Source organism: Vanacampus margaritifer, chromosome 9, assembly GCF_051991255.1.
Source record: "Vanacampus margaritifer isolate UIUO_Vmar chromosome 9, RoL_Vmar_1.0, whole genome shotgun sequence".
Lineage (NCBI taxonomy): Eukaryota > Metazoa > Chordata > Actinopteri > Syngnathiformes > Syngnathidae > Vanacampus > Vanacampus margaritifer.
This window is the reverse complement of record NC_135440.1, coordinates 20,181,099-20,291,180: the sequence shown is the minus strand read 5'-3', so window position 1 is coordinate 20,291,180 and position 110,082 is coordinate 20,181,099. Positions and strand designations below refer to the sequence as shown.

The following is a 110,082-nucleotide window of genomic DNA, read 5'->3' as shown; positions in this document are numbered from 1 at the left end:
ATTTGCCACTTTGCAACTTTTTAAAGTGGCAAATTTGCAAGAAAAAAACGTGCAAATTTGCCACTTTATGAAGTAGCAAATATGCGCAAATTTTTCTTTTTTTTTCAGAAATTTACGACAAATATGCCTAGCTATAGTCTAATGTGAGGATTCGTTGGTGGTTAATGGGACACTGTTCATAAAATGAAAAGGCAGGATGGAGATGCATTTATTCTTAATTTAAACTATACTTGTCATACACGGCAGCTAGAGCGACAACACTTCCTGATCCCCTATCAGCTGACTAACACTAACCAATCAGAAGCTAGCATACTTTAGGTAAATGCAAGTGAATGACGGACAGCAGCAGATTCGACACATCAACTTTGCTACTTATACAAAAAAATACCAAAATGTATGAATGTGTAAATAATAATTCTGGAAACATAAATGTTTGAGTAAATATTTATTTTAACAAATTAACTCAAATGCGGACAAGGTGTTCTTTAATACAAAATTAGGAGCATTGTTGTGTTGATTTTTGTTTGATTGTAAATTGTACTATTCACACTCTATTACAAGACATGCTACTATCTATCATAGTGGCGATATGGCTAGCTAACGTTGGCTTGTTTCCAGTGGTAATGCTAGCTTAGAGTTGCTAGCACTGCTCTCCTCTTGAGGATGGATACGTATTCTCTGTGCTACTACAACTTAACGCTTTTATTTGAAAATCACTCACAGCTTTCGTCACACTTAATAGGGTGGGGGGGGGGGGGGGACTTAATGAAGTCAGGCTAAAACCGACAAGCTTCCACTTTAACCGGTGCACAGAACCCACTTGTTTGACAAACAAAAATCTCATGTATTGTCTCAGTTTTAGTCTGGTGTCACCTGTGTTGAGCAACTTGTGCTCATCTCCATAAAAGGGAGTCAGCCGTCTGGCTCCCATCATGCTTTGCTAATGTTGAGTGTCTACCCTCCTCTTCCTCCTCCTCCTCCTCCAGCATACCTTTTTGATCTTTCGCTGTAGTGAAAGGTCATAGCGCTTAATGGCGGCTCCACAATCAAGTGTGCCGCTTGTTGATTAAGACTGACGAAAACTTTTTGGAATGTCAACTTATTTATTCTTTGTGAGTGGGCTACTTTGTGCTGCTAGCTAGCTTTTAGCGCACTGGTGGAAGGAAATTGAACAAAGCGGCGCATTGAAACGTGAGCGCCGAGGTGCGCAGGTGTCTCTTAATCGTATTCATGTCCCGCTGCGTGGGCGCACCGCCGCACAATTAAACGATTGTGAAGACAATTTCAGCGCCCGTAAAAAGTTTACTCGTCATGCCGCCGCGTTGCTCGACCATAATTACTATTAAACTGTTTAACCCCCCCAAAAGCGATCGCCAGCTGCTGCCATTGACGACCACTTTGACAAAATGGCCGCCAATTGTTGGGGGTTGATTTGCTTTTATTCCCTTTTGTATAAAGATGCTTAAATGTTGCAATCAGAATCCTGTTTCGCTGAGGAAAAAGATGCCACAAAACGTAATGACCCTGTTGATATTGTAATTCAGTTGGTATCATGATACTGTTGGTATCGTGATACACTTGGTGTGGTTGGCGCTGATATGCTACGATGATTTGTGTAATCTAACAAGTGTCAGCTCGTTGCAAAGCAAGGAGCTGCCTCTCAGTCTGAAGATGCCCCAAAGCCATGGGGCTGTCCCTAAAAGTGGAGTAGGCGTGATGAGTGGGGGGGGGTGGAATCAACACACACACACACACACAGTTGCCCCCCTTGTGCTCATGCTTGTGCGCTTTGCCGGGAATCGAAAGAAGGCGGCGCTCTGGTGCGCTATAATGACTTTCCAGAGAAACAATAAGAAATAAATACCTCGGAGCGCCTCTATTAGTCAACACTTAAGCCCCCCTTCACTACCCCTTCTACACTCCCCCTCGGTACCTCCTTCTCCTTCTCCGCCTTCCTTCTTCTCAACTCTCCTTCCTGACTCTCTTAATGAGCCTCTCATCGGCGGATCATCTTCGTGATGGAGTTTGGAGCTAGAGGCCCCCCTCCACACGGATTCGCATAAGTCATTTTTTCAGATTCTTCAGAAAACACCCAAAAACAATCATTTGCATCATGATGAGATGATTTAGGATACCCCCCCCCCCAAAAAAAAAGACTTGGGCAATTATTTTAACTCATTCACTCCCAGCCATTTTCACTGAAGCAACCCCCTTCGCTCCCGGCTGTTTTACTAGATGTTGACTGATTTTGCAAGGCCCACAGAATATTCCGTTCTATTGCTATAAAACATGGAACCTACCAAAAGAAAGATTACAGTCTCTTCTTTCATCAGGAAAAAAAGTACATTTGTATCTGTTTCTGTTTTGCAGCAGTTAGCATTAGAATATAGCTACGTTTCATCATTATTCACACATTGTTGAAAAGAGCTTGTTGCAACATGGCCCTGGTTGGTCTCTCATACTCTGCTGCCACCTGCTGGCCGTTTTTTGTAATAACTACCATTGCTTTAAGCGACCTCTTCAGGTCAGAGGCTGAATCAAAGCCTTCTAGCATAAAACAACAACAACCCATAAACGTATAAATACGTTTTTGGGACTATGACAATATAAAACAAGATTTTTTTTTATACATTTTGGGAGCAAATAAATTAAGAGGGTGACAATATGAAAAACAAAAAATAAATTTAATTAAAAAGACTAAAATAATTGTCAAAATTCACGTTGTTACCATATTAGTTGATACTATTACTAATACTTTTGACAGGCTCATATTAAAGTTGGCATCGATATCATACTATTGATATTAGGATCTTGTTATAGTGCACTGTTGGTGATGCTATCACATTTGTGATACTATTGGAATGAGTCAGCCATGAGCTAAATGAAGATGAAAAAAATGAATGAAATGTTACCAGGTTGAAGGCCTGTCCTGGTTTGTTTGTTGGTGGGGTTTGTTAGTTAGAGGTCGGATGAATTGTTTGAAGTGTGCGTTATAATTTATTTATTTAATTGGCCGGTTTGTTAGTGTGTTGTTTTTTCTATATGTGTAGTCCACAAGCTCTAAATGATAATAAAGAATTGTAAAATGTTTCCATTTGGAAGAATGTTGACGAGGAGGCTGAGGGTCCGGGTGGATCCCCCACCGAACGCCACACACCCCTCCTTACCCATCCACTATTTATCCTCATATTCCAGTGCCGCACCCCCACCCCACCCCAACCACCCCCCCCCCCCCCCCCCCGTCCTGCGGGGCTTCTCGCGGGGCTCTCGCAGAAGCAGCTTGCACACCGTGCTGCCAAAAGAATTTATTAGAGCAAATGGTGCCGTAAGCCCCGTGGAAGGCGCACCTTATGTGGAGATTTAGAAGATATTAGCAGCGCGGCGCAGGCGGGAGCACAGGTGCGCACGCTAATAGCCATTGTCTTTATTGTGTGTGTGTGTGTGTTTACATGCGGACTCAGTCTGTGAGCAAATACGTGGATCCTCACGGGCCCGCAGAGAAAGTTGGGTCTTGTGCATGTCAGAAAAAGAAAAATGAAGCAACACTGATTAACTGCTGTTTTAAAAGTGGGCGGAGGAAAACAATGGCAGCCAATTACAGAGCGCCACAATCTGGGAAGTAAAATGTTCTGAATAAAATGAGTCCAAATGAATAATATCTTGTAATAACTCACCACACAAGGAAGTTTGAGGTATTGCTTTGATTTGCATTAGTTAGTGTTAGATGATTAGTTAGTAGTTAGTTGGTTAATGTGCTAGTTGGTTAGTTGTTACTAGTTATTTTGTTGGGTGATTGGTTGGATGTTTAGTTGGGTTGCTGGCTAGCGGTTAGGTGGTTGGTTGTTATATCCTTTGTCAGTTGTTTAGTTAGTACTTAGCTTTTTGATTGGATGGTTAGTTGTTGGATGCTGGTTGGCTCTTCGGTTGGATAGTTAACTACTAGTTGTGGAAGTTGTTTGGTTAGTCGGCCTGTGCATCAAACCGTCCCCTGGTTGGTTGGTTGAATGATGTAGTGTTGATATGGTTAGTTTCTCGGCTGGTTGGTTAGTTGTTGTTTTTTTGTTGGGTGATTGGTTGGATGTTTAGTTGAGTTGCTGGCTGGTGGTTGGTTGTTAGATCCTTTGCTAGTTGTTTAGTTAGTACTTAGCTTTTTGATCGGATGGTTAGTTGTTGGATGGCTGGTTAACTGCTAGTTGTGGAAGTTGGTTGGTTAGTCAGCTGTTGGTTGGATGATGGATTGTTGATATTAGTTTCTTGGCTGGGTGGTTGGTTAGTGTGTTAGTTGCTTCGTTGACAGAATTGTCCCATCAGGTGGAAAATTTTACCACTAGACCAACTAGAAGATAATGATGATTTATTAGTTGTTTGGTGGCTGTTATTTATTTATTTATTTATTTATTAGATTGAAATGTTTTGATGTGATGGTTAGATGATGATGACAGTTAGTTAGTCAGCTATATATTTTTTTCTTATATTTTTTCATGTGGTAACACTGAATAATTGACACTTTGCTACAATGAAAACTAATCAATGTATGTCTTGCATAACTATTTAAGCCTCTACTAACAAAATAAGTGAAAATGTCCAAATTGGACCCAAAGTGTCAATATTTTATGTAGCCACCATTAATTTGTGCAATGTTTAATCCATATCACTTGACATAAATGAACTCTGTAAGTGGTAATGGTTTCACCCAAATGTGTTTTACCTGGTGTCATCTAGCCGGCCGACTAAACTTAACTAAACTCAACTGAAGCGGCTGGAGCTGCTCCGGTGCTTAAAAAGCGCATTAAGCAGCGAGCACCTTCCCCACATTATGCGCTGCAATTATTCCATGAGTAACACCTGCACAACAAATTTGCCATTCAAATTTGCAAAGGCTGATCAAACAACGACGAAACACTGTCATTATTGGGAGGGGGAGAAAGGGGGAGGAAGGCTTTTTTTTTTTTTTTTGGTTGGGGTGCAGCGAATTAACGATTCAGCTGGAAGCAAACTTCATTTTATAGGTTTCATTCACCTCATTTCCCAAAGTGTATTTAACAAAAACAACAGCACAAATTGCTTTGGATCCACAAAACCTCACCTGCCTGGGGAAAAAAACAAAAACAACAATCAGAGCTTTGCTTTACTTTGCTTTGCTGATCAAACTTTCAATTTCTCAGCAAAGCAAGAAAGAAAGAAATAGAGGAAGAGGAGCACATCTGGCTCGGACGATGACAAATTGGGGCTAACGAATGAGGCCTTGTTGGATGTAATCCAGTAATAGCTATAATCCCGACGCATGAATAAAGATGGCCGCTGTCACCTGCAATCTCCCTCGTGGTCAATTGTTTATTGGAGGAGAGGGCTTTCATTTAAAATTTTTAACTCTTAAATGGGAATTTACACAATTAAAGCCTTAAAAATCCTTAACATAATGCATTTAATAGAGGCAGTGCGTCATATGTTATTAGGTTATTAAATGTTTTTTAATATCAGGTTTTGTTTTACACATTGACCCTCCTCCAATAATGACACATTTATTGAAGCAGGATTCTTACATGTTAGTGTCTTTAATATGATTTACCAATATTAAGACCTTACATATCTTTAAAAACGACACATTTAATTTGAAGAGGGGTATTTCATGTGACCATTTGGCTTAAAAAAAAGTCTTAGTCCTAAATTATATTTCCAAAATGAAGGCCTTTAAATGGTGTTGGAATGATAAATGATCATCACTAGTTTTTCAATTCCACCAAATGGCCTTTAACCCTTAAGTCTCAAAATGTCACTTGCGAATAAAGTCCCTAATTATACTAAAAATAAATAAATAGCAAACTCACGTTTAATGCAGCAGGGTCTCTTGCCCTTAAAAAGTTCTTAAGTTAAAAAGAAAAAGTGACTTAAGTCATACATATGATTTTCCAAAATGTAAGCCTATATCTTTAAAAAAAAATGCATTTAATGGATATGAAATTTTACATTTTATCTAGTGACCTTCAAGAAAGTGTTAAATGATGAAATGCTTCAAAAATGAAATACTGAATACATATCTTTAAAAATGCCGTAATCAATTGACATGAAGGCCTTTATTGTCCTTAAAAAAAAAAAAAACTGCAAATGGAGGAAAGCTAAAAGTCCTTTAAGTGGCCTGAAAACTTGATTCCACGCCCCCCTCAAAAAAATTACAGCATTAATGGCGCATTTAATGGGGGAAAGCTCTTAAATTAGTAAATCGCCTTAAAAAATGTATATTAAATTATATTGTAGTTTCATTTCCTTATATATCCTTAAGAATTACTCATTTAATGAAAGTGAGGTATTGAATTTTACAAAGTGGCCTTTAAAAAAATCTTAAATGTAAAAATTATGCATGTAATGGAAGTGAAGGCCTACTGTATATTATCCTTAAAAAATGACATTTATTTCCCCAAATAAAGGCCCAAACTACCCTATATTTATAAATGTAAATGGAGGCGAGGTCTTCAATTTGACCAAACAGCCTTATAAAAAATAAATAAAATCCATTTTACAAGTGATATTCCCCTGCCATCTTGCTGGTGGTCAACATTTCAGAAGCTTCACCTTATCATCCAGCTCAAGCCGCCCTTAAATCCCAATGTGCTCCTCTCTTAATGCCATTACGGCAAGGCGGGATCACGGGATGGCGACCCGGAGGTGCGTTTGAGCGCAATCGTGCTTTGCGGCGTTGCTCCCAAAGCCGCAGCTTTGTGTCCATTAGTCACACATTTTAGCGAGAAGGTGGCGACAAAGTGCGCCGATGGGGGATTACGCTCCTATCCGCCATTCCCGACATGGTTCCCGCTCAAAGAAAGGGCGCCGAGGAACTATTGTGTTTGACGACATTAAGGCGCTTAATCTTCCATTAATATTTTAATGATAGGAAATAGGCTGCGAAGTTTTACGGCATTTCCCACCACTCCGGGTTTGTTTACACACTGGCGGATGAATGGCGAACGTGGCGGGTCCAGATTACTCTTGACTGCGATTACACCAGCGGGGATTTGAATAATCTCAGTTGAGCGAGGAGAAAGATATTTTATTTTGTAATCGTAGATTAGGTTTAATTGGGACACTGGTAATCGTGGATTAAAGCAGAGTTCAGGCTCGATGTTTCACATTGAAGGAGGCCCGAACGCCTTATTAAAAGGGGACATTAACATCATAACAGCAAGACTACATTTTGAATAATGCCACTTAATGCTAATAAATATTTCAATAATAACAGTCACATATTGAAATAAAAAGGTTTTATTTCTGAACAGAACGTAGTCGTGATGAATGGGTCTATTTATGACTTTTTTTAAATGCAACATTAATAAGGATAATGCTAATAAAAAATACATCATGATATTCATATATTTGCATACTAACTTCAGAAATTAATATATATCAAAAGTTAAAATGGCCTCTCATTAAGTATCGCTAAATTTCACCTGGGTCTGGAACGTGTCCTCCAAGGGTTCAATGTATATCATTTCTTAGTTGTCTTGTGATGAAGATCCAAGCGCATGCAACAATAGCAAACTTGTGTAGGAAGTTGCGTTAACACGGGCGCGTGCCAACAGGAGCGACTTAAGTTCTCCTTCCTTCTCCTTCTTACCTCCTCCTCCTCATTGCCGTGGGGAGAGGGGAGGTTCTGCCGTGGCCCGATAAGTCATCTACATGAATGCCTGCCGCTTCTCACAGGTATGTAAATAAAACAACAAGCCTCACCACCCCCCCCCCCCCCCCACCCCTCCCTCCTTTTATCCCGCCGCCACAAAAGAGCGCAGCTAGATTAAACGGCGGCATCAATAGCCGCCTCCCTCCCTACCGCCATGCGGTGCCAAAAGACTAATATTAGTATCTCCGGGAAATAATCTCTCTTTTTATTCGGCAAGTTTCCCCGCAGAACGCCATTCACGTTTTATCAGAGGATTTAAGAAATGCGGATGAAATGCTATATAAGCTGGATCCCCTCGGGAGAGGTTCTCATTCGCCTCCTTTCCAGAGGCGAGCGAACGAGCGGCACCTTGGCGTCGAGCAAAGAGAGGAGGAGGAGGAAGAAAAAGAAGAAGAAGAGGAGGAGGAATTAATTTTTACCCTCTGGGGGGGGGGAAAAACAAGAAGATGCGAAGAGTCGGGCGTTTAGGCGAGGAGCGAGCAGCAAGAGAAACCAGGCTTGTTACTAATGATTTTTTGGGGCCTAAGAGAAATTTAGCAGCGCTCCACTGAAAGAGGAGGAAGCCACAAAAAGCAGGAAGTAAACAGGAAGTGGAAGTTGAAAAGGAAGCTCGGAGGAAGAGAATCTTCAATTCATTTGCATGGTGCTGTGTATTGAGCAGTACGACCAATGCGTTCCAATCGGGGTACCCTGGAGAAAACTTCACAGTCCACTTAAGGGGACTCAAGCCAGATTTGAACCTGCAACCTCAGAATTGCCAGCATCCTGTACTCAAAGTTGAAAAAGTTACGAAATGTGCCGATATTCGAACCCTGATGCTCAGAACTGTGCCACAGACCGCAGCTAGTTCACTGTGCCCCCGTTCTTCAATGTTCTGTCCAAAAATTCTGTTGTCACTTGAATGCCTCAGTCCTAATCTTCTCCTGACCTTTACCGACCTTGACGTTAATTCCTAAACTGCGACCCATGCAGAGCTTGCGAGCTTCTTCCCAACTTTGTGCCGACTGCGAAGTTCTCCCTCTGAGCTCCTTTAGCTCCGAGAGCCTTCCGGTCATGGATCTGCTCCCGCGATTCATCTCAAAACCTCATCGCTACTTGGACTGCAAATCTGCGTCCTCAATTCTCGCAGCTTAGTTCCGACGGCTACACTTGGCCACTCGGATGTTTTTATTTTCGCAGATACTTTCTCCCGCCTTTACGTTGACCTCCGCCACTCGCCACTTTGCGTTACGGAGATTACGACAGCAGGCCGCGGTGTCGGGAGCCAAGTGGCTGAGCGTCGTCGTCGCCTTTTCCCGGGCCACTCGAGCCTGAAAGCCTCATCGCGGCACCGTCGTCGTGGCTCCGGCCCCGCATCCGCCGTTTGACGTCCTCGTGACTTACGGAGTTCGGGAAGGGGTTCCGCCGCTGCCAAGCTTGACTTGGAGTGCACTTTCCCGATAAACAAAAGCACATCCCAGCTTGAGCTTTTCATTTCACACTATGTGCTTTGGCTGCAGGCGACGCTTTGCCGGAGCCTCTGGCCCCGAGTCCAAAAGACGGCTCCAGTTGGCTTTCTTTAAACAAAAAAAAAATGGAGAAGGAGAAGATGCCACATGTGGAGGATTAGTCACTATCCTTCATCCTCTAAGCTCTCTGCTCGCCCTACGCCTACCTCAACCTTCACTTTTTCCCCAGGAAAACCTGCAACGTGGTCACCTGACTCCCATCCTCCACCTGCACGACGCTCACTCAATTGGATTTCCGTATCAAGACTGACTTAACTCACTCAAACCACACGTGTGGATGCCTAAAAACACTACAAAACTCTGACATTCAACACAAAAATCTGTTCCGGGAACACTAGTGGTAGTGGACACTTGCAGACTCCTTTGATATTTGCTGAATTGAGTTATGATGGAGTCTCGCAAGTCTTGCCAAGTTCGAGGCTTCCAAATCGCTAAAAACGAAGCCCCTGTCTCTGCTCTCAAATGCCGTGGGCGTGGCCGCTGAATGTGTGAAACCACACCCTTGTAAAAAAAAACAACAACAGATGTTGCTGTCTCTAGCATCTTTTTTTATATGCCTTCACGGCCCTACATGTTTGAGCCACTAACAGCTAGCTTACGAGCTAACAAGCTAGGGCTTAGTAATTAACTAGCCCATGTCTCGGCTCTCAAATGCCGTGGGCGTGGCCGCTGAATGTGTGAAAGCACACCGTTATAAAAAAAACTGATGTTGCTATCTCTAGCATCTTTTTTTTTATGCCTTCACACCCAAATGTTTGAGCCACTAGCAGCTAGCTTACGAGCTAACAAGCTAGGGCTTAGTAATCAACTAGCCCATGTCTCTGCTCTCAAATGCCGTGGGCGTGGCCGCTGAATGTGTGAAACCACACCCGTCAAAAAACACAGATGTTGCTATCTCTAGCATCTTTTTTTTTTATGCCTTCACACCCCTAGACGTTTGAGCCACTAGCAGCTAGCTTACGAGCTAACAAGCTAGGGCTTAGTAATCAACTAGCCCATGTCTCTGCTCTCAAATGCCGTGGGCGTGGCCGCTGAATGTGTGAAAACACACCCGTCAAAAAAAAACAGATGTTGCTATGTCTAGCATCTTTGTTTATGCCTTCACGTTCTTTCATGTTTGAGCCACTAGCAGCTAGCTTACAAGCTAAAAGGCTAGGACTTAGTCATTAACTAGCAACTGCAAAAATTAGCGCAAAGGAGGGTGACTCATGCACAATGCTGAAGTGCGTCACTGATTTAGCTACATCCCCCAAAAATCTGAAGAACTGAAATGCTAAAAGTTTAACGCTACAACTGAGTCCTTTACATAGTTCTCAGAAGTTGCACATTTTCAGCAACTGAAACATGTATCATGTATTTCGAAACAAATCCTGAATTCGCTTTACGGGGTCTTTAAGTACAGCAACAAACTATTAATACATGTGCTTAGCGATGACAACACTCCACTCTTGAGTCCATAAATTATCCTCTTGTTAGCAAACGCCCGTGCCTATGCGAGCTCTTGGTGTACATATGGCGCTTCAATGGCGAAGTGCGATACGGGGTAAGGCGTCGCATCACCAGATGGACGGAAAGCAGGAGAGGACGACATACATGCGCCTTAATGCGCCCTCTATTAGAAAAGTGGCGGCGGGGATCTGACGGCGAGTGGCACCCGTCAAGGGCCGAGCGCCCGCACCAGAGCAGCTATTAGCATGCGCTGGATAGCCAAGGCGCGCGCCCACCAGTCTCGAACGCCCACCCGTGCCGGCACCCGCGGAGCCTTCGCCTGTCTCGGCGAACAGATGTGCCGCCCACTCGCAACAGTTGTACGCTCCCCGCGGTGGCCTTGTGGGAGACGGCGGCCCTGAAGACGGCGGCTCGCCATGTTGTTGGCGGCGCCGGTGCACGTTCACGGGATCAATATTTACCCAAAATGCTGCACCTGCTGCGTGTTTGCAGGAAGTTGGCAAAAGGGAATCTGCTGGAGTTTTCATTAACAAACAACTTTTTCTGCTTCTCGTAATCGGTTGACATTGAGCCCCGTGTCTATCGTGGGGCGTACGTTCCAGAACCACCAGTGGTATGTTTAACTATATCATTTTTTTACCAAACCAACTTATAATATTATTAAATAGACTTTTTTGTAGTATTTCTTAGCACATATTCCCGCTCTCTATCACGTAATGGGAGACTGTCATATGACATCACCTTAAGGAAGAAAAAAAAAACTTGTGCTTGTTAGCTGTTTATTTATAACCCCAGTAAAACAAAAGTGACTCATAAAACAAAAATGAATTCAACGTTAAACCATTAAAATGTTCACCCAACCACATAATTTCATCTAACCAAAGTCTGCTAGCTTAATGCTAACATAAGCAAAAGGCTATATAGACACGCTGATGGAAATTAGCATAGATGCTACCGCAATTCATTCAAGCAGCTTCTATTTTAATGTATACAGAGCAGTGAATACAACGATAAAGTCTCTGGAATCGCTTCTCTCTGTTCTGTGGGATCATTGCCAATTACTGTGTTTTTGTTGGGAACCTTCTCTGCCTCTCCCTCTTGCTATTAATTATGTTTCAGCTTTTCCAGTCGACTTCAGTGTGGTGCCTGGCATTTTGAGCTGCAATGCCGTAACTCAAAATTTGGGCTTGTTGAACACAAAACACACACACACACACACACAAAGTGAACTTAATTTGACCTTTTGTAAACTTTTGAATCTCTTAACGGTTCAACTGCTCGCTAACAAAGCTAAACAGAAAAATTCACAGCAGGTATTTTTTTTAATTATTATTTGTCTTTTAGCCATTATTTAATGATTATGCAAGGAACGGTGTATAACATCTCAGTCTTGATTTTTGATTGCCAATTGAAAATAAAACGAACGATACACGGATTCTCCTTGTGTTAATTTAAGCAACTGCTAATAAACACGTTAACGCGCACGCACTAATAACGCTTAATGAAGAACTCCAAGCGCTTACAGAACAAAAACACAGCCCCCTTGGTTTATTCTCAGCTAATGCAATAGTTCATTTTAATTGCTTTTTAATGCATCGCCTCGACTTTAATGTCGCACAACTTTCATTTATTTGTTTTAATCCACAATATTGTCTTGATAAAATAAAATCTAACTTTATTCATCTCACATGGGGGGGCTAATGCACTTTTTGAAGCAGGCAGAAGCTTAAAATATTTTGGGTAAATGAATATACTATTTAAATTATAGTAGTAGTAGTAGTAATAATAATAATAATAATTAGATTACATGGGCAGCAGGCTATATATAATCTAATAAAAATGACTGAAAAATATTAAGATTGCGCAATAATATAGATTACATAGTATTGTATCACGCTTATTAGCTGTTGCTAATGTACATCAGTTGATTGTCACATGAAGTAAAGCCACAACAAACACCACAGTGAGTGACATCTCATAAAAGTATTGCTGGACGTGTTCAAAGGGCTCCATCGGAAGCCACAGCTTGCCTCCAGCTCAAAAATCAACATTTCACAGAAGGACTTTGCCCCAAAATTCACATGTCAACACGCTGAGTCAACAGCAGCTGATCTGGGAGCAGCTCGGCTGCCGTCTGGACCCAAAAAAAAAAAAAGGACCAAAAAGGCATCACCGCTTTGCCGTCACCGTGAGGGAGTAGAGATGTTTTTGGTCTCCTCTCACAAAAGCGCTTTTGTCAGACAATCAGGAGCCAAGATGGCCGCTTGATCCACAGACATTACATAGTGGATGTTTGTTTATGTGTATGACTTAACATCTAATGTATAGACATGTGATTCTTAAAGTGTGCTAGTGTGGGTTCCCTCTAGTGCTCAGTCAAAGAATCACTGAATTAAATGTTCAAAAGTGTACATAATGTTAAAAAATAAAAATTTTAAATCTAATTTAATACAGCTGAATGTCAAGGTGAATTGGTTTATAAAGAAAAATAATGAAATATGATGTGCACTAATTTGCAGGTTTGAATGACTAAAATATAATTATATAATTACTCATCTGTTTAAAGTAAAAATGTTTTCATGGCTGATATTTTCTCAAAGCCAATTCGGCTAATCATGTTCAAATTAGGTGATCATATAATCTAAGAAGCCAGGACATACTCTCTAAATTTCAAGTTCATCGAGCCGCGTCAATCGCGTCAACTGATTCCAGCAGGCTTTCAATTTTTTGTGTACTTTTTCTAGTTCCTCAAAGTTTTTGATTTGGTGCAGCCTTTTTCCCCTTTTAACCAGCCCCAAAGAAAAAAGTCACATGGTGTCAAGTCGGGGGCACCTGGTCGGCCACTCGCACGACCCGCAACATCTCTCGCCGTTCAGACATTTACAAAAGCAACGCTGTCAAAATGTGAAAGGGCCCCATCTTGCATGAAAATCAAATCTTCAACATTCTCCCAAGCAAGAAGGTGCGGGCCCCAGGGCGCGCTGTGTCAGCTGATAGTGCGGCGGGTGGGCCGGGGTGAGCCCTGGGGTGGCGGGGTTGGCTGGTCGGGGGCCGGCCAACGCCGCCGCTCTCCTGGCATTTTGGCAGCGTCAGGCGGGCGAAAGCGCGCCTAAGCTGGTTTAGGATATTCAAATATGGCCATGCTTGGCGCCATCTTGATCGCCAGTTGGCCCCCAGAGGTGGAAAAGGGATCTGACGGAGGAGTGCGGCGTCTTTCCCGAGTGCGGTCCCAAATCGCGTTTGCAGCTCGCTTACCTACACCACCTCAAGCTTTTCACATATTTGCCACACGATATTATAGTGGTGCCGTGAGATCAGGATGAGAATAGTTGTGCATTTTTCATCATAGATAGTTTTAATTTCACTAATTTGACTTTTTCTTAATTCAATTCATTGTCATTAATTTTTAGAATGTGTGTGTTAGTTTTAAATTTTTCCAAAATGTTTAGTTTTAGTTTGGTTTGTATTAGTTTCAGTATTAGTTTTAGTTTTTTATATATGGAGTATTTGTCGAGTGCAAGATATAAAAAAAAGAAAGAAAGAAAGAAAAAAGGTCACTAAGTATTGTGTAGCAAAGTAAATAAACTACAATTCCCAATCGACTTTTAAACCTTCCTTCTTCAGTACGGCTCTACAGTTATATCAAAATAAATACATTTTAAAATGAACCTGAAACCTCAGGTATGATATTAATTGAAAAAGACGAAAACAAAGGACATTTTCAATATAATTATAGTTACTTTTATGAAGTCAAAATGTAGTTAATCTAAGTTAACTATATTTAAAATTCTGATTTTATTCTTTCTAAAAATAAATGACTTCACTTTTGTTAACAAGAGTTTGAAAACCTAGAATTTTTTAATGTACATTTAGAACAGATATAAAATTTGTGATTAAACGTGAGTTAACTAGTGAAGTCATGCGATTAATTACGATTAAAAAAAAATTTGCGCCTGTCACCCCTAATTTTTTATCTTTTTTTTAAATGAATTGATAGCAGTGAATGAGTTGAATGAAACAATTATTTAATGAGAAATACATTTTAAAAATGAATACTTTTTTAAAAATCAATTTAAGGAAAGAGGCTTAATTAATGAGGATGCCTAAAAATTATTTCAGTATGATGTTGAATCTTAATAAAAGTTTTTTTTTAATTGTTATTCACTGTTATGTTATGTATGTAGTGTAAAATGACTTTTTATGTGTGTATGTGGGTGTTTTATTGTAGCTTGTTTTTGGTTTTGTTCTATTTATCTTTGTATAAAGTGACTTTGAAGGCCTGGAAAGGAGCATAATATTTTCATTATTATTTGTAATACTGTAGTAGTCGTCATAATGTTGTCATAATACTAGTAGTAGTGCCACTGTGGCAAGTAGGATGTAATCTTATTCCCAAGGTTTTTATTTTGGAGGTGCATTGAATGAACTCACTCCTAAAACAACATGTTGATTATCGGGGGCGATAAGTTGGATGGCGGGACCTGATCTTGTCCCAAACGCACAATACGAACATTATGTGAGGCTCAACAAAGTCTATTGACATCGTCACAATAAAAGTCCCTGTGGGCCGCTGATGGAATTTGATGATAATGATAAAAAAAAAATCCCCCTTTTTTCCCCCCCTCCAAAATGCTTTTAAAAAGCATCCAAATTCATGAGGTCAAGACGCTGTGACAGCAAAAGGGCAACAGATGGCGCTGTGATTATGACAGCGTCTTTCAGTATGCAGAGTTTGTAGTAGTGATTAAATTGAGACATTAAAATTTTCCGACAAATGAAAACCTTTCCCTTCCCCTTTTTGTGCTCTTTATGAACAGCATAAGACTCACAATATGCCATCTTTTCTACATATGACGGGTACAGAAATATGCTCAAGTTACACACTTCCACTATGAGACAAGTTTTCTATGTTGAGGAGGGGCTACATTTAGCTTTGGTTGTTAGTGGAAGTGTCTCCTTTAAGCAGTAGTGCACAGTGCATTTGGTACCAGGACCCTCACTGTGGACTGAACTAGGGCCCGAATGATTAATCAGCTGCCGATTATTGCCCTTCAAATATCTGCCAAAACAATTGGCCAGTTGGGCCAAATGGCCAATTATTTTCCCCTTAAAACATTAGAAACGTTATCGAAGTAAGTTTCCGACGCTGTGAAAGTACCATTTTGCTCGCGTAGCATTAGCAACTAGCAAGTGTGTAGCGTATGTTATTTTGGTTATTCTGTTTGAAAAGGAATGGGGATATATATATATATATATATATATATATATATATATATATATATATATATATATATATGTATATATATATATATTTATTTTATTTTTTTTAATAATTGGCCGATTAATCGTTAACTGATATCAGTCGGGCCCTAGACTTAACCTGACTTAATCCACTATCCCGTGACGTTGCAATTGTACATTAAAATAAACCATCAATGGTATGTAATTTAAAAAAAAAATTGATATAATAAAGTTAAAGTACCACTGATTGTCACACCGCATATGCAGCTGTGCAACGTCATCTGGAGCAGTTCACAATCAATATTTTAGCTAAAAAAAAATATAAATGTTTTTTCATTATTCCAGGTTAAAGCTACTCATTTATATTCAGTGCATTCCAAATTCATCTATATTAATCTATTTAGTTATTAAGAGGCTAATTTGGAAAACATTTATTGAAAAGGTCTTTCAAACCAGACAAATCCAAGAAAATGAATTCAAATACCCATCAAAGAAGCATAATAATATGTACCCACCACTACAGACATGCTTTGCTAGCAAAACAATTTTGCTCTGAGCAGCCAATCAGAGGACAAAAAGTTGCTGATGTCATCGAGGGCGCTGGCCTAGCATCGTGAGGACCATTTGAAATCTGATTGGTTAAAAACAAAACCAAGTCCCATCACTGATATAATTGTTCCATAGGCCACATTTTGAAAACGCTGGGCAGATTGGATTGACATGGCAACACAACGTGGCTGAAATCTGATTGGACAAAAACATTGAACCATGCTCATACACGAGAAACGTATAGATTTGTTTATTCCCCCCGTTTCACATCCAAGCGTTACAACAACCTGTTGAACGCTTACGTTTGCTCTCCTCCCGAACATGCGAGAGCGTTCCCAAGGCGATGCCAAGCCCTGGCATCAGCTCACCCTAATTTCATTGCGGCGAGCGCGGTCTCATGGAGGAGGCCCATTTATTAGAGATTGCTTTTAGTCTAATTCAATCAAGGCCTTTTTTTTTACTCGTTTATTTCCGTGCTGAAAGTCCGGCTGAGGAAAAGCAGGGCTGTATTTCCCTCATTAGCCGTAATAATGGGCGTAATAGCAATAATGGCATTTAATGCAATCAAAGGCAGAGACGCGGCCCATCAGTGTCGAAGGCAAAATATACAAGCGAGTCCGCACATTATTTTGGACCACTTAAAGTGAGACGTGGTGGGGTGGGTTGAGTAGATTGGCATCACTCGCACCGTAAAAAACTGATTTGATTAGACACATTCGAAGTTATCAGCCATTTGTAAACATCGTAAAAAATGAAAACAAAAAAAATGACTTCCTGCCGCTCCATCTTCGTCTCGATTAAGCGTCGTCTTAAATCACGCTGCCGTCTAATAATATTCACAATATTCCCCTGTTGGTTTTGGCTTGCAACGTCATATTTTATTTACATAGCGGTTATCAAGGAACGTGTTATTGATCAAATAAAGTAAAAATAAAACGTCAACGTTTGTTTACATCGAAATGTACAGCCAGTCACTAGTCATTTTGTCTTACAAAGAAAGGTCTGCTAGCTTAATGCTATCATAAACTGTAATGCGAAATGCTATAATTTAGTGTCACAGGCAAATTGGAGTTTATCCCAGTTTACTTTTATTGAGCAGTGATAAAGTAGTAACTGTTTGAAGGTTTATAATTACGGTAACATCTATGCTAATTTCCGTTAGCTCGTTTGAGGCGTTTCGCATTATATATTAGCCTTAGCTAGCAAACTTTCGGTTTGGTTGCGCATTTGGCTGTTTAAATACTGTATACGATACCTAATTCTCAAACGGGGGTTCATTGTAATTAGCATTAAAAGCAGATCGACTGTATTTTTTCATCGTTTTTCTTTGTAAAAGCATCTCTGTTAGGGAAGCAATTAGCATCCATTTGCTAGCCACCAAGCTCCCGCCTCCCGTCTTGGCGTAGCTGAACTGTCTAACGATGAAGGATGATATCGATCCATCACGACATTAGCGAGCTTGACAAGCAAACACACCTGTACTCTTGTTTTCTTTTCGATCTTTTTTTTTTTTTTGGGGTGCAATTTGTGGACAGCGAGCAAGAGAAGAGCGAGTGCTGCTTTAATTACTGCTGCTGCTGCTTCTGCTGGTTAAAATATTAATGGGGCACAGAGTGTTGCATGCTCATTTCTGTTGATTTTTAATTAGCGGTAATTCATTTCGCACAAAGCATGTTGATGCCTGCGCCACAGACATTAGCGGAGAGGCTGCAGAAACATGTTTTGCAGCAGGGGGTGCGGGGTTAGTACGACGGGCAGCATCCCCACTCTTATTTCCCGGGGCCAGATGACCAAAACCTCCAAAAAGGGACGAAAAGTCAAGAACAATCAGGTGTGACAGACGCCGGGCCTATTAGCGCACTAGCGATTAGCACCCTGGCAATTAGCTCACTGGCCATTAGCGCATGCTCGGCGATTAGCGGCCGAGGGACAAAGGCGGTATCATCAGGTAGATTTCGCCGGAATGGCACGCCACCAAACATCTCCATTAGCCCGCTTTGTTACCCAGAATGCCTTGCTGTGCCCACCGCCGTTCCCAGTGTTGCGTGCTACGCCAGAGTCGTCGCTGGCATCTGGGCGGCTCCTGATTGAGGAGCGTAAATAAATAATAATCCCTGGAAAGGCGAGCAGCACGTCAGCATCTGTCGGCCTCGCTTGCTAATAGTTTTTAGCGCCGCTTGAGGCCGGATGACGTGTGTTTGTCGGGTCAAGAGAGGACGGCTCCGGGGAAAAAAAAAAAAAAAAAGCCACCTAAAAACTGTGACCAAAAAATTTCTAGAATCAAAAACTTTACAGATCGTATATGTGACAGAAAACCTGGCAAGCAAGAATTACAGCACACAACACCACATTATTTGTGTCTTGCTAAAATTAGCCTGTTTTAAGGGGGCGGTCCTATTTCTCTTTTTGTGCAGGGTCAACAACATGCGGTTCATATTTTCTGGAAATAAGTTCCAAAAATGTGTGTATATATATGTATATATATATATATATACAGTATATATATATATATATATATATATATATATATATATATATATATATATAAATATATATATATATATTTATAATACTTTTCCCTTCACTCCCAAAAATGTGTTTATAGTTTTATATATATATATATATATATATATATATATAGAACATTTTTTTATGCTAGAGCATACAGAAAGCTTTGATTAGAGTATAAGAGATCAGCCAGGACCATGTTGCAACAAGCTCTTTTGCCCAGTGTTTTCAACAGGAATGTGAATAACTATTAAACTTAGCTATATTCTAATGCTAATTGCTAAAAATATATTTAAAAAAAAAAAACGTTAACAGATAAAAAAAAAAATCCTGATGAAATTAGAGAATCTAATCTTTCTTTTGGTAGGTTGCATGTTTTTATAGCAATAGAGCACAATATGCTTTGCAAAATCCGTCAAAATCCATTTAAACAGCCAGGAGCGAAGGGGGTTGCTTCAGTGAAAATGGCTGGGAGTGGATGAGTTAATGGCATTTCAATTTCACATACGGCAAAGTCGTTTGTTGTATCCTGCTTTTATGTTGGGATTTTTATATTGATTAGCATCTTTCCATTTATGATGACTTATTTGTAATCATTATTACTTTGCCTCCACACTATGGATTTGACTTGTTTCAAATTGGTACGCTCCAACTAAACGTGCCTTTCGTAGCCTAGCAAGGCACTGCCTGTTTTTTTTGTCCAGGCGCAAAAAAAGGTTGGAAGATGGCGACTGTTTTGCGGACGCGACGGCGGCGAGCTGACGGCCGCATAAATAAAGCATGTGGCAACATCTGGTCTTTGTAACTCGCCGAGCATTTTAATGCGACGCATCGGCGACGAGCACTCCCGCTCCCGCTTCCTTTTAGCGCGGAATAATCAACCATCTTTGGGGAATTGAAAAGCCTCGCGTCCCCTCTGTCTAGCTCTTCCTTTGGCGTCATCCCCGTGCGTTGTCACCCCATTTAAAGAGACTTTCTTTCTTACTTAGTTGATTTTAAATTTTTATGCCTTTGGGAACACCGCCGTGTATGTGTGTGTGTGTGTGTCTACATCCAGCACAATTAAAATTCACGCAGACTATTTTCCTGGCTCGTCACCATTTCCCTGCCACCCGGACGACACCCGAAATGGAAAAGTTGTACATTTGTTATATATTATATGAAGAGCAGCATAATTAACTCGTTCACTGCCATTGACAGCTATAGACTTTTAAAAAAAAAATTTTTTTTTAACTATTTCTATTAGTTTAACTTTTTTTTTTCATTTTTGTTAACAAGAGTATGAAAACCTAGATTTTTTTGTTGTACATTTAGAGACAGATACAGATAGAAAATGTGTGATTAATCGTGAGTTAACTAGTGAAGTCATGCGATTAATTACGATTAAAAGAAATTATCACCTGACACTCCTTTTTAATATTTTCTTTAAAAAAAATGTTTTTTTAAATTATTGTAATTATTTTTTTCAAATGTTTTATCTTTGTTAAAAGAAAAAAAGATTATTAAAAATTAGGGGCGTTAATTACACATTTTAATCGTCTGATGCCCCTAATTTTTAATCTTTTCTTTTAAAAAAATGATTTTTTAAAATTTTTACTTTTTTTTTTTTTAAAGACAAGATTATTGAAAATTAGGGGCGCCAGGCGATTACAATTTTTAATCGTAATTAATCGCATGACTTCACTAGATAACTCACAATTAATCACAAATTTTATATATGTTCTAATACAATAAAGAAAATCTATGTTTTCATACTCTTGTTAACAAAAGTGGGAAAAAATGTTAAACTAATAGAAATTGTTCAAATGAATTTTTGACGTCTATAGCCGTCAATGGCAGTGAATGAGTTAAGCTAAGCTCACCGGAAGCGCATCAATTAAACACTGATTGAGCGAGCGGTCCAGGGTCTGACAACAAAGTGTTGAAAAGGCCCCTTGGAAATTGTAGGGGTCGCCAAAAGTCAGTAGACCTGGAAAAAAAAATAATTGCCGCAGACACCAGTGTCACTGATGGACATGAAACGGGGTGGGCGCTCTCTGTCATAACACCATCCAATGTGGGTGAAGCACGGTGTCAAAGTTTGAGGAAAAGTGTGGTGCTGGGGTGAACATTTTTTGTTTTTACGATATCAAGATTCCGTTCCAATTTTTGTATTGGGATAAAATGGGGGATCTATTTTGGGGATAAAAGATGACGTCAGGCCAGTCTCTGCCATGGTGGAGAAAATGATCAGTATGCCCAGCTTTCAATAGCAGGAAGTGGCCAAGAACAAAAGACATTCTAAGGACATGGTGGGATCTGAAAGCTCGCGTCGGGTCACAGCTGCATCTTAGATGGCGTCGGGAAAATCCGTTTGACAGCTTTTATTTGCTCAAATGCAACTCTCAGGGCCATTTGTCTGATGCTATGTCAAGATTTCAGCGGTCAAAGGGCAGCATACGCATAATGTTAGCATCTTAACTGCCTTTTTTTTTTCTTTTTTTTTCTTTCTTTTTTTTTCGGGGAGCATCTTAACTGCCATTGACGGCTGTAGACGTCAAAAATTTATTTGAACTATTTCTATTAGTTTCACATTTTTTTGAGTGTGACAACCTAGATTTTTTTATTGTACGTTTAGAACGGATATAAAATTGTGATTAATCGTGAGTTAACTATTGAAGTCATGCGATTAATTACAATTAAAAAAAAAATTCATCTGACTCCCCTAATTTTTAATAATCGTTCCTTTTCTTTTTTTTAATTAGGGGCATCAGGCGATAAAAAAATTTAAAATTGTAATTAATCACGACTTCACTAGTTAACTCAAGATGAATCATGAATTTTATATCGGTTGTAAATGTACAATAAGTTTTTTCTAGATTTTTATCCTCTTAACAAAAGTGGAAAAAAATGTGAAACTAATAGAAATAGTTCAAATGAATTTTTGACGTCTATAGCCGTCAATGGCAGTGAATGAGTTAAGCTAGCCTGCTGTTAGCTTATAGCATTATTTTACACATGTGCCCCTAGCACGTCATTTAACTATAATTAATTTTTAAAACAAACGATATTAAAATGACGTGATCCGAGTATTCTGGCAAGCAAAATATTTTCCCACCCTTGCTCATTAATTTTGGAATCATTGCAGATTTATTTAATGTGGTTTGAAAACATGCATTCTTTTTCCCGGTCGGAGGAAATGCATTCTCTGCTATAAGCCATCTGTCACTGCATTGTCGTGATCCCGGGATCCGACCGCCACGCCGCAACTTCCCCCGGATGAGCTTCCCGCCAACTCCCAGGTGCGAGCGCGCTTTCGCTAAATCCTGCAGACTTTCGTTCAATAAGGTTCAAATATTGCCGAGGTTCAGCGCGGTTTAACGACATTTAGGAAAATCAAAGATGGAGGCTGAAGGGATTTCTGACGTTTATGGGAAGAAAAAAAAAAGATATTCAATTGTTGAGGACACCATGGTTGCCTTTCCAATACGTATTTGATATTGACTCTGTCCCATGAAAACCTTTTTGTAAAAATGTCTCTGTTTACCTGATGTGGTTTTTGGGGCAAAATATACCATGCCCCTATGAATTCTGCCTAGCAACAAGTGAACCGTAAAAAGAATCAACGTGACTGGAGTTGATGCACCTGGCAGTGAATTGGTGTTCTTAAATCAATATTTGTAATAAAGTAAGAGAATTTTTATTAATCTTTTTTTTTTTTTTTACTTTGGGGACATTTTTAACAAATTAGTTTTTAAATGATAATTAAATATTTTTGGAAGGATGTTCTGGTTTCATAAATAAGAATAGTTTGAATTTCTGAATTAATTTTAATTTTTTTAAATATTTTTTTTGTTTCGCTTGGAGAGTCGGTGGGGCGAAAATATTTTTTTTTGTTGGTGTTTTTTAAGAAAAAAGTCACTTTTTTTCAAGATGTTATTCTTTGAGATGAGTCATTTTTTAAGAAAAGTGATATTTTTGGGGGAATAAATATCAATCACATGTACTGTAAATAGTTGTATTTTTCATGTCGTAAGAGTTTGTAAAACTGTAACGAGCGGATAGAAGGAAATAAAGGAAAGAATAGAATCCTTTGTTTTTTCTTTTTTAAGACAAAAAAAAGTTTTTTCGTTTTATGGTAAATCAAAAAACCTTTTTGTGTCTTAAAAAAAGAAAAAACAAAGGACTATATAGATTGGAAGACAAGATGAACTTTTTTAACCATAAGTATAGAATATATTTTAAAATAAAGAAAAGTTGGATTTCGTCCTAAAAATTCTTACATAAATAAAGTTTTTTTTTTCTATAAAATTCAAGGGTATTTAAGGACGCAATTTTTCTTTTCTTTTTTTTTTCTTCTTTTTTTTGTAATTATTAAAGAATTTAAAAAGTTATATTTTAGGAGAAGAAAAGGTTGTATTTTAAATAAAAAATTTATTGGAAATGCAGCAATTACAAGAATAAAGTAAAATTGTTTTAAGAAGTCTTAAGTCAAAATCACACAAGATGTCGTTTTAAAAACTCGAGAATCTTGTTTTCGAGTTATTTTTTATTTATTTTTTAATAAAAAGAAGTCCCATCATTTGATATGTCTTTTACGTTTTTATTTTTTTTTTAGTCTGGTGGTTATTTTGTTAGAAACATAATAATAGTCATAATTTTCATGGGGGAAAAAATACTATTTTCGAGAATTTCAAGTACGGTTTAGTAAGAATAAAAAATCAGAAAATGCTGTCAAACAATACATGTGAGTATAAAATAAAGAGCACAGCAGACAGTGAGTGGCAGTCGAGTAGTTTTCCTCGCCTGTAGCCTACCCAAGTACTTTTCTTTTTTCTTTTAAATATAAAAAAAAAACGTTATTGCGCGTACGAGTGGCACCGAGGCTCGTCGAGTCTGTTTTGGTCAATGCACGAGTGTCGGCGTGGCGACGAGTGGCGCCGGCGCGTTATTGCTCGGGAATGGACGAGCGTCGAGAGGAGCTCGGGGTTCAACGAGCGACGAGAGGACGCTCGAGAGGACAACAGCGCTGAGCTGTTAGTCGTGTGTCGCATGAGAGTTTTATTAATAGCTCGACTCCCGCCTGTTGGGTGACTTTATTAACTTGCTTTTAGCTCAATACTCAAATGGCGGACTGACGGGGACCAATCAGGACGGGACCATCGAAAGCGGGTTACAAAATGGATGCCAAATGCCGCACACACTGACATACATTTGAAATTGACTTTGTAATATTTGTTTCATCAGTTAGCATTCATTTATTCATTTTTTTTTCTGGAGAGCTCAGTATTGTTCATTCGATAATTTTACCGATTTGACATGTCATCATCGTTTGCTCTCTCTTTTTAAATTTTTATTTATTTTTTTAATTTTATATATATTTTTAATATATATATATATATTTTTTTTTAATTATTTTTTATTTTGTATGTGGGTAAGTATGTGCATGTCCATTTGTTGCCATTTTGTAGCGTTTCTCTCATTTTGTTCCTATCCAATCCGATTTTAGCCAATGTGTTGCCATGCCAACCTAATCTGCCCAGGGCATTGTCCATTTAATTAAAAATCATAACGCAAACAAATGTTCTTTATAATTCTTCATATTATATATCATCATATAATGAATATATGTTACATGCAGTACAATGCTATCGTATGCTTTGCTATGCTAAGAGAACATTTAAGATCAAATTAAAAACAACAGCAGCTGTTGACTGCAAAGCGGCGGCCATCTTGCTGGGCAAATCTAACGAGATAAGCAGATTAATGCAGAGAAGGCAAAGACATGTGCCGCTCTCTTCCAGAACTCGGCAAACATCTTCATGTGAGCACACATTAATATGATTTTGTCCCGAGTTTGCTTCATCTAGTTGCATTTAAAAAAGAAAGAAAAAAAAAAAAGAAAACCCAGAGAGCAGCTGTGTATAATGCGGTGGTTACCACTTGGTTTATTTCCATTTCCCGTTTCAGATTTTTGGAAGTCTTGTGTAACGGCACGTATGGTTCCAAAATGCTTGGCATTACAAAAAACAAAACAGAATTTAAGTTTTTTTACCATAAAAAAAAAAATCATAATTTTAGTAGAATTTTTTTTTTTTTCCAGAATATATTTAAAGAAAATTTATCTTGCGAGAATAATCTTATTTTGTGTACCTGTGAAGACAAAGATTTGTTTTCTTGTAAATAAAGGACAATATTTCAAAGTTGTATATTTTATGGATTTTTCGAGAAGATTCAACAAAAAAAAGAAAGAACTCTTAACCTTGGTAGAGGAAGCGGTGGTTTGTAGTATCATGACAACTTTTTTGGACCGAAACACCTTTCAATTTCTGAGCATTTGGCCTTGGCGGAGGTCGCCCCTGCAGAAATCACGTTGAGCCGTGATGGAGTGCAGACCCGCCAGAACGTGCAGCAGGCGTACTCGCTGATGCTTTATCTCCACACGAATGCAATCAAGTCCAATAATTTAATAAGCGCGAGCAGGTCAGCGCGACGTCTGCAGGTCCGCTCCTGGCCGCCGTCTACCCACAAGCCCTTGGGTGGGACGGCGCCGTAAATCCAACAGCAAGCGGGAAGGTCCATCATGTCGCGATAAGACATCTTCGTCCACAGAAACAAACCAAGCGGGGAAACTTCCAAATGTCAACAATACTGAACATATGGCAATACAGTGTTCGCTCGTTTTACGCTGGAGTTCGTTTAAAAAAAAATACCCGCAGTAAATAAAATCCGCAAAGTAGTTAGCTTAATGTTTTACTTTTTTTATATAAAGGTTTGAAGGCTCTAAAACCCCTCACCACAGTTTATACACTTTTCTCATCAAGGCATTTCCATTTTCTCACATTTCAACATTCTTAACTCATTCACTGCCATTGACGGCTATAGACGTCAAAAATTCCATTTGAACTATTTCTATTAGTTAGACTTTCCATAACAAAAAATAAAAAGAGCTGTGAGCATTTGGACTATTGCAGTATTCCCCCACTATATCACAGAATTTTAAACCATTTTTAAAAAAAAACTCATTCACTGCCATTGACGGCTATAGATGTCAAAAATTAATTTGAACTATTTCTATTAGTGTCACATTTTTTTCCACTTTTGTTAACAAGAGTATGAAAACCTACATTTAGAACAGATATAAAATGTATGATTAATCATGAGTTAACTACTGAAGTCATGCGATGAATTACGATTAAAAATTTTAATCGCCTGACGCCCCTAATTTTTAATAATCTTTTCTTTCCTTTTTTAAATCGCGTCAGGCGATTACATTTTTATATTGTAATTAATTGCATGACTTCAATAGTTAACTCACGATTAATCAAAAATTTTATATCTGTTCTAAATGTACAATTTTTCTTTTGTATGTTTTCATACTCTTGTTAACAAAAGTGGAAATTTTTTTTGAAACTAATAGAAATGGTTCAAATTAATTTTTGACGTCTTTAGCCGTCAATGGCAGTGAATGAGTTAATGTTCAAACCTTCATAAATTTGATAAAATAAGTACATTACTATAAAAGAAATGCGTGCAAAATTGCACACAAAAAATCCGAATCAGCGAGGCTGCAAAAAGTGAACCTCGTTTTAGCGAGGGAACACTACTTCAGTCGTTAGCTTTGACTTTACCAAAAAGTACATTTAAAAAAAATCCAACTTTATTCTCAAAAGTTAAAAAAACAACAACAAATGAATAAGATTTTATTCTCAAGGAATATTACTTAAAAAAACAAATGTGACCCAAATGTGAATATTTTCTATAAAAAAAATGTTTTGTAAAAAGTGTTTTGGAAGTCTCAAATTTTTCATCTCATAAGATTACAAAATTAAAATTTAGTTCTTGAGCGATTTAAACGTCTATTTCTTGAAAAATACAAGTATTTTTTCAAAATACTTTTTTCCCTAAAAAAATGCAATATTCTCAAAAATATACTTTGCTTACTTATGACTTTTTTTTAAATAAAATAGTTGCAATTCTTGTAAGATTATAACTAACTTGCTCATTTTTTTTACTTAAAAAAAAAGACTTCTCACATATTTGTTATCTTTGTTGAAAAAAGTCACAATAAAAACGTTTCTTTAAAATGTTTCCATGATAACTTCTTATAAAAAATTACGTTCTTTTTTAACTTTTCTAAAAAATAATGACAATCCAAACAGCATTACAACTTTTAAGATTTTTTTTTGTGAAAAATTACTATTCCTATTTTTATTTATTTGTTTATTTTTTGCTTCTTGAAAGATTGATACTTTTTCAACTTCTATTCTAAAAAAAAAGAACAATTATTTTGGAAAAAGACAACTATATTCTTAAACTTCGAAAACCACATACAAAACTTAATTCTCATAAAAATATGCGTTTTTCTAAAAGAAAAAAAATTGTGTGAGCAACTGAATGGTTAGCTAACTTTTGTTAGGCCATGAATTAAAAACCAGGTAAGTCTTATCTACAGGATTAGCTGTGTGCTAATGCTCTATTTAGCTTTTTGCCTTTTGGCTCCTCTTCGTGTCCTTTTGGAAAATGAAATGAGACTCATGATTCTGTCAAAAGTTACAATTTGCAGTTTCTCAATTTGAACAATGTTGCCGGCGTATGCGAACAAGCGTCACATGTTGCGGCAGTCGTGCGTTACGCCACGCTGTTAGCCCGAGTCAATAACATTTTATTGATTATCTTTTGTGTGTGCGTCTAAGTTAATCGGCCCTATTATGAAATGTTTCTCAATGTTGTTGGCACGGTTGATTGACGTGTCACTCCGGCAGTAAATCAACCTGGCGTACTCGGAGAACAAAAGTTGCTTGGAGGTGAAACCTGTTTCAGTTCGCTGTTATTATCATTGCGATAATTACTAATAGGTGCATTTACCTCATTATTACGTCAATTGAAGTGTTCAGTTGGGAAGAAGTAACAATGTGCGTCTGCCCAATTGACGCTCAATGGAAAAGTTTTGTTGTTTTTTCAAAACCCCAATCCACACAAACCAGTTGGGGGGGGGGGGGATTTTACAAGAATAAAGACTTTTTTTTTATTACTTATTTATAAAAAATAAAAAATAAGTAATAGTCTTACAAAAAAGTATTTCTTTTTATTTTATTATTTTTTGTTGTTGATTTTATTTATTTATTTTGTCTTATAAAAAATTCAATTTATTTTTTAAGTTGCATTAGTACAAGAATAGGTTTATTTTTTCCAAGACAAAAAGTAGCATTTTTTTCCTCCCTAAAAAACAAAACAGTTCAACCTTTAATAGAATGAAGTCACACTTTTTGAGAAATGTTTTTTTTCTTATTTTGGAGAAAATGTTATCATGTTATAAGAATAAAGACATTTTCTTTTAGTATTCTTTTTATTTTTGCAGAAAAAAGTCAAGACATTATATCTTAAGGGTTGTAATTGTAATCCAAAAGTTGTGATGTTTGAGACTAAAAGTTTAAGGAAGAAAAATTGAGCAAGAAAATCATAATATTTTTTTAAAGTTGCAATATCACAGAAATAGTCAATTTTGTCGAGGCAAAAACTGACAAAACGTAATTTTTTCATGTCTTTGCATTTTTTTTGATGACGATTTTCTCTTTAAAAATTTTTTTTTTATGTACAATTACTTTTTTTATTTTACCAAAAAAGAATTCACTAATAATAAAAATATTAAAATATTAAAATAATTAATTCGATTTACAGTCCATCTTGTTTTGTAAATTAAATCGTTTCTTTTGCACAGTATTTGAACAAACGAAGAACAGTGTTTCAACTGCTATTGTTTGATCAGGTGTTGTGTAATTAAAGTTGAGTGGCACAATAATTGTAAGCGGCAGCCAGATCGCAAGCTATTATTAAAAAGTCCGTCATGTGACTCAGAGCTGCGTCTAATGATTTTACACGCGGGCCTCGCCAAACACAGTGAGAAGGAACAACAACACGCCGGCCGTTTCCTTTTTGGACTTCCTGCGCTCTCCCATTTTCAATTAGCGAGCGACTCGCTCCCCATCCCGCCGCCAAACAAATACCAATAAATATCTGTCAATACAAATAAAGATAGGTGAAGACGCCGACAAACAAGGCGAGCGGCGCCGAGGTGCTCGTGCTCATTATGTCTGTTTTGCGAGGGATCAGACGTGTTTGCTCGGGCGTCGGGGAAGGTTTAAGACGCGCAGATGGCTCCCGAGCGCCGCCGCCGCGAAGGCAAGATCACCCAGGCCCGAAAAAAAAAAAAGTTCAGCTAAGGCTGCAATTCTCCCCAAATTATTTCAAAATAATAATCAACGTGTATATTACTTATCAGTTTATCTCGTTCTCTTTCGCTTATCCGGGGTCGGGTCGCCCAGACTTCCATCTCCCGAGCCACTTCGTGGGGGGGGATCCCAAGGCATTCCCAAGCCATCCTGTTTCCGGCGTGTCCTGGGTCTTCCCCGGGACCTCCTCCCAGAACACTTCACCAGGGAGGCGTCCAGGAGACATCTGAGCAAGATGCCCGAGCCACTTCATCTGGCTCCTCCTCCGCCAAACTCACAAAAGCTGCGTTCCACAAGTGTGCTTTTATGTTCCTTGATGGCAAAAAAAAAAGTGAGGGAGTTTGTGGGAAAGCGATGCAGGTGCACGTGTTTGGATTTTTGGGTCGCCGTCGTTTGGCTGTTAAATGTGAGAAATGTCGATGGATGCTTTGTGTGTGTGCGTGTAGTGAAGCAAGCAATTAGATGAGCTTAACAAGACGAAACAGGTGCAGCGGTGAACTCTTTTTGTCAACTTCTGCTCGTTCAACCTTCCTAACTGATGGAACAAAAATATGTGATTCATACATTTTCGCCGGCAGCGAAATGATTGAAATATCACATTTCTTAATTGTTTTCCTGACAATTTTTATATTCAATTTCACTTGTTTTGTTTCGGCGCATGTACATATTAGAGAGACAAAAAGTATTTCTTTTAGGGGATAAATTAGTATTTTTCTCACGATAAACAATCTTAGAAAAATAATGAATTTTGGAGAACAAGAAATATTTTTTTGCTAATGTTTATATATATATATATATATATATATATATATATATATATATACCGTATATATATATATATATATAGGATTGGTTTATCAACTGATCAATAAATATATTAGTTGCTAATTGTTTTTGATAATCCATTGTTTAGAGACCTCAAATTGTCCAATGCCTCTCGGCACAAAATATTTTCACATTTCCTTAGTCTTCTATGAAAGAAAAAAAGGAATTCTTCAAGAAATGTAAAAGCTAAAAATATTATTTTATAAACTGTTGCATTTTCTTTATCCAGAAAAAAAAACACACTTATTTTTTTCAACCAAAGGTATCATTTTTAAAAATATTTCCATGAGGAAAAAAAACATTTTCGAGAAAAAGGTTTAAAAAAATGGGCCGAAAAAGTGATATATCTTCAAGCAAATCACGACAAGCACAAAGCGTCAATCTTTCACTGTGGCATTTTGTTTATTCATGAAAAACAAAAATAAACAAAACAGCAGAACATCAATACAAGGCCGGCACAGACCAACCTGGCTGGTATGCACGGCGGCGGCGGCGGTGGCGGCTACTCAACATGTGAGGGGGGGCTTGGGCGCGCTCGTTAGCACGCTGCCCATCCAGCCGGCGCTTCCCACACTCAGCACGAGAAGATGCAGAAGAAGAAGCTGATTGAAAGAGAGGCACCACAGACTTTTCTCTGCTCAGCACATTTGCACTCTATTTACATCGATGTGTGTGTGCGCGCGTGTGTGTGTGTGTGTGTGTGTGCTATGTACACTTTTACAAACATCCAAAGTCCATCGGCCATCTTTTTAGCCGCGGTAAAAGAGAAGAGCAACAAGAAAGAAGTCAGTCGCAAATAAAAGAAAAAGAAAGGAAAATTCATTTGTTGTCCGCTAACCAAAAAGGAAGACACACATGATTTCCACACAGATTGCATAATTTTTTTTTTGTCTCTCTACACGCTTATTAAGCTTATTTGCATGATCATTGTAAAAATTGCATACAACATGAAATCAGTGCCACTCGCCCTTGCGCTTTTTCTTTTTTTTTTTTTCTTTCTGTGATTATAGGCCACCTTTAAAGCACATTTCTCCAATGGGAAAACGTTTAAGACACTTTTTGTTGCTGTCCGTCCGTTTGTGTATAAATACAAAAAAAGATGAGGGGGGGAAAAGAAATGTTAAGAAGAAAAGAAAAAAAAAACATCAATTACATCAACAACACTGCAAATAAATAAAAGATGGCGTCGTTCACATTTCTCATTGTGTGTTCCAGTGGCAAAAGGAACCGCGTGGTAACAAGGCATTGTTGGCATAGTTTGATCATATATCTCACATAGATTTCTTTATACACAAAACAGTAGAGAGAAACTTTTCCTTAGATTCTATTCCATCCTCAACAAAGCACGCCGGCCCGTTGATCGTCTTTATATTCATATTAATAACAACACGTGACACCTGGTGGTCTTTTAAGGCCTTGTCAAACAACTTGGTCCTTGATTTTTGTTAAAAAAAATAAAAATAAAAATAAAAACATCACACACGTAAAATCACAAAAGTCGTCCTTGGGAACAAAAAGTGGATCAAACCAGCGTCAAGTTTTTCTTTCCCAAACAAATTAGAAGGAAAGAAAAGTCAGTGCCAGGACGTGTCCACACGTACACGCTTACAAAATCAGAAGAGTTCATGCACACTTTGAAAAAATAATCATCTTTTTTGCTTTTAAAATTAGTTTTATAGCCAATTAAAAAAAAAAAAAGGACAAAAAATATATTTGAAAACTTTCCGAAAGTCTGCCTTCAGCTCTTCAACTTTCATCATATTTAAAAAAATATTTACTTTTAGAGAGAGAAAAAAAAAGGAAAAAGCAACTCATACAGGGCTAATAAGATTTTCAATTCAAAAACAATCCTCCGAAGATGAAAAATTGTGTTTTTGGGGGGAGCAAAAGTTACAATCTTACAAGAAAAGTATTTTTGGGGGGAGGGAATCGTAAGAATATGGGGAGATTTTTTTTGCCTATGGTTTAGAGAAAAAATATGTTTTTTAGTTTTTAGCCCCCCTGAATAGTCAATTTCTAGAATTCTACAAGAATCGAGACGGATCTTTAAAAAAAAAAAAAAGTCTATCTTGCAAGAAAATAAAAATAATCTCACAATTTGAATGTTTCCATTGACATTTTTTGGGAAGAAAGTCTTAAGAAAAGACTAAAGTATTTTTGGAGATAAAAAGCCATAATCTTAGAAGAAAAAAATACGTACATATTTATGTGGCAATAAATAGCGTGAAATAGTAAACGTTTTCAAAGTGTTAAAAGCGACTACGTGTGGACACGTCTGAAAAGGTTGAGTGCAGATAGCAAATCTTTCGCCTCATGCTGTAATTGCCCGAGTCGTTTTGAACTTGCTATCACCAAATGTATGAAAAATAGATTTTGTTGATATATTTTATGGCGATTCAACAAGAGTTGAATCAGAAAATCGAATTGGAAATCGGGAAAAGAAAGATCAGAAAATATTGAACTCTTCTTGTTTCTGAACAGGTTCAAAAACGACTCGGGCCATTATGCTAGTGGGCGAACAAGTGACTGCCGATTTCCACTTGTTTTGTTTGTTTGTGCAGGTTACGAAACGATGCCAGAAGAGTCTTTACAGTGAATCATACTCGTCATCATCATAATACAATACTTTTACAAAATGCAAAAATCGGGAGTCCGGGCCAGCCTTGAGGTCCTTCTAGTCATTGGCTTGCTCCATGACGGGGGCGGGGCCTCGCTCCTCCGTTTTGACCACAAAGGCGTTGCCGTTGGTCTGCGTGCTCTCGTCCATCTCCTTGAGGGCGTCGCCGCCCTCGCCGGGCTCCGAGGCCTCCTCGTCCAAGGCGGCGGGGCTACTGCCGCCGCCGCTGCTGCAGCTGCCGCTCCGGTTGTTGGCGGGGGGCGTGGTCTCCTTGGGCGCTTTGGCCGGCTGGCTGACGTAGAAGCGCTGGTTCTGGAAGAACTTGATGACGGTGAGTTTGGGGAGGTCCAGCTGGGCGGACAGCGTGTGGACGGCCTCCTCGTCCGGGTACGGGCCCACGTCCTGGATGAAGCTCTGCAGGATGCCCAGCGCCTCCAGGGAGATCTTGCCGCCGCCGCCCGCGCGCGACTTGACCAGGCTGCGCACCACGTCGTCCTCCATCTCGGCCGGGGAGGCGGTGGAGGGCTGGCGCGGCGGCAGGCGGGGGCCCGACAAGGGCTGCTGGGGTGGGAAGGGCTGGGACGGGTGCTGCAGGGACAGGGCCGGCTGGTGCTGGGGCTGCCAACGAGACGCAAGAGCGGGTGTGTTAAGTACAGGAACGTTGATTCAGACGGCGGCGGGTGTCTTACGAGGGGTTTGTTATTCTGGGCAAGCGCAGAAAGTACATTTTATTTTCAGCATTTTGCTGAGGAAATTATTTTTGTGTAAAGTATTTTCCATAATACTCATACATTTTAAAGAAAATACACGTTTTTTTTAATTAAAATTTTTTTAAAAAAAAAAACAGTTTTTGTTTTTTTTCCAGAATAAATCCACATTTTTCGAGGAGTAAAGTTTAAAAAAAAACACACTTTTAGAAAGTCAGATTTATTTTTTAAGACTTTTTTTTCAAGAAAAGTTATTTTGGGAGTAATTAAAATAAAAGTAAAGTAAAATGATTTTGATAAGAAAAATATTTTATATAAATATATTATAAAAGTATTTTCCAGAATAGACATTGTCAAGAAAATACATACAAATTATTTTTTGCAAGAAATAAAGAATAAATTAATATGTTTCAAGAAATAAAGTTGTTAAAAGAAAAGAAAAACACTTTTTTTTATTTTTTAAGACATTTTTTCCAAGATCTTTCAAGAAAAGTTATTTTGTGAGTATGAAGCAGCATTTACTCATTTATTTTTCAAGAAAAGCTTTTTCTTTCCTTTTTTTAAAATTTATTTCATTTTTAGCACTCTAGAGTATTATTTGAGAATTAAGTAATATTTTATCAATAAAAACATAATTTTTAGCGATTACATTTTCAAGAAATAAGTTATATTACTTTCAAGAATTTTTTTTTTTTATTATTTTTTAATTTATAATGTTTTTTGTGAAACTGTTCATTTATTAGCGTAAACAAACAACACGTTCTAATGTCCCATTGTGTGTGCGTGGGATCCGAGTGGGCAAACGGTGTTGCCTGTTGACCCGCCCAAATGCTCCCGCTTTGATTTGAATGAGTGAGCCACACGCTGTGCATGAGGAGATGTTCCACAACAGCGTGTTTGCACCACAACACTTGAACGAGGCACAGTACACACGTTTTGGAGAGAAAAGGGCATTTGCGTTTTCAAGGAAAATCTTTTTAGGGGTGAGAAAAAGTTGTATGTTTTCCGTAATAAAGTCATATTTTTCAAGATTTTTTTTTTCCACGAAAGACGAAAAGACAATTTTTTTCAAATCAAGCATTAAAAAAAAAAAAGGGGAAAAAGTATTTTTTGAGAATGTCGTTTTTTGTTGTTGTTTTTAGTTTTTTTTGTGTGTGTAAAAAAAAGATTAGTTAGGTTAGGGGAATTAAGTTGCATTAGTTTGAAATGAAGTTGCATTAAAAAGTCTTTAGATTTTTTTTTTTCAAAGAAAAGTCATTTTTGAAAGTCAAAAGTTCAATAATATTTTAAAAAAGTTTTTTTTGTGAAAAGTTTTTTTTCCCAGAATAAAATCCCACTCTTCCAAGAAATTATGTTTTTTTTTTAATACAATATTTTTGCAATAGAAAAATCCGATTTTTTTCCCCCAAATGAGATTTTTTTTCAATAAAATGTTTTTTTTTTTGTGTAGTTTTTCAAGGAAAATCTTCTTAGGGGTGAGAAAAAAAGTTGTATGTTATCGTAATGACATTATTCACTAATAATTTTTGGGGGGACGAAAGTGGTCTTTTTGTAAGACAAAATTTCTCTCTCTCTCTCTCTATATATATATACACTATTTTTTGAGAAAATTTAATTACATTAAGTCTTTAAAAACTGTAAAAAAATAATAAATAATAATAATATATAATAATAATAATAAATCAAAGAAAAGTTAAATAATTTTTTGAAAAACATTTTCAATAAGTTGTATTTTCTCAAAAATATTTTTTGTGAAAAGCAATATTTTTTCCCCAGAATAAAATCCTACTCATTCAAGAAATTATGTTATGCATTTTTTTAGAATACAATTTGTTGCAATAGAATTTTTTTTTTTTCAGAATAGGATAATAAAAATAAAAAAATGAAAATGTTTTTTTTTTTTTAACCCAATCCTTTAAAAAAAATACTATCATTTACTACTACTATTATAATTATTATGCACACTCAGCGAAATGAAACATTGTGTAAAACTGTTCGCAAACGGTTCCGTGCGACGTCGTTCACCTGCATCTGGTCTGCTGAAACGTGCGAGAAGTGCGGCGGCCTGTCGACGACGTTGTTGTGATGTTGCTGTCCGGCGCTGCTCTCCTGCTCGTAGATGGCGTCGCGCTCGACCTGCGACAGGCTGAGGAAGCGGCGGATCATGGATAAGTTCTCCCACAACGTCCGGTTCTCCGGAGACGGATCCTCCTTCCAGCGCAGAAGCTCGCACAGCCAACCCTGCAATCCCGAAGAAGAAAAAAAAAAAAGCACAAAAGTTGTCACACCTATTTGGAGAATCGTGTATGTGAGCGAGAGCTTCATTTCCATCTTAAGTTGCAGGAACTTTTTTTTTTTTTTTTTTTTACAAGCCCCCCCCCAATTGTATGTATTTTAAGAACATTAAGGACTGGTTTGGTGACCACTGTCGTAATCTGGCGTCCGGCGTTCGTCACCACCGGATTACACGGGCGGCGCTCACTGGCTGGCTCGCGCACGCTCTCACGTGCACGCCTTGCCGTGGCAGCCGAGCACACACGCTGCATGCGGGAGATAACTCAGCACTTTGCGCGTCCCATTCCAGATCCTCCCGTAAGCCTCATCAAACCGTAGAGGAAGGAGGAGGAGGAGGAGGCGGGAGGAAGAAAGAGAAAGAGAGAAAGAGGGGCCATAAAGCCTCCGTGCCCACCTTGTTCCTTTGCCACATTTATTGTTGCCTTTTTAATTTGCATGCAGAGGGATTTGGACCGTGCTCCAGTTGGGCCGTCTGTGCTTTCAGCTGATTCGGCAGTGAGGGAGGACACACACGCACGCACACACACACACACACACACACACACACACACACACACACACACACACACACACACACACACACACACACACACACACACACTTGTCTTGTCCAACGCGGGCCTGCGACGGCGTAATCCAACTCAAACACTCTGCAAAGCAGCAGGATTAAACCCAAAGTAGCAGAGCCAATCAAAGCCCACACGGCGGGAACTCCCCTCGCCTGCCAGGAAGTCCATTTCATTAAACACAAAGTATACGCTAACGTCTATTAGCCCGCCGCTAGTCATAGTTTCATGTTTTTTTGTTCTTGCTACTTTTTGATTGTATATTCCAAAAAAAAACAACAACTTCAAACTGATACATTTTGTGCTTTAATAACACTTTTCAATTACAAAGAAGTCATGCTACCAATGTAAGTAGCGCTAGCATTAGCTTGGTTATAATGCTAACGCTACCTTGTTTGAGAATTGCGCTCGTGCTACATCAGTGGAATTATTGTGAAGTGAAACTAAAAAAAAAAGAAAAGAAAACTTTTCCGTTGAATTACAGTAAATATGAACTCGGCTACTAGGATGAATCTGTTTAAGAAACAAAAACAGTCCACTGCACAAGTCATATCATGTGTGAGGGCCAATCGGCACGCATGGATCCCGGCAAGCATCGTTCGTGTCGGCGCGAAGACGACGCGTTTGCTTTCGTTTCGATCCGCCGCAATGCGACGGACGGATCGCGCTCGGATTTCCTAAAAATGAATTCTTGAAAAATGAAAGAGTGAATCCAAGTATGTTCTCACGGTCCGCAATCACTCGCAAAAGGTGTAACAGGAACCAGTTTAGGTCAGGACTTATGAGAATTATTTAAATTATTTACCAGCCGCAACGCCGAAGGCAATCCTCTTAAATATGAAGACACAAACTTTGGTTTGAAGAAGTTGAGAAGTTGTTTTTTTAGAGGTGAGTCAAAAAATATATATATACTGTATATATATATATAAAAAACATATTTACATCCATCCATTTTCAGAACCGCTTATCCTCATTTTTTACTTTGAGCCTACGTGACAATTTGTCTTAAAAAATGACCTTAACGACAGCAGATTCAATTTCTACACTTAAAAAAAAACTAATTTAATGTAAAATACTGAACATAGTTAGTTTTAATTTCAACGACAAGTCTTAATATCTCATTTTAAAAGGTTCGTATTGGCACGTGGGCGACATGGCTCGGTGGGAGAGCGTTTGTCTCCCAACCCTGAGGTTGTGGGTTTGATCCCCAGCCCATATAAGCTTAACCCTGGAGAACCCAAGAAGCCTTTTCTTCTTTGGAAAATTATGAATTATACATTAAATGACTGCTATAAGTTTACTGAACACCAAAATATATGTTTTTTCAATTTTAACCCTTGTTTTTTGAACTAGCTCAGAGTTGCTAATTTATCAAAATATATATATAAAACATACTCCTGGGCATTCTGCAACATGATATGAAATAGATTTTTTTTTAAAACCCACAATTTTATCATCTGATGGTTTGCTGAGAAGATGGTTTTGTTTGGATTGATTTCCAGCTCAACAAAACAGCCATCTTGCCACTACCACTCTGGCTCATGTAAGTGCAATATTCATCCACTAGATGGCCCCATGCAGGGGTCAGAAGTGGCACTCTGGACTTTTGAAGTTAAATTTGTAAAAAAAAAAAAAAAAAAAAGGTCTTTGTTATTTGAGTAGCAGAATTTATAGGGGCCAAATTTGACCCCGTGGGTTCTCCAGGGTTAATATGTGGACAATCGCCATACAAGTGAAAAACCGTTTCCGTGCGCACCACTTTCACTTGACATCAAGTCTTCCACATCAGTAATTGAGAAGATCAAATCCCACGCCCGCCGCTCGTGTAAACACCGCCTCGGCGACGCACTTGCAAGCATCCAGGTGACCTCCCCAGGTTCGAAATCCTCCTCTAGACGTCTGACGAGCTTCCCAGATGCTGTAAACAGGTTCATCCCAGCAATAAGCAGCGACAGCTCGGGATTACCGCGCGATGTTGGCACACACCTGCCACAATATTGCACCGTAATCCTCTGCCTCTGGGTCACCCTCACCTAATTAATAAACAGCAGAATCGGCTGGGGGGGGGGGGGCTGGGCGGTGATTTAGCGTCAAGAAAGCAGAATATAGACGCTTTTTCCTCCACGTATAAAAATAAGTTCACGCGGTTGTAAAGCCATCAGCGGTTCTTTTGTGGTTCGAATGGCACAATAGAGCAATTCATAGCGGTGATGTGGCGTGCGAGTGCAAGAGGTGAAGTCACAAGCTGACCAATGACACACACACACAAACACCTTCCCATCTAATCTCATTTGGTCGTTATCGGGCCCACCAGGCTGACCTCGGCCGCCCGCCGGATAAATGAAATAAGCCAACAGATGTCCATCAGTTCGCCTTTTTTTTTTTTTTTTTGCAGCTAAAGCGAGTCCCAAAAATAAAGACACAGTCCTCTGGTCATTCCGTTCACAGGTTCAACCAATGAAGTCACACGTAAAAAAACAAAACACAAAAAAATAAATAAAAGCTATAACAAGGCGTTCTTTAACCTCTGTTGCTAACCAAAATAGCAGCACCTAGCAAAACACCTCGACTCACAGACCTTCCCATCTAATCTCATTTGGTCGTTATCGGGCTCATCAGGCTGACCTCAGCCTGCGGATAAATGAAATAAAGCAACAGATAACCATCAGTTTGCTTTTTTTTTTTTTGCTGTTACGGTAAATCCTAGAACTAAAGATGTGTTTTTGTCTTTAGCTCCCAGGCTCGACAGATGATGAAACGGAAGGTTGGACAAGGATGTGGATGCTACAAACTGAAAAAAATATGTCCATCATTTTGCTTTTTTGTGTTGCTCAAGTGAATCCTAGAAATAAAGAGACAGTCTTTAAAGAGTTGTCTTTGGTTCCCAGGCTCAACGGATCACCAAACTGAAGCTTCTCAAAGCTAAAAAACTGAAACGAATCGAGCCAACAGATGCCCGTGGGTTTGCCTTCATGCCGCCAAAAGCGAGTCCGAGAACCGACGACACAATCGGCTGCTCTTCTTAAGAATGAGGAAACGGAAGGAAAGATGAGCAGGTTACACAAACAAAAACAAGACGAGGACAAAGACAACGCTCCATTGTCTCCTCGGACCTGGCCGGGCTCCAAGAGAAGCTCAGTCAGATAAAAAACGAGCAAACCGGTCGGTCCTGCTGCGGCGCGGGCTAACGTGCGCCGCCTTGGAAATAGATTCCGCCACAGTGGACGCCCATCTGCCGGGGACGGGCGCCATGTTCGCGGCGGCGCACCATATGCCGATCTCCCGCCACAATAAGCAATAATTGCGGAGGAAGTGGGGGGGGGGGGGCGTATTTTCGTCTTGCTATGTGAACGTAGCTTCGGCGGTGGAGTGAAAAATGGCCGCGGGAGGAGGAGGAGGAGGAGGAGCGCGTCATGGAAATAGGAAATAGAAATGGCCTTGAATGAACTGCAGAGGCAACAGGACAATTTATTTTTTATTTTATTTAAAAAAAATGATGATGACATGTCAAATCGGTAAAATTACCGAATGAACAATACTGAGCTCTCCAGAAAAAAAAAAGGGTACATTTTAGAGTAGACCCATCAACATTAGGGGAAAATCTTCAATGTAGGGAGATTATATGGAAAAAAAAAAAAATAATAATAATTTTACCTTGTCGCACATCGACTTGTATTTATAGTTTAGAAAAAAATTTTTATTCATACAAATATTTACAGTAATGATGACTTTAGTATTGCGCTAGCATAATGATGGACTTTAACATATTCCCACTTTGATATCAATTTGTGCTCCATTCACAATATAATTACTAGAATTCTGACTTCACGACTTACGTACAAATACGGGTTATGTTGTTGGCATAGGAAAAATAATAATTACGCCGTAAATAGAAGAAACTTATTATGGGGGGAGATGTAAAGAACTTTTTTTTTTTTTTAAATAAAAGTTGTAATATTAGGAGCAAAAATTAAAATGAATTTAAAAAAATCAATTAAAAAAATTGGGGGGAAAAGTCAAGAATAAAGTTGTAATTGATGTGAATGAAGAGTTAAATTGTATTAGGAACGAAAGTTAGAATTTCTGAGATTTAAATTGTAATAATTATAATTGACAAAGCCTCACAATTTTACGCGAATTTTCACGAAATATGCCGTAAAGTTGTTATTTTATGGGATCAAAAACATCTAAAGTCATATGATACGAGGTTTGCGCCAAGTTCTTCAAATGGTAGTAAATAAATTTATACAAAATGTTTTAAATCAGAGATGCTTTTCGAGCTGAATTCTTTTTGCACCGATTCCGAATCTGCCCTCGGTTTTAGCGCATTAGCATAAGTTAGCAATAGCCATTGGCACTTGGTCTACTGTATTGACAGGCGGCGAGCACGAGGACAGGGTGCGAATCAAAATGATGTGTAAACTTAACATTTTTGTTGTTTGTTTGCAAATGACAAACAAACCCCGGGGACGAACGGATGAGAAAATTGCGCGTTGGAATCCTGACTCATGAGATTAAAAAGTGAATCATCGCAATCAACATCATATATTTATTCCTTTCAAACTAATGATCTCATACCGTCGTCAGACTGTGTCAAGAGGCAGCCAGACTTGAGTCTCACCGCGCGTCGTGACAAAGCGTTCGCCGCCGCGAGCGGTCGCGACCTCTCTCGGGGAAAACAATGGGCTGACTTGACAACAATGACATGCCGCGGCGTGACTGCGCAGGAAAGGCGACCTCCGCGTGTCACCGCTTGCTCCCGGGAGAACAATGGCGCGGCGGTTTCAGCGGGGCGGGCTTGCGTCACCACCGTCCCGGCCAATGACGCGCGTGTGCGTGAATGTGTGTGTGTGTGTGTGTGCGCGGAAGGGGGTTCGGGCGGAGGCGGTGGAGGTTTAGGCAAGCAAACAGAGGCAGATGGAGCATAAAGAATAACCAAAGGCAAATGACCAGTTCATCTTAAATGGAGCACATTAAACATCTGCGTGGCTACACTTATTTTTAAGCACATCTTTTATTCCTGCGCAGCACACACACAAACGTTCGCAAGACAATCACCTTCAAACCATAAGACGAACAATGGAGATTGCATTCAAAGCAGGGTTTTGTCAAAGTAGAGAAATGATAATTGTTTGGCCAATTACAGATAGAAATTCTAGACAGTTTGCTGTCAAACATAACATGAAGAGACTTACAGGTTGTGCATGTTTAACTCATTCGCTCCCAAAAACGTATAAAAATGCTCTATTTTAAATATTGCCATGGTCCTAAAAATGTATCTATATGTTTTTTAATGTGTGTGTGTTTTTTTTAATTTATGCTAGAACATACAGAAAGCTTTGATGCAGCCTCTGACCTGAAAAGGTCGCTTAAAGCAATAGTAGCTATTACAAAAAAATGGCTAACAGGTGGCAGCAGATTATAAGAGATCAACCAGGGCCATGTTGCAACAATCTGATGTATGTTTTGAGCAGGTTGGTGAAAAATGATGAAACTTAGCTATATTCTAATGCTAATTGCTGCAAAATACTTTTTTTTTTTCCCCTGATGAAAGGGACTTTAATCTTTCTTTTGGTAGCTTCCATGGTTTTTATAGCAATAGAACACAATATTCTGTGGGCCTTGCAAAACCAGTTAAAGCAGTAAAACAGCTGGGAGCGAAGTAAGGTAAGGTAAGGGTAAATTCCATTGATTGTCACACCCAACTAAGTGGGGGGGAAATTCGTTCTCTGCATTTGACCCATCCCCCGAGTGAGCGGTGAGCAGCGATGATTGCGCTCGGGAATCACATGGTGATCTAACCCCCCAATTCCAACCCTTTATACTGAGTGTCAAGCAGGGAGGCAATGGGTCCCATTTTTATAGTCTTTGGTATGATGATAGATATTGTAACATTTTTAATACTTCATTTCATATATTAACCATTGTTACACATTATTAACATTTTAATTCTTCAGTATTAACCTTGTCGAAATGTTTTGTGTCCTGTGCAGCGCAGATGGTGTTGATTTCGGTATAATTTGACCTTAAGCTGGGACATACTATTTAGTCTAAAAAAGTTCCTTCTCAGCGTTTTGTGCGAAAACACATTTGGTCCTTGAGAACAGAATCTGTTTTGAACACCCACACCTGACTCTGTTTTCGCCATCGCTCATGGAAAATACCCAGAGAGTATGTTTTGTCTACAAATGAAAGAGAGGAGGTCTTTTTAACTATAAGAAACCGTTGTGCACGGGGAAGAGACACATTTGACGCTCTGAATCCCACCTGTTTAAGTGATGAATTAGAGGTTGTTATTTGTCCAGAGATTCTCTGATCTTTTTTTTTATTAAATCATCTTTGCAATGGTGTATTTTTCTTACATTAAGTCTATCTTCATCCTTTGGAACACGCAAAGAGGACAAAATAATTGTATTCCTCTTTCATATGACCCGGCCGGGGATTGAACCCACAACCCCCCAGTCTCAGGGCAGACACTCTACCACAAGGCCACCGAGTTGGTAAAGTGAAGTGGGTTGCTTCAGTGAAAATGGCTGGGAGTGAATGAGTTAAACAACGCTAGCTAAATGCTAACACACGAGGCAAGAGGCGGGCTACTGAATAGCATCAATAGTCGCGGTTCTACTGTATGACGCTTTAAGCAATGGTACAAATGCGATGCCTCAACACATGTAGTTTACTGAGTCATAGTTACAGTACAGTAGTTGTGAAACTCTTCTTTAGATGTGCCTGCATGACTATTATAATCAGCTCAATACCTCATTACATCAACATCCATTATATCAAGTCACTTATCCACTTGTCGTGATTTTGTCTACTAGCCGCTTGTTTGTTTACAAACGGATTGCGACGAATATGTTTGAGCACGCAAACCTCTTCAAATGGCGACGTCTCTATTTTGCGTCTGGGGCTTCTTTCGGCTGTTGCGGCAGCACAAAAGTTTTCTTGATCGTCTTTTGTGTCGCCGCGGCGCTCGTCGGGCAGATGGAGGATAAAAATGCGCCGACGAGGAAGCAACAACAACAACAACAACAACGGCGGCAGCAGCTGCATTTCAAACGCACAATCCACGACGCAAAGTCTGATTCCGTCAATTAAGGCGCGGGTTGTGATTTAATCCAAATACGGGCTTTAATTGCTAATATCAAAGCATAATTAAGATGATAAATCGTGACTGATCTTATTGAATTAGGAGCCGGCAGAGAAGCAGCAAATTGACTGTCAGCTAAATAAGTGTTTGTAATTGGCTGACAAGTTTGCTTCCAGCGTTCATCAAACGTATTTTAGCCTCAGAAACTATTTCCAAATAAAAGAGTTCTTTTTTTTATGCTAATTTCATAGCATTAACTTGGAAATCCCCTTGTTTTTTAGACTTTCAGAAAGATTTTCTTTAATGAATATGTCATAAAGTATTATGTTATGTTTTAGCAAAGATGACATTCACACAACAGAACCCTTTCAAAGTTTCCATCCAGCACTCATTGAAAGCATTTTACCCTGGTGAACTATTCACAAATTAAAGTTAAAAAAAAAAAAATAATTAATTTAATAAGATTCACTTGGAAAGTCCCTGTTTTTGACTGTTATAAAGACCTTTTTTAGTTATAGTTACACTAGTCTAGATATAGTGGGAAAAAAATCTGACCGGCAGCACTGAAGTATATTAGAAGTGAAGAAGAGGCAGAGAAGGTTCCAAATAAGCTTCAGTATGCTTTGTATAAAGTTCACCATTACCATAACTTCAAAGCCAATTTTCAGTAGCCAGTCTATGGAGCTTTACATGATATGTTAGCATTAAGCTAGCAGACTTTTGTTAGACAAAAGGTTATGCTTGGTTAAACATGTTGGTGTTAAAAAAAAAAAAAAATCTCAATTTCATTTGTTTGCTATGTCAGTCTTACGGTAAACCTGAACAGAACAAACAGCCGGAAGCAAGTACGCTTGGCCTCTTATTTGCAGAACTGTGCTAAAAACTGTCTTCATTTCTACCATGCAGTCTAAAAACAGTTGGGTCAAAAGTAGCCCAATTAAGGATTTAAAAAAAAATGGTGCGATCTACCTTATGAGTCAATTTTTACACATTTATGCAAAATGACCCAAGTAAAGGATCTGACCAACATTTATGAGTTGTTTTACGCTGAAAGACCCATTTTAATAAGTGTGTGTTGATTATTCATGAGGGGTAAAACTCTAATAATAACGTCCTGTATTTCTATTTCCTCTCCCAAAAAATCTTGCTTTGAAATTTGACCAAATGAGTTTCTTGTGCCATTTTACATCCAAACTATCACTACTGAAGTCCAAAAATGGCCGCTTAAAGACCCTCCTCGGTAAGATGTGTACGCAGGGCACACATTGTGTAATGATTTGAGACAAAAATATGATGACGATGATGATGATGATGATGATGTGCTAAGAGGGAAAGGAGGAAGCGGCCGAGACTGAGAGCGAGCGTGGACACAAGCACCATCATGAGCACTTTTATCGGCCTTAATATCTCCCCGAGCGCACGCGCGCACACGCGTACGGCGAGGCCGTAGTTAAATTGAAATATTTGCCGGCGTGTGTCACAAGCATGCAGCATGGTAATTATGACAGATCTGATTAGGTGGTTCCGAGTCGGGCGGCTCCGGGCTGCAGGTGCGACCTTGTGCATTCCTGCGTGTGTACATAAAATTAATTACAAGCATGGGGTGAGGGAGGGGGGAGGAGGGGGGTTGCAAGGCTGAGGGAGCGCGCCCGGGCGGGGCGGGGGCGGCCTCTCCCACGGGGGGCACCCTAATGGAATATTTTCCCCGAGTCTAATAATACAGTTGGTATTGACTTGAGGTAATTAGGGGGATCATTAAAGCGCTTTTCCCGGCGTATTTGCCTGCCTGATCAGATTAGCGGGAATGGGCTTCAGAACAAGCCCTGTGTGGTCTGTCAGGAGGAGAGCGAGCAAGGCGAGGCGAGGCGAGCAGGACGAGGACCGGCTAGCAATGCTAAAACGGTGGCGGGCGGTGCGTTTGGAACCCGGGCCTTCAGCGGGGACTTAATCAGCCACCACACTAGCATGTGGCAATTATAAAATGCATCTATTGGCGGAAGTCGCTTAAGACATGTTTTGTAACAAGTTTTGCTCTGGCCAACCAATCAGAGGGCAGTGAAATGCTGACATCATCAAGGGAGCTGTGAGGGTGAATTTGAAATCTGATTGAGTTTCATCGCTAATATATATACTGTATACATACATGGGTCAGCACTAATAATTACTACTTAGCATGGCAACACAATGGCTGAAATTTGATTGGTCTTTTTAAAAAAAAATAATAATAATCTCTACTGCTGTACATCACTGTGCATAACATTCAATGAAGTCGCAACCACTATGTGAGCACACACTTAATATGGACTACTTTTGCAAGTTTTGTCCAAAAAGGCACAGGTGAAGGAGTGCTAAATTCACAGTTACTACGGACTAAGAGTCATTATTCTAGTTCTAGTCAGCACTCTAGTAGCAGCAAGTAAATTGAGTTTGTTCTTGTAAAGTGACCACAAAAGCTTGGTAATACATAATACACATAAGCGAGAAAATGTGATGACGACAACTAGGCTAGTGATGGTCTCTTCTCATAGTTCTAGTCAGCACTCGAGTATCAGCATTCTGGACCATTTGCTAATCTGCTGCGGGGGAATTTCTTTTTTTCTGCTAACGTTAATAGCAAATTTAAAAGATAAACGTTTTGTTTGTTTGGTTTTCAAAATGAAAACCCCTTAATTGTAGCCCCCTAGTCCACCACTAATCTACTGAAGCTAGTGTGTGAGAACTAGTTTTAGCCAGTACTCGGGTAACAGCATTCTGGACCATTTGCTAATCTGCTGCTGCGGAATTTCTTTTTTTCTGCTAACATGAATTGCAAATTTAAAATATAAACGTTATGTTTGCAAAGGTTGGTTTTCAAAATAAAACACCCTTAATTGTAATTCTAGTCCACCACTAATCTACTGAAGCTAGTGTGCGAGAACTAGTTTTAGCCGGCACTCGGGTAACAGCATTCTGAACCATCTGCTTATCTGCTAAGTGAATCGTTTGGATGATGTACACTAATTTTGATACCGAATTTGGGAGACAACTAAAACTAACCAAATAACCATGAACTCTCTTCTCCCGTTTCTAGCCGCACTCGGGTAACCACATTCTGGAACAGCTTTTCATCTGTTCAGGTTTTTTTTGTTTTTTTTTAACATGCTCACCATTTCAAATTAAACAGATCCGATCACTTATAGACAACTAGGAAAACTCCTCCCCTAGCCAGCACTCGAGTAGCATTCTGGACCAGCTGCTCATTTGCGAGATGGACTTTTTATTTTTCAGCAAAGTTACATCCTTAGATTAATTTGAGGGCAAACGCTCTCAAAATGGAACACCCTTTAATTATGATGATGCATTTACAGTCTAGTCCACAACTGAGGCCATTAAAAAGGAGATATTAGTTCTTTCCACCTTTGTAAATAAATGTGTTTCCATGTAGACTATTTCCCGCCTGAGTGTAGTGCGTCAAGCCGAACAGGAAGTCCTCCCAGCTAGGGGTCCGCGTCGGAGGAGGTAGGTAGGCGAGGGGTGACGCGCCAAAGCCGACAGATGGGGTGAGAGGTGGCGTAAACGAGATGACAGGGGAGTCACAAAGTGCTGCGAGCGTGCTCAGTGACACGGGAGGAGGAGGAGGAGAAAGATGAGGAAGAGGAAGATGAGAAGGAAAAAAAACAAGCTGGTGGGAATTCCACCGTCCATTAAACAATTTAAAGAGAGGCTCATTTTCAGAGGGAAGGGGAGGATGCCGCCGTTCGCCAGATAATTCATTCCCTAAATTAATTATTCAGACAGCTGCCTCTCTAGTTCCGCAATAAGAGACAATTTGGTTCCCATGGCAACCTAATAAGCAAGCGGCAGATAAATAAATACATAAATAAATTAATAAACAGACGCTGCCTCTTTTTGAACCCCTCAAGGGCTGGCAGCTCTCATCTGCCTCATTTTTCTTGCAGGGGATTGTGGGCTTGCAAACAACACCAACAAGGTAGAGCAACTCCCGACACCAAGATCGGCTCCATTTTTTTTCATCATAGGACATTAAAAAAAAAAAAAGAAGTAATTATTAATGCAGGGGACACAAAGTAAGGAAGCAGTATAGATTGTACAAGAGAAAAAACATGATCTCATTCAAAACGACCGTATTTACCGTCCTCGTCCGCCATTAAGGCCACGAGGGTCCTTGCAGATGAGGGGGAAAAAATGAGTTCAAGTACGGGAGAACTCTGATCTCATCTGCTAGTTCTAGTCAGCACTTGAATAGACACATTCGGGGCCAGCTGCTCATCCACTACAGTATGTGGAGGTTTTTTGTTTTGATGACCTGTTAACGCAAAAGAGAGAGAGAGAAGCATTTTCCTTACATAAATTGGCATACGCAAGTCCTTGCTTGTTGTTTTAACTTTTAAGTAATTAGAAATAAAGTATATTAGTAATTGATTATGCCAACTGTGAAAAAGTACTTAAGAGTTCCAGTCCACGACCCCGAAAAGTCATTGCATATGACAAAAATACTTCAAGTGCACAACTGATTTTTTTTAACTCTCTAATCTAACTCTAAACCTTTTCTAGTTCTAGTCAGCAATCGAGTAACAGCAGTAAAAGGAAGTCCTGGGTTCGTTTTCAAACTAAATCTACATTTAGTGTACTAGTTCATCGCAAAGGCCCTAACAAGCCATGACAAATGTAAAAAAAAAAAAAAAAAAAAAAAAAAACGTTTATGTACAGTATATAACTGTCTAGTTCTAGTCAGCACTCGGGTGGCATCAGTGGCAAAAAATGACATGCACACACTAATTGATGTCCAACATTTGTAGATTTGCCTTTAGGGTACTTGTTGACCACTAAAGCCATAAAAAGTGCTTGCAAATGACAAAAAAAAAAAGAGGAGTTTAAACAGTCCTTCCAAGCATGGATGCCACATATGCACACACACACACGCAGAAACTACAAATCACGTCGGTCTACTAAAGTGATTCCAGCCAATTAGTCATTTTCAAAACAAGATGGCAGCAGTTGCAGCTATGTCGTCACCCTCACCCCCCCACAACCCCCACCTCGACAGACCAATGGTGCCGCCCCGCCCGCACCCTTTCTTCCACTCCTGGGACTGCCGTGCCAGGCGAGTGCAGGGCGACAGATGGCATCCACCAACCCCCCTGCCCCCTATACTACTGCGCCACGGCGAGCACCCCCCCACCCCCTCCCTCCCGGCCACACACTCAACCCCGCCCCCACCCTTCCACTGCCTCCCTTGCCCACCCCCTCTGGTGGACCAGATCAGTGCCATTCTGTCTCATTAGAGCCTGGCTAATTAGCGTAGCCTCTTCTAGGGAGAATGAGCAAGGAAGGAGAGGCATGTGGGGCTTGGGTAAGCAGGGGGGAGGTGGTCCTGGTGGGGCGGGGCGGCGGTCTCTACTGGTCATTGACGAGTCGGAGGGCTTTGAGCCCGGGTTCCCAGGGTGCTTGTTTTATGACAGCAGGGACTCTGATTCCATCTGTTGTGAAATTCCTCTCAGGAAGTGTCGGGAATGTTGCGACATAAAAGTTGTGTCAAAGGAATGAAGCCCACTCGAACCCCACCTCCTCCCCCAAGACAACCTGTGTTGCCCCCAACCCAATATTAGCCTGCCAAGCTAGCGAGACTCTCTCATTCATGCCAATGACAACAAAGCGCAAGATCATAAGTGAAATGCAGCACTGATGCAAACAGCGGTCGGGGGCAATTATTTACTCAACTGCAGATGGGAGAGGCGTCTATTTTGGCAAGTCAAAGTGGAGTTTGAATTTTAATTTGGACTCTTTTGTCAAGGGGCAACTGTTTGAGGCAGTAGAGTAATACAAAGTACGGCTAAAATAAGCCTTGTCAAGATTTAAAAAGGGACGTTTTCAAACAGTATGCTTGACTTCTGTATAGTACTCAAAGGGGACTAAAATGACCATTTACCGATCACAATGGTACCTAAAAGGCGGACACAACAAACATTCTAGAGCTGGAATGATGTTAAATCTATTAGTCAAATTTGATTGCCACTCTCCATGCAATGTCCCGTTTGCAAACGTCGATCTTGGAGATGCACATTTCAGGGATGAGGATGAGAGTGGAGGATGGGCCCGACTGGCAGGAAGCCCAGACGGGGGGTCCTGGAAAATAATGGCTGGGGGGGTGTGGTGGCGAAGTGGCCTTGCCATTGAGCCTGGCACGGTTCTGTTACATCAATGTGTTCAGTTCTAGAAGATCCATGGTGCATGTCGGTGGTTCTGGTTCTAGTGGGCTAGTTTCATCCACCGAGAGAGAAAGTGAGGCAGCCGAGTGCTCCCTGGAGTAGAATAGCGATAAACACTAGTTTACTGATGCATGCAACTGTGTGCGTGCGTGCAATATATGTCGACGTGCAGGCCTCTCTTATTGTATTCCGTGTGTGTTTCGGGAAAAAGAGGGGGAGGGCGAGCGGCGGTGGGGATGTTGGATTTTTGCCATCCTGTTCCCTCTCAGGGCTCGTAACCATCGCGGGCCTCTGCCAGCCTTTAACTGCGCCGCCTTCACCCACACACACATTCAATGTGGCATTTCCACCACGCTTTAAAGACCAGTGAGTTCTTCACGTCACCTTCCAAGTCCTCCCAGCATTGATATACTGTCATAGTAAGTGTTAGCATCATGAGTCATGGGGATCAACTTCTGAATCTGAATACTCGCTTTTACGGTTGGACGAGTGCTACCCTGATAGAATGCTATATAAAAATGATAGGGCACGTATTTGTTGTGATGTGAAATGCAGAAATATGCCATTCTAGATCACCATAACAACAACCACGGTAACAGTTTGGCTGAAATGAAGGCTTGATAAATTGATTCATTTAGCCAGTGGAATTAATTCCCTAAAATTATACTTAAAAAGTAACCTGAAGTTACGTCACCTTAATTAGGTTTTGGGTCTCGTCAAGCGGAGCATGCTGCATTCAGACTCTAAACTTGAAACGTATTTAGCCAGTGGAGTTCTTAAAGTGAACATAAAAAGGTATCAAGATGATTTTGAATTCTCATTCTCAAATTGTGGCGTGGGCCCCCTTGAGGGGTCACGGTAAGATGCCAGGTGGGGCGGCGTGTCACTCCTAAGGGAACGTGCTTTTTGCCATACTAAAGTAAAGTGTCATTTGCACATCTACTACAGTAGGTGGCAGTGGCGCTTTCATTGTGTTCAAGTGTGCGCAGTGAGTATAAACAATGTTAATAAAGTTATTCAGCTGATTTATACTTTTTTTGTTGTCTTCAATATTAGGCTACATTTTTATGCAGAGGTGTACTTAAAACAATTTTATAGACAAATGATACTATTTATAGTCGCGGGTGAGAGTTTGGCACACAACATATTTTCATCTTCGTAGGGAGGGGCATAAAAGAAAATAATTGAGAAGTGCGTTAAGCTGTTTGCTGAATGTTTCCCCATCTAACAAGAACACTGCAGAAGAATGTTGCAACAATACCAGCACTAACAATAGCGTTCTAGTACAAATGGGGCGAATTTAAGTAACTGGAGTAGAAATGTGCTCGGCCTCGGTCCCGACATGAACTTTTTTTACTGTGACAAAACTATGCCAAGATTCCACCTGAGTTTGATTACTGCGTTCAGATCTGAGCAAATGGACCGTATCGATGGAAGCGGGGGGGGGAAAAAAAGCACATCAAACGGAGACCAAAGGGTGCCAAGCGAAGAGTTCAGAGGTGGTGACAGGAGGAAGAGCTGCGAGGCTGGCGCGGAAGTGGCAATGCCGGCTGGGTTGGCGAATGGGTGGGAAGGTTTGGAGGGTTGCGGGGTGGGTGGCGGGGGGGGGGGGGGGGGGCGTACCAGCTGCCCGGGGAGCGCCCATTACGAGATGGAGGCAGCGATAAGTGCTCTCCCAGGCCCCCTTTCGCAGGCATAATTAGCACACTTCTTATCTGCTCCTCAATTCACATTCACAGCCGCCCGCCATCAATGAAGCAGGCGGGAATCGGCGGCCAGACACAACCGCGTTCCCCCACAAAAATGCCTCGCACACCCCTTTCTCCCCCTCGTTTTTCCCCACCAACCTTCCATGCAGTCTTTGAACCCTTTTGACAAAAAAAAAAAAAAAACAGTGGTTTGTGCATCAAACTGCAATTTGGTCAAACAAAGCTATCTGCGTATGTAATCATGCTAATCAGCAGGAAAAAAATAAAGTCTTTGCAGATATTTCGGGATGATTCCCCACCCCCGGTGATCTATTCCCCCCTCCTCCTCATCATCATTTTTCATCAAGTACAATTGTGGAACTCTTCCAGACTCTCTGAAAATCTTTAATAATAACTCATTATTGCGGCTTTTTTTTTTGTGGGGGGGGGGGGGGCAAACGCTTTGTTAAACAGTGAGTGAGGGGGTAGCGGTCGCACGTCTTTGCCAGTTTTTAACGACTGTGTGAGGGCATTCATCTGTGTGGGAAGAATAATATCAACAATTTCAAATCCAAAGCCTTCAATTAGAGGCTCCCCGTGTGTATTTTGTAAGATGATACCTATGTGTGTACCTGGCTTTTAGAGGCGGCCACTTTGGCAAAGAGCGCCTGGGAGACTTTGGCCCGCTTCATCTCCTGCTGGATTTCGTCGTAGATGTTGGAGTTGATGTTGAGGATGCAGCTCTCCGTTTTGCCGTTCCACTCGCTGGGCAGAGGGGATGGCTTTACCTGCTCCCAAAGGGAGAGATTTTCAAACTCCTGAGCATTTCATTTGCTTCTGGGAGTGTTAGTTTATGAATACAGTGGTGCCTTGAGATACTAATTTAATGCTTTATGCATTGCAAATCATATTTCTCAATTGAAATGAATGGAAATGCCATTAATCTGTTCCAGTCTCCCGGAAAAAAACAAAACAAAAATCTTTCTAATGTATTTTGTATGACCTTAGTGGTCAAGCAAAAGATCACTCACAAGTCAACACACAAAGAAGAATAGTTTCACGACTTTAAGTGACTCAGTAAACTACACTGTAATGTCTTTAAAAAATATATATATATATACAGTATAAACCTTCAATATATGTCTGCGAATATATTTACCTTCAACGCTGTAGCGCAGTTGTAATAACCTCGGGGAATCGAGTGGTAATTATTTCTCGTCCATTACAAAGCCGTTCAAATTTTCCAACATCTTCATTGTCTACAAACATATTTCTGAACAATATGCCACTGTCGACTGGTTACACTGGTTTGAAGTCCTCCCGCGCCGTCGTCAATCGCGCCATTTATTTCATAACTCCCACGAATCTGCGTAAGCCATAAATACTCAAATAAAATTCTAGGACATGCTACGAGGCCCACGTCACCAGCTCGTGTATATTCTGATGAATTGGTAAAAAACAAAACAAAATGACTTATCTGCGCTAGAGCGCTCCCGGCTTTAACGGTAGAAACGCGTACGCGCGCTCTCGGCCTTAATGGGTTAAAAAAGGGTTATCGATGTTATTTGTAAGCCCGTCAATGACATTTTCCATTCTATATTAGCAATGCTTATAATGCTAATTTAGCATTATGCTAGTGGAAGTTCAGTTACACAACATGTAATTCTCTTTGTTTTATGTTTAGTTTGACAGCCAACTTTAACTACCGGCGGTAACTTCAACTGAGAGTAAAATAATTGCTTTATAATGTGCCAAACTGATAATTGCTGTGAAGTGATTTGAGTTCACTCACACAGTGACACCATACATATCAATTTATTTTTCCTCACAAGTCACAGCAAAAAACAAACAAAACAAACTTTAAAAACAAACAAAAAAGTCTAAAGGCAGCTCATATCTATAAAAAAAACAAAAAAAACAAGTACGCTGGGGTAATTGCATGTCAAGACACCACTTCTTTATTATAAATATTGTGACTATATTGTACTCACAGGAGAAAGGCCCACGGGAATGCGAGGGTTCCAATCCTCGGGCCGCACGCTGTTACAGTCTTCTCTCCGCGGCTGCACAAAAGACAACAACACTGCCATTTATTTAAAATACACCACGATGTGTGCGCGCACACAACACACACACACATTAAAATAAAAAATAAAAACACTTTGATATGTTGTACTCTGTGATTTTTGTTCTGGCGTGGCGGCAGAAGGATTAAAAAACAAAATCAAATCATCTTCATTCAAGGCGTGTTGCTTCTTGACGAGATTCCTTTGACGAGGCAACAAGTAGCCTGATAAAAGCGGAGAAACTATTAGCATATGAATCATCCTCTGGTACCAGTGAAAAGTCTCAACGTCTGCGTCTGATTTGACTGGTAGGCTAGTATTACTCTTAGGGTGGTGTAGTGTAAAGATGAACGTTTGTGTTGAGGTGGAGTTGGGGTTTGGGTAGGATAAGGGATTAGGGTCATGTATAGGGTTTGTGTTAGAGGGTAGCGGTTAAAAAATAGGAGTCGGGATTAGGATTAGGGAACGTTAGATTTTGTGTAGTGCTAGGCCAAATCCAATTGAAGGTAAACACCTGAATTTGGGAAACTTTGGAACTTTACAAACAAATTAGGGTCTTCAATCCATGCCCGCACACCTGGCAATTTTCACGTACCGTACAAACTAAGGAAAAAAATGGCTGTTTTCTTGTGTTCTTACCAGCAAATATTTTGAAGCGCCAAATAGTGTATAGTACTTTTTTGTTGTTTTTTAATTGAATCAACACGACGCGATTGCCAAGGAATCTTTTGGGCTAGAGTTCAGTTCTTAAACCCTACAAATGTGTGAGGGGGAAAAAAAACCACACCTTTTGAACAATGTGGTAGTTCGGGTCAGGGGACCCGGGGTTAGGGCAAAGGTTACAGTGATACAGGAACTCGCCATTCTTAGCTAAGTGTTATCGGGGTGGCACTGGCTAGCCATCATACTGCACGAGCGTCACCACATACCTCCGCATGTGTTTTTTACAAGCCTATAAAAACCTTCCTCTGTCTCGGCCTCAATTGCCACCCTGCATGATTTATGTGCGCATATTCACGCTGCATCGCGCCATATATGAGAGGTTGGCAGATGGCCAGGAGTGAGTGTGCGTGTGTGCGTGTGTGTGTGTACGTGGCTTTGCGAGAATCGCCTCATGTAGGTCTACATGAGAGATGTCAGCAGGTTTTAAATCACGCGGCTAAATGATATCAGCCCGCAGATACGCCACTGATGTTGTTGATTTGAGAATAAGGCCGCAAATTAAAAAGGCGGATTACTTTTTATGGCATCACGCCGCCGGTTTGACAGCTTGCAAAACAATTTCTCGTAATAATGGTAAAAAGAATACCGCAATAAAAAGATGGGATACGGTGAGTTGTGTTTTATTGCTAACCACGCTAACTAGCAAGTCAACATTTGCATTGCAGCTTCTGACTGGATTACACAAGAATCATGGCACCTCCATTTTATTTAGACCAACGTATCCCGATTGTGCCTCAATTGTCCAGAAATTTCACCAAAGATTACAAATATCTGACCTAAATAAAAAAAAAATTAAAATTTTAAAAAAGAGAGCAATGATGATGACATGTCAAATCGGTAAAATTACCGAATGAATAATACTGAGCTCTCCAGAATTTAAAAATAAAAAATAAAAAAATACATATATAAATAAAAATATCTGACCTGTCTTTTCAACACTCTTTTGTGTTGGGTCACTGGTGGCAGTAGTAAGGTGGAGCTCGACATGCTGATGTCCACCGATTGGTCGAAAGAGACTGTTGATTTAGGTAACACGTTTTTGGTGTCTCTGTATCAATATTTATAAATAAGTGAGCTTTTTTTTTTACCCCCAAGACATTAGGGGAGTATTAGTGTTACGGTAGTAAAGGGGTTAAGTTAGGGTCAGGTTAGGCTAGTGTAAGTTTTAGAGTAATGCTAGTGTTAGGGTAGCGTTAGGCCAATGAAAAATTCGGGTGAGGGTTTATGTAGCAGATTAATTAGTGTAGAATTGGTGTGAGGGGAATGTATGGCTGGTGTTAGAGTCATTTGGGGATAGAGTTAGAGTCAGGCCAAAGTCAAGTTTGTGTAAAGTTGTGCTTAGGTTCCAAATATCGCAATTGTACTACAAGAGTAAAAAGGGAAGAAAGCAACAAGGATTCTCAACAAACAGCCTTCTTTGACTTGGGTGTTCTCTCCCGTTGACCGAACTGACACTAAAACACAGTTAGCCTGAATGTGAAGATGAGCTTTCAAGCTGCAAAGTGGTCGTCCCGCTGGAGTGCATCTCCACTACTTCACAATCACACTTTTGACTTTCTGTGACGGTGCGCAGCCATTTAAAAAGAGGGGCGGGCGGGGGTAGCGTTTGTAGGCGGGCGGCTATGCGAAAAACAAGACAGAGGAAGTCATTGTGGGCTGTTCTCAGCGGCAGGATGCTGCTGACAAATGCACTTCTCGCACGTAGTGTTCCTTTAAACACGGATCACTGACTCGAGTTGTGTAGTTGTACATTTGGTCTTAATTCCCTGAATGTGAATCAGCTAACTGGAAGAAAAAAAAAAGCCAAAACACATGCATTGTTTCCTTTGCAAGGGATTTAAAAGTCATGGCATGCATTATGTTAAACAATGTTGGGTAAAGGCTGGTAAAATTCATACCTGACGGATAATTTTCTATTTTGTCTGTAACTGATCTACAGATATGTGAATAGAGGGTAAGTTGCAGATTTAAGCGGACATTTTTAGGGTTATTTTGACCAATTACGGAGGTCCCACAAAGGCAAATTTATCCTCGAGATTTTATGTAATTGCCACCAAAATTTGAAAATATATAGATACTAAACAGATGGACCACGCTACACTGATTTGCCATAAAAAAAAAATAATAATCAAAAGATCCATTTTCACTTAGCAGCATGACATTTGTTATTTGCATGTCTATCACAAATAGACCAACAAGTGTCAGGTCTCTATGTTGAGAAAGACATAGGAAACCTGCCATTAGGTATGAAGCAAACATTTTATGGTTTGATGACGCTTTGTAGCTCCTCCTGTAATTTCTTTTAAATCAGCCCCCAAAAAAAAAAATGAAATTTGGTAGACATGTTTATCAAAAGGAGACCAAAAAAAGCCCCAAGAAACCATGTCAGGACAGTCCCAGGAAGTCCGCCATTTTAGCCTGAAGCAAACATTTTAGGGTCATTTTGCAACTTTCCAGAAGTACGTCAAAGACAAATGTGTCGATTAAAAAAAAATTCTAAATTTCAACCATTTAAACTCCTGAAACCAGCTTCACTTAGCAACATGAAATTTGGTAGGCATGTCTATCATGAGTAGACAAAGAAAACAGACTGAAGAAGCCATATCAGAAAACACACAGGAGATCTGTCACTTTGGTTTGAAGCGGACATTTTGGGTTATTTTGACCCTTGAAAGACTAACTTATCAGATAGATTTAGTTTTGGCAAATTTGAAGCCAGTATATGACAAAGATGAACGACGCCAAACTGTAAAGAAGTTTAATTTGATTTAAAGCAGTCAATTTAGGGTAAATACCAGGTAGCCTTCAAATACAAACTCATACTAAAGACTGCCCAATTTTGGAAGATGCTAAATTAGGAATGTGTTCTTCAAGTGTTCAAAGTGGCCGTTTTAGGGTCATGTTTACAACTTCGATGTATCGACAACTGATAATAAGTTAGCTAACGCATAGTAATTGACTGCCCGCACCTGAACAGGCCGGCTGGGGGGTGTGCTGATGAGTGGGGCGGCGCCCATGGCGGACGCGGCTGTCAGGCTGCGCTCCCTCTCCTCCTGGTAGATGCGATCGCGCTCAGCCTCGGGCAGCTGCAGGAAGTTCTGCATGGCGCGCAGGTTGACCAGCAGTGACTGCGAGGCTGTTTTTGGGTCCTCTTCTTTGCGCAGGATCTCAGACAATAAGCCCTGCGGGACACCCAGACAAGCAGAGTTAAAGAAAAACTTGTCACAAAAAGTACTGGCTGTGTGTCTTATATATGGGGTGGGGGCGATCTACTATAGTCTTCATAAGTGGCCAGAGGTTGAAAAGTGGTCAAGTTGGCAAGACGGACGACAACTATAGTAACTTGAAAGGAAGTGTGGTAATTTCTAGCAAGTACTGGCTGCGTCCTACTCGAGACAATAATCTACTGTTGTCTTCATATTCCAGAGGAAAAAAATGGTTAGGGTGCTAAAAAGAGGCTTACAGCAACATTAAAGGAGCTGAAAGTACTGTCTGTGTCGTGCATGTGACAGTAATCCACCTTAGCCTTCTTATGCCAGGGGAGACACTGGTCAGGTTGGCAAAATGGAAGTGGCCTAAAGTAAAATGTTCTGGCAAGTGCTGGCAGTGTCCAACATGTGGTAACAATCGACCATATTCTTCGTGTACCAGGGAAGAAAATTGGTCAGGGTGGCAAGACGGAACAGGCCAACCGTTGCTGGAGCGTAAAGGCTACTTGTGAAAACAATCTATTGTAGTTTTCATATGACTTTGAAGAAAACTGGTCAGGGTGGCAGATGGTGAGTTTCATGGTAAAATAATCTACCATAGTCTTCAAAAAGACAATTTAATGATCTTTCCTTTCAAAAAGACAATTTAATGATCTTTCCTGGAACACAAACCAGTGTGAAACTGGTTTCAAAGCCTTGCTGGCAATCGCGGACATATTCTTAGAAGTGTGACACAGCTGGCAATCAGCATGTCCTCTTGTTTACTCATCAATAGCGTTCCGTGTAGCCTGATTGGCCCTTCTTAGGCATCTCTCAGTCGCACGCTGCGCAATTTTCTAACCGTCAATAGGTGTGATTTACTATGAAAACAAGGTGACGTAGGCAATATGTGCTGATTTGTAGCTCCTTATTAGTTTATTTGTCAAACGTTCTGTCATGTTGGGGTTAAAGCAGAAACTTTTTTTGGTCATTATTAAATGTCCACTAAAGATGCACAAGTAGACTCTTAATTAGAGAATCATACACTAGACCGTTGTTATTTTCCTTAGCCCAAACAAATCGCAATTTTGAGGGTTTCTCCATACAAAAGAAACTAACTAAGAAACCAAATCCAGCCCCTGAAGCCAGTTGTATTTGGCAACGTGAAATTTGGTAAGCATGTCTAAGTAGACCCCCCCAAAAAAGTCTCAAGAAGCTATTGCACAAAGTTCACCATTTTGGTTTCAAGTGGCCATTTTAGGCTCGACTTGACTGGGTAGCACCGAGCAACATGCAATTTGGTAGGCATGTCTAATGTGACTACAACCACGCAAAGAAGCCTCAATAATCCATGCCTGAAAAGAGACAGTTTTGGTTACATTATTGTTATTTTTTTGCCATTTTCAGGTTACCCTTCAAAGGCACACGATAGATTTGGTTAAATTGCTACCAAATTGCAACTGCGTATATGACACGGATGAGGGACTTTTTATGTCATTGTGGGTCTGGCAGCAAAGTTTGACGAGTCACCATAAAAATTGAAACTAATAATTCAACAAAGACAGAGCCTGTTTCACTTATGGCTTTCTCATACTCAATAAGTCAACAAATCAAGTGGCCATTTTATGGTCAACATTTGGCCATTTCCAGCAAGGGGAAGTCGTCTAGGAGATTGTGTCTGATTGGTACCAAATTTCAAGCACGTACACTAGACAGATGTCTGACACCAAATTGTCTTGAGTTTTTTTCATTGCGTCTGGGCGGGGCAGGGCAGTTTGACTAACCATAAATCACATCCTCAGCTCCTCCCAGAGCTTCCCCAACAAAACATCCACCTGTACCTCAGCAGCCGCTTTTATTAAATTTAAAAAAAAAAAAGAAATAAAAAGAGTTAATAAATAATCCTCCAAAGACAAACTCTCAGACGGCATTCCTCTATCATAACAGATTGTTGTTTGTGTGGGAGACAGTACATATTGTACTGGGGGGGGGGGGGGCGTGGGGGGAGAAGTGCTTAACTAATAGATTCTTAACACGTTATGTTTTACTTTCATAGCGGAGTCATAATAGAGTTGTTCATCTTCACAAGGCAAACATGTTAGTGATGAGTATTAGGCTACATGTACATGTGAACAACCAAGAAAAATGTGTGTATAAAGAATGACCTGCAAAGACGTCTGAATGTGCTGTAATGGGAAAGCCCATCCAAAGGTCCTCATTTTACAAAAATAATAAATGAATATTCATTTAAAAAAAAAAATCCTATTTTATGAAAAAAAAAGATGGAAAATTCCTATTGCAAAATTATGGGTTTTTATCTTAATTAAATCCGACTTTATTCATATTTGAGATTCCTGAAAAAATATATACAATTTCTGATCTCTTTTTCCAAAAGAATGTTTCATCTGAACAAAAACGCAAATTTTTAACGGTAAATGACATAACTTCTCATAAGATTACAAACTTTACATCTAATAATGTGACATTTCCCACCAAAACATATTATTTACCCCCCCCCCCCCCCAAAAAAAAAATACTTTTACTTACTAGAAGTCTTGAAAAAAATAAAAAAAAAGCAAGTGCCACCTCACCTGAGTTCTATTGAAGGCCACTCGGGCGAAGACGGCCTGCGATATCCCTGCACGCTTTAGCTCGTCGCGGACCCACTGGTAGATCTCGGAGGACACCTCTGTGTTGGATCCCACCTGGGGTTCCAGGGGCTTGCCGTGCGAGCTGCGGTTGACGGGCGGGTGGTTAAGGTACTGTTGCGACAGCGACTGCTGCGCCAACAGACGGTTGACAGCGTACTGCTGGTTGAGGATCTGGGCCATCACCAGCTGCTGGTTAACCAGCTGGGGGCTGATGGGCGTGGACACTAGGCCCGGGTGGTGCAGGCCAGGGGGCATCTGCCGCCCGCCTGCTTGGCCCCCACCGTGCTGCTGGGGCGGCGGCGGGGCGTGGGACAGCGGGGGCACCGGGGACGAGGGCGTCTGCTCCGCTGTGCTGCCCGGGATGGGCTGCTGCTGGGAAAATCCCAAATGGTTGTGGTTGTGGTTGTGGTTGGAGCCGGGCGGAGACAGGTCGGACAGGCCGTCCATCTCGGCTGGAGAAAAGACGATAGGAAGAGGATAGAAAACATGGACATGACGTGAAATTCAAAATAGTGAATATACTAAACAAATGGTTCAGAAACTGGGAATGACATTTGGGGAGACATTGGTTCATTCTCCAATCACTACATTTGGATTTTTTTTTAACAAGGCTGCAGCTCCAACTGTTTAGCATCTCTGATTGGTGGTGTCCATTCTGTTTGGTTTAACTAAAGTAGTTAGTCCGAAAAACTCGTTTGAAATCTTAATGCCTGTCTTAATCGCTAAATTTGAAACACTTGTCTGCAACTTTGACTTTAATTTAAAACCCTAATAATTTAAGACTTCACCCCTAGTCTAAAACATGTTGAAATGCTAACCTTAGTCTGAAATCCTACTTTGAAAACCTGGAATTCCTAGTTTAACATCATAACCCTAATTTGAATCCCTATCTTGAAAAATGTATCTGAAAATTGTATTTTGAAGTAACTAAGAACCATTGAACTCAGACCATTGTCTGAAACCCTAACCAGAGTTTGAAACCTTTATCATAGTCTGGAAACACAAATTTTAAACCATAACTCAAGATTAATCAATCCTTATTTAAAACTCTAGTCTGAAATCTTAGTTTGAAAACACAAACCTGAGTGTGAAATACCTCATTTTAAAACCCTATCTTTGGTTCTAAGGCCACGATGTCATTAATACTGACAAATTTGTTGCAGATGATAAACGTTTGCGTGTTCGTGTTTGGATGTGAATGTGGCCTTTTCACAGAAGTGTGGGGGCCGCATTCATAAGTGAACACCTCCACACTCCGCATTCATACATTCTGATGAAAACAACGCTACGACGTACAGTATGTTTTAAGCAGATGATGAAGATTAAAAACGCGTGGACCTTTTCCAAAAATACCCACAATCGTCGCGCCCGTTTCTCAACTGTCAGCGAGCACAAAGCGAGCGGCCGAGATGAGTCTATTGAGCGTTTGTCAAAAACAAATGACGACGGAGAGGGGGTGAAGGGGGTTAGTGGGAGGAACAACAACAAAAATCATCCTGGTAATAATCACGTCTTCTTTCCCCGTAATCCCTGCCATTCCCGGGTCTCTGATGGTATGACTTGTATGTGAATGTGTGCGTGTTAGTGCCGGAGGGCATTGCCATGCAAATTGAATAGAGAAAAGGAGCATGCAGTCCCCGAAAGGAGGAGGAGGAGGTCCTCTTGTGGAATGGTGCCACAAAAGAGCCCTGGATTAAAGGCACAATGGGAACGTGATGTGGGCCGCGGGGGTGAAGAAGTGAATGAAGAAGGGGTGAGGTTAGATGAGAAATGAGTTGGGATGAAAGAATTTAGTTAACCTGATTTTATAATCAATACTGCTGCAAAGTTTGCTTGTTTTTTAGAAAAAAAAAGTCCTATTTTATAAATAAAAATGAGGAAAATGTCCTCAAATTTAAACTTTAAAAGCCTTTTTCACACTGCACTTAGCAGAGTGCATCACGCTGTCACAGAACCACATTCATTGAGTATACGACGCGAGCGTGCGACAGCATTCCGTATTGCGTCGCAGTGAGACGTGCAAGGTAGGATTTAACTTGGAAATGCTGTTGTGATGACATCAGACGCCGCATCCAATAAGAAAGGGGTTGGCGGAGTGATTTCCGACTGCTAACCGCAATATACCAACCAGCGGAAAAAGCCATCATCTACTTCTTGATAGGCCGTTAAGCAACAACTTCCAAACATAGGAAAATTTGAACAAGAGCGCCAAGGTGAACACCAAGAAAACTAAGCGCAGAGTGAAAAGGCTTTAACAATGTCAAATACATTTTTACTGTGAATAAATATGACAACGATTAAAATAACACATCTGATATCGAAAGAAAAAATTATCCTAAGATTGTGTTTTTCTCAACAAAAGGCCTTTTTTTTTATGTCAAAGATTAATTAATTACTGGTACCTAATCTGTTTCTTTATGTAGCAGTTTTTCTATGGAAAATAAACTTCTTCAAATGATTTTTCAATTGTTTTAAGTTCACATGTACATCTTTATTTCGACCATTTGATTTGAAATGAAAACTGACATTCTTGTATTCATTTAAAATGCCATTAATTGAGTCCATTAATTACTAACGTTGTAATTGATTAGGTTATATATTTTCTTACATAATCAAGTCCCCAGCACTAATTTAAACACACCGACATCCTTCATCCCGTGAAGTGTGTGAAGTGTACGTGCATGTATGCGCGCGTCTGCGCCCAAAACATACCTAGTGCATTAGCACGGGGGCTCTCCCGGAGGACGCATGTTCCCAAGTAGCCCTCCAGCTGGGAAGGTTGGCGGATGCCTACAAAAGGGTGGTGAGAGGGGCACACACAAACACACGCATGCACACACACACACACAAACACATACAGAGTGGCGTGAGACGGCAGGCAAATCAGTTATAACAGCAAACTATTTCCGTCTCTAGGAACATTGGTGAGATTTTGGGCTGAGACGACGTGACGTCAGAACCATAGTAGCGATTCTGCTGGCTAATACATTTGAGTAAGCCAGGTTTGTTAAAAATTGTATTAGTAGGAACTGCAATTGTGTCAGGCTGTCAGCATTAAATTGTGCATAGTCATTTGCACCTATTAAACTAAACCTACTTGCTTAGCGGCTAGCTGCTATCACTAATGCTGGGAACATTGTTAGTATAATTAATTACTTTTTTTAAGTGTCCTTAATTAGCGTGATTGAGCATGATTTATTTTGATGTTGGCAGTTGTGTTGACAGTTTGTGACGTCAATTTGAACTTAAACTGGGCTACCAGTCAGCAAGACGTCAAGTCAGCCGCCACGCACTGCCATGAACAATTTAAAAATAAAAGCGTACCGTGGCGCTGATGTCCATGGCGTGTATTACTGTATTTGGGAAGATTTTATTTCGAAGTTGGCCTTCCACCAACGTGGTGTGTTACTGCCATGCATAGCATTGTTATTGCTGGCTTGAGAATTACTCAAGGCTGCTAACTGTGTGAATTATTGCGCAATGCTATACTATGCTATCTATGCTGTGAATGAGCGTTCTTAAAAGGGTGTGCCCAATAATGTTCCCACAACTTGATGATAGCGTCTCAACGCCTTATGAATGTCATCTCAAACAAGAACAGATGATTGTGCTAGAGATTGTCAAGGCTAATCTGTTAGCATCCTAGAACACACTAATACTAAAATAAAATAAATACACATATCCCTGTAAGAAGTCCAGTTTGGGTGCAGCAACAATTTAACATGTGCACCTTTAGGGTAAAATAAAAATCATTGCAATGTTCCACGCAACACTGATGTGAAGCAGTTCTAAAACAAAAGCAACCCAAAAAAGTTTACAGCGGAATATTAGTTCAGAGTTTCTGTTCAATTAACATGCAGAGTTGTCCTGGGCAGCATGAGCTGTTCACGAGTGTCATACAACACAGATGTGAAGCCGGACTAATAATTATTATTATTTTTTTTTTTAAGTACACAATTTAATTTTAGCTCATTGTAAAAATGAAAAGAAAAAAGGGGGGGGGGACCCAAGGCCTCCATTTGTTTGCGGCGTGATTGGATCAAATCAAAGCAAAGTCAGCTCATCTGCTAAACAGTACGGCGTAATCTCAAATTATTAGATAACAAGATAAAAATGTGTCGGCCGCTTCATGTGACAGCAGTGAGACAAAGACACTCTTAGTCAGACAACATATTGTATTAGTGCGTCCATGTGTGTGTGTGTGTGTGTGTAGGATAAAAGTGTGTGTGTCACATTTTTGTAAAAACCCGCTCCGCCCGGTTCTGCTTACCCATCATATCTTTTGTCTTCTTGAAATGTTTATACCAGCGCCCGAATTCTTGACACTTTGCCGCCGACACATTTGCATAGTAAGTGCTGTTGACAATGGAGGAAATCATACTCTGGAAGAGAGAGATGGATAGAGATAGATAGAGAGATAGAGACAGACAGACAGACAGACAGACACATAGAAAGAAAGACATACATTAGAGTCCCGTCGTGCAAAAAATAAAATAAAAGTAAAAGTAAGTGCGGACAAAACGTTTGTGAAACAAGTGCCGAGGAGAAAAAAAATTGACAGGAACTTACATCTAATAAAGAAAATAAAACAGTTCATAGATGCGAGTGGTTAATGGAAATGACTCCATGCAACGCAGATGTAACACAGTTCTTAAAAACAGTGTTGACAAAACTCATAAGTTAAGTGATTGTTATAATGAGCATATACAGTACAAATGGAGTTGGGGTGGAATAGTAGTTCACAGGTGCCATGCAACACAGATGTAAAGCAGTTGTCAGAAACAGTGGCCAAACAACTAAATATTAGTTATGCGATGTTAATACTAATAAGGACCATATGAAGTCAAAAGGTTAACAGGTGCTCGAAATTTATTTTTGACTTCATGCAATACAGACATGAAGCATTTCTCAGAAACAGTGCCCGTAGTCCGTACAACGGATTTGTGTGTGCGTGTGTGTTGTTACTGCATAAAAGTAAAATGGTCCTGGGTTGTAATAACAGTTAGCCAGACATTGGTGGCCTCCATGCAACACAAATGTGAAGCAGTTATCACAAACACTGCTTTTGTAACTAGATATTTCAGTGATGTTAATGCTATAATGACCACATACTGTACAGTCCAATGTTCCTGGGGTAGAATGACAGTCCACCAGTGCCATGCAACACAGATGTGAAGCAGTTGTCAGAAACAGCGCTTCAACAACTGAACAATATTTTGGTGGGTTTTAATGCGACAGTGGCCATATGCAGCTCAGCGGTCGCGGGCTAGTATAACAATTCACATGCAGTGCAACACAGATGTGAAGCAGCTATCAGAGTGCTCATACAACTAAATCTTAGTTTATTAACAGTCCTCAGTTGTTAGAGTTGTTACTCGCTGCAATAAAGAGATTAAGCATATCTCAGAAACAGTGCTTATAGAACTTCTTAGTTTACTGATTTTAATGGCACGATGACCATCGACAGTCCAATGGTCCTAGGCTTCAATAGCAGTTAGCCAGAAGTTGGTGGACTCCATGCAACAGTAGTTACCAGAAACGGTGCTAAGACATACAGTGGCGGGAGACGAAAAGGCAACAATGGTACAACAGAGCAAGACAACACTTTGAGAAAAAAAGAAATCGAGGAAAAAATAAGTGAAACACATCAGGCATGCAGGCAGATTGAGTCTGGTACAACAAAGTCAAATGACAAAGGACCTTTGCCTGTTCTCCTTTTTATCAAATGCCACCGAGTTTGTCTGGAGTATTTTCTTTTCGTTTAATAACACGGGAAAGCTGTGCATCTGTTGAACGCAGAAGAGATCTTTACCTTCAAAAGGCCGCCACATAGTTGTTTAATAATACTAATCGCAGCAGCTGGCTTGGTTTGAACAATCTGTTGGCAACTTGGAATTGAAGGAATTGGCGGGTGGCGGAGAGCATGTCGACCACGAGCTCTCGCCTCATCGCATCACATCGGACCTCCGCCCTCCTCCTCATCCTCACCTTCCTCTTTCCTCAGAAATAAGCAAAGAGATTCTTCTTCTCTTCCTCCTCCGTGGCGGCTTTTCATTATTAAAATGAATGTTTTAACACCTCGCTGGCCTCCGGGTGAATATCAAGGTTGGCGCGAGGGGGAGGAGAAAAAACACTTTTCGATCATCATACATATTCAAAAGAGCCCGACCATCTGTTTTCAAATTACAGGTATACGCCGTCTTTACCATTTTGCGTAATGTATGCACTGGGGGAGGTTGCTGGCGAGCACAGCAACGCTGATGATGCTCCTTGCCAACAATGGGAGATGATCCCTCAACTCCTGACCTCCTCGTCACCCCACTCACTTTTTTATAACATAATACATGAGGGTGGAAACTTGTGCCAAATGTATGTAAACAAAACAGACACACAAAAAATCCATCTTTCTAGTTACTGGTCCAGAATGCTGCTGCTCGAGTGCCGACTAGAACGCCACTGCTAGAAACAACTGATTCAACCATATGAGAACTTATAACCACACTTTGGACAAGAACTGTAAACAAAATGAGGGGGAAGCCATTCATCTAGCACAGAGGTGGGCAATCTCGGTCCTCGAGTGCCGCAGTCCTGCAGGTTTTGGAGGTTTCTGACTTCCAATACAAGCTGATTCCAATCAACAGGATCATTATCAGGCTTATGCAGAGCTTGCTAATGAGCTGATCATATATCAGCTGTGTTGGAGAAGGGCAACATGCAAAACCTGCAGGATATCGGCCCTCAATGCCCACCTCTGATCTAGCAGCTAGTCCAGGATACTACTACTCGAGTGGCAACTAGAAATACACTCCACTGTTATTAATAACTGTGATGACTCTTTAAGAACAACCAGATAAGAAGTGTCTATTGTACGCGATTTTCATGTTTGTTACGGATCAATAAAGATTTGTTGTGAAACCTAGTAGGTGAGCTGCTGGGTCTAGAAAACTGCTAATCAAATGCTGACTAGAAGTTATATATAACAGTAGTGAATCTCCACTTTAAAAAAAAAAGCGCTTTACATTTGCTAGAGATGATGTTGGATAGGTATGGGCACCCTCAAAAGTAAGAGTGTTTTATTTTGAAAGTCAATAGCAGATTAACCATCAATTTACAATTTGAGCCATTTGTATCTCGGATCATTGACTTTTAATTTTGAAACCCCGCAGATGAGCAGCTGGTCCAGGATACTACGACCCGAGTGCTGACTAGAACTTTCACAACAGCAGTGACTTAGAGAGAGCGCAGACGCATGAACGTGAGAGAGAGAAGGCTGCTTCTCAAGTGCTGACTAGAACTAAACTACCTTGCTGTTGATAATAGTGATTCCTCAATGACAACTACAATCACACTTTCGACAAGAAGTGTCTGTCATCTGTGGCATTAATGTTCCCAAAACAGTCATCAATTTCCCTCAGCGAAAAATTATAAAATTAACGTTAATTTTGAAAGTTATGGAGGACCAACTTATGCAATCAAAATTCCTCAAATTCGGTACACAAATTAGGGTAAGCAAGACACCTGTGCATCTATTTACCAAGCAGATGAGCAGCTGTTTCAGAATGCTGCTTCTCAAGCGCCGACTAGAACTTATGCAACAGTAGTGATTGTACGGAATCAAAAGTCACAAAAACTGGCGCTTTTCACTGGACAGCGATGACATACTGTATAGGTGGAGACAGCATTTCAAGCAAAGGTGTTTCTTAGGTTAATGGACTCCATGCAACACAGATAAAAAGCAGCTATCATGAACAGTAACAGCTTATATGACTAAATATGTCAGAGAGTTTTAAAAAGTCCAATTGTCCTGTTCTTGTATAGAAAATGCCAGAAGTTGCAGTTGACCGTTTGCCGACTATACAATATATTAATCTTCCATATATAGTACAGTTGTGCCTTGAGATATGAGTGACCCTACTTAAGGGTTTGTTAGATACGAGCCGTCGTTCACCCGATTTACAACTTAAGTAGGAGTTTGGCAGCGAGTAAACAATTCTTAAAAAAAAAAAAAGGCGTCAAATTGTTTTTGCCACTCATAGTTGATGTTTACAAAAAAAAAAGTCTAGTGCTGAAAACATTACAAACATTTATGTTGGGTTTTAATGGCAGGCTGGAACGGATTAATGATATTTCCATTCACTAAATATTAGTTGAGTGATTTGATACTATGATGACCATATGCAGTCCTACACAACCGTTTTGTAGCACATGTCCAATCAATGCATATCTAGTGACACCTTGGGAGGGGTGGCGGCCAATTAGTGTCGTCTGGGTGGGGTGAGGATTCGGAGGACATTTGGTGCTCAAAATTGGAGGCGAGCAGGATGAGGCACATTCGGACATGCGGCGTATTACAAAGCCGCCTTTTGTGGCTCCGCTGAAAAGCCTTCATTCAATTTGAGTTGAGCTGAGTGGAGAGTTAGCAAGGCAAAATATTCCTTTTAATGGCTCATACATTTATGCATGACGGCCTTCTTTATTTTGTCCTATTGGATTTTAGCCTTTTTATCTGAGCTTTTAATGTAGTGAATCGTAGTGAGTCGGCCGCTACCTGGTTTAGCTTCCCCAATTCCCCTCCAGCCAGCCCTCCATGTTTTATTTACAGTGTATCTGGGCTAAGGCTCCCTCGCTCTCTCTTATTCCCCCTCCCAAAAAAAAGCTTTTCCAAGGCTGGCTCACCCTCGCCGCCATCTTTGACACAGATGTTCTAATAAACGCTGCTCATTAATCAGCCCTCTCCCTCAATACATCACGCCGGCTCTCTCACGGGGGGCCTGGCCTCGTAATTGTGTGTGTGCGACGCACAACAACAACAACAACACACACAACAGAACCCTGTGATGCCACCTTTGGTGCCATCGGGAAGGCTCTGTTACAAGATGTCAACAGGTAACATGGTTCTGCACCTGTGTGTAGTGTGTCTAATGTGTGTGTGTGCATGCGTAGTAGCCATCTGCAGCTCACTGAGCTTATCAGCAGGACCAGGAAGTAGCAATGGGCAACTATCGGGCCCCAACATCTACTCTGTTCCCATCAAGGGAGGCAGGAAGTGTATCTAGTGTGGCGTCTCACACACACACACATGCACACACATAGGCAGATTAACACACCTACACAATTGGACACACGCATTCCAATTCGGGCAGGGATCAAAACTGCATTTGCGACTTTGCCAACATCACAGCTCAATTACGCCATCCACCTCAACTGGGGTGACCCACAAAACCTCCCTCCCACAATATACACACACACACACACACACATGCGCACACACACTAAAATGGCATTTTGATGACTCTTTGCAGCTGGCGCATCGGTGTGTGTCTGTAGATTGGGGGGTGGGGGGGCGGAGCTCGTTTGTTGCCATAGTTTCTGTCAAAGTGGGCAAAGGGGGGCTGCCAAGCTTGGTACCAACCAACCACAGCGCTAAACCCTGATTGGCTGAATGAAGCGAGCGGGATTAGCACACTTTAAGCCGCCAATGTAGCGGCCGTGGCTAAACGCATACATCCCATTTGTGGACATTACACCTACGACATTACGCCCCAGTATGAATACAGATATAACTAAGGACTGAAAATGAATATAAACTGAGTGGTTTGGGATTTATTTTATATATATATATATATATATATATATATATATATATATATATATATATATATATATATATATATAGGAACATTGTTTAAGAGAGTAAAAAAAACACATAATTATTTAAAAACGTTTTTTGAAAAGGAAGTCAGAGTAACCAGAGAAAACCCACACAAGCACAGAGAGAACAGGCAAACTCGAACTCTGAAGCACAGAACTGTGAGGCAGACATGCAAAAAAAAAAAAATTAACACCGGTCCAGAAATAAAAAGGTGATCCCCCTGTGTCACGCTCTCAAATTTACACTACGGGTCAAGATAACAGAAGATGATCCAAAAATGTGTTTGGTCAAATGGAACCCTACAGAGATGACAGATGGCAATAGCACGTAGATGTACGCCGCATTGTGATGAAGGTGCAAAAACGAAACAAAGCATGTTCCCTTCATGACCCCGGGTTGTGTCGATTGCAAGCTACACACAAGCTGTTCCCTCTGAATAATAGAATACAAATAAGAATGTCACGTTGTGTTTTTTCTGCACTGTTACTGCAGTGTTTATCAAAATTAAGTAAAGACGATGTGCAAGACTATTATGAATGCTTTAGCATACTCAAAAATCACCAAAATTCAGGCTTGATCACCAAAAGTGAGCTCTGTGGCATCCCCCATCTTTGAAAAATTGATCCCTAAAGCCAGTTTCACTTAGCATTTAGCATTTTAGCAAGATGTATCTTTGTATGCCTGTCTGTCATGAGTAGACCTATCAAAAAGTCATGAGAAGCCATCTTTGAAAAGAAACAGGAAGTCTGCCATTTTTTTGTGTTCATTGATTTTAGTGTAATTTTTGTCATTTCCAGGGAATAAGGCAAACTCTGGCCAGACATTTTGCTCTATTGCTACCAAATTTGAACCACTTGTGCTAGACAGATGGATAACAACAAATTGCGGAAATGTTTTAGTTTTCGTCGCTGGGTGTGGTTGGATAAGTTTCACTTATCTACATGAAATTTGGAAGGCATGTCTATCTAGAGTAGACCAACAAAAAAAAAAGTCAATGTCTTCTACTTGTTTGCTTTGAAGTGACCATTTTAGGGTCAATTTGGCTTTTTTCAAGAGTAATTTCCACAAGTTCAGAATGACCAATAGTCACTAAAATAAACTTTTAGTTTGATTCAAAATGATAGAATCCAAACATATAGAAACAACTCTCCAGCTTAGCAACAAGCACAATAATAGACATGTTGTTAAAATAATGAAAAGGAGAGTTGAAGAGATCTTCTTTTGCACTCACTAGAGAACTGAAGAATTCTTCAATTTAATTTAAAATGAGTGTGTATGTGGTAATAATAAAATGTGTGCGTGTGTGTGTGCATTTGCCAGCGTATGCGCGTGTGCACTCTCTCTTCTGAGCCTTCTTCACATATGGACCGTAAACAGGGTGATTACCAGACTGGGCTGGGCTCCGCCTGAACGCCACCCAGGGACTCTTTACATCATCAGCGCACTGCTCATGCCCGGCTACACACACAAACACGCTGCCGCAATGCTAAACAACACACACATACACACAATGCACGAGAGGGTCTCCAGGTGACCATACGCTAGCCTGAGAGGAGATCTGGTTGCATATATATACTGACAATATGCAACACAAGGAAATGCAGTTTGGACTCACATATTGTGCATATGCATTGCACAAACTTTGCACTGGCACACGAACACACACACAGAGATATACGGCCATTTCACTGCATCGACTCCAGAGCTGCCACTGTGATATAGTGACTAGAGTGCCTGTTAGCACGATATATATGCACACCCAACACACACACACTGTGTGTGTATGTGTTATGGGTATTGCAGCGTAACTCACAAGATTTTGCCGACAACAATAGCATGATGTCAAGATAATGGGAATGGATCAATTGGAAGAAAACCATCTGATGCCAGGAATGGTTGTCAAAGGGTCTCCTAAACCAGTGGCTCCTCAAACTGGGGTCTACAAAACATAGCTTGGGGTCAGCAAAATAATTTGCAATCAATTATTATTTTATATAATCTAGAAAAATGCATATATGCATATGGGGACTGGCGGCCTATAAAACAAGCCTAATGAACCAATGACTCCTCCATAGCTTAGTTTTAGGTCAATTAAATGCTCTGATATCTCTCCATTAATAGCTTATTTTTAACAAACGATTTATCATAATAGGAATAGTCCTATTTTTTTTCAAGAACAATTGTCATATTTTTTCAACTTTACAGTAGTCATTTTTTTTCGACGAGATTTTTTTTTATTTTACAAAAAATGTACAAAAATAATGTATTTTCACTTGTTGAATTGTGACTTTCCAACATTAAACTTTGACTTGCAAAACAAATTATAACTTTATCTTGAAAAAAAAAAACGACTTCTTTCAAGACTACAACTTTTTATCCTTACAAAAAATTACTAAAAATTACAGACCCTATTTTCATACCCAAATCCAATGCAAAAAAGTGCAGTTAGGATTATCAGGTGGTCCTGAAGGTTTTCTGGACCCAAAAAGTTTGTACACCGCTGTCCAAAGTACTGGCGAATAAGTTCTCCGTCATCTACTCGTCCCTTGTGACAATACCAATTGCTGTATTACACATTTAGAAAAAAAATCTTGATTCGTCATCTTTACAACGAGCTAAAACTTATAAGGATGGCACTGTACATTTGCGGTATGAGCAACATGGCTAAGCATGCGGGTAGCGCCACGCAAATGTTTGGAATTTTTGCACATTTTATTTAGCGCGCTACTCCCATGCTTAGTTGCGTTGCTAATGCAACAGATCAAACTCGGGGCATTTGATAAGACTGTAATAGTAAATTATAGATAAAAGGTGTGCGTGCTTTTGTGTAGCATAGCTGGACTATTTGTTGCTCTTAGAATATTTTTAAAGGGGGAGTAATAAGCAGATTGGGCTTCAGCACCTGTGATAAGGGGCATTCTTTAGCCAGAGAGCTCTGATTCATGTCTTTGAGTAACTCCTTGAGGGCGTTTCTTACTGTAGAGTGGCTCCATTGCTCTGGTGGAAGGTCCTCCAGCTTAGGACAACTGTGGTGGGGGGAAAAAAAAGAGAAAAGTGGGGTAGGAGACAGGGGAGGGGGGGCATTTGAGAAGAAGATAGGAATAATGAGAAACAATTCAGACGGAGAGCAGGCAGATAGCACGGATAGCACTGATGCTATCTTGAATTAAATTATAGGAGCAGCAATTCAATGTCCAACATGATTTAATCTTCATTTAAGTGTTGGGACAATTCCCTGATATGTGGGATAATAACGGCAATCTGTGAAAATCTGTGGAATGACACAGTAAAATCACGTGATGCCTTCTGATTAGGGTGTTTGTAGTTTGCCAAAACATCAGGTGAATCTATTTACTCTGTCATCTCTAAAAAAAAACACACACCATAATTTCAAGAATAACACGCACTCAAATATTATGGATCACCACAAAAATGATTTATTTATTTATTTTGTACTCAAACTCTCTTCCAATTCGCTGGTATCCATGCTCAGAAATTGGAGTACAATCTGCCTCATAACTTGATATTTTGGGCTTTATAATGTTCAGACATTTTGTGTGTGTGTGAAGTTCTTTTACTTGCTATCAGCTAGGACATAATTTCAATATCCATGCATTGCCTTTGATGGGAATGTCGACCTCCCCAACATGGCCGACACGTAGACATGTCGTTAGCCAGCTGTTACAGCGACAGGTAAATCAAGTGGTTTCAAGAGTGTATATGACAAGTAATGTACACTATATTTCAGGATAGAGGATTAGTGGGTATGAAGTGGCAGCCTGAGCTGTAAAAAAAAAAAAAAAAAAAAAGGGAGAAGCAGCAGCACCACCTCCCTCCTCCTCCTCTTTCTCTTTTCCCTCCTCCCTCTCTCCATCCTCTCAGTTTTCCTGCTGCAAGCGCCCCTCCAAGACAGACAGATTTCATTTGGCGCATCAAGCAGATGCATCTGGAGATTACTCCCTCGCTCTCTCCCTCTTTCTCTCTCGCTCCCTTGCTTTCATATTCTCTCTCTCCCGCTCCTGATTGTTCTGATTAGTTAATTACTTAATACAACACATCTGCTGGATTGATGCATGAATTATACATCAGCTGCATGTGGCCGCCGCCGCCGCTATTATTTTGTCTTACTTCTACCTTCTCGCCGTGCTCTGCCAAAAATATTGCCTACATGTCTGCGGTAGTCAGGTGGGGGACGAGGCACGTGGACAGGGGGTTGAGATAATGGGGGAAATAACAACATGGCGCAGGAAATGTATACACAAAGTAGATTAGCATGTTAGCTGATGCCAAACTGGTGTCATGTTTTCTCCTGTCGGGGTAGCCGAGGGTTTAAAGGGAGTCAAATTTAAGACTTCTTCTCGACTAAGTGTGACTGCAAGGAGAGAAATGCCGCCATAATGTTTTGATGGACAGCAATTCCCTCACTAAATCGCAGTCCCATAATATCTTAAACATTTTGGTTAGTGAACTGCCAGTTGTTTACAAAACAGTTCCTCATATGTTTGAGAGCATTTTCACGGATCTTTTGAGACCCACAGAATTTTGTGTTCTATGACAAAATACCAATAAGTGGCAAACCTACCAAGAGTAAACTCGGATCTTTCATCAGAAAAAAAGTTCTTTACTAATTAGCAGTAGAAAATGTGTTGTAGCCTTTTATGAAAATAAACATTTTAAGCAAAACAGCAACCTTGAAAAAATGTTGGGCTTTTGTGACACCTCAAACTATAAAATAACAAAAACAGAACTGTGAAACGCGCCTTGAGCGATGATGACCCAACACATGGCCCGAGTTTGTCATTCCCTTCTTGAACTTATTTTTTTCCCTCACGATCAAGACAACGCTTTCTACTGAAAATATAGAACGGTCACTCCTCGTGAAGTAACAGTGCGGAACTTTCTCCATTTATAGACAATTTGTTGAACCACGGACTGACGGACCGAAAGACCTTTCGAGCTACTTTTGTAACCTTTTCCTACAATTTTGTACACAAAGTCCTGACATCAATTCAATTGAGATGCCGCGGCATGACCTCAAGAGAGCCATTCCCAGCAGGCATCCCAGGAATCTTGCTGAACTGTAAGAGTTTCGCAAAGAGGAATGTTCCAAAATTAATCGTGATCGTTGTGCACGTCTGATCTGTAATTCCAGTAAACATTTGGTTGAGGTTATTGCTGCCAAAGGAGGGCCAAAGAGTTATTAAATCCAAGGGTTTACTTACTTTTTCCTCCCTGTCCTGTGAATGTTTGTTATGGTCTATAAAAAAAAATACGAAAACATATAATTGTTGGTGTTATTAGTTTAAGCAGACTGATTTTTCTTGTAATTTAGTTAAAGATTAAACAACATTTCATGACCAATTTTTGCTGAAATTTAAGAAATTCCAAAAGGTTCACAACTTCACATACTTTTTTCTTCTACAGTGTACCATAATGTAAGCAAGAGAGTGTTGACACCTTATACACACACACACACACACACACACACACACACACACACACACACACACACACACGCACGTTTGACCATTCATTCAAGTGCATTCATGTTCTTACAGGGGCTATAGCACTATTGAGAGTGAACACACCACTGTTAACAGTCTTGTTATGGTGTGGGTCAAACTGACCTGATCTATAGTTAAAAATAGAAAAGAAAAATAATCTAAAAAAAAATACTTATAAAAAAAATTCTAAAGCTATTATTCTTCTTTTACCAAACCTTTAATTTTATTTATTTTTTAACACCTTCCCATACATTTTATATTAAATATTTTTACCCTTTGATTTAAAGTTTAAAAATACAAAAAACTAAGTGAGGGAGAAAACTTTGTTGGCTTGTTTCTTTTCATTGTATTTTTCTATTATTTATACACATTGATTTAATTCATATATAATTCATGAAAATAAAAACATTTTGGGGTTGATTGATAAGAAAATTTATTTTTATTTGTGCTTTGGACATTTGTTTTTGTTAAACCCTTTGAGATACATGCTTTCCAATAGACAGCGTAATAGGATCATAAAATGCTGTCTTTATGACAGTCAATAAATTCATTTACGAATCGCTTTGGAATTTGTCTGACAGATCTCATCACATGACACAAAAACATTTCTCTGGATCAGATAAGGGGGGAGGGGGGAGTCTAAAAATGTCACTTGTTCACTTAAAAACCCTTTTATGTTAGTAAAAGAAAATCTATTTAAAAAAATCTTTTCAAACGTCATTAAAGAACTTCTTTTGCTGCCCTTATTTACGTTTATTTATTTTTATTCTTACGATGCATTGTTAAACGTAACAGTCTTAGGACTTCAATTAGAATGTAACCATGTGCGGCTATTTTCTCCTAAATCCTTAAGAGCGAGCTAAAATACGGCTTCGGATGTCGTCCAGCCGTATACATTCGATGCAGGTGTGAGGCGCACACACACGTACACACAATCATCCGAGTGGCACTGGTGTTGAACCTGTGCCAGCTGCACACTAAGCCAGTGTTCTGCAGGCCTTTGGAGATCTGCTCTTCCCTTTTTTTTTTCTATCACTTTCCTACCTCCTTCTCCTGTCTCCCACCTTCATCAACAAAGACACACACACACAAAGCAGCAGCGGAAACACAAAAGGTTGTGTTTATTTCCAGCATGCTGCCCTTGAATGCATGGATAGCCATCCTCCTCTTCCTCACTTCCATCTCCCCTCCAGGTTTTTCTAGCCACCGCAGCAATTTGCTGTGGAACACCCAGCATGTGTGTGTGTGTGTGTGTATCTGTGTATGCGCGTGCTAACCTGTGCAGCTGGATCTTGAGCGTGACCACGTGGTAGACGTCCTGCAGCATGTCGGCCACCGTGGCGTCAGGCGCGTCCGTCACGTATGACAGGGGAATGGGGTTCCACTTGCCCACCTGAATCATACCTGGTGGAAAAGCCAGGCACAGTGAGTACTGGCCACACTGAAAGATCACAGTTAAGCTAGTTGTTTTATTGATTCACCAGTGGTTGACTTCTTCTTATACTTGTATGCCAGTTAAAAACATTTTTATGTGGGAGATTTAAAAAAAAAAAAAAAAAAACTTTAAGGCAGCAAAATAAGTTTCATCTTAAGTTATTGTTGCATTTTTAACATATTTTAGATTTTTTTTACATGGGCAACCAGTTCAGGGTGTACCCCGCCTACTGCCCTAAGCCAGCTGGGATAGGCTCCAGCAACCCCCGCGACCCTTGTGAGGACAAGCGGTTAAGAAAATGGATGGATGAATGGATGAAATAAATGAGACCAACAGAAGACTTTTACCATAATTTATTATTATTATTATTATTATTATTATTATTATTATTATTATTATTATTATTATTATTATTATTATTATTATTATTTTAATGGGGATACATCAAACATAGCCTGTATAGTTAATAAAAGTTTTACGGAGACAACAGTTTGAAAAGTCAGAACTTGTAAATGTATCCATGAAAGAGAGAAAAAAAAATCTATTTTAGTCAATCGGAATTGCAAACATTTTTGTTGCCTATTATCACTGCTTTTGTCCAAAACCTGACTAAAGTCTTTCAACACCGTTAAATGCAACCTATGCAAACCTCTTCATTGACTTGTTCTACTGTATGCACACCATCAGTAATCCGTCTTAAGTGCGTCATTCCGTGAGTTAACAAGCATTAATGCAACAAAAGCGAGAGGGTCAAGAGGCCACGACGGCCGGCGCTTACCTTTGGCCTGGGCGGCTGAGCTGTGCGAGTAGCCTAGCGAGAGAAGCGCCATCTCGATGAGCTGATTGAAGAGCATGTCCTTGCGCACCAGCACAAACTCGGCGTGCTCCTCTTTGCTGTCAAAATCCATAGGATTCTCGTAGTGCTCCACCACGCAGAAGACGGGCAGCATGTTGCCTGCCGGGCACACACACACACACAGCAAAACTTCTTTGAGCGATTGCTGTCTATGCACAAAGGCCATGTGAAGATCATAAAAAAAAAGCATTTTTCTTCTTTTATGGGACAATTTTTATCTTGACCCGTCGCCTATTTGTCTCATCGCCCAGAGTGAGGAATCAAACACTTTGGCAGGGAAAATAACCTGCACAGTAACACACGCTGGAGCTCATTTAAAGAAGTGATGTTAGTCGTTTTTGATGTCGTTATTCAGTCTAAAATGTTGTGTTTGGACAAAAGTTTTGGGACAACAGGAATATAAAAAGTGGAGAAAACAAGATGCTTCCACAAGCCAATATTTTGATCTCTTCAGACTTTGACATGGACGGCTGGCACTGGCTACATATTGTGCGATCATAAATTAGGAATTGTTTTTTGCAGATTAAATTAGCAATGAAAAATTATTTCAGGGTGACGTATTCATGTTGATGTGCTACGATATATGATAGCAATATAAGGTATAATATTAACTTGAACATGAAAAGTAGTCATTTTGGAGATACGCGGATTCCGCATGACAGCAGAAGTTCATGTAAACGGCATTTGATATATCGAAATGAACATAATGACAGTATTTTTGTTCAATTAAATTTCCATTCAATTCAATTCAAATTTTTATTGTACTCTTAAAAAAAGAAATGAAAGGGGACAGAAAGAAGTAAAACTTGTGATATCTGCCCCTGATTTACACAAAAAAATAATCAATACAAAATGAATGACAAACAGTCAAGACTTTTTTAATTAATGTAACAATTTAACAAAATAATTTAACAGTATGATTTTGTGCTATATATATATATATATATATATATATATATATATATATATATATATATATATATATTTTTTACATTTTTTAAAAATACAGCTAGACTGAGATGATTAGGTTTTACAATGCAGATTTTTTGTATAAATATTGGATTAGTGTGATCTCTGTATCCACATCCGAAAACAACACGAATACTTAGAAGGTGGACAACATTGGATGACAAGACCAAACCATTTTGGATTCTGGGGCAATGGATCTATTGTGACTCAAATTACAAATAAGAGTGGAAACATTCTGGGTAGCGCCATAATTGTTTTTGTTAGCAGGCTACTTCCTAATTCTTGGAGAATGACAGCTCGACGGGACTGAACCATTTTGGATTCTGGAACAGGGAAGAGTTCTATTGTGATTATGGAAACTGGAAAAACAAAATCAAAAAGGTTAAAATAAAAAACAAACTTGTTTTGATTTTGGATTCTGGGACAGGCCAATGGTTCAATTACGATTCGTAGCAAGATAAAACTGGGAAAAAAATCAATTCTCTAAGTATGTTAGTTAGCAGTCTACTTCCTGGTTCTTGGAGGACAGCATCAAAAAACGGGACCACACCATATACAATTCTCGGGCAGAACTAAAAGCATTCATGAGAATCTTCTAGTGGTACAAGCCCCATTGTGGGAATACCCTTGGAACCTTGTACAAACGTGGCTAAAAGTTCAAATACTGTGCAAATATCACCACAGGTGCAAATTAATCACTCCCAAAACCAAAAATGTACTTTGAAGCACACTGCGATGAAACGTTAAGTCCACGAGACCTCGGCCATGTTCTCACACCATTATCCTCTTCCCATTAAACTGACATGACGTCCTAATATTTTCCAAACCCTGGCATTCCAGAAGATGCGTGCAGAGCCCTGGCAAAACAATCAATCAGCCCACAGATGCCAGGGAATGTGCTGAAAGGGCTGCTTTTCCTCCTGCCTCGATTTTAATAGATAAAGATCTAACAATAAAGACTGCTGTGTAGGTTCATTTGAGAGGGGCGGGTAGGGGGGATCAATACCGGCTTTGTTTCCCGGGTAGCCCGCAGACGGGCGGCGGTAAATATTGTTCCGGCGCACGGACACAATGCCCGCTGTGGGCCCTCTCGCCAAGGCTTCGGCGAGGCCCTTCTGCCATGGATGATGAAGGTGAGAAATTAGGCTCTCTCAGCTGGAGCGCCGCGAATCGCAGATTTAAAAGGAAAAGGAAAAACGGCACACCCGAGGACGCCTTCCCAGCCAACGATGGTCAAACAAACTCAATTTTACAACATAAATGAGGAAACAACAAAAATAAGGCGAGCAGATGACGTTTCAGTTCACATTTTTGTAACATTTCAAAATCTTTGGTTTCATTTTCACTTTAAAATGGGCTAAGAAGTTGCACCGTGACTTTAGTAGCAAAAATATCAATATTTCATTTTAACGAAATGAAATCAAGGTCAACAAAACTTGGTTGTGGGGCAGGAGTCAGGACTGGATTAATTCCATTTGAATTGTTTCAGCTTGTTAATAGAGGCTCGGAAACAAGAGGGAAAAGCATTTGGAGAACTTATTTGGAGGACAACAATTTCAAAAAATTTATTATATGGTCTTTCCACAGTGTATCGCAAGATTTGACCTATCAGGGACGGACGGGTCGAGTACATCCCCCCCGCGATAAACGAGGGTTTAGTGTTTCAAAGCTTTTCCTCTCATGAAGGTTTGGCAGGGGCGCGGCACGACTGCTGGGCTCGCCTCGGTCCTTCCACTCACAATGATGAAGGTGAGGAATTAGGCCCTCTCAGCTGGAGCGCCACAGTCGCAGATTTAAAAGGAGCGACGGCGAGGAAAAAACGGCCCATCCGAGGACGCCAACAAAGCCACTGTACTCGCGCCAAGTGCAATAATGACTCGGAACCTGCAGCTTTTCCAAACTCATTTCAAAAACAAAACATCGTAACTATTAAGAGGAAAAAACACCACCTCTTTTTGGACAAGCTTTGGCGGGGTTAAAGAAAAACGATGTCATAATCGCAAAACGGCTCTTGGAGGATGGGGAACTTGCAGGCGGGTAAATAAAAAAAGCTGGAGGAGTTTGTTGGAAAATTCTACACCAAATTTATTATATTATATTCTATTATATTATATTATTACATAATAAACACAATAAGTTTTATATTTTTGCACTCTCCCTGTATATAAATGGGGGGGAAATTATTAAAATGAAGGCCAGCAGGAGAATTTTATCCCCCGTTTTTTGTTTCATTTAAAAAAAAAATCTATACATATTTAGTGATTCACAAAAATAACTTGCGTGCAAACCAAAACATTTTGTTTGTTTTTCTTACAATTGATTCGGTTGTATCACATTTCATCACAAGCTTTGAGCATTTATTTTCAACAAATAATCCAATAATAAGTCCATTTTTGTTTTTGGGTTGTCTCTGTTTTCCAGACTTGTAGATGTAATAAAAATTGAGAGAATATAAAAAACGAATACCAGCAGAAGACTATTTATTTATCCTCCATTTTGTTAGGCTGAGAAGCTCCTAACTCATTAAAAAACGTAACTATTAAAAATGCCACCTGTTTTTTGGACAGTTTGGGCGCATTGAAAAGGCAATGTCATAATAGCAAAAGTGGCTGTTAGAGGACAGGAAAGTTGCGGGCGTGTAAACAAAAAAGTCAGAGGAGCGATGACACAGCAGCAGCTATGCAGCACGACACAGGGATGATTCTCACAGTGCTCCTCTGTTTGCCATTGTCTGCCACAATAAGTGTGTGTGTGCGTGTGTGTGTTTGCATGCTGTGATGACTAAAGGAGCATTGTGACGAGGGTTTAAGAGTTTTGGAGAGCATGCATGCAGGCCGAGGGGACTGTGGTGGGAGGTGGACGAGGGCTAGCATGTTGTACTCAACTTTAACTGGCAATGAGTGTGATTGGATTAAACTCAGCAGCCTTTTTTTACTTATTAATAGGCCAAATCTTTATTAAATCTACAAATTGTCCAGGCCGTAAAAAACCCCAGCTCATCACACTTTTCCAATTAAGAAAAAAGTTAAGCCAGTTTACACAAAGTAGTTGGGATTTTGTGTAACCCTTAAGTGAGTCACAGCGTATCAAGTTTTGGCATCTGTCCATTGGGATAATGTAGCCAAAAGGTTACGTTCAAAGCCGTTCTCAGTGCCACGCTAGGAGGCCACGCTATTTTTCTAGGGACACATTTTAAAAAAAATCAATTATGTATTGTGTCGTTATCTTTGGCTACAGAATTGCATCAAATATGATCAATATTGCCTTTGTGGATTTTGGACTTCTGCTGTATTCACACAATTGCACAACTATTGTTCTTCTATCTGGACGCTGGACACTAAATGTTTTTTTCTTTCTAGTCCTTTTCTTTTTAACTCTTTTACTGCCAAAGACGTTAAATGACGTTCTGCAAAAACCTACGGAGGAGCGCCAAAGACGTTAAAAGACGTCCTCCCATTTTTTTTTTTTTTTTTTTTGAAACGGGTGCTGGGAAGGCTTGCGGAGCTCTCCTGAAAGTTTTAAGCAGGTTTTTTGAGCCTAATGACTATTTTTGGCCCCTAGAGGGCAGCGATGACTCTCTTTTGACAAGATCGGGTGGGCGTCAGTAGAGGCGGAGCTAGAGCGTTGAGCAGGAGATCAGAATGATCCAGCCAGAGCCGTTTTTTTCAAAGACCAAAAGCATCGCTAAAAAAGCACATTGTTGATGACGATGATCATCATCGATGATGAAGATGATGGTGACTCCGTGGTTGGAAAGCATTGACGCGGCAGTAGAAGACGTTAGATGGAGCTAGATGGAGGAGGGAACGGGCAATGGCGAGCGTTTGCAAGCAGCTCTACACTTACAAGACAAAAGGCATCGACCAACGCTAAAAGAGTACATTGATGACGATGATGATGAAGGTGAATCCGAGCTTGACGGCGAAATTGGAACCGCTGACGCGGCGGCTATGACGGTGTCGTAACGCGGAGCGCAACCGAGCACACACAGGCGGACGTTCGATCGGACGACGGAGAGTGCCCCGAGTCCAATGCATATTCATCGGAGGAAGTGTGTACAGTCTGCTACTTGCTTTTTATTCCCCGGAAAAAAAGGCCGTCAAGAAAGTGTAACGTTTGCACGCAAAACGGACCAATGTGAAAGTGAAAGTAAACTGTTGTGCGAGTCCTGGCGTCTCCTTGCACGCAGGAGAGCGTTACAAAAGGAAAAACTGTATTTGAAACATCCACATAATTGTAAGTAGTACCACAGTTGCAAACATTTGTAAATAGTTTGCGAAATTGTTTTGTCAAATTGTTACACTGTTGAATGGAAATAAACGTATTTTGCAATCAAAAAACACTTTTTCATTGTTGGTGAAAGCGTTTTACAGAAGTAAAGCACTATTTAGGTGTTTGTGGCATCATTCATGGACAAAAAGAAGTGTACAATTCACTAGAGTGCATGAAATAACATCGTTTCACAAAAAGCTCTTTTTCTCCGTTTTTTGTTTCAAAAGAGAGAATTTCGGTTAAAGTAACCATTTTCTATTGTTGATTACTGAAGAACGGAATAAGGTAGAAACAAACTTTTTTTTCTGATGAAAGCTGAGAGTCCAATCTTTCATTTGGTAGTATGTGTGTTTCCATAGTCCAAACACAACATTTTCTGTGGACCTTGAAAGATCACTCAAAATGCTTAAATCGGCTGGCACTGGCGACAACCCGTTTTTGAAAACGTCTGGCAGTCAAAGAGTTAATGTTGAATTACGTGAAACTCGATTACATTTATTTCTTCATTAGTTACAGTTAAAGCCCGCTGTGAAATGAATTTGAAGATTTCTTTCTAAATCGATGTTTGAAGATAATTGCTGAAAAACATGGGCAACGATTGAAAACCGCGTAGTACTCAAATGTGGAGATATTGTGTTGATGTTTAGTTGTGGATGAGTCTCCCTTCCGCCATTGTATAAGAACTTGAGCGCCTTAATCCCAACCCTAAACCTTAATACTCTAACTCAAACCCTAACCCTACCAATTATTGCACAAATGCTTTAATGTGATGATTTTGCTATTTTAGGAAAACTATTGCGACAATTTTCACCCCTACTATCGGCACACACAGGGTTTAGCGTTCCAAACTGCATCGTAAAAGTGTGTTCATGCTTTGCGGGTTGGGCTTGTTTAAAAGACTGTGTTGCAGACTGGTAGGGCGAACGTAATCATTCCAACCTTGATGCACACCGCGACTATGCAAAGAGATACTTGCAAACAAAAGATGGTGCAAAAATAAATGTTGAAGTGATAGAGGGAAGCATAGACAAATCTGAAATAGTCCAGTACAGTCGTTGGAAGTGTCTTTTTTGTTTGCATAGTGGAGTAGCTCCCAGCGCTTTTTTTTGAATATGTAAATTTATTTAAGAAGCCGCCATCGTTCCACCATATGAACGCATGAACAATGAACAACTGTATGTATGTAACTAACTAGCAGACAATGCTTAAAATTTGTAGTACAGGGCTGTCATTAATGAATATTTTTACAATATTTTCGGGATTATTCATTCAATTAATCGATTACCATTTATTAACCAATTATTGTTAAGAATCCCCAACTTATTATTACGTAATTTTTCAACACCTGTTAAAGGCATGGACAGGTGTTGAAAACAATTTTTTTTAAATGCAAAAATAACTATTATACATAACTGCTTGACTTATTAGTTTTAGTGTATTTGTCAATGTCAAAGTGGTCTTTGCAACCTTTGATTTTTTTTTTTTTTTGTACGCAGCCCTCAAAGGAAAAAGCTTGGATACAGCGTTTAATCAACATCATATGGTGTCCAAAGCGCTTTCCAAAACCTCATATTCACCCTCTTGAAAATAATTGCCTATGTCATTTTTTTTTTTACCTAAATCATCATCTCATGATGCAAATGGTTTCCTGAAAAAATCTGAAAAAATTATTTTGGCGAGTTTTTTGAGAAGTGCACACTGGTTGCGTTGCTACGGAGAATTTTTCTACTTTTTAGTTCAATTTTAACCACCATGATCCCTTTGTCGTACCCTTGGCATGTGACAGACTGTCCAAGTTTTTCTTGTTTGTTTTGTACTTTTTTTGGTCCTTTAAATCCATGTGCGTTGGGTCAACCTCTTCGTAATAGCTAGCGCTAAGCTATGATGATACTGATGCTGGCGTGAATTCTCCATGAACCAGCGGTGTTGAGGACAAGTAAACCCCTCAAGTAAAAGCAACATACCGCGCTTGTGGCAGGTCTTCAGCAGGTGATTGGCGGGCTTGTAGGGCAGCCCGGCCAGTTTGGCGCCAGTGCTGCCCAGCCTGGCCCTCCCCAGGGGGCTGCCGTTCTGCTCCATGCGGGGCAGCTTGGCCGGCGGGGGCTTGGCCTCGGCCATGCTGTTGACCAGCTCGGCGTTCTCCTTGCCCAGACACGTCTCGCTGAGATGGTCCATCATCATCTCAGCAACCCTCGACTCGCTGTGGTCACCTGCGGAGACGGGGGGAAAGATGTTAGCGCAGGAGTGCCAAATCGGTTTTGTGTGGCGGGCTATGACTTATTGCTGCCCTACATTAGCATAGGCTCTGTTAGCAGGTTAGCATGTGAGCTAATAGCCTTTGAAATGCTTCCTTACCATAGGAAATCGTTATGAATCTGCTTCAGCACTTTTTCAGCTTGCTATCTTGCAATATGTGAGCATACAAACTGTTAGCATGTTAGCATGACATCAATTGTCATTACACATAGTAAGGTAGAAATGTAAAATTCTTATCAATGTACCTCAGCGCTTTTGCCGGTTAGGTTATCATGCTAATTATTAGCATAGCAACTGTTAGCATGGTGTCAACACTCATTGGAAATGCTATGCAGCATTTTAAATCCTTATGTTCCTTTGTGTTTTCAGGATGTCGTTAGCATACCAACTGTTAGCATTTTAGCATTTGTAAGATTTTCCTTTTTGTTAAGGCGGAAGTTTGACACCTATGTGTTAACACTTCAGTCAGCCTTGCTTTTTCTGTCGTGTTCGCTTTTTTTTCATCCTTCTTTTCAAATACATCGCATGTATTATGCATGGACGTCCCACTAGTGAGTCCCACGCGAGGTGGGTCAAACAAGCCTCGTTTTTTAAGCGAGAACACATTAATTTGCAGGGAGATTCCGCTCGGATGCGTACAGCGGGTTATGAGGTTCTGCAGCCGAGCACGCAGGGCTGAGGCTTGGCAGGGGTTTGGTTGAGGTTTTGTGAAGCGATCCATCGGTTTGTGCGCCATCACGCAAGGGGAATGTTGCCATGTCACAACTTTACAGGTGTGGACTTTAATTTTTTCCATTCCAATCCAGTCTGAGGGCAATGAGAGAGGTCTGAACAATTTGAACCCTTCTGTTAAGTGAACTTTTCAGTAATAGCAATATTTCTGGGTCTATTTGAGCCACCAAAACATTTTAAAACAATGACCAAACCGGTGGCTGAATGAGTTTAAAAAAAGTTGGTGACTACATCAATCCTTCTTGTGTGATGTTGCTTGATTGTTGTTTAGTTTTGAATACTAAACAATACCAAATAAACAACAATAATTGATTAAAAAACACAATTGGGTGAAACTATGCTTTTGTGATGCTCTACTAATTTGTATCCGAATAATCGATGGACTAATTGATACAATAATCGATTCTATAAATATTCAATAGTGACAGCCCTACAGTGTACACACCTGTACAGTAATTACTTGTGCATTTATCTCAATAATTATTGTGGTTTTAAGAAGTTGGAACTACTTCTTATTGTAGTTCTTGAATTAAAAAAAGATTCCATTTGACCCATGTTGTAGTTTCATTATCCAAAAGTCTCAGCAATTAAAAGAATCCCCCGGCCAAAGAATGTTTTAAGTTTTTATTTTATCATTGTATTTCTGGAACTTTAAATGAGTTAATTTGATCCGAGGCATATTTCCTTATCCAAGTGTCAGAAATAGACAACAAAAGCTCACAAAACATTGCCATTATAAGACATTTAAACGTTTACCTTGTTTTTATTGAATTTCGATCACATTTAGGTCATTTTGACACAGAGCATGTTTCATTAGGAAAAAGTGAAATAAATGGAAACAAATCTCAAAGACTTTTTTGTTTGAACAAGTTGTATCTACTTTCAACTACTTTCTAGAGTATTTCTGTCACTTTAATTTGTGTCAATTTGACCCAGATGTGTTTTCTTATCCAAAAAGTGTCAGAAATTGGAAAAGAAATCTCATGAAACATTGTCAGTTTTTAAAGTTGCAACCTATTTTAACTCTTTCTGATTTGATTTATCTTTACTTCGAAATGTGTCAGTTTGACCAGGTTGCATGTCATTACCCAAAAGTGTCAGAAATAGCAACAACAAAACTATAAATTAGACTAAGCTCAAGTTTTGATTGTATTTCTGTGACTTTTAAATTAATCAGTTTTACCCCCAACATGACAAGAAGTTTCCGTGGAACAGGATAGCGAAAGGAGAGATTTTGTTCCACATTTACGATACGTCCAAACGGGATTATTTATTTTTTCCTTCTACATGATGAACAAACTGCTGTCAAACAAGAGGTGCTGTAAGACCCAACATTAAGGCCAGTTTAACAAATCACAAACCCGAAGAAAGTCATCTCTGGAAAAAGCCGCAATGACAACAAAAGGTAAATCAAGGAAAGCGTAATCATATGTGTGGATGGACAGTTGAACGCGTACCACCCCACTTTCCCCCACCGCCATCTAGACAAACACACAAAACACAAATTGCATTTGTTTAAATACACTCGTGGCTGAGTTGGAGTGGCCATTAGGCCGTTTGTTGGGGTTGCACGAGTGTGTAAGAGTCACGGTGCATGTCAGTGCCTCGTGTTAATTCACTGGCCCTGTCAAAGAGGACAAACTCGACCACCCCCGCGTCCAAAGATCATCAACTCCCACCATTCATGACGCGCAATGAGCCAAGTAATTCCCTGCAATTAGGACAGAAATGTGAGGGATGAGAGTGGGGCGGCGGAGGGCATACGGAAGGAATCCACACCCCCGGATCAACGCCAAATCTGCATAAATAATAAATATATTCCTCATGCTGCTCCTTTCTAATCATGACAACTTATTATGGATTTGTGTATCATCATTTTGTACTTTCAGGGAATTAACAACATATATAAAATCCAGATCAGGATTATTAAATGACAAAAACATTATTGATGATAATAATAAATCGAGAATGTGCAATAAAGGAGTCACAAATGAAACAAACCAACCTGTAAAGGAACAGCTTGCCACCACTTGGATTCCTCTTTTCTTCAAGTTTGGCCAGGATAGACTGATAAGTTTGGAAAATAATACAAAATAATTGGCAAAACTTCCTGCTGGCGGGTGAGTGACTCAAATGGGGAGGGAGGGATCGGAAGTCAAGCCGGCTTCTAGGAGGCTCCGGTGGACAAGAGGCGGGACCACCGACCGGTGTTGGGGCTTGGGTGAGTGTCTGCGCTACGCTAGCTTACACCGTCCGGCGACATGGACGCTCATAAACAAACCCAAGAAAAACAACAACAAGCGGGTGTAAAGTGAGCCGTTAGCCACTACTTCGCAAGAAAATACAAACATGGCCGTGGGAGGGTGCCAGCTGCCAGCCTGCCCGCTAGCCGCCACCGGGAAGCGGGCAGCGTACGGAACGGAACATGGTAGCCGCCGCCGCCACCACCACCACCACAACCGCCACTGCCACCGGCGACACTGCGCTTCCAACCCGGGTGCTTGGGAACTAGCTAGCGTGAAGGCAAGAACGAGCGAGCCGCCGTCCCCTCAGCTGTTGGTAGCGCGGAGCCGGAACGCGAGACGGAGCAGGTTCGCCACATTAAAAACAAGCAGAGAAAAAAAAAACGAGGGGAGGTCAAAAAGTGCCGTTCACTTTCCCGATGTGGCGGATAAACGACGCTCCCCAGCCGGGTGCCCAGACGCGGGGCTGGCCGCGCCGCTACTATAGCCGCCGCTGCCGCTGCCGCCGCCTGGAGGTGGAAGAGGAGGCGGAGGAAGGTGTCTTGCTGCTCGGGCTCGGAGCTCCTGTGCCTCGGCTATCCGCTTCTCGGTCTCTCCCCCTCTCTCGCTCCGGCTCTCCCTGCGTGTCCCCATTAAATTATTAGTTGTATTGACTCATCGCCCTCCTCCTCCTCCGCCTCTCTCTCTCTCTCTCTCTCTCTCTCTCTCCCTCCCTCCCTCGCTCTTTCTCTCTCACTCTCACTCTCGTTCTCTCCCCGATGCTCCCTCTCCCCTCGGCAGGCACATGGCGCGGCCGAGGGGGCTGCAACATTTCCGGGGTGGTGGGGGTAAACTGACGGTAAACTAGTCCCTGGAGAGGGGCGGATGATTCCACCTGCACACCGGCCGTAAAAGTCCCCGATAGCGGGGCAGGAGGGTGGGGGGAATAAAGTGGAAAAAGTGCGCGGAGGAATTTATAATCATCCTGATTGGAGTGAGAAGGCCCCATGAATTTATTAGCAACAGTGGCAACTATAAATCAGTATAATCAATCATTCATATTTTTACGGCCACTCTTCGTTTGTATTTACAAATCATCAAGGTGGAAAAACTGGGGTTTGTCGAACTTTTTTCAGCTGAATTTGAGCCCCCAAACATGTCAAATTAACTCATATTGTGCCATTATGATAGCACATTATAAAAAGTAGGGTTAAAAAAAACACTTTGCAACTTGGTATTAAGTTTGGGAAAAGTTTACATAAGGTAAATGTTTTTAACCTCGTCATCAAAATAACCCGCCAAATAATATGTAGAAATAAAAGAAATATAGTCGACAGTAAGAACAAACATTTTGCCAACAAAAAATGAATATGAATCTTCTTTTTTTTTAATATATTTATATTATCATTGACTATTTCTGCCATCAGAATCTAATTTAAATGTTAGGCATGCATTCATGCATGATTGAAAACAGTTTCACATGAAAAATAAATAAATATTTGACTACAAAATTCAACTTCAACTATCACCAAGTGCTTTATGAATTATTAACTAAAGTGCTGAAATAGTAAAAGAAAGAAAAATAGCCTAACCAGTGCCATAACATACTGTACTGAGTAAAAACACAACATACATTAATTTATGACGACAAAAATGACTCCAAAACTTTCAAGACTTTGACCTTACATTTGGGGAAAGTTTCTAATAAGCCAAATGCTTTTAACATTTTCGTATATCCAAAATAGTCTCAGAATTTAACCCTAACTTTTTAAATTCACTGCTGTGCACGGTTAAGTTACATACAACAAAACAATCAATGGAACAATCAATAAAACATAAATCAACATCATTATCATGGTCATAGCCAGAGCAAAGACGAATCTGCAGTGAAGCCGTCCAAGTAGCTAAAACAAACAAAAAAAAGAGTAAGTCTTTTCTGACAGGTGTCATCACTCAACAAAGGTGCTGTCAACAAACAAAGGCGAAGACATCCGAGTCACCGCCACATTCCGGCTTCTGCGGTGTCATTTCACAGCCAAGAAAACCTGTGTAGCAGGTCATTGTGCCTAGACATGGCCACGTTTTAGCAGACAAAAATATTTGACAAGCGCCACAAAACCCCCAACTGTCAACTCGGAAGAAAGACGCACATCCAGAGAGTGCAGACAGATTGTGCAAACACTCGCAAGCTGACATTGTAATTAATGAAGCCAGCCTTTTTTTTTTATATACTGCCAGCTGATGTCTCTTTGACGTGTCAATAAATCTAAAGGAGATTTGATTAAACTAAACTCTTAAGGTTGGGATTTCAAAATCATTTATTCCCATAGGAATTAATGAAGCGTTACGCTAGTGGTTAACACATCAGCTCGGAGGTTTGGGGGTTCGAATCTGGTCTCTGGACGTCCCTGCATAGAGCGGGTTTTCCCGAACAAGGATACGTAGAAAATGGGGGAATAATGCAAATAGAAACAATCCATATCAGGCCCAAGCCATCTACATCCTAAAACAGTCATGAGCATTTCAGACCCGGCACCTAAGCGGCATGGCTGAACTTTTCTGGCATTGGACCCTCATGGGAAATGACCGTTGGCACATTTACGAGCTGCAACTGAGGTTTTTGAGGCTCCACATTCTATCGCATTACTTTCACTGAACCACAAAAACATGGCGTGATTGTCAAGGAAGAAGCGGCTTGCCACAAATCAGGTCAATTAGTGAGAATAAAAGCGAGGGTGTTGATATTTTAAGAGGTTGCCTCGCCCAATTCACTGACTGTACACAGCGCACTAGGTACTTATGAAAATGGAGCATTTAATACCTTTTGACACTAAAGCAATCGTGATCCGATTCCGATTTGTGGCTACGTCTGACTGCAAATTCCACTATAATTACTTCGACCTGATGTTTTTTTATCTTGAGGATTATTGCATATACTATTGTAGAATTAAAAGGTGGTGAAGATAGAAGAACAGGAAACCAACAAACAGGAAGTGCGTTTGCTAGCTAACAACAACGCCTCCATCCTTGGGAGAGATCAAGCGTATGTGCAGCGTGACCATATTTTCAGTCCGCAACCGTAAACACAGTCATCATCTCGGCTTTGCAAAGCCGCTGTTGGATAAACACGCGACCGCAGTCACTTTCGCGTCAAGTCAAAGAACTTACAAGAAGAAGTGTTGCATCAAGGTTAACCCCCCCAAATTGTTGTTGCAACCACCCGTGCGAGGTCAAAAGTTTGCCTGGTCCGACTGAATTCCCCGCGAGAGGCGAGAACGGAAGCTTCGAGCAGGAAACTACGACTGAAGCGTTTGTCACCTGAGACGGAACGATGCCTTGCGATAAAGTTTTGAGGAGGCGGCGGGAAGCATTGTAAAAGAGTCACGACTGCTGCAAAGGTGTTTTTTTTTTTTTTTTTAATAATTCTAACAGGAAGTAGAAGAGAGGTGAGATGGTTCTGCATTCAAGAGAAAATCTGTCCCATTAAGGGAAGAATTGTTTATGATGTCAAATGAATGATGGTAATCAACTATGACGGGGGGGTTTCAACATGGCTGAAAGGTGAAAGGTCACCCATTTTTGCAAGCGTGTGGATCCTGGTGAAAATGTATGTATTTCATTGGTCCCGAAAATGACCCCCCATCCACAAAACTCGCTCAGTAGCAATTCACAGGAAATTTTGTGTATATGGCACCAAATTTGATGATCATTTCACAAATTCTCAGTAAACTTTGAAAAATAGCCCCGACACACGTTTGGCCAATCAACCAAACATTGCCAATCAGAGTGATGGGTCCTGTTATCTATCTCCCTGGTTGACACTCGTAATGAAGACATATGTACTTTAAGAAAAAATATATATATATATATTACAGCTTGAAAAAAGTAAATATTAATTGTATTTAGTCAACAAATCCTATTTTCAAGACCGCTGTGGTTGGTATGGGCATCGTATTATTTTCTTATTTTCCAAAATCTTACAGGTAAATTTAAGTAAAAGAATTCTTGTTCCGTTGGCAGATAATTTTGCTCATTTGAACTTTAATAATTTTCTTATTTTACTATATTTTCTTCTTAAATTTTCTACTGTCCTTTTTGCAGTGATTCACTTGTGGATCAACAATCTGAATAAGCAATTTAGCTGACTGATTCACTAATGCAAAAAAAAATAAAAAAAATAGGAAAGGAAAATAAAGACAAAAATAGTCAGCAGTTTGCATCTGTCAAGTATATGGGTTCGGGCCTGCTTATTTAGTAGCAAATGGGCAAAATCTCTATCATAAATTTGGCTTTAAAAGACCCTGAATAGATGAAATGACCCTAAAATATCTACTTCAAACCAAAATGGCAGAATTTATTTGTCTTTCAGACATCTTATAATAATAATAATAATAAAAGTGGGTCTGCTCATAGTAAACATGCCTACCTAATTTCATGTTGCACAGTGAAGCTGGATCCGAAGGTTGAATTTTCAAAAACACCCACAAAAGTAGTAATTTGTGTTTTGTATAGTTTTATTCTTGAATCTTTTGAGTTATCAATTTAAAAAATAAAATTGGCATATTTTTGTTGCGTAATCCTCAGAAAGAGTGTCTACCAAAGTTCATGTTGCCAAGTCACACTAGATTCTACTAACTTATTAAGCGTTTTATGGCGAGTCGTCAAACTTTACCGGCATGCTACTCTCAATCACAAATGACAAAAACTCAACTTTTTTATTATTTAGCAAAGGTGGCAAATCCAGGTCCTGAAAGTAAAAACCCTACCACAGTTTGCCTTTAGCCCCGGATGCTAGCTAGCAAGCTCACTCGCTAGCTCCCTGAATGCTTGCTTACATGCTAGGGATTAGCTAATGTTGTAATGAAGGATTCTTACCATTTGCGTGTTCATGCCGTTGATTAATAAACATAACATGAGATCAGTGAATTCAGGCATTTTCTTAAAATTTGGTAGCATTACAGCTAAAATAGCTACCAGTTTGTCTTTAAAAGGACTGGAAACGGCCCCAAAATGGCCGCTTTAAACCAAAATGGCAGACCTCCTGTGTGTTTTTGAATTTACAAAGAAAAATCTCTAGGATGTCTGTCTTTGAAGGACACATGTAAACCCCCACCAAATTGACCCCCCAAAAAACACTTCAAATCTAAAATGTCCGACTTCCTGCTTGTTTTCTGACATGACATTTTTGTGGGTCTACTCATGATAGACATCATACATGTTGCTAAGTGAAACTTTTTTCAAAGGATCATAAAAGGGGCCCATTCCATCAAAAATAGCAAACTTCGTGTACGTTTTCAGGCCCGGGTTTTTAAGACCTCTTCTTAAACAATGCCTATCAAATTTCATGTTGCTCAGTGAAGCTTGACTCGGGGGCTTGAATTTTTTTTTTTTTTAAAAAACGCCCACAAGCCCAATTGTCATATTTTTGTGGCGTAATCCTGATAACTAGCTCACAAAAGCCAATGAAAACATGACCAATTTGGCGTAGCTACTAAAAAAAAAAAAAAGTGAACAGGAGGCATCACACACATTTCGACTCGCTCGGCACCATGCAGAGCCGCCGCAAAAAAAAAACAAGGTGTGTGTCAACACGCTTTGCGCCGCATTCTCTTTTATTTGTCAGCTTCGGTGGGGACATTTTCTCCTTTTTCTCTCCGCGGCGTGACGCAAGCAGCCGCAGTCATTTCCACGGCGATTGTCAGGCGCCATCAGAGAGCGCCGATAACCCCTGCCAGGCCTTGGCACGGCCAACAGGTGGCGGCGCTGCCAGCCAGCCAGCTTGGCAGCGACATGGCTGCAGCGAGGAAAAAAAAAAAAAAATCAAATCTGACATCCAGAAGGGGCGCAGACTTGCACTGAACGCACCGGCGAAGCAACACTGCTGATTATCAATTAGCATATAGCATTTTTGTGTATTGTTTGGGGAGAAATAAAGAATAAGTCGAGATTGCAATTTATTCAGAAACTGCGTGTGAATGCTGATGTTGAAATGCTGTGGATTTGATGGAATTGTTCAAATGATAATGTTTGCCGTGGAAAATGTGGATTCGTGAAGAATGTGGGAATTTTGGGAACGTGAACATACTTCCTAAGATGTCATGAGTCAGCCAAAGAGTTTGAATCGGTTGCTAAATTGCGAGCTGTGGAAGTGCAGGATGTCTCAAATTGTGAAAAATTTGTCTCCATTCATTTCATTGCAAAACGAGGATTTGGGAAAAATTGACTTTTTTGAAGCGTGGTTAAAAAAAAAGCTCCCAAGATTTCCTGAACGAGGTGAAGTTGGAATGCTTTGACTCAGTTGAGAAATGTTAAAGGAGGACATCAAAATGCAAAATGTCTGCATTCATTTGAGGAAATGTCATTGAAAATATATCATAATTGAAAATGTCGGAATTTGTGGAAAATAAAAAATTACTACTACTGATTATTCAATTGATTAATCGACTAATCAGATTTATTTTATTGTTTATTAATGAGTGAATGGTGTTTATTTTGTACTTCGTATTTGTATAGTGATTAAAAAAGAAAAGGGGGGGATTAATTTTGTACTATGTTACTAGTTCGATTATTGTTTTCCAAAGTAAAGACAGATGTTTGCAAATATCTTATTTTGATTACACACGGAAGATAACAATCTTCTTTCATGAAGGACTACAGAAATCAGTGAACAATTGCTGTTGATATGCTGAGATCAGAGGATTTGGAAAAATTGTAATTAAAAATAGCTCCAAACGATTACGTAATTATTAACTAATTTGCTCCCAAAAACGTTCTATTTTAAATATGGTCATAGTCCCCAAAACGTATTTATATGTTTTTTAATGTTTTTTTTAATTTATGCTATAGCATACAGAAGGCTTTGATGCAGCTTCTGACCTGAAGAGGTCGCTTAAAGCAATGGTAGTTGAAAAAATGGCCAGCAGGTGGCAGCAGAGTATAAGAGATCAACCAAGAAGTTATTTTCGCCAGTGTTTGTGAATAATGATGAAACTTAGCTATATTCTAATGCTAATCGCTGTAAAACAGAAACAGATACAAATATCCTTTTTTTCCTGATGAAAGAAGAGACTCGAATCTTTCTTTTGGTTGGTTCCATGTTTTTCTAACAATAGAACACAATATTCTGTGGGCGTTGCTTCCGTGAAAATGGCTGGGAGTGATTGAGTTAAAATAGGTGTCGATTATTTTGATAATCGATTGCTTGTCGATTAATCGATAAATTTTGACAGCTTTATAAAAAAAAAAAAGTTCCCAAGATGCCCTGAATGAGATGAACAGTTTGTAACGCTTTGAGTCACTTTGAATAACTTATAAAATATGGAAAATATGGAAGCATAAATTAAATGCGGAATATGTCCTAATTCGTTTCAATTTGATTATTTTCATGGGAAAGTAGACATTTTCAAAACAGTTCCCAAAATGGCTTTGAATGACGTGACTATTTTGAAGTTGGAACGGTTTGAAATTGAATTAGTGGAGAAATACTTTTGGGAGGTCCAGAATAACATGCGTTTAAACAACTAGTTAATCACCAGTTGAATGCGGACGTAACGAGAGCTCATTTTGCATCACTGTGACCCGGACACACGCACACACACACACACACACACTCGCGTGTCATAATTGCGGCACGCCGGATTTGCTGCCGCTTGGCCACGTTTGTAAAGAAAACGCGAAGAGCCACGAAGGCGTTTAAATGTCAGTCGTCATTACACGTTTGATACACCTGGGCCTGCGCTCTTTAAACCGCAGGACAAGAATATTCCGTCTATTTAGGAGGAGGAGTGGGAAGTAAAAAAAAAAGAAAAAAAAAACAGACACTAATGGGAGAGAAGACGGGAATGATTATGGAAATGCAGAAGAGTTGGCTCGGCGCGGAGGTAGCGTCTTTATTTAGAGGCTGAGTGCACGTAGGTGTTGTAATGTCTTCCTGCTCGCCCCTCGCCTCGCTGCTAATGGGCATTAATAGCATTATTTGCGATTACTAATACAAATTAGTCTGCGCGGTGGGCGACGGGGAGGTGACGGGGGTCTTTAGCGACGTCTCAGCTGCGCATTCACAATAGTGTTATTGGAGGCACCCGAGGATTTAATAATCCCACCAAAATGCAAAACAAAAAACATCCCGCTTGACTCAATTAATCTGCTGCATTGATGCTAATGTGTTGTTTATGACCACAGGACACAATATTAGGTACTCTGGCTATGTCACCAAAAATGCTCATTCTGATTGTTTTATTATTGAGAGTTTCTGGTATTTGCTTTGTAAAGGAGCCAAATTTTAATTATAATAATTATTATAATTATTATTATAATATAATAATTTAATTTTAAGAGGGTGGTGATTACATCATGGTTGCTATAAGGCTGGGTTAAAAATTTAAAAAAATCGAATAATTGATATCGAATCGATTTTCCTTTTTGAGCCGGATATCGATTCAAAAAACCATGAATCAATTATTTTAAAATCTTTTTCCCATAAATTTATAAGAAAATAGAATTTTTAAAGGCTGAGGTTTTTTTTGGATTTTACTATTTTCTTGACATTTACTATTCACATGAATTTAAAAGTATTTTCTTACATTTATGAAATACCTGACTTGTACTTTAAGACAATTCAGAATGTTTTTCATTTACATTTACAATTATCAAATTAGAATTATGAAAATATTTAAATTTCACCCTTGCTGATGCAAATCGTCGCTGCTATGTGAAAAACACTTATGTCCATTTTTGTGTTTTATGTTTTTGGGGTGAAATTGAATGCAGACATCCCAAAAACATAAAAATCTTTAAAAAAAAAAAAAAAAAGAAGAAGAAGTTAAGTGATTATAACACTAAATCATTTAACGCTTACTCCACAAAATGTTATTAATTAATAGTTTGTGGAGTTTTTATCATGTCCTTGATATTTAAGAAGAGTTGATGTTCTATAATTAATCAATTGAAGTGAATCGAATTGAATCGGGAAAAAAATCGAATTGATTGAGGAAATTAGAATCGATACCCAGGCCTAGTTGCTTCACGCCCACTCCGAAAAAAAAAACGGCCGAGGACGATAACACGCCTGACGTCTTGAGCAAAGCTAAAACTTTGCGCTAGCTGCCAACCACAGAGGAGTTAAAGACTAAACTGCTTCAATTCGTTTTGGGAAAAACATTCAAAAGCAGAATTGTGCTGCATTTGGGCATATTTCACGGAGCATGGCTTCAGCAATGTAAACTTTGACACACGATACAATTCATGGGTTTTGAGTGAAAGATCCACAGACACTGTAAAGAATGGCGTCCGCATTTTGGTGGATTTAAAACTGAGAATCAACTATGGTTAGTCCACGTCAGCGTGCTCTCACTTGGAGGTCGCAAGGTCACCAGGAGTCACAATGGAGGCCGACTTACAAAAAGTCCAAAGTGCAATTCTGCCGACACGAGCAAAGCCAACACCATAAAAAGACAATCAGAGGAAAGCTGGAAAACAGTGACCCAATCGGAGCAAAGCTCATTTACATATTGAATTTTAATTTTTTTTTATATTGATGCCAAAACGGCCCATTCAAAATCACAGGTATTTTCTGACCAACAAAAATAGCTTGAAAAGGGGTATCCAACCCAAATTATCTTGCAACCCCCCCCCCAAAAAAAGGGAAAAATAATTTTTAATATAGACTGAGTCTAAAATGTTAATAATGCAACGTGTGCATTAATATCCTTGTAAAATCTGAATTTTATGACATTTATGTAGGTGCACCCGATATTTGGACCAGTGGGTGTATGAATAAAAATGAAATGAACAATTGCAAAAAAAAAAAACGATATTCTGGGAATAAACAAGTGATTTTACGTGTGTGTGTGTGTGTGTGTGTGTGTGTGTGTGTGTGTGTGTGGGCGGGCAGGTTTCACAATGTGTAACGAGGCGAAAAACCAACATACAGGAAATGCAAGACACGACAATTGTCATCATTTCAAATCTGCTATTGACAATTTGATGATGTCATCCTTCCTGCACTCGAAAACACACCCACCCAAACACACACGTTGCGGTGGAGTGGATGCTTTGCATGTCTTATTAACGACCTCACGTAAAGAGCGCGACTCGTGATCGTCTCCTCTCTGTTAAGCGCAAAATAAGTTGGGCAAATATTCCGTAACACCCCCCCCCTCCCCCTACTAATCCAATAAGTCCCGCTTTTTCTTTTTTTTTCCCCCACCACGCGGCGAGTGTGGCTTTCAATTAGCGGTGAAATAAGGTGATTTATTTTACGTTCCTCGCATGTCCGACGCCCGGCAGAGTGGGAGGCGAAAAAAGAAGAAGAAGAAGAAGAAGAAGAAGAAGAGGTGTCATGAACACAGAGTCGTCTTCTAAGCGCTTAATTGTTTTCTAATCGTGTGAGGCAGACAGAAATAGACGACGAGCGAGCTAGCGAGCGACTCCGGTGACATCACGGGCACCCGATGCCAAGCCGAGTGGCACCTTTTGCCCACCCTGTCGTATTGCTCACTGTAATAAATATGATTTTTCACGCTGCAGTACAGAGTTTGATGGTATGTCACCGACGTATTTATCTATTTTTTACAGTACACAGGCAAGTTGAACACCTTGAATACTGACTTCAATTTGATAATAATTAAAAGCAAGAAGAAGGGGCAGAGAAGGTCCCAAATTAAACTTTAGTGACCAGTTAGGGCAGACTAGAATATTTACCTCTGTTTGTATGTGCTGCTGCTCTGTGTGTGTTTAAGTAGCAGTTGTTGAAGTTTACTGTATGCGACATTATGCTAATTCCCGTTAGCCTATTTTTTGACAGCGAGAGTTAGTTATTGTCTCACGATTCGATTTTTTTTTATTCAAAATGATTTGATTGACAATGACTTCTGCTTCAATTTATATATATATTTTTTTTTTTCAATGCTTCAATTTATAGATGTACAAAGAATCGTCATGGTCTACTCTAGTCTAACTCGCTAATGCTAATTAGCGCGCTACTCGCGGCACTTTTATCACTCAAAAGAACGGCTATTCTTACAAAACGCTTCAGGAATGTATACAGGGAAGCGTCATAACATTACTCACCGCCATATGCTCTTCCTACACTGTAAAAAACTCGATCGTGACTTTTTCCTTCTACTCTCTAATGTGGCTACAACTTAACTGTGTATCAGAACACGCAGAACTACACTGCCTCTAAGTGGCCAAATCGTGTACAACATGAACAGCGCTCCCAATAAAAGGCACACACCAACAAGGGCAAGACAGTATCCAATAATTTGAGTAAAATCGATTTTGGGACATTTAAAATCCATTCAGAATCATACTAAATGACAATCGCGATATTTATGAGAATTTATTTTTTGGCACACCCCTAATTATGGCCTCTTTATATCATGGGTGGGTCCGTATTCTATGATAGAAATATTATATGACGAAAGTGCAGTTAAAAAAAAATATATATATATAGATATATATATTTGTATGGAGCCAGATGAATTGGCTCAGGCATCTCCGGTGAGATGTCCCGGGCACGTTCCACCAGAAGGAGGCCCTGAGTTTGACCCAGGACATGCTGGAGAGACCACGTCTCCCAACTGACCTGTAGTTTTATTTATTTATTTTATATATTTGTATGGAGCTAGATGAGGTGGCTCAGGCATCTCCGGTGAGGTGTACCGGGCACATTCCACCAAAAGAAGGCCCTGAGTATGACCCAGGATATGCCGGAGAGACCACGTCTCCCAACTGACCTGGGAAGCCCCTCGGGAAGGGTTGGACGAAGTGGCTGGGGGAGAAAAAGTCCCCCAAGTCTAAGCTGCTGCCCCTGTGACCCAATTTTGGAAGAAAATTGATGTATGCATCTACAAATGTTCATCACACAGATGCATGTCGTTACTGTTGGCAAAATATTGCAAGATAATATCGCGTGGCAAGTTATTCCGCGACTCCCGCCCCTCACTTTTTGTGTTTACCCCAAAACATCCGACCCGACATGCTGCGATGAACTTATTGCGACGTAATACAATTTGAGGTACGTTTGTTTGGACAAATACAATGACGACAACAGAAATACTGTAGCTCATAAGAGGTTCGTTTAAGAGCTGATATCTCGCCATTTTCTTGATATTAACCAAAATCACTTCAGTTATTAGTTTCAATGCTTTAAGGCGTTCCATGTTGTGTTTTCTCTTCGTCAAAAACAAGGCGGTCGAATAATTTTGTGTTGTTTGAATGTTTCTGTACTTTTTTTTGTGTGTGTTTGATCCATGCACATTCCCAAGGAAGAAGAAGAAGTGAACATCCTTGCAAATGTTTATGGATGAAGTTTTGGAGGTTTTTGTCTAAATCGGAACATTGTTCACTTCAGTATAATGGTACGTACATGTCATGGTTGCTCAGTGCAAAACAACACTAATGATAAGATGAGGAGAATCAACTCCAAAAAGTTAACTGAAATGAATGAACCGCCTTTTGGGGGCCCTCAACATGGCCGTTTGTATGTTTGGGGTCCCAAAAAACCCCAACAAAACTCACCAAAAGTTTCACCATGTTGATCATGACAGAATGCACACAAATAAGTCTGAAGGACCAAAAAAGTTAACTCTTTGACTGCCAAAAACGTTAATTAACGTTTAGTAAAATCCTATGGAGGAGTGCCAAAGACGTTAAAAGACGTTTTTTTTTCAAAACAGAGGTGAAACTAACCATTTTCTATTGTTGATTACTGAAAAACGGAATAAGGTAGAAACAAACTTTTTTTTCTGATGAAAGATAAGAGTCCAATCTTTCATTTGGTAGTATGTGTGTTTCCATAGTCTAAACACATAATTTTCTGTGGACCTTGAAAGATCAGTCAAAAATGCTTAAATCGGCTGGCACCCACGGCATCCCTTTTCTGAAAACGTCTGGCAGTCAAAGAGTTAAAGACATTTAAAAGCAAAAGTAAAGATATAAAAACGTAGCTTGCTGAAATTAGTAAAAGAACGCACAGTCCGAGGAGAGTTTGGACATTTTTATTTTAAAATTGGGTAGATATGGAAGAAAAACTGTTTTTAAAAGAATTTAAAAGCATTTACACTTGTGTGCAGCATAACAGCTTAATGCTGCTTCACCGTGTTTGCTTTGAACTCTGGGCTCCACTAATTGAACGGAGTCTGCGGACCTCAGAGCCTTATTGTGTTTACATTCAATTAGCATTTCTTTCCAGTATTTATTGATCCGTTTCACCTATCGATATGAAATTGGACGGACTTTTTGTCCATCCTCAAATACCCGAGCCCGAAATTTGAAAAAGTCTTTCTTTGGGTTTGTCTGAACGGGAAAAGAGTGCGAACAAAGACTGCGAAGGGCATCGCGGCCTCCGTCGGAAGCGCAAAAGCAGGATGGGGAAAGCGTCTTTGGGTAAAATAAGAGAATAAATAAAAAAGAACGCGGGTGTCGACTTAAAGACGCGTCGCCTTTTTATCGGCATATTTTCCTTTGCCGTCTTTAATCCCTCGTCAAAGGAGGCGTCACTCATCCGGCGAGAAACAAAACGCTCGATAAGGATGCAGTGTGTGTGTTGCGGTTACGTGGGTGGGTATTAACAACCTGATCTCAGACGGATGCGCTTTCCCGCAACTCTCCCTCCTCCTCCATAATAATAAAAAAAACAACAAGAAGAAGAAGCAAAAGGCTTCCCAAAAACCTCCACAGATGGGATAAAGACAAGCATCGCAATGAAGGACAATGACGTGAAGAAAATAAGCCCTGAGCTAATGTGATTTGAATCGTGACTTCAAACTTGTATTAAATTGTATTTGCCACGCTGCAGCAGAACCACAGAGGAAGAGCGTACATATCGCAGGGTTGTCACGGCGTGCAAAAAAAAAAAAAAAGCGTGACAAAACCGACATGACGGACTTTGCTTTTGTTTGGCTTTTTATCTCCCCCGCGAGGACTCGCCAACCTTTTGAGGACCCGCGAACAATAAAAGCTGAGCTGAGCAATGAGGATCAACCGTATGGAAATCAGACGGAAAGGCAAGAGAAAACACACTCCAAACATATAGAACAGAAACGAGACAATCAGCTTTAATCCACTTGTCATGTTGCGGGTCAAATTGACCCGTTGAAAATTTAGGGTTAAACTTAGTCTGCTGCCCCTTTTTTTTTTTTGTAAAAAATAATTGAACCAAAAAATAAATTTCCATCGTTCATTTTTGTCTGAATAAATGTGGAGCGGGTCAGATTGACCCGTAAACAATAATCTAAGTCAAGGGATGTACTCTAAGGAACTTACATGGGAAGGGAAAGAAAAATGACAGACTTAACATAGAAAGGAACTTGAAGGTGATAAATGGAAAATGAGCTTTAATGAGTTCCTGTTACATGGGTCAAATTGACCCTTTGGAGTCGAGAAGGTAAAAAAAATACATAAATAATTCATCTTAAACATATGCTGTAGGCTTTTTTTCCTTTTCTTTTACATTTTGTAAAAAAAAAAAAAATGGGCCTTTTTTTTTTTATAATTTGCAAATTATAAATTTAAATGTACAGCGGGTCATATTGACCCATGACCAAATAAGCTATTCCAAGCAATGTAGATCAAGAAATCAAATAGTAGTAACAGAAAAACACACCTACACTATTTGTATATTTATAAAAAAAAAAAGAAGACCTTTCACCTTTTAATGTTGTGGGTGTTTATGAGTCAAGAAAAAAATAGATACTGTAAAATAACCGTTTTTTTTTTTTCTATTTTGGAAATTTAATCTTTAACCTTACTGTTAAGTTGCGGGTCAAATCGACACTTTTAAAGTATTTTAAAAGTATGTGATACAATTTATTCCATTGTCCTTGTTTTGTCCTTAATTAAAACATTTAAAAATGTTTTTCATTAAACATACAGCGGGTCACATTGACCCTTGGATATCATTGGCGTACCTACGAACAATTAGCTAAGATGAGGATCAATTGTGTGAAAATCATACGGTAAGAATTGTTTATTTGATTTTTTTACAATCACAGTCATCGTATTGCGGGTCAAATTGACCCGTGAAGACGGTTAGTTCCCGTACACAGCGAGAAGTGCTCGCCAAGGAAGGGTTCATGTGTCACGTTCAAGGAATGCAGCCGTCAAACCCGCTACAACACGCATCAGAAATTAAGAAGCAATAAACCCTGTGTGAATCATTTAATACTAATCGTAAAATTTGGAGGTGGAATCCCCAAAAGTGCGTGTGGCAGACAGGCCTTTTATTTACTGGCGACAGTCTCGTAAAAGGCATCTAAACAGGTATTTAGTCCGATGCCTACCGCAGGTATAATTGGACTCTTTTCCACGCAAACCTGCCATCATCATCGAGACGGTAAAAGACTGCAATTAATGGCGTTTTCCAAGATATCATTCTCTGCAAAGTGAGACTATAAACAGTGTGTGTGTGTGTTTAATAATCCTGATGGAATGTGGCACTGAAACGGTTTCACGCATCCATTTTCCCCCAATATTGGCTCTGTAGCGCCCCCTGGTATTAAAGAAGAAGAAAAATCAGCCCCTGGAGCTCATTTCACGTAGCAATGTGAAATTTGGTGGGCATGTCTATCATGAGTAAACCCACAAAAAAGTCTCAAGAAGCAATGCCCTAAAATACACAGGAAGTCAGTCGTTTTGGTTTGAAGTGGCTGGTTTACGGCCATTTTGGTTATTTCCAGGGCTTAGAGATTTTTCATTGTAAATTCAGCCCATGTAGCCCGTTTCACGTAGCAACGTGAAATTTGGTAGGCATGTCTATCATGAGTAAACCCACAAAAAAGTCTCAAGAAGCAATGCCCTAAAATACACAGGAAGTCAGTCGTTTTGGTTTGAAGTGGCTGGTTTACGGCCATTTTGGGTTTTTCCAGGGCTTAGAGATTTTTCATTGTAAATTCAGCCCATGAAGCCCGTTTCACTTAGCGGCGTGAAATTTGGAAGATCTGTCGATCATGGGTAGACGCACAAAAAAGTCTCAAGAAGCCGTGCGCAAAAATCAACAGGAAGTCAACCATTTTGGCTTGAAGCAGCCATTTTGGGGTAATTTCTGTCATTTCCAGAGCTTCTTAACGCTACCTCGGAATTTTTTTTTGTAAAATTCAAATTTTCCGCCAGTTTCATTTAACAACGTGGTAGTCATATCTTTCATGAATGAACCCACAAAAAAATTCTCAAGAAGCCATGCCTGAAAATAGACAGGAAGTCAGCCATTTTGGTTTAAAGCAGCCATTTTGGGGTCATTTCCAGAGGTTCTTAACTCTACCTCGAAGTTTTTTTTTGTAAAATTCAAATTTTCCGCCAGTTTCATTTAACAACGTGGTAGTCATATCTATCATCAGTGAACCCACAAAAAAGTCTCAAGAAGCCGTGCCTTAAAATAGACAGGAAGTCAGCCATTTTGGTTTAAAGCAGCCATTTTGGGGTAATTTTGCTAATTTCCAGAGCTTCTTAACGCTACCTCGAATTTTTTCTTTGTAAAATTCAGATTTCCTGCCAGTTTCATTTAACAACGTGGTGGTCATATTTTTCATGAGTGAACCCACAAAAAGTCTCAAGAAGCCATGCCTGAAAATAGACAGGAAGTCAGCCATTTTGGTTTAAAGCAGCCATTTTGGGGTCCTTTCCAGAGCTTCTTAACTCTACCTCGGAATTTTTTTTTGTAAAATTCAAATTTTCCGCCAGTTTCATTTAACAACGTGGTAGTCATATCTTTCATGAGTGAACCCACAAAAAAATTCTCAAGAAGCCATGCCTGAAAATAGACAGGAAGTCAGCCATTTTGGTTTAAAGCAGCCATTTTGGGGTCATTTCCAGAGGTTCTTAACTCTACCTCGAAGTTTTTTTTTTGTAAAATTCAAATTTTCCGCCAGTTTCATTTAACAATGTGGTAGTCATATCTATCAATAGTCAACCCACAAAAAAGTCTCAAGAAGCCGTGCCTTAAAATAGACAGGAAGTCAGCCATTTTGGTTTAAAGCAGCCATTTTGGGGTCATTTCCAGAGGTTCTTAACTCTACCTCGAAGTTTTTTTTTGTAAAATTCAAATTTTCCGCCAGTTTCATTTAACAATGTGGTAGTCATATCTATCAATAGTCAACCCACAAAAAAGTCTCAAGAAGCCATGCCTGAAAATAGACAGGAAGTCAGCCATTTTGGTTTAAAGCAGTAGTGGTTGCTACAAAATTTTAAACATATATAGCCTACTAAAAAGATGGGTGAGGCCATTTTGAGGGCTTTCATATTAAAAAAATCACCTAAAATTTGTTGAGTGCACACACACACAATTTTTTTGAAAATGTAGCCTCGAAGCAAGTTTCACTATAGCAACATATAATTTGGTAGGCCTGTCTACACGAAAAAAACACACAAAAAAGCCTCAATAAGCCATGCTTTAAAATAGACGGGAAGTCTGCCATTTTGGTTTGAAGCACTTTATAATGTATTTATCATTGTGGTTGCAGCGGTGTAAAACGCAGCCAGAGAAGTGTCAAAATATTAGACACAGTGTCTCTATTCACATGTGTGTGTTTTAACATCTTTCCCCAGTGAGCTTCTTTTTTTTTTTTTTTGTCCCGCAATGGGAATAAAACTTGACGATTGAAGCAATTTGAACGGAAGCATTATTCCATCACAGATAAACAAAGAAAAATAAACACACCGCCTTGCGAGTAATTGGCCCCACGGGTCAAAAAAAAAAAAAAAAAAAAACTCGTCTTGCACAAAACTCCCAGCCGGAGACGAAGGTGGTGGGCGTCAGCAGCAGCTTCTGAAACTCAATCACCACAAAATCATTTCCGAAATAATCTACAAAATAACCCTTCAAGAAGGTCTGCACACAAGATCCCGGTATCAAAAGACTTTGCCGGGTACTGTAAATGTGAAAATTTAAAAATGAAATTGGAAATGAGGGCTACAAAGTGATACGCGTGGGAGGTGTTTCCCCCGCGACGCTTTCTGAATCATCTTTACTGTAAGAGGCAAAGAAGAATGAAAAGCATGCGAGCCACGTTTTAGACTTTCTGGATCTCCGCAACTTTGCCCGTCGCCGTCTTGATTCCTATCATTCCCTGCGCAACTCGTTTTGCACACGGCACCGTTTACTCGCTTGAACTATTTTAGCGCGTTCATGTACAGTGCGCATAAATGTCAGATTTGATCATTTATAACTTCAGCGATTTAAAGATTATCAGTTGAAAAATGTTGTATCTTTTGTTTCTGATGCTAATTGTATGCAAGTCACGCCTTCAGTCGCTGATCGGTTGATTCGCTTTGAGCATGGTGGTTTCTCGCATATCAAATATATAGATGCGTGTGTTGATGATTTTACACATCGCAACAAATGTGATAAAAAGTGATGCAAACTCATAATATATATTTTTTATAGAGTTTTCTACATTCTGCTAACAAACTGGAATTTGAAGGATGAAAAAATGTAAATAAAGCAAAAATGGCTGCACAAAAGCTGAAAGGAAGAAAAATTCAAAAAGGTCTGAGTTTTACTTGCGTCATTTTTTTTGGGGGGTGGGGGGGGTCTGTTTTCTTGATCATTGGGCAGCGGGTTCTACGCCGCATCGTTTCTTGAGAAATGGCACACTTGGGCGTCCAGAGAAGCCACAACCAACATGCAATGTGATCTGTTTACACAAAACGCCCACATGCCTTGACCCTTTTTATTTCTTCTTCTTTTTTTTTCATATTGCAGCGTCAACCGCAAACAAACACAAGACCTTATGATTATCTGATCCACTTTCTCATTTAATAGAAACTTCCTGGTCGCTTCATACATGCAACAAACCTGCTCCGCGACATGCTTTGATTATCTGCGGCCTGGGATGCGGTACAGCCGGCTACACCTGCTAATGAGAAGCAGCAGCTCGTACTTTAGGAAATATGTCGACTCCTAACGAGGAGGTGTTGTCACGTTTTATAAACCGTGCGGTTTTACACTTAGAATGTGTCTTCAGCTGAAGAATAAAGTGTCAATTAATGCACGTACCATAAAGGACAGTCCAATGGATATTGGAACATCATCCCCAGACATGCAAATCTATATTGTATACATGATGTATATATTACCCACAATCCTTTAACCTCCCTCAGTCGAAAAAAAAACGAATGCCTCGCCCTGATTAAAACTCACATGACTCTATTATTGGATCGTATTCACTTTTAAAGACATGTACGCACAATCCCATTTTTACAAATATGCACAGTGTGTATACACCACATATTAGAATTTAACCCTTCGTTTGCCTTTGATCTCAGTCAAAAATAAAAGCCTCCCTCGAATAAAATTCATACAGGTTTCATGCTTGAAGACTTTAGGTTGTATACAGGTGTGTACCTAATAAAATGGACATGCGGGCTACACTATGTGAACGTCGCAAACGAATAGTTCGTCCTTTTGCTTTTAATCTCAGTCAAGAGTGAATGCCTCGTGCCAACGACACACTTCTAGAATTGCATGTGGTTGAATCGTGCCGGTGTACCTAATGAAGTGACCTTAGATCCAAACATGATAGAGATCAACGTTGACTTTTTTTTTTTAAACCCAATTAAGCCTTCATTTACCGTCTATCTCAGCCACAAAAATAAACACCTCCCGGACAGTGTCAATTAAATATTATCGAGCTCCTGTATTGGCTCTCGTTACATTGTGGAAGTGTACCTAATAAAGTGAGCGTGGGTTTTAAAATGATGGAATGGAACTTGAAAATCGTAACCCTGTCAAGCGTTAATTTTCTCAATCAAAAACGAATGCCTCGTGTCAATTAAATAATAATACCGCTTTTACACTAAGGACTAACTACGGAGCTAAGGAAGTTAGCGTGGCTCCAAACATGAAAGAGTGCAAAGTGCAACTTTGACCAAGCCCATTAACACTCCATTTGCTTTTGATCTCAATCAAAAATAAATACCCCGTGTTAATTAAATATAAAACAGCTGTCAGATTAGATTGTGCAAGTGTGCCTAATAAACTGAGCGTCGATCCAAACATAGCACAATGCATGCACAACTTCAACAAAATCTAAAAGCCCTCATTTTCCTTGACCTCGGGGGAGAATGAATGCCTCGCCTCAATTAAATACGACACAGCCCTCATGGCGAAGCTCATTGGGTCGCGCAGGTGAACGCAACGAAGTGAGTGTGGAGCCAAAACGCAGCGTGTGTGCTGCATGCAACGTTGACAATAAAATCCACAAATCTTAAACTCTCTCAGGTTATCAGTCAAAAATGAATGCCTCGCCTCAATTAAACAGAACGCAGCACTTGTGTTTGCGTTTTGCAGGAGTAACTCATGAAGTGAGCGCAAGTCTAAATACAGTAGAGTGCGCGTGCAACTTTGACATCCTGTTAACACTTCATTTTCCGTTGACATCATTCAAAAACGAATGCCTCAAGTCAGTTAAATAGAATACAGCTGTGGACAGACAAACACAGTAGAATGTGTTAAATTTTAAAAAATAAAATCCAGAAATCCTAACTCCGCTAATCCTTCCTTTTTCCTACAACTAAGTGAAAAAATAAATGCCTCGTATCAATTAAATATAATACAGCTCTTGTCCTGGATTATGCAGGTGTACCTAATCAAGTGAGTGCAAATCCAAACATGGTGTGTGCAATTTTTTTTGCAACATTTACAAATCCCCGTTAAACCTTCATTTTCCCAAATCTGTCCAAGAATAAATGCCTCGTGTGGATTGAATAGCAGACATCTCTTGAACCGGAGCTCATTGTGGCCAATCGGGAGTAACGCGTGAAGTGAGCGTAGACAAACGCAGGTGCGCACATGTGCAGAAAATCATAACCCTGTTCATGTTTCATCTTCCTTTCATATGATTTAACAACAAATGCCTCACCTCAATTAAATAGCTTACAGCTGTGTTATTGGATTTCAACGGAGTGAATTTAGAGCAAAATTTTTTGCACAATGTTCACCTTTGACATTTACAAAAAACATCTCAACTCTCTTGAGCCTTTATTTTTTTTTTTAAATGCCTCGTGTCAAATAAATCGAATACACCTCCTGTATTGGATCGTACAGGAATGGATGCAAAGGCATCAGAGTGCTTGTGCAACTTTGACAAAAATCTAAAAGTCTCAACCCCCTTTTACGCTTCACTTTCCTTTGACCTCATCCAATAATGAACGCCTTGCGCCAATTAAATATATTACAGCAGTTCACAGGCTCTCATTGGAGTGAGCTTAGTTGCAAAACTTTTGCCAAATCTACAAATCCTCACCCTGTTAAAGCTTTCATTTGAGCTGTTTGTAAAAGATGACAAACTCAAATAAAAGGAGTGACATTAAAATCCACTTTTTCCACCTTCTCCGTCCTAACTCTGAAATACAAAATACAGCTTTCTACTGAATAAGTTCTATTAATGAGCTCGTGTGTGTGCGTGTTCTCCTTAGTTGGCCTCTTTTTTCTTTATCCATTTTTATTCAAGTAAAAATGAGATGAATGCGTGCTGAAAGCCGCCGTTTATATTTACCATGAAAGCCTGCATGCTCTTAAGTTTTTAATTCATATTTTTATTCCTCCCCCTCTCGCTTTATGAAATATTAAATTCCCAGAAGCAGAAGAAGAAGCCACTTTGGGTCCGTGTGGGTTTTAAGTGAAAGGAAGGTCTGCCTGCATGCCGATTGCTTTTCATGTTATTTATTTTTCATAGATAGGCTATATCCTTGAAACAGCACTTATTAGCTTTATGACTATAAAAAATATGAAAGAAAGGGGAATAAAAGTCGCATTAAAAAGACGGTAAATAAAATAAAAAGCAATGTGAGAGCTGAACGTACCTGTCAAGTCAGCAGTGGCTCGACCTCTTGTTTTCCATCAAAAGTTCCACAGTGGGGTTGAAGAAAAGCGGGAGGAAAAGCTGCTTTTTCCTCCCTCTCTCTCTCTCTCTCTCCTTTTTTGTTTTTGTTTTAAAATATTTTTCGAACAGGGCTGAAGTTTGAGAATGCAGCGGAGGGTGCAGGCGAGGGTGATGAAGAAGAAGAGGAGGAGGAGGAGGAGGAAGGAGAGGACAGAGGAGAGGAGGAGGAGGAGAAGAGGCGAGTGGCGGCATGCGAGTGGGACTTTGAGAGGGGCGGCGGCAGGTATAACGCGCGAGCACCGCCCCTCCCCGCTGCGCGTGTGCGCAAATCGATCATTTGCCAGCTGTGCCGCGGCTTGCCCCACTTTGCGGTGAGCTGCGCGCGCGCGCGCGCGCGCGCGGATGAGTGTGCGCTCCGGACGCGCGCGCACGCAAGAGGGGAGACAGACGCAGGCTCACCTGACTGACGCAAAACGAAACAAAAACAAAGCAAAAAAAAAAAAAAAAAGCACGTAAAGTGATGTTAAATATAATAATGCACTTTATCGTGTGTTAGTCCATGACAAAAAAATATTTTATAAGAAGGGAATTGAATTGAGT

At 40.0% G+C, this 110,082-nt stretch overlaps 1 protein-coding gene across 7 annotated transcripts; it reads right to left on the bottom strand.

Moving 5' to 3' along the window:
* Positions 1-30,340: 30,340 nt before the first annotated feature.
* On the bottom strand, positions 30,341-109,743 carry satb1b (SATB homeobox 1b). 7 transcript variants are annotated; one of them, XM_077575226.1, is made up of 13 exons: positions 109,463-109,743; positions 84,416-84,661; positions 77,133-77,309; positions 76,197-76,323; positions 72,318-72,441; positions 64,034-64,145; positions 62,476-62,553; positions 59,704-60,215; positions 56,894-57,106; positions 53,127-53,198; positions 51,768-51,926; positions 35,313-35,528; positions 30,341-33,198 (listed from the first exon to the last, which is right to left on the bottom strand). In XM_077575226.1, the coding sequence occupies exons 2-13, from the start codon at positions 84,630-84,632 to the stop codon at positions 32,638-32,640; spliced, it is 2,568 nt and encodes an 855-aa protein (XP_077431352.1). In that variant the 5' UTR covers positions 84,633-84,661; positions 109,463-109,743; the 3' UTR covers positions 30,341-32,637. The 7 variants fall into 7 exon arrangements, with proteins under 7 accessions (XP_077431352.1, XP_077431354.1, XP_077431351.1 ...); XM_077575228.1 differs by lacking the exon at positions 109,463-109,743 and adding an exon at positions 87,445-88,470 and having other exon boundaries at positions 72,393-72,441; XM_077575225.1 differs by lacking the exon at positions 109,463-109,743 and adding an exon at positions 87,445-88,468.
* Between the last annotated feature and the right edge of the window lie 339 nt (positions 109,744-110,082).

Excerpts from the sequence above, each read along its gene's own strand:
- satb1b (XM_077575226.1), bottom strand. The coding sequence starts at position 84,632 with ATGATGATGGACCATCTCAGCGAGACGTGTCTGGGCAAGGAGAACGCC. Across the intron at positions 72,442-76,196 it reads CTCAAGATCCAGCTGCACAG|TTGTCCTAAGCTGGAGGACC; the intron begins GTTAGCACGCGC and ends CCCCCACCACAG. Across the intron at positions 57,107-59,703 it reads TGGCCTTCAATAGAACTCAG|GGCTTATTGTCTGAGATCCT; the intron begins GTGAGGTGGCAC and ends GGTGTCCCGCAG.